Source organism: Xenopus tropicalis, chromosome 8 (assembly GCF_000004195.4).
Source record: "Xenopus tropicalis strain Nigerian chromosome 8, UCB_Xtro_10.0, whole genome shotgun sequence".
In the NCBI taxonomy this organism is placed as follows: domain Eukaryota; kingdom Metazoa; phylum Chordata; class Amphibia; order Anura; family Pipidae; genus Xenopus; species Xenopus tropicalis.
In genome coordinates, this window is record NC_030684.2 from 35,389,783 (window position 1) to 35,533,961 (window position 144,179).

The 144,179-nt window shown below is 38.3% G+C and overlaps 2 protein-coding genes across 5 annotated transcripts; both read left to right on the forward strand.

Moving 5' to 3' along the window:
- Positions 1-19,381: 19,381 nt before the first annotated feature.
- tnc (tenascin C) lies at positions 19,382-79,729 on the forward strand. Of its 4 annotated transcripts, XM_004916711.4 has the most exons (24): positions 19,382-19,613; positions 33,576-34,110; positions 36,137-37,543; positions 38,569-38,832; positions 40,122-40,237; positions 40,723-40,876; positions 43,401-43,664; positions 46,046-46,231; positions 46,875-46,964; positions 47,046-47,306; positions 50,197-50,469; positions 53,690-53,962; positions 55,854-56,126; positions 61,300-61,422; positions 62,793-62,936; positions 65,069-65,188; positions 65,272-65,415; positions 67,809-67,939; positions 69,517-69,649; positions 72,804-72,955; positions 73,615-73,711; positions 74,782-74,943; positions 76,269-76,432; positions 77,912-79,729. In XM_004916711.4, exons 2-24 carry the CDS (start codon positions 33,663-33,665, stop codon positions 78,020-78,022), a joined length of 5,490 nt encoding a protein of 1,829 aa, XP_004916768.1. In that variant the 5' UTR covers positions 19,382-19,613; positions 33,576-33,662; the 3' UTR covers positions 78,023-79,729. The 4 variants fall into 4 exon arrangements, with proteins under 4 accessions (XP_004916768.1, XP_031746531.1, XP_002935248.2 ...); XM_031890671.1 differs by lacking the exon at positions 55,854-56,126; XM_002935202.5 differs by lacking the exon at positions 50,197-50,469.
- A 24,430-nt stretch (positions 79,730-104,159) lies between these two features.
- On the forward strand, positions 104,160-106,119 carry LOC116407063 (cyclin-O protein B-like). The gene has a single exon (XM_031892367.1). The coding sequence runs from the start codon at positions 104,175-104,177 to the stop codon at positions 105,549-105,551; it is 1,377 nt and encodes a 458-aa protein (XP_031748227.1). The 5' UTR covers positions 104,160-104,174; the 3' UTR covers positions 105,552-106,119.
- The last annotated feature ends 38,060 nt before the right edge of the window (positions 106,120-144,179 follow it).

Sequence of the window (144,179 nt, forward strand, 5' to 3'; positions counted from 1 at the left end):
TTGATTGTATGGTTCCTTTATATATTTATACTCAATGAACTTTTTTCTTTTATATTATATAGACTTATGGTCTAATGGATCATATATATATACTGTATATATATATATATATATAAGGAAGAATACTTGTGCCAAAAAATGTTCCACATGAAAATGCAGTGGTTGTGGGACTATTATGCAACTTTACAGAGTTTCTCATAGGTTCTAACAGTTATAAACAAAACGGCAACCACCACATATAATCCAAATATGAATTATAATGACAATGGCCCTATACTTTGTTCTTTTAACTATGCACCCACACCCTTGCTCTTCCTTTTTATAAACCCTAATTTACAACTATTTCTTCCATCTCCTTTGCTTTTTCTCTTATGTTCCCTTCTAAGTCCCTTTACTCACTTAATTTCACTATGCTACCTTCTTTCCTATCCAAAGTTCATCGCTGGGGTGTTATATCCACCATTATTTCTCCAGCTTGTCCTTTTATTATTTTCAGGTTATTATTTGCTTAGACCTATGTAGGTCATTTGTTTTTTGGTTGCCAGTGCCATTCTTTACGTGGGACTCATTTGGGGAGGGGAAATAGAATTACTACTGAATACAGCTTTCTCTAGAACAACATCTCATGGGATGCCATGCTTATCTAAATGTCAGCTCTGAGTACAGTAAAGCAAAATCTGGTAGTATCATTATTTGAATGCCATACAGAATATTTATTTAACATTTGTCCTGACTTGTAATATGCACTTTTAATTTTGAATCTGGCAACCTTATATTTTTTCTAGTAATTAACAATTACAAGCATTCTAATTAAATATTTATTCTCATAAAAGTTCCACAATAAACATTGCTTCTGTAGCTTGTATGAGTGTGTAGTGATACAGTAAAATTCTCCATGTACAGCAGCAACATGCCATAAAATCTATGTATTCCCAATGCTATGGTATTTATCTAAATGGTGCTGGTTCAGTCAATGCTTAATCACAACATGGATAGATGCCCAATCTTGTATTCACATATGTACATTCTCACAGGACTAGGCGCCTTTCCATGCAGGTTTTTACTAGAACCCTAAGGGGTAGGCTAAGCAGATGAGCAATAACTTGGAAATTAGCAGAGAGATTAGAAGTCTGTAAGTCTGCAAATACTGAGTTTCTGAACATAGAAAGTGAACATAATTCTATGCAAGCTTTTTTTTTTCTCTGATGTATGTTTGACTTCCGCACAAAATTCGTCCCCTCCACTTCTACTGAATGATTTTAAAAGCATTTATCTCTGTGATTATGTTACCATTTATATGGACTCCACCAGCTTCATGTAACTCCTATATTTATACACTCTCTGAATTCCCTATTTATATTTTCACCTCTTTTCTCTCCCACCTCTTTAGGGGCACTTTGCTCTGCATTAGGGGCAGATTTGACACATATATTGATGCACATATTTGTAATATTGCTCTTCTGTAACTACAAAAGGGTACTGGCAAAGAGTCTAGTAATGTAGTAATATTGTTTAATAAACAAAAAGATCACAAGGGTGAAATGCCTACTACCTACAGTTCTGTGAACACCAACCTCAGCACATGTTCCATCCTGGCTTCCCTTTGTGTGCATGTAGTGATCTGCACAATAACACCACTGCGGGATTTACCAATTCTGAAACTAATTTGCGGTTAGATCGTTAAATCGTGCTCAAGTTAAGTAGCCTGCTAGTTTATGCTTGCCTGCTATAATGCTGGAATATTTGGAAAAAACTGCATTGTGGGTAAAACATTGCAATTTCAAAATTGTACTAGTTTTGCAAATGGGGTCTGTTGTTTTTAATTTTGTTTCCTATGCATTCATATATAAATTCAATGTAAATAGCAAGACCAATAGTGATAACCTCCTCCATTCCAGTAGGAAATGCAGTCCTGAAATTCATTTAGAATTCATTTACAGTTTTCCATACACTTATAAAGGTACTTTTCATTGTGTGTGTTACATTATTCAATATCCATGTGCATTTTAAAGACAGGCTTTGTAAATAGGATTCAATATTGCCCCTGATTCTGGAGTGCAACAGTATGCATGCTAGATCGACAGTATATATGCTATAACAAAACTAGTAAAATTATATAAAGGATATTGGATCTCTATGCATTGGCATAAATAGGTTTCTCTTGAGGAAAAGAACAGTAAAATAAATACTGCCATCTCTCTGTTAAAAATTAACCAACCGGGGGGGTCTTCAATAAACTCGCATTTTTCTTACAGACCAATTATGAAATGACAAGCATGACAAGCTTGAAATGAATTCCATAAAGTTTAACTTTTGCAACATTCTTTGCAGATCCAGAGTGAGGGAGTATTACCACCCTTAAAGGAGAAGTCAAGACCTTTTAGCATATGTTAAGGCACCATCTACCCCATCCCCAGCCGCTATGTTTAGATATCCCCAAACACTATTCCTAAGACATGCTTTCAATATGTTATTATACCCATATTGGAAGCCAAGTGTTAGTGATGATGAGCTAGCTACCAACCATCAATGTGTCATCAATGATTGATGACACATCAATAAACCATGTGTCATCAATGAAGCTGGCCAGCAGAGGAAAAAGCAACCCAGCATGAGCTTTCAGCATGGAGCAGTGCTCATGTTCACTCCCAAAGAATGTGGGAGAATAAAGTAGGGGGTTGATATCAGATATTGTAATGAATGATTGGATGGAATTGCAATAAAAAAATAAATAGTACAAGAACAGTAACATTCATTTTAGTTGTCTATGAAGATTCTCATTCTCATTCAGAAGCCATTTACGCCAGCCTGGAGAAACCAGCCCTGAACAGAGGAGGGGGCCTGCGACACCGCTTGTCATCAACATACAATGCCGCTTTGACATCCTTACCCCGGCGGTTTCATAACAGTTCACACTTCCAGTCATGTACTTTGAAGGATTAACACCTGCATCAATGTCTGTGACTGTACTGGATGAGTTGGTGAAAAGGTTTCAAGAAAAAACTCAGAAAAGTCCAGTTGTTTTAGACTTAATTCTACTAGATAATGTATGCATTTTACTTGCATATTCATTTTTATAATATATGGTGTATATAGTGGATGACAGCTACACATGGACATAAAACACTGCATTGTTGTGGGTGTTTCAGGTGTTTGCATGTGCAAGAAGTACCTATTGGTGCAACACATAAATGGAACTATGGAAAGACCAACTGCTTGAAGTTGGTGTAAAGTGTAGAACAACCTTGTTTCAAAGTGTGCGGTGCCTTGTGCACTGTTCCGTGAAGCATGTGTAACTGGCATATTCCTACATAGCATAGCTATAGAAGAGTGCAAGTAAGCACAAGTACTTTTTAATTGTCATTTTGATTAGTGCAGTCCTGTGCATGTATTTTCAACTAGCACTGTGCTCTGCGACAGTAAATAATCCATATATTGCCTGTATAAGCTTTGAAAAATACAAAAAAATGCTCAAAATAATGTTTTATGTTTATAGATGGAACGCACTGAAGTTGCAGTCAACATTGACAGCTCTAGCAAATTGAGCATTTTCTTTAATTTCTATTATAACTGACCCCCTACAGGTTTCCCATCAGAGCCAAATGAAGGTATTGCCGAGGGTTAAAAATTACAGCTCTGTTCTGCAGAGTCTTGTACAATTTAGCTAATCATCTGTATTCAAAGCCTGTGCTACTATCCCTGTTTGGGCCTGTGAATAGAAATGTGTGGCGGCGGTGGCTGGCAGACTACCAAGACTTGCGGAGTTCTAGTCATGGTGTATGCAGTAACACAAAAGCCTGTAAAAGTCTTCTCTTTTTAGCTGCCCTACTGCAATGATGGGCAAAATAGAAACCGCTGTCCCACTCAGATGGCACTCCAAGTAATAAACCCTCAGGAGACAAAGTGAATCTTCATATAGCTGTGAACAGGGTGATTCCACATTGATACTGTGCCATAGAAATGGCATCTGGTGAGTGGCAGCTGACAGGCGGCACCTTTGTGTTTTTTTGTTTCAAGGAAACAACATCCTTAGCACCCAATTGATTCTATTCATGTGGAAGTAAGAGACATGTCATCTACATTACACGTTTATCATTGCCTCTGGCAGTTCAGTTAGAACAACTTTTGAGCCTGACAGTCTCTATACACAGAAAAGGTTACTATGAGTTAAACCCTTTGCTTTCATTGAGGGAATTATAGGAAAGTGGCTGGTTCTATTTGAAACAATTCACTGTTTGTTACTATGATGAAATAAACATAGGAAGTAATTGTTTATGAATAATCTTGATATATATTTTGAGTATATATAGAAGGATAAAATATTAACGGAGGCAAATGACAGGAAAAAGTTGTCCAGATATAATGTCAGATACTTGTTTAAATCAAACTGCAGCAGGTATATAACTGCTAACTAGATGTTGCCAATTATTAGATAAGGACAATTATAGGTCCTTTTATTAGCTGTTAACATTTAATCAAGGTGTTTTTCACCAAGTTATCTTGGTGCATTGAGCTGCCACACTGCCCTTGGCCATAATTACATTGCATTTTTGTTTATTTAGATTTAAGGGATCATTTATATCCACAGATCCAGTGTGCAACTTGCGGCTTTTCCTGCAATGAGTTGCACAAAAAAACAGTTTAGTTAAAGATGCTTCAAAATCTGCTCTTCACACATACATATAGTTGTGCTGGGCACTGCTCAGTCCATCCTGCCTTTGGTCCTGAATCAGGCCTTGCTTCTCCTATTGATGGAGAAAAATCCTTGGTACACAGCCACCTTCTAACCTGGCCATAGTGTCAGGGTTCCCTTTGCGCCTGTATCAGCACAGCTCACTTTTGCCTAAAAATAGGGCACAGGCGTCACTTGAACACCATAAATGATGCAAAAAGGATTTCCACGCAATGTGGTCTAATTTGTGATTAAATGCAGTTTTGTTAATTTTGCTGTACTGAACACAATTGCACTTTTACTGCAATGTGAAAAAAACATGGTGATTACACTGAAATTGAGCCCTATTGTTGAGTCTTGCTTTGAGCTCTTACCCCAAACCTCCTGTTAAATACAGAATATTTATTAAGTTTAACCAATCCACAGATTAGGTCATATTGCCATCTCAGGCTATGAATAGTTTCATTTTTTCTTTTTCTTTAAGATCCTGTGGCTATTACATGATCTCATTTCGTCTGAGAAATCCAATTTCCAGTAACCTTTTTTGTTACCAAACTATGATTCTAGTAATTTAGAACCTCTGGTAAGGAAATGGAAAATCTATCTTCATTTTATGACTTCCTATACCCTATTATATCTTGCTGAAGTCTATGACTCAGTCAGTAGCCTATTCTTGGGACAGTTGTAGGTGTTTTATGTAGGAAACAGGGAAATCCAGCATTCCAAAGGGGGATTCCTTATCCATGACCATGACCCCAGCTTAAATCCACTGAGAAATGGATTAGTTAAATATGTTCTCCAACACTATTAATTATAACATAACAACAAATAAAATGTCTTTGAGACAAGAGAGGGAAATGTGCCATTTGGAAAGGACCCAAAGTCTGAGTCCCAAATGAGGAAATGCTGTATGAATATGAGTAACATCTCATTCTGTAAAGTGTGGGATTCCGCTGAGCACGTCTGCTGAAGGAGCTGGAAGCGCTGACTCAGGCCTTAAGAATCCAATAAAATCTCTGCCGAAGGATGAAATAATGCATATGCGTCTGGTAGATCTGTCAGTGTTCTGTTAGCACACCAAATTAGAAGCCTTCCCTACAGTTTAAATATAGATTATGCAGTGCTACGAGATACATGTATATATACATCTGTAATGATGGAAAATGACCAATTTAGATAAACTTTAAATTGGTAGAAAAACTCAGGAGTTGTTTTGGTTAAAATGTGCTCCTGTTTCCTTGGTTACTCTGAAGGAAAGTCAGTGTTCACATCTCCTGTGCCATTGTGTAGCTTTGATGGCTTAGCAATAAAACCCAGCTGCAGAGATTTCTCTTTTTTGGGAGACTGCACTACAAGGGATATTGCAGCTCCCTAGAGACTCAGATCTCAGCAGATGAATGAGGCATTCTTTTTGGAGGTTGAGTTTGAGCCTGTCTTTAATGAAAGGGATGTGAAATATCAAAATAGCCATAATTACAGACATTTTTGTCTGTTTTCTTTACTCCTTAATAGCAAACTGCCCTTCATATTTATATACCAATCCCATTTACCCCTTAACAAACATTACAAAAAACTTTCATTCAAAAAGCTCAGGACCCTTTGTTGCCAGAGGTTTCCTGTTATTGCTTCAGTGATTAGGGAGTTGAAATACTGGAGTCCAAACATATTTCCTGCATTATTATATATGTTCTTATAAACCTGTTGGAGACACTTTTCTAAAAATGACTTGGGTTTCTGAAGTCACTACAACATCATCAATATCATATTGTTTCTTATTATAGCAAGTTATTTGTTTAAGATAGTTGCCCCCAAGTGACAATTAGACATAAGAATGGTGGGGCACGGTAACCTCCTGCCTGGCATTAAACCAGTAACCTGCTGGTTGCTGTGCAGTATCTTTAACGACTACTCTTTTTGAGCAGACAGCTAAGGCCCTGGTTCCCTGCTATGGTGCCCTTGTATATTCATGTAGGTATGGTTAGTTTCAACTGTTGTTAATCTGGTCACAGGTACTCTATGTTAACAATCAACTTGCCTATATAACCCTCTGCTAGGTCTTTCTAGCAAAGTTCCTGGGTGTGCTGCTATTCTGTATATTTGGTTCTGATCCTTGCTGTATCCTGACTTCATGTTAACTCCGCCTGGACTGACCCCTTGCCTGTTTGACTCTTCTGGATCCTGATTCTGTACCACACTACTGTTCTGGTTTTAACCGGGCCTGCCTGACTCTGATAAGCTCCTTTAGCGATCTGGTTTCCTTGCTTACCCAGAACCTTTGCCCTGGCCCTCTCACTTTAAGACCCGAGGAAAGGAGGTCTCCATCCAAGGTGAAAGGTGGCTGTGACTGGGACCTTGGCAATTGTTCTGGGTTTTGGATTACTGATCGTGAGAGAAACATATTATAATCCATGCAGTGTAAAATCATAGTAGAGTGTGATATACAGTAGAGTATTGAACCCCAACCAGTGGCTCCTGAGCAACATGTTGCTCACCAACCCCTTGGATGTCACTCTTAGTGACCCCAAACCAGTTAGTTATTTCTGAATTCCTGACTTGGTGGGAAGTTTTGGTTGAATAAAAACAAGATTTACTACCAAATAAACCCCCTGTAAGCTGATAGTGTGCATAGAGGCTGCCTAATAGCCAATCTTAGCCCTTATTTGGCACCTCCATGAACTTTTATGATGCTTGTGTTGCTCTCCAAGCCTTTTTACATTTGACTGTGGCTCACGAATAAGAAAGGTTGGGGACCCCATCAGTAGAGTGATTACTGCAGGTAAATTGTGATTTGGCTGCAAAGGAGGGTTCTGTTGCACACTACTATAGAGTATTTTCCACAACTGCAAGAAATAAGATAAAACATTCCACCATATAATGCATACTTTAAAAAAGTTTAAATGTCCCTTCAACTCTCCCCAATTGCCAACATGTCATTCTGAACTGTTGCAACTGTGCCTTTAGTAGCAATTCTAAAGGATATTGTCTGAAAGTTAATGTTTGAAATTTTTAAACTATGTCATCATGGGTGGTCCCTGTGTACTTCAAACACTGTCCTTGTAACCTCCAGTCGTGCTATTGTTTTTTCACATGTTATATTGCTTCTACCAACAAATAATTAACTTTCTCTTGTACCCAGAGCCTTAATGTTGTCTCTAACTATTACGTCATGGTGCTAAACAGAGTGCTTTCTAAATATATTCTCTGTATTCCCTGACTGCACAGACAGGAACGCTAATGATATCTGAACTTTCACCTGACGTCTGGAACAGTCTTTTCCTGTGGTCATGTTAAAATTACTCACCATTCTGAACACTGAGAAACAGATAATTCCACAGAATATAAAATTACTGTATATTTGAATATAGTTTAAGACAGCTTTGTTTTTAGCTAAAAAGTACCAGACAAAACTTACTTGATTGCTTTTAGAAACCAAATTGATGTGTGTAGGATAATTTCAGACATCTTTGCCATTCTAGACTTACAATGGCAGAATAGATTTAAGGTCAAACTTAATTTTTCTGCTCTTCCTAATGACATTTCTCAATATTAAAAAGCCAAACTAACTAACATATGTGTTTACCTCCTTTTTTCTGTCCCTCACTGACCTTCTGTGTGCTGAGGTATTATACAGGTATATGATCTATTATCCAGAAGGCTTGAGACCTGGGTTTTATACCTAAAGTGTGCTAAAAATAATGTAAACACTAAATAAACTCAACAGATTTGTTTTCCACCAATATGGATTTGTGTAGTTTATGTAGGATCACATACAAGGTACTCTTTTATTATTCCAGAAAAAAAGGGAAATCATTTTTAAAAATTAGAATTACAGTATTTTTCACCGTATAAAACGCACTTTTTCTTCCCCAAAACTGGGGGGGGGGGGGGGGAAGTTGGTGCGTCTTATACGGCGAAGTGTCTTCCTCTCTGTGCCGCATCCTCGCTTTTATAAGGTTGCGCCCGTGTGTACTGACGTCACACGCACAGGGCGCAACCTTATAAAAGCACAGAAGCAGCTGGGAGCCGCGGCACAGAGAGGAAGACATCACGGGAGCCGGAGGGCGCTGGGGGTAGGTTAGGGGGGAAATGGAAGGTGCTTGGGGGCCCTGGGGGAAGCTGAAGAATGCTGGGGGTGCCGTGGGGGAGCTGGAGGATGCTTGGAGACTCTGGGGGACGCTGAAGGATACTTGGGGGGGCCCTGGGGGAAGCTGAAGGATACTTGGGGGGGGCCTGGGGGAAGCTGAAGGATACTTGGGGGGGCCCTGGGGGAAGCTGAAGGATACTTGGGGGGGCCTGGGGGAAGCTGAAGGATACTTGGGGGGGGGCTGGGGGAAGCTGAAGTATACTTGGGGGGGCCCTGGGGGAAGCTGAAGGATACTTGGGGGGGCCTGGGGGAAGCTGAAGGATACTTGGGGGGGGCTGGGGGAAGCTGAAGGATACTTGGGGGGGGCTGGGGGAAGCTGAAGGATACTTGGGGGGGCCTGGGGAAAGCTGAAGTATACTTGGGGGGGGGCCTGGGGGAAGTTGAAGGATACTTGGGGGGGGCCTGGGGGAAGCTGAAGGATACTTGGGGGGGCCCTGGGGGAAGCTGAAGGATGCTTGGGGGGGGCCCTGGGGGAAGCCTCATTATGTGCGAGCCCAGAGACAATTAACTTTATACAGTTGATATAAAATATTTTACTACAGTATTTGGTTCAGAATCTTTTTTTTCTAGATTTTCCTCCTTTAAAATTGGGTGCGTCTTATATTCCGGAGCGTCTTATAGGACGAAAAATACGGTACTTGTCAGTAAGAGATGGCCTTCCTGTAATTTGGAGCTTTCTCGATGATGTGTTTCGAGACAGGGGATCCCATACCTGTACAATGTGTCAGTTGATCAGAATGTGTTTAACTGCTTCATGTGGCTGAACACCATTCTGTTCTAAGGAATAATAGTGGTCAGTGCTGCTCAGAATATTACTGAGTAGTTCAGATTTAACAACTTATTTTAAAAATGCATTTTTTAATAAGTCCCCCCCATGTGATATGACTCAGGCTTTGGATGGGTGACCAATATCAGATGTGATAAATCTGTCAGTGTCTTCAAAAGTCTTCCTATTGTCAGAAAACTGTTCTAGGAATTTTTTTGAATTCCCCATTTTGATTTTTAATAAATCAGCTTCTAGATCTATATGCTCATACAGTATGTCCAGGTCTCTAATTGATTATTTTCCATGGTGTAGTGAATATCTCATTAAACCCTTTCCAATCCAAAGGTTACTAGGTATATAAAGAATTCTGAGTTTATGTAGAATGAAAATATTGAGAGACTCTTATGCAATGTGCGGATCCAAAGATATTTTTTATAAAACTAGAGGCAGTCTACTTTTTGAAAGAGGAAATATGATCAATCATCATTAAACATAAGTCATTGATCTGATGGCACACTTTGGCACAATGTAGCGCTAAGGAATGTTCGTTTCCATCTGGTATGAGTGTGGGATGTTCATACCCATCTGTTATGTATTGAACAATTGTGAATTAAGTGTTTCTGTCTCTCCCCAGTGAGCACAGGGAAGAGACGTTTGAGAAGTGTCCACTGTCCAGAAATAATAAATTAATAAACTTAACTTTAATAATTAAAGTGGGCAAATTCCATAGCATGACAACTATTGGCTCCCCTCAACTTGCAGTACTCAAGACAACAAGCCCATTCCTGTAAATGTACCTATAAATAAAACTGTTTATTAATGGAGAGATGCCATGTTATCAGATGTTTGCCATTTTGTGAACTTACCAGTCCAGGTAAATTTTATTTTTATTCACCAATTTAGAATTCTCTAATTACATAGTGGAAGTTCAACTCAAGTTCACTAGAAGGTATTATAATAGACACTGTTTACACTCTACTTTTGACCAACTGCTCACTACCATTTTATTATCTGTTTTATACTCACGTTCAATTTGTCTCTAGAGCCACCACGTCCCTGAAATACATTTTTCCATTAGGCTCTTTTCAAGGGATTGCTAAAAATGTATCAGATAATGTTTCATTACTATTCTGTGAACTCTTCCTTAAATGACAAATGTCATCACCATCAAATGCACAGTAAACCAAACCACATCAAATTTACTTTAACCATAAATGAGGCAGTCTTTAGAACATTAAAATTCATGGAAATGTTTGCCAGTTCAAAAAGTCAAAAGTAAGCAGAAAATGTGAGACAATTTTTTAGATCCACTCCTAGGCTAAATTTACATTAGCTTTTTTTCTACAAATTATTTAATGTATTAAGAATTAACTACAAAATAATATTTAATTCATCTTAAATGTACATTTCTTTAAAGTCAATGCCTTGTCGAATTTAAACACAGAAGGAAATTGTAGGGGCAGATTTAACAATTCCTGTTTTCTTATTGGGACAGTTCATTTGAGCATACAATAGATTTCATGCTATTTCCATTGGAGATGATGTGGGTAGGTGTTAGAACTCAGCACTGCTGCTCTAACACTCCACTAAAGGTATGTTTGACTGTTTAAAGCAGTTGAACATATCTGGACCATTCATAGAAAGAAATCGCCAGCGTCGGTCTAACCCACGCTGTAGTGTTGACCAGCTGCTTGAAACACTCTTGTGCCAGCGCTTGGTCTAACCCACATTCTGGAGTTGACCAGCTGCTATAAACGATAAAAAGCCATTATTTATACACAAAGAGAAAGAAAGATTGCCAGCGCTTAGTTTGCCTTTAAAAATAATTTTTACAAAAAATGAGGTGTTAGTACCACACTTTGGCCAAAATATGTAAGCTCACGTGCCACGTCAAGGCCCCTCATTGTACGTGAGTCCTACACTGTCTAATGACTTTGAGTCTGTGATGCAATTAAAATAAAGTCCCCTTTGTTGATAAATGTGTTGATTTGGTAAATGAGTTGGTTAAAACTGTTTCCTGCCATAAAAATTTTTCTGACAGTCGGGAAAGTGTTAATAAAAAGGGTAAATAACAAAATAACAAACTACTGGGGATACCTCTGCATTCCCTAGTTTCATATTTCATAAATTTGCCACTAAACTGATGTACATGCTATTTAATGATTCTCAGATAGACAAATTGAATTTTTACTAATTTATTTAATTTATAATTTACAAATTGTACTTTATTGCTCTAAATTGTAACTATTAACAAGGAGATACTTTGTATCCTACAGTATGTGACATCTGTTTATAAAGGATCCGCAAATTACGCAGTGCTTTAAATAAATACAGTGGCGTAACTCGCGTAGAAATTTTTTATGGGCCGCCCGGCGCAGGTCATGTGTGATATCTGAAAAATCATAGGTCACCATTGTTCTTTCTTGGGGCATGGGAAATTCCAAGTCATCCGCGACTTCCCTTTTGCAGCCACCTATATAAAGGAAATAGGCCGGGCCCCCCGCAGCGTCTGCTTCCTCTATAGTTACATCACTGGATTAACATTACAACAAACTGGGATTTGCAATAAATTAACAAAGGGTAAATAATAAAACAGTAGGATTAAAGCATGCTCTCTACTCCAGTTTATATAGTGCTGTGCAATACTGTATGTTGGTGATTAATCATTACAAAAACAAGCAAAGATGCTAAAATATATTTATATCATATGCATTCCTTCCTTCTGTTGAAATTACTTCACACAATATTAAATACCTTAAGTTCCTCTGTATAATTAAAAGCAGATTTACATCTCTGTATATTCACAAACAGATTATTCACATTTAATGTTTATATGTAAATCAGCTTTGCAAAGTTAAAGGGATTGTGTCATGATTTTTATGGTGTACTTTCTATTTCTAAATTACACTGTTTACATAGCAAATATTTCACTCTTCCACTTTTTTATTCTTGAACCAACAAATGTATTTTTTTATTGAGCGTTCAGAAGGAGGCAGCGCTGCACATTACTGAAATTAACTCTTAGTACAGGTAGATCTATTATCAAGAATGCTTGGGACGTGGTACTTTTCATATAAGGGTTTTTCCATTATTTGGACAACCATTAAATCTACTATAAAACATTAAAACATAAAGTATAGCTAATAGAATTGTTTTGCAACCAATATGGATTTCTGCAACTTAGTAACAAAAAAGTACTCTGTACCCTGTATTACTTAAGAAGGACTAAGGAAATGATTTATAAATATTGAATAGTTTGCTTACAATGGATCCACTGGGAGATGGCCTTCATGTAGTGCAAAGATACTGTACTACGTTGACAGTTTCAGCTCAGACAGTTTCTGAATCACCGATGGGTTGGGCAGGTTGCACTTGATGAATGTCCACTTGATGAACTTAAGTATTTTTTTTTTTCAGCCTCACTTACTAAGTAACCATGTTAAATAAGAAGCTCAAATTGTTTTTCCTGCTTGTCAAGTACATATTTTGGTTTGTGAAATATTTCAGAATATGATGTGTTTATGTGAACAGTAAGCTTTCTGAACATATCTGATCTACTTCAGCATCATTGTCCCTTTCACAAAATGTATTCTCCTACTGTACAAAATACACAAAATACATGTGTAAATGTTAGATACCTTGTCATGTTCATTTGGGTCTTTGGTTTACTAAAATAATAACTGTCCTTCCTTTACAAGCCCTTTTACCCTACTGGCATGGGTTTAAACACTGCCAGGTTAATTCAGTCTCTTGCTTTCATTGCCCAGTCACAGATATCTTGATGATTTAACTGCAATTCCTTGAAAAAAATGTGAAACAATTCAGTCTATAGGTTCAATACCCTTCTTGCTTTTCAATCAGCCATCCAGAGATGCTGACAGTTCTGTTTAGAGATAGTATTTTACAGAGCCGACTAGTCATAAAGAACATTCCTGGGTTTCCTGAAGGCATGTGGCTTTCAACGGAAACCAGAGGCGGTCTATCCACTTTATAATGACCATGTTGTGCACAGGGATTTTTGGAAAGGGAATATTATGTTTATAACAGGTGGGAATTGATAGCATGTTTCAGAAAAATAAATGTACAGTGCTTCAAGTCAATGTTCAGTCATTAATAATATTTGCAGTTTTAAGTTAAAAAAAGATCATTGCAAAGCAGCATTACTTATGTTATTTATGAGGGCCGAAACTTTCGCCTACAAAAGTTTACAAATAAACTATCTGTCTTTGATCTCCTATTAGCATAGCCAGTATAGTATTGGATATACTGAAAGACAGGCCAAAGCTGGCCTATATACAGGGTGGGGTTTTAATGTGTATACAGTATATTATGTAATGTTATAATGGAATTTATATCTTTTATGCACATTTCTCAAAACAATTTGAGACAGATTAAACAACATGAGAAAAAAAGTATGTCTTTGTTAATGAAAACTCTGTGTTAATGAAGTCTGTGGGGAAATACAAATATGAATTAGAAAACAAAGAAATTTGGTTGTTACATGGTGGTAAGCAAGTGCGGTGCTATATGGGGGCACACTGTAATATTAATAATAATAATCGTCCAAATAGATCATCTCAATCTATACTTATCATTTGGGGGGTTGTATATACAGAGTGCACATACATTGATTGAGGTTTAAATTGTGTGTAGTGTATGTGTAGCCACCACACATGTTTTGAATGAATAACCATGAATTAACTTCACAAACTGTTAAACAAAGTATGACCATCTACATGTGTAACTGTCCATGCTTGAACTGGGCTACTCTTCCAGTGATTTAGTAAATGTATGGCCATCTTCTGGGGAGGTGTCTTTCGTTTTCATGATACAACAACCCCAGGTTCTCAGCAAGCTTGTCTACTGCCACCTTTGACCTTTATGCTACAAGCAGCCATAAAGTACCCTTAGAATTTTCAGCATTTCTAGAAGCTCTGGGAATGGTGAAAAAAAATATAGCTATGATGAGAAGGAAAAGGTAGTCAGAATGTCAGGTTCAGCTAAAGGACAATTGGAGGGTTACAAAGTCAAGGGAGAAATTAGAGCCTAGTCAGGACTCTGGTTGAAACTTACAACTAACAAATTCAAGTAAAATCAAGATACAGGCAAATGTTCAACTAGAGATTGAGAGGCACCCATATCTGTCAAACAACCCTATGTCATGAGGGAGAAAATTATCCACTCCAGGCCCTTTTGAGACCTTATTTTATGTTACCATTTAGTGTGAAGAAGAATTCAGGCCTAAAAAAACAGGACTGAATCATTATCTCTCTCATGACAGGAAGTGAACCACTACTTCCTGACAAGGTTAATAAAAGTTGAAGTTATAATACCAGCTATAACTGAGGCAAGTACTGTTAGGAACTATAAGACAAAAAAGAGCATAAATTATGATTCCAAAATTTGTTAAAGGCTGACAAAGATGCTGGATACTGCAACTTTATTCCACCCTTACAATTGGGGCCAGTAACTGCATACCTATTCACTCAGATCCTGGCAAGATGGAGTTGAATCTACCTTTACCAATTAAAACATTTGAAAGGAAAAAAAGATGATCTAAGTAATCACATACAATTAACATGAAAGTTACATGACGCAAGTGCAATTTATCAGATCTGATTGCTTAAGCATGCTGCCAGGATTTTAAAGGTAAATATCTGTGGAAGGCATGAAACCAGCAAATTGATGCCAACTGCCTTGTGTGATTGGGTGTTCCTTTTGGAAGGCAGTTTCAACAGATCTCCTTGGAATAACATTAAATGGCAATTAGAAAATGCACTCAGGCCTCCCATGTCTGCATTTTGAAGATTATTGTACTGTTCATTTATGTATTGGGCAGCTTGGAAAAGGTATGGACCACCCCTTATTCCTACTTTTCCAGTTTATTTATTATATGGTTGCAAAATGATTGTAAAATAACAGCAGATAAGTAAGAATTATACAACTATTTTCCCTTGCTTAACATATCGGTGACAGATTACATGTAGCTTTGGATTTTCCCATGAGCATAAGTAAAAGAATTCATACAAACCATGACAGGCCTGATATTGGTAAGAGGTCCATTCATGGGGTCCAAACTATAGCCTCTCATTCTCTGTTCTCTATCAGCCTGGAAAATCCCAACAGTATTGTGCTGTGCTTTGGTCCTTTAGCAAAAGGTTTGCAGGTGATCTGATCATTAGCCCCGGGGCTAAATAACTGTGATAACCCAATTTGTGCCACCACCGGGGTTACCAAAACATCAAAGATCCATGAATTTGATGACATCAACATATGAGTGGATCTTGCCATGCATGGGCAGCTTTATTGAAGAAGGTTGGACTGTGATCATTGTCTGGAATCTATAGCCCTGTAATTCTGATATATATATATATCCGTGAAGTGTCTAGATTGATGAGAAATAATTTCAACAACTTTTTTGGTCAGAGTGGTTTTACAAGAAACAGATATTGGCAAAAAATGTAAAGGCTTATTTTGAAGAAGAAATTGGAAAGGATAATGGTGGCAGTGCAATATGTAAAATGCTTACTGTATAAATTAAGCTATATTGATCTTGCAAATTTTACAATAATCACTGGGTCACTATCTATATAACTGGACAATGACACTAAATTGTACAACAATAAAAAAAAATAAAAAATGTTGGAATCCAACTTGCAGATTGTATTTAATGTGGATGGAAGCAAGTTTATTCAGTAACTGCTTGCGTTTGGCATTTTTATGTATGCATACAATGGAAAGGGAAAAGAATCATTACTCTGACATACCTGGAAGTGAGGCAACAAGCTACAATGTTATGTGGTGATTGATCAAGATATAGAGGCAGTGAAAGTGTTATACTTAAAGGTTTGTTGACTAAACAAGTTGTGCAAGGGGGGTTTAGTTCTGCTTTACCTCTTGAAACTTTAAAGGGTTTTGTTGACCTTTAAATTAACTTTTGGTAAAATATAGATAGTGGTATTCTGAGACGATTTGCAATTGGTCTTTATTTTTTATTATTTGCCATTTTTGAAATATTAAGCTTTTTGTTCAGTAGCTCTCCAGTTTAGAATTTCAGCAGCTATATGGTTGCTATGGTCCAAGTTAACCTATCAACAAGGTAATGGTTTGAAAGAGAGACAGAAATATGAATAGGGGAGGCCTAAGTAATTAAAAGTAACAATAACAATAACATTGTAGCCTCACAGAGCAATAATGTTTTGGCTGTTGGAAAGAGTCAGAAGGCGAATAATTCAAAAACTAAGACCAATTGAAAAATTGCTAAGGATAGGTCATTTAATAGGCTAAGGATAGGCAAACCACCCCTTTAAGAATATGAGAATGCCACTAATTTCCCAAGTCCATACTAATAATGATCCCTGAAGCAGATAAACCTACAAAGTCAACTCTTTAATATAAGAGATGCAGAATATGTTCACATCCGATGTCTTTCAAAATAAATAAATAAAGAAGCCATTAAAAACAAGATATGCCTACATTATGCATTTTTCATTAGCATTCTCTTTCTACTGAGAACTCTGCTAATTGCACCTGAGACCGGTTCCTAATTTAGACAATAGACAAATCTTACTATTGAGGTGTAACATACTAGGAACATGAGTGGAATCAATACAAAGCCATTATCTTATGTCACCCAAGGTATGCAATGGAACACCATAGTGTTCAGGTTTGTGCATCCATCTTTTTTCAGGAGACGTTGCAAATGTAATGGGAGCTTAATAAGTTGTATAATGAACAGAAATGTAATTCTAAGCAACTTTCCAATGTACATTAATAAAAATATTATTTTTTTTCAAAATAAATGGTAAATGTAATTTCAACTGTATACAGCTTGTTGTTTTCCATTACCTGGTTCTCACTCTTTACAAACAATGTTGTGGAAGCCAGTTCAAATCTCGCCCCCATATGTAGCAAAAGGCACAAAATTTGCCCAGATGCAGTATCCCTCAGAACCAATAGGAGACTTATTTTTAAAATTCTACATTCTGATTAATTGCCATAGGCAATTAACCTGAAGTTTGTTATTCAGCTTGCTTCTGCCTCATTGTTTCATTGTCAGAACCATCAGACAATATAAAAATCCAGACAGATACTCCCTTCAGTATCAATGAATTTTACAAATAAAACACACAGAATATGTTTAATTACTGTAATTTATATCAAAAAGTCACTAAACTTCTTTCATTATGCCAAAAACAGTTTTAGGAGGTCATCCACTAACCTGAGGCTGTACTCTTAACATTGTATAGTGTTTAATTGCCTTTTACGGCAAAATCTATGTTGTCAGTAGATTGTTAGCTCTTAGGAATAGGAGCCCTTGTCCAGCTGCATTTCATATTTGTATAGGGCAGTGATCCCCAACCAGTGGCTTGGGTGCAACATGTTGCTCACCTCCCCCTTTGGTGTTTCTCCCAGTGGCCACAAAGTAGGTGCCCATTTTTACATTTCTGACTTGGAGGCAAGTTTTGGAAGCCCAGAGACACGGTTTTACTCTAGACAGAGCCTCCTGCAGGCCAGCAGTCCACATGGGGCTACCAAATAGCCAATTACTATTCTTATTTGGCATCCTCAAAGAACACTTTTTATGTGTGTGTTGCTACCCAACACTTTTTACATCTGAGTGTGGCTCACAAGTAAAAAAGGTTGGGGATCTCTGGTAAAGGGGTTCCAGTATTCTGTTCTCCCCTTTGTAAACTATATGAATTATCCATCAATATGTATGTATGTAAGTATAACTTTATTTATAAAGCGCCACAAGGGTACGCAGCATTGTACAATCTTACAATATACAAAATTACATACAGGGAGGACAAGTGTTATAATAAATACAATAAATAAGTGTAAATACACAGGGAGTAAGTGCCATGTGGTATGAGACACAGTAGGAAGGAGATCCCTGCCCCGTAGAGCTTACAATCTGTTTGCATACAAGTGGTTGGGTAACATACAGGCACAAATAGGAAGGTAAGAGTGCACTAGGTATGGGCATTTGCCCTTAAGCGCAGGACTAGGCACAATAATGTTTAGTGCTCCAGAAGGTACAGCCTGAGTTTTATTTTAAAGAGAGTGGGTGAGTTTTCCCTACGGAGGGATTCAGGGATAGAGTTCCAGAGGTAAGGAGCAGCAACATAGAAAGGTTTAAGACGAGAGAGCGCAGTGGGTGTGTGTTAATTACAGACCAAAACTGTGGTATTGGCAGAATATCATCAGTACTGTAAGAAAGAGATTACTATATTAAACTAGCATACCAGACTCCTTTTACCTGGCTGCTTTTGAACATCATACATAATACCAGCAAATGTTTTTTTCCCCTTCTAATTATCCATGGCCTTGCACCCTGTCACTTATTATTCAATTCAGTGTTTGTGACTATATCAGGATCCCTTTGGACCCACTGGTCCGCCTTGCAAGGTGTATGTGTGTGTGACAGGGCTGGCACCATGGATTCCCGCGCTTTTGTCTTTACCTGCGTGACGCTGTGTCAAGGTCGCCTAATACTTTGGGGGGGGGATTGTTGTTCTAATAAAGAGTCAAAGTGTCTACAACGAAGCAGACGTGTGTAAACTTAAAAAAATGCGAAACAACAGACTCCTTTTGTCATTTACCTGACAACAATATTCTGTTCTACTGGGTCGCCGTGTCTTTTAGAGCCCGGCAATGAAAGCTGCCTTTGCGTGCTCTAGCCTTACATGGTAAATACCTTTGTGCTTGTCTGTCCCACTGTGAATGTGAGGCAGCTCCGAGCAGAAGCTGTGCCTTTAATAAGCAGTGGGACAGGCTGCCTGGAGGCATTGCATTACACAGGAGTGAGCGGCGCACCGGGGCTGCAGCGCTACTATATAAGCCCTGTGTGTGAGGGGTGTGAGCACTCTGTCTCCCCGGCAGCGCACTGAGCAGCAGCAGCAGCGGGCACCTTACTCACACATGTAAGTCCCAAAGTTGCTCCCAGCCCTACAGTAAAGCCATTGGCTTCCTTTCCTTCTCATGGATGCTGTTTCCATTTGGATGTAAAACTGCACCCAGTGTTCAAGGTAAGCACTATTTAGGTTTCTCATTTCAATACATAATATAATGAAATCCTATCCAGACCCCTCCAAACAGCCTTTGCAAACAGGCAGCACAAGTTTTTTTTTTGTATTCCATTTTTTTTATTACAAATAAACACAAAGTTGCTTGCCAGTGCAGAATGATGCTTTTCAGTTTACACTGGTTGATATGTGAACATAGTGATGCTTATCTGCAGATAGTTGTTAGCAAAGGAGTCCTTTCTTGATATACAGGTATGGGACCTCTTATCCGGATACCCATTATCCAGAAAGCTCAGAATTACCGAAAGCCCGTCTCCCATAAACTCCATTTTAATCAAGTAATTCAGAATTAAAACTGATTTCCTTTTTTTCTGTAGTAATAAAACATTATCTTGTAATTGATCTCAACTAAGATATAAATATTCCTTATTGGAGGCAAAACAATCCTATTGGGTTTAATTAGTGGTTTATTGATTTTTTAGTAGACTTAAGGTATGGAGATCCAAATTACAGACCCCTTATCCGGGAATACACTTGGTCCTGAGCATTCTGGATAATGGGTCCTATACCTGTGCCTGTTCTGCATAAAGATCAGCTGCCTGAATATTTTCTTTTTTCACCAAAGACTGATGCATGATCTTAATTGTATCCAAGATGCCCTTCTGTGTTATTGTTTCCATAGATTAAACATGCTGTGGTACCCTGAAGAGTGCGGTGCTGCCCCATCCTTAAATCCTCATTGAACATTCTAAGCTGAAACATGTTGCTTTCTAGTTCTTTGTCCTTAGAACACGTTTTAGAAATATGATCAGTTCACTGCACCGAGGAAGCACCATCAGGCTGAACTTGGGCACAAGGCAAGGGATCAGTGTAGCTTATTCCTGGGCAGTATTGAACAGAATGGACTAGGTCAATTTATATGTTTTTGTTTCAGATGAACTTGCAGCAGGAAATTGCTCTATTAATCGACATGCCGTTTATGGTGCAAAGCTTCACACTTTTGTGCTTTTGAGGTTTAAGATTTGCTGCGGGGCTTAGGACAGGATCCAGACGTTCTAGGTTACATACTGTGTTACATTCCATGACTAGCTACTGTACTTTAACCCTCTCAGTGTCTTTTCTTAAAGGGCTAGTTCCATCAAAAATTATGTTTTGCAGATATGAACATTTTCTCTGTGAAAGTTTCAATAGACTGTTTGAACTTGAAATTTAAGCTGCATTTGGAAGGCTATGGGAAAATAGTTTTAACTTAATCGAACCTGAAATAACTGTGGGGCTATGTAAAGCAAGAATGGAAGAAAGTGATAAAGTGCATTTTTGCTGACCCAAGTGAGAATAAAATACATGCACCATTTGCTTATCTTCCATTCTTTCAGGGCATGCAGGGTTTTAGCTGGGCACTCTGCTTAACTAAGGGGAGCCAAGTGCATAGTTGTGTTTGAATTCATTCATAGAGCATTGTATGTATTTTATATGTGTCCTTGGTTGTTGACAGTAAGGCAAAAGATTTTTGGGGTTCAGGTTGCCATTTCAAACATGATCCATGCACCCCTTGGTATCCACTGGCTACCCAGGATACTTCCCTCCCACTTTTCACTGCTCTTGTCCACTGTTGGCAGCTCAGACCACTGCATTGAGGGCATGGTGGGGTTAGAACTATCCTCCTACTTTAATTAAAATGTTATGGGTCCTTTGGGGGACTCTTGACCCCAAAGTGATGCCTGCCCATACTGTTATCCCATTATTTGGGCGTGGTTTAGTGCTTCTGACCCTTTAAGTGAAAGCTGTAAGGAAAGCTATAAGTGATGTACAGGTTTATTATATATGGTAGATCTTGTTGAATAAATATCAAAAGCCTATGTCAAATGCTTACTAAGCACATTTAGAGCGGTTTTGCACAAAAGTGTTTGGAAAATCTTAAAGAGGATGTTGCAGCATCTTGACTTCTGAGCTGAGGAATAGCAAATGCCATTTCACAATACTCTGGGTACTGTCACAGCAACTAAATCCCTTCAGGGTGTAAAGTTATGGATATATCACAAAGGGTAATCAAGGGTGGCCTAGTTTATTGTAATCTTATTCACTAGTAGATTAATATCAGTTAAAACTGGCACTTGCATACCCTTATTTGCCATTTCCACTGTCTCTGTGTCAGTTTTAAGGAAGTTCCTTAGAAAATTAGAATCGTCACATTTGCTGATAATAAGCTAAGATGTCATTTTGATGAATGCAGTATAGTGCATTACTGAATGTTTTAAAAAGGTTTGTGATCTCAATTAATTTACTCCCATGGGTTTTGTTAACATGAGTAAGGTGTGCAGTGTTATTAAAAGGAAATGTTGCTACAATAAAATATGTTTTAGTGTTTGAACCTGTGAATATACACCCATCATTCTTGGAACCTCTTGGAGCTACCAGTTTACCCAAGATAATCTCACTCATTTCGTACTTGGCCCTCAAAATGTGTTTGTAATTATGACGATCACCCAGTGTTTCTATAACAGCAATCAGGGTAGTTTACCTTGGGTTGGACGATGCAAAACAATATCTAACTTGTTCTGGTTAAAGATGTCCAAATGCATTTTTCATAGCACCCCTGTACTTTCTTAAATACTGTGTTTTTGTGTGGGTGAATCATGCAGAGCCACGCCCATTTTGTTCTATACTTTAGGGGTGAGATGCTTTTCTAATAGGTCCTGGGACATCCTTCAAAGTAAACCCAATTATCTTGTGCAGAAGCTGTGACCCCATTTAACAAGCAATCATGATTGTTGGTGTTGTAGGATCATTTGACCATGTGCCTTATCCCAGAAACTGCATTTGTCCCCAGGCAAAACACGTACATAGAGTAGGTACTGTCCCAGGTCCTACCTGCTTGTATCACTGTTCAGCCTATGAAAGCGGTAAGGGTACCCAAGACTAAATCCCCTGATCAGCATGTTGCCTATATAACTATAACCATAAGGCTCTTTAATCAACAAGCAGATTCTCCACACATTCCCTGTGTGATTACAAGCCTGCTGGGGATGATGTGACTGTGTTAAAATTGAATATATGGGTTGTTTCCTTTTCATTTTGAGTTTCTTACTTGGTCTATGACCATCTTCTTTGCAAAGAGAAAACACGAGCCCCCAAAAATATTTCACATATAATATAATTCTGATATATAGTAGAGTGCATCTGTTGATGGTATTGCTTGTTAAAATTTAATAAATGGGTTATTTCCTTTTACTTTTGATTATAGCTTGTTCTGTCAAAAATTAACAATGGTAAACTCACGTATGCACTCTGTATCATACATCACAGCGATCACATAAATTGTGTTCAGTCTTTTATTAATTCTAGAACTGAATACAAATTTTCTTTTCCTCAAGGCAGGGAAAGTAACTGGAATGGTAGCTTTGTTTAAACAGCTGAGGCTCCTTCCTTTTTAAGAACATCCATAGTATGTGGAGCATATGATACATTTAGCAGTAGCTGTGTGGGATTTTTCTTTCTTTTTATAGGGACTTCTGTTGGTTTGGTTTGACTGAATAGTTTTTGACAGTTGGGACAAATAGGTCAGCTTACCAGCTTTATATCTGGCAAGTACTGTTCCATCTTATCTACAGAGTGACCTAAATATGAAAGGGTGTCTTAATCCCCAGAAACAGATAGGAACTAGTCACAATATTAGAAAAAATGTGTCCATTTACCAACATATAAAATGGGGTTTGGAAGAAAGCAAAAAGGTGCATTTCTTGCACCACAGATGTTAAGGTGGGAAAGCCCATAAAAGGCATATTACTGTGTTGGTGCCCAGGTAATTGAGTGAAAATAGCCAGTAAAAGTAATAATGCCTGTTTTATTCTACTAACTCATCTTAACATATCACTCACTGCAATTTGTAACCAAAATCTACATTCAGTTAAATCTGTCCTGGATTACAGAATGTGCAAGTTCCATTTTGCCTATTCATAACGAGTTCATAAATAAATCTTCACAATACAAATGTGTAGTTACACAGACTGTAATGGTGAGGAATACATTAGATAAGTTCAGATTTGGAGGCCCGTTTATCAGCATTCTGACTTTAGTGGTTTAAAGACGAAGGAAAGGTAAAGTCACTGGGGGGTGCCAAAAGTAGGCACTTGGGGGAGTGATTGTAATTGCTTACCTTATACCCTGGTGCTCCTGTTAGGAGAAAACTGCAGCAGCCCAGGGCAGCTGCGAGCAAGCAATCCTCTTCTGTCTGTCTTCCAAGTCCCGGGACCGGCAAATGGGCAGTAGGGTGAAAATGCTGACTTTCTTAAAGTTAAAGTTCCGCTTTTCACTCTACTGCACGTGCACAAGCAACACATGTGTCATTAGTATAATCCATGATCTTTAGCACTAAAGCCACAATTCATGAAAATAAACAAAAAAAAATATGAACATTATTAAATGAGCCCCTAAGTGCTGTATATGCCAGCAGAGAAGCAGGATATCCACCATTGCTTGAATGAATCCAAACAGGTTGAATTTGCTTATGCAAAGACATATTGGAATGCATGAAACAAGAGGGAGTAATTACGCAAACCACTTCCAGGTTAGTGGATAAGGGATGTTGATACACTTCCAGGTTAAGCGACATCATCCTTAAAGGGGTTGTTCACCATGTCCAAATCTTATTAAAACACCAACAATTTTTTTTTTTTAAAAAAAGTTAAAAGGCCACTGTAAAGTATAGGGCACTGTACAGGTATAAAAAGCTACTTGTTATACCTGTTAAATCAGTCTTTATTCTATCTCTGAAGGGATAAGAGTGGCCTATTTTGAACCTGACACACTGAGAACTTCCTATATGCGTACATCTTCACGTCCAGGCTTTGCCCTTACTTTTTTCCTATTGGACCAAGTCTTTGGTTGCTTGTGCACTCTAACCAGTTGCATAAATTGAAAGGTCATTAGTTAATTTCTCCCTTGCAATAGCATATGTATACAGACTCAGCATATCTCAAATCAAACATACTGCTATATCAGAAAACAGATAAACCTCCTAAAAAATATCATAGCCGATATGACACCAAATCCGTCATCAGGTCCAGATTTGTGGCGAGGCCGGCAGAAATTTAGTGGAATCATGCCACCCAGCTGCACTTGAATTTTGCCTGCATACGGAGCAATGGGTTCCGGACACGCAGATACTTTACTGTCTGTCGCGGTGGCTGGGCGGCAAAAGGGAGTGGCCTTGGGGCACCCTATTCAGAAATCCGGCCCTGTCAATCATACAGGTCGGTAGAGGGCAAAACCATCATCTCAGCCAGAAAAATGCACTCTTGAGTGTTTTCTGTACAGGGCAGTTTCAGCCTGTATCTGCCAAGGAAATCGTTTATGTACCATGTTATGGTTTTATATGATTTGCAACTGCAAATACATTTTGGATCTGCATTTTAGTTGCTGGGATTAGTGTTGCCCAGAACCAGGTGGCATTTTCATTTGCTGGAAATAAGCAGACTAGCAATAAAAAAATCATATTTCAGAACCCTACAAAGCAGACAAAGTGAAAAGTTGCCTAGAATTAGTCCATCATCTCACACTGTATGATTGTCAACTAAATATTACTGCTGATTCTGCAAGGGTACAGAGTGATGACAAAAGATCCTGGTTTGGATGAAGAGTGAAATTGTTGGGCCCGGGGGAGTAACTGGGTGGACTGGGGCTATAGTAATAGGGATACCTGATTTTAGAGACAGTGTTATTGGCTGTAAATATTTTTTATCTGCTTCGGCCTACAGCAATTTTTTACCAGCAAGGCCAATGAAATACTGCCTGGGTGGCACCTGTCGTATTATTTAATTGTTTAATAAAATAATCTTTTGGGAATCACCCTTTAGATGTGCATTAACAAAAATATTCTAGTGTTTTTTCATGTCTGTGTTTGACCAGGATTAGGAAAAGTGCTTAATATTGCATTCCTCAGGAGTATCCTTGCTTGAACTCAGCTCAAGTGTCTTATGTATGTCTGGGTTATTTTTAATGCCCCACTTACGCAAAACCAAGAATGTAAGTTTCATCCTCTTATTGAGATTTCATAAATTCATTTTATGTTTGTGTTGTATGTATTTATATAACACCAACCTCCATATGTAAGAAAAGGCACTATATATTAAATATGTTTTAGATACATGAACAGAGAAAAATGAATGGCTCTACACAAGGCCTCCTTCTGAGCCTGAAAGTCACTGTATTCATTGTCAGGTTATATGGTTTTATATGGCCTAAATCTTTAGTCTTAAAATGTGATGTGGGCAAGTGCAATCTGGGGGCAGAACCAGTATTTTTTTGTATGTACAAACATGAAGGCAACTGGGGAAATAGTTGCTAGAATTTAGGTCAGTAGAGGGATGGAAGCTTATAACAAGAGGTATGGCCTTATAACTAGCAGTATATATTCTATATAGACCACCCACCAAGTACTTTATTTAATAATATCATTGGCTTGATATAGTATATTATATAACTAATCATTTTAATTATAATGAAGAAACCCATTTATGTTCATTTCCATTTTTTCTACTGCTTAGAAGAGAATGCCAAGTGTAATTTAGTTGGCAATTCAAATAATAAAAAATGTTGTGGGTGGATTACATCTGTCAAGTATTTTAGTACGCCCAAAATCTGCATACATAATTATTAAGCTACACATGTCATACAAGAGTACAGAAATAGATTTATTTTTGAGGAACATGGTGTAGTTCTACCATCCATAGTAATATAACATTTTCCCTTTCTTTTTCCTTTTCTTGATTTTCTGTTCAGTATCATGAATAAGAATGCCCCGGGCCGAATATAAGTAAAAAAGTAAACATAAATCGTTAAAAAAGGTACTTTCCTACATGGTCTATACTTATGAGAAGGTAAAAGACGCTAGATCATGCATAATAACTTCTTTGTTATTATTAATTTTATATAACCAAAGCCAACATTTCCTGTTGAGCTTTAGCCACCAGAAGGGCTGAATGGAAATTTTTGGGAACAGATCTAAATAAAACAGGTAGCAAAGCCAACCATATCACACAATGATAAACTTTAAAATTCTGTTATTGGTATTATTGCTCTTGTTCTTTAGATTGTGGCAGTGTTGAGGTGGAGGATAGGAAGGGTGGGATGTGGGTGGACAGGGAAAACAGGAAAGTCATGCACACAAAAATGTTACTATATAAGTGATGAGCAGGCATAACAGTGATCATGCTGTACATAGAATCATGAATCTTTAACTTAAATGGGGTAATTTATAAAGACCCTTTATGCCAGTGTATACAAGAAATTTTCAAATCTTCTCCTATAAAAGGTCCAATATCTTGGTCTGCCATCAGGAAGGGGTATGTAGAAGTCTCTCTCTTCCTAGACTCCCCCTTCCAGCCCCTAGCATTTCAGGGTCAGAGGGATTGAGTCATTAGATGTGACTACAAGATATATGTCTGTGGCTGTGCAGTGCTGATCTCAGTCTGATACATTCATTCTATCTGACTAACTCAGACCTCCCAGGTGTCTGCTGTCTACACAAGATCTGTTTATTGGCATCCCCTTCACATTTTAGTGTTGGGATCCTCTGATTTGTAGCTCTGCAACAACAGAAACACAAAATAGGACTACTTAGTCCTATCTGAGGTCTACAGGGACATGGCTGATACCTTGGTCTGTTATGGACACCTATGCTCAGAGAGCTAATATGAGTCTTCTCATCATGTGATCAGGATTCCAAGAAAAACATCCCATTTATTCAAGCTCTCCAATGTATTAATATATCATACACATATTGGAAAGCTATAAAGGCATATGCTTTTGTTAAACAGAGCTTATCATGAGGGATGTGAAGTGGCATCCAATGGGATCAGCAACGTCATTGCAAGTCATTGCTTAGCTGAAACACCCCCTGCTACTCCCACTGGACAAATGGACCTTTTAATGATTGCCACATGTGCCTTTCCCACCACTTAGTTTAATTCCTGACCCAGCTAAAACGTGTATAGTGGAGTACTGTCATATACCCGTCATGAATAAAGCAGCCATATGAAACCCATCACCCAGTGTGTAACGAACAAAGAAACAGGGCCCCTGCAACAGGAGGAAAGCTATTAGTTATTTTTTCACACTCAACCTCCCAATTTCCTTCTAACCTACCCTGTGCCTTGCCCCCACATCAGACACACATTAGCATCTATCAACATTGCAGATATGTATGTGGGCAGTAACCCTTCTCAACCAACCAGTAATTTACGTTTTTTTTATTTTAGCCGATTGCAGCACTAGCCTACACCACCTTCAATCATGACCCCATCGATCCAAGTCTTCTTTTGAAAATGCTGTATTTAGGCTTACCAATTAAAATGTACTGCCTTTTGTGTACATACTCAATATTCATAAATATCACAAATATTCTGATGAAAGGTACGCTGTGAGATTCTTAAATTAGCTCGAAGGTGCAGAGAGCAGCAAGATTAGCACCAAGGGGTGTAGTTATGCTCTAGCACCTGCGTCAGGGGTCTTATTATTAGATATGTTACTTTTTACTCGAAATGCAAGTAAACTTAGATTGCTCCTCTAACCAGTTTTTACATTTTGGAACAAATACTCTGAGGGCGCAACAGTGTGGGAACACTAGGCACGCCGCTCCCATTGTTATTCCCCCTGCTTGCCCCGATTGTCACCACTTGCAGGGGAGATTCCAGATCGAGGACAGGTTGCCATAGGTGCTGTTCTAATCTGACCTTGTACTGTTCTTAATTAAGAAATAAGTTTCCATATAAAGACAGAATAGTGAACAATATAAGTAGTATAAGTGAAGTTTATGACTGTCAGCTGGTTTAACCTGCCTACGCAGGCGAAATGGCTAGATAAAACATTTTTGCCTTGTTTGAACCGGATGCTTTACATCTCATGCACATTGTTGAAATCATTGACTTTTGAATGTATTTATACAACATAGGGACTGCATACTTTTAGACTCACCACCTACTAAAATCTCTTAGGTTAAAATATACAATTCTTTTCTAGGAACTCAGCACAAGGGAATACCCTACTGCACTTTGCAATCTGTATCTGTGTTAAGCATTCTCTAGCGAAAATACTGTGACATAGCGGAATTACAAATGAAGATAAATTACCAAGGTCAACTTTTTTGTAAATGTTGCATAACCAGTGCTGACAGTATATATGAATGCAGAAGACAGATTTGAATACATTTGCCTTAAGTAAAATAACCATTGCTGTACCAAGCAGAGTTCCACTAGAGTCCACCATCTGTATGGAAAAACTGTCAGCAAGTCCTGCAACTATCAACAATTATAAATGAGTTCCAGAAAGCTGGAGGCTTAAAAAAAGGTTCTAGAAGTAACAATTAAATACACCTAGGTTCAATATGAACTCAATAAATAAGTAAAGCTCTTGATTATTGTTTTATTTTATGCCTCTAGGAATTATGCTTAGCAGAGGTGTGCAAGGGCCCCTGTGAATAATCAACAATTTAGTTAACATTTGGGCACTATATAAATAAAGGATAATGACAAAGCAATTGTATCAAATTAATTTGTGTTGAATTCTAAATATAATTAACACAATACAGTGATACCAGCATTAGCAATTATATTTGCATAAAAGATATATATATATATAGTTACATAAATCTGCTGTTAATCAGTATGTGATTTTAGGTTCTCACTACAAACTTCTGGAAGATTGTACTGTATTTGATATAATTTAATGTATTTCATTTGACATACCCTCAACTCCTCTAAGGCTGAGCAGCCACTACTTACTTACAATATACTTTATTTACTAACTCTTAAAGCAAAAGTCCAAAATGAGGGCTAGTAACAATAACAAAATAAAGAGCAAAGTTGTGGAAATCAAAAATATGTGACTACTACCTTACTTGAGGCTACATCTGCATTTTTATATATATTATTGTTTAAAAAGTCCCTTTTCTCCACAGGCCAACCCTAGCATGCAGATTTCCTTAACAACGCTGGGGTTTTCTATGGATCATCTGTATTTCTATGAACCGGTGCTTCCTTCCTGCTTATTCTTTAAACTGTAGCTCCAGGGAATATGGATCCCCTTCCCATAATGGATACTGCTTTTTTGTGGAAAAAAGATTCCCTAGTCACATGAAAGACAAACCTAAAAAGTCTACATTTATCTGACTATATTACATTTGCTATCTAACATTTTTTAAATAATTGATGAAGTGATAATTTGTTATTTCATGAACAGTTATAACAACACAAAGTCACCTGAAAAATTCTCAAATTTGCAACTCATGTGGTTGTTTAGCCACACAACCTTTCAAGGCAGTGTATAGTTTTGTGCAAAGTATCTGGGAAAATAGTTACTGTATATACTCGAGTATAAGCCTAGTTTTTCAGCACCCAAAATGTGCTGAAAAAAGTCACCCTCGGCTTATACTCGAGTCGGGTGCCATGGGTTCCTCTAGACTAGCACCCTCTCTCCTTTGTGTGCAAATTAGGCCACCTGCAACCAGACCCTCCAGTGCCCTGGCCTAGGCTCCCACAAGTAATACTTATTTCCCCTTACATCTCCTCCGGGACTGGGTCTGCTGCCAGTTTGCCAATGTGCAATGAGCGTGGGGTAGTACTCATATTGTTTTTGTTGACCCTCTTCTCCACTTACAGAGCTAGTTTACTGTTTTTCTTTGAAATAAATATTGAAAAACATATACCCCACTGATGTCTCAATTAATGTAATTTTATTGGTATTTATTTTGATTATTAAAACTTAGCAGTAGCTGCTGCATTTCCTACCCTAGACTAGAAGTTTTTCCAGTTTTCTTAGGTAAAATTAGGTACCTCGGCTTATATTCGGATCGGCTTATACTCGAGTATATACAGTACATAGTTAATTTGGGTTAAAAAAGGCAATAGTCCATCAAGTTGAGCCCCTCTAAATGATCCACTGATGCAGTTTATACACACGTACATATGCAGACCAATTGATACACTCACATGTGCTAATAAATGTATATGTATCGGTTTAGTTGCATGTCTCTGCACTCTTTACAGATCATTAATATTCTTCTGAAGGACTCAGACCCAAAACTGCATGGCATACTCAAGGGGAGGCTTACCAGGGAACTCTAAAGAGGCAAAACTATATTTTGATCCCTCAAGTTAATGCCTTTTAGTAGCCACTGAATAACACTGCCAAGTTATCCACAGATATCCCCAAATCCTAAGAAGGTCTTCAAAACACTTAATTTTAATGTATAACTAGCTTTAATGTTACTTCTACTGCAGTATATAACCTTTATCTACATTGTACCTCATTGGCCCTTTACTCCCCAGTTCTCCAGTTTAGTGAAATTTCTCTGCAAAGTGGCAACATCCTGAATGGAACTTATAGTTTTACACAATTCAGTATCATCAGAATATAATTCAGCCTGTTCTCTATCCAAGTAGGAAATGATATTCCTTAGTTTTTTGTGTCAGTCTTTTATAGTGTTTTTTATTGTACATTTACACAAAAATGAATGCATTGTGGTACATTTATTAAGGATGGGCAACTAATTTTTTTCCACACTGAGAGCAGTGTCATTTTTCTGAACCCATTTTATACAAACTTACCTTCTTCGTATTAGTGAATGGCTATAGATAAATGCAAAGCCATAAATGGTCTTTGTAATATATGGTATCAAAACTTCATGTGGCACAAAGAGACTAAAAGCTGCTGCATGCATCTAGATACAAATGTATAAAATTGTTTTATTGGTGTACATTAATATAAAATAAAAGGGCACAAACAAAATATGCCTTGATCTGTGCCTGCTTTATATATCCCTCTAAAAAGTATGATAGAACTGTGATTGATTATGCACATAAAGAATTTGTATGAAGAACACCTGAAATTTTGCAAGGGTTATTTTGCTACTTACAGAATGTGTGACCTTCTCATGTATATTGTTACCTAGATGAGAAGGTTTGATTTCTTACAATGAAGGTTAATGTGCTTTTGGCTAATGTCTAACAAGCCTCATAAACACTGCCATGTAAGTCACCATCACAAAATAATGAGAATCACATATCTGCATTGTAAGCCTATAGTCCAAAATGTAAATAGAGCCTTCAACCCCAAGGAAATAAAATTTCCTTAAGGGTGATGGATTCTGGTCATATGTCCTAACTTTATGTTCCTTGCACAAAAAAATATTGTCACATACTACGTAAGTGCTTTGCTGCTGTGCTTAATTGCCTGCGTGACATTAGACTAAAAGCCTGTGATGAACATGTCCAATAGACTATGCAGTTTTAGCTCAAGAAAACACACTTGTCATGTGTTTGAAGGCATTAATAAAGTTCTAAAAAATGAAAGCTTAAATCCCCCTTTGCCTCAGTTATTAGAGAATTCAGAAGATGCTTACATTATGATCTCATTATAATGGGTTGTTTGTTGAACTTTTCCGGTTAGGTCTTTGTGTCCTGCAGCAAAGTGGCTCTATGCTAAAATGGAAAATAAATACAGATGTGATTTCAATCCTCTATATTTGTTTTGGTTAAACATAAACATGTAATGGCTGTATTCAGAAGCAAGAGATCTTGTGTCAGAAGGACAGACAGAAAATAATACAACTAATGTAAGATTCTTATATTTTTTTCCAAACTATTTTGAAGCACATCTCATACATAAACTGGACAAGTCAACCTAAGATTTTGCTGTTGCTTAAGGTAAACACGAGTTTGCTAGAATAACTTAAACCTGCCCACTTTGTTTAGCTGGTGGTATTGAATTGCCTTCCAGAGAAAATATGCCTGTGTAAATATATCACACATACAGAACATATGGAATGGGCCACAGACAGTATATGGAAACAATTCTTTATTGCATACTGTTAACGTCTATGTTCTTTTGTATGGCTAGGATATTGATTTACTACAAGTCATATATGAAGCATGATATGCACATCTACCAATGCAAGCCACTTTTCCTTTAAGAAGGAGGAGATGACCTTTAAGTTGGGTTTCAGAACTTCGCAACCCTAGGGCAATGGCACATGGGGGGATTTTGAGTGTACTGTCATGCAGGCATTTTGCAGTTTGTTGGGCAGGGGACAAAATACTTAAAATCTCCCCTCCATTCATTCCTAGTGCACATTGATATAGGGCTATTATCACTAGTAAAGTTGGTGTTTTATTGATTAACACTTTCAGGTGATTCCCGGTGTAACTCTAAGTTGTGTATTGTGTTGCATTTAAGACCATGTGTTTAAGGCTTTAGGCAAAAAGTGATGTAAAGAAAACTCTGACTTTACAAACATTTGGTAATTTTATAGTATTATGCTTTAGAAAATGCATTGCTTATCTTCTCAGTAATGACAAAACAACCAGAGACCTATAATATAATTCAAATTATGGCAGCTGTTACCTACTACATGTTTGTTTGTTTATTGGGAGTATGATTGGGGGAGAAACCAATTTTTCTCTATATTTCTTTAACTTAAAGTATGTAAAGTATTATTTGCCATACCTCACAAAAAGCTAACAGTTCTAACAGTACATATTTTCTGAAAGTGTTCTATTGCAAAAGAAGCACTTTAAACTATTAAAACTATGAAACTGAGCACAGACAAAACCTTAGCTAGTAAGAAAAGATAGACCAGGTGCTTGTGTCAGTCTAAAGCTGCAGGTGGTATGCGGGCATAATACTAGGGATCTGTCATCTGGATAGGAATGAAACAACTAGAATATTAACAAGCTTTTCTTTTGATGCAGCCATTGAAAAGAATGCAGCGTCTTTCCCATACAGTCTACAGCTACATAACAGCAACAAATCACGAAATAGCTTTCTTGTACATACATTTTTTTTATAGTGGGTAGGGTAGGTTTAGCAATTAAAGGACCAGTAAGAACATGTTCAGTGCTTAATCTGTTTGCTTTCCGATTAACAAGATGTTGATCTTGTAAATTACCTTTAAGCATCTTTACTTTTTAGAATAAAGAGACAAAGAAGAAAATTACCAAAGTTTAACATTTCAAAGAAACAAAAAGACACAAGAACCTGCCAGAAGTGGACATCAAAATGGGGGTTCCCATACAGGTGTATGCCTGTCTAATTTTTCTCCTAAGTGCGGAGGTAAACTGTGGTCTTGTCAGAAAAATTATTCGTCAGAAAAGGGAAAGTGGTCTAAACATTTCCCTTCCAGAAGATAACCAGCCCGTTGTTTTTAACCACGTGTACAATATTAATGTCCCTATGGGTTCCTTGTGTTCAGTTGACTTGGATCCAACAAGCACAAAAGATAATGAGCTCTCTCCAGAAGTTGGCAAGAACTACCAGGAGCATAATTTAAATGGTGAAAATCAAATAGTTTTTACTCACCGTATCAACATTCCTCGAAGAGCATGTGGCTGTGCATCGGCCCCTGATATCAAGGACCTTCTGACCAGGTTGGAAGAGTTAGAAGGACTGGTATCATCTCTTAGAGAGCAGTGCACTACAGGGGCTGGATGCTGTTCTAGTGCACAAGGTCAGTACAATAACACTTTATTAGTCCATCATTTACTGCATTTACCAATATTTTTAGTGTGTGTGTGTATATATATACATTGCCATGCTAATAATACCATTTAAAGTGAGTCCCAAGGATCTTGGGACTTTTAGCCTCTTTAGTTAACATTCCATTAACATCATATTAATTTCCTTTGCATTGCTTGTGATACAACGCTATTATTAACATTGGAGACAAACATCACCAATGATTTTGCCCATAGCAACCATTCAGCAAATAGATTTCAACAGTCATCAACTAGCTAGAAGACAAAAAAGATCTGATTTGTTGATATGGCCAACAGCATCTGTCATATTTGTTTCCAATGTTGATAAATACTCCCCGTAGACTAATTTGGATGAGTCAGCTTCCTCCCCTAAGCCAAAAACAGTCATGTCAATGGGGCAGCTGACTCATAAAACCACAAAACGTGACACAGTTTGACCACAGTTAGACAGATACCAGTACATCCAATGTACAGATGCAGAACATTTGTTAGAAATGCTATTACAATGTGAGGAATGAATGTTTTTTTTTTTTTACTAAATCTAGTTCCTATAATTATACTTTATGATGACATATGAAAAACTCCTTGAAGAAGTTTTTTGTAACGTCTCTTGTGACAATAAAAGAAACAAAGAGATAAAAAGACTGTATATATGACTGTTAACCTTGATTAAGTGTCATGAAAGCAAAAGATCTGGATTTGGAAATCCCATCCAGTCTGCCACCAGTTTTTGTCCATCCTTATATCATTCTCTATTATAAAGGGTATAGTAAAACAGAAACAGAAATTAAAGATAAAGAGATTTGTGGCACATAAAAAAGGGTTGCATCAAGCAGGCCAGCCTGTAAATTAGGGGGTTATTTATCAATGGTCGAGTTTGATTTTTTCCCTCGATTCAAGTTTTTTTCTTGCTAGTTTCTATAGAAGTCAGTGGGAGTTGTCCTAGGTAAAGTCAAGTCATATGTTCGAGTTTATGAGTTTTATTCTAGATTTATTATCAGAGTAGCAAAGATTATACAATAACTATATTAAAGAATGATCAAAATGTGATACCACATAAATCCCATAGGAATGATTAGAAACTGAGCTCAAATTTTACATTTTGATATATCTACCCCTCAGTCTACTATTTGCATTAGTCTTTCATCTTACTTAATAAACAATTAGTTTTTTTTATTTATCTAATGTGGGTTATTTCAGTGGAGCAGATTTTTAGTTGAGTAAGTGTAAAAGCCCTAAACTAAAATAAGTAATCTTAATTGATAAAAGTACTTTGATTTTTAAAAAGCATTATACTTTCTAAGCTCCGTCAAGGTATGGGATGCATATGCTTTGCCAGGTAGGATTGCTACAAAATGGAGTTGTAGCTTTACCCTTTTTATTTCATTAAGGCATAGCATTTCTGCTAGTGATGCATTCATTAAAACGTAGAAAAAAAAAGTCAAGTAGACAGGACCTCATATCTTACAATACAGATTACCTGATTTACACCAATTTTTTATCCGTACATTGTTTAATCTTTAAAAGTGTTTAACAACTAATATACGTTCATAGTCTAAATTTGCCTACGTGCCTGGACACTGAATGAAACAGTATTTCATTGCATTAACTGCAACCTCAAGTAACATTTAGAGCTTGGGGGATGATCGATGAGTGAATCATTTTAATTAAGCAGTAAATCAACTTAATCGAGAATGTTTAAGCTGAAAGATTAATTTGCAGAATGGTGGACGCTCCCAAAGCATATTACTAGGTTTGGTCACCATCTTTTTCGATGACATATCTGACAATTCTCATTTGCATGGTATGTGTGTGTAAATATTCCAAGTATGCTTGATGCGTTCAGTTAACCAGTTGTTTATAATATCTTATTTGTCCTTTTTTATTCTTCTGGAGTATCACAAAGTGGGTACTTCAAAGGTTGCATCTAAACTAGTCTTTATTTTTAATCTCTAATATGTCAAAATTCAGAATAAAGTCATCCTCCTTCTTTTTCAGGTGTTCTAGAAACCAAACCTTATTGCAATGGACGTGGCAATTACAGTTCTGAAGCAAAAGCGTGTATTTGCGAACCTGGATGGACTGGGCTCAACTGCACAGAAATAATGTGTCCTGGGCAATGCAATAATAGGGGTGTGTGTGTGAACGGTGCATGTGTGTGTAGCCCAGGTTTCTTTGGGGAGGACTGTAGTGAGGTGGCTTGTCCAGATGACTGCAATGACCAGGGTAAATGTGTCAATGGCCGTTGTGTTTGCTTTGAGGGCTATGGAGGAGAAGACTGCAAGGAAGAGGTATGCCCATTACCCTGTGGTGAACATGGCAAATGTGTGAATGGACAATGTGTGTGTGATGAAAATTTTATAGGGGAAGACTGCAGTGAGCCTCGCTGCCCAAATAACTGTAACAATCGTGGACGTTGTGTGGATAATGAGTGTGTCTGTGATGATCCCTACACGGGAGAGGACTGCAGTGAACTTATATGCCCCAACGACTGCTTTGATCGTGGCCGATGTGTGAATGGAGTATGCTATTGTGAAGAGGGGTTTACTGGAGAGGACTGTGGTCAACTTGCTTGCCCCAATAACTGCAACAACCATGGCCGCTGTGTGAATGGATTATGTGTCTGTGAAACTGGCTATACTGGAGATGACTGCAGTGAACTTGCTTGTCCAGACAACTGCAATAACCGCGGGCGCTGTATAAATGGTCAGTGTGTTTGTGATGAAGGTTACACAGGAGAAAACTGTGGAGAACTAAGATGTCCAAATGATTGTAACAACAGAGGGCGTTGTGTTAATGGGCAGTGTGTATGTGATGATGCCTACATAGGATCTGATTGTTCTGATCTTAGATGTCCTAATGATTGTAATAACAGAGGCCGCTGTGTTAATGGACAATGTGTTTGTGATGAAGGATTCATAGGGGATGATTGTGGTGAGCTTAGGTGCCCTGATGACTGTAACGATAGGGGGCGATGTGTTAATGGACAATGTGTGTGTGATGAAGGATATACAGGCTTAGACTGTGGGGAGCTTAGGTGTCCAAATGACTGTAATAACAGGGGACGATGTGAAAATGGACAGTGTGTGTGTGATGAAGAATTTACGGGTGAAGATTGTTCTGAACTGAGATGCCCCAATGACTGTAACAACAGGGGTCGCTGTGTTAATGGACAGTGTGTGTGTGACACTTTATTCATGGGTGATGACTGTGGTGAACTGCGCTGCCCTGATGACTGCAATAACAGAGGACGCTGTATTGATGGGCAATGTGTGTGCGATGAAGGATTTACAGGGGACAACTGTGCTGAACTAACCTGCCTTGATAATTGCCATAACCAAGGCCGTTGCATTGATGGACAGTGTGTCTGTGATGAAGGTTTCACTGGAGACTTCTGCTCAGAAGGTACAGTAATAGACATGAAAATGATGTGTAATACAACAGAAAATACTTTGCTATACATTTACAATTATATATACAAGCATTTTAAGCAGCGAGGAGCGAATTTTCAAAGTCAATGGGAATTTTTTTGCGGCAACTTTTTCTGTGGCAACATTTCCACACAATACATTGAAGTCTTTAAGTTTTTCCCACAAACATTGGGGTCTTTGACCGCTTCGGCGTTGCATTTTGAAAATTGTTATTAGCTCTTGGCAAAATGCATTATTCAGCCGTGAATTCATAACCTGGTAAAAACTGTGCTTATCGCTAATTTTAATTCTTTCTGATTTACAGAAACAATCACACATACAGAGAGAGGAGTAGTCTTCTCTTTATATAATGAAGAGGTCTTAGTGACATTATCCCTTTACCATTGAGCTCCCAATTACTGTCCCTCGTACCATACAGTACCTTACATAAGTCCTATTTGTCATGCTACGAAAAGTTGAATTACAGTTGAATTGCGGATTCTGTATTAATGACAAAAAATTGACAAAAATGTCACTCTCTTGGTGTGACAGATTATGGAACAACATGATTTTCCATATATTTTTAATAGTGGGGTCTAATAAGATATTCGGTGGTGTGTATGACAGCTAGTTCTCCTTTACCTGGCTCCTACTAATCTGAAAAGTAACACTTTGCTATGAAAATATTAATGTTGATTGAATAAATAATGTTAGGGTTCCTTTTCTTAGACATTATAGCAAATGGAAAAAAACATTAGTTACTGCATGATAGCATCTCAATCACTAAAACATAACAGTGTTGTACTAGTTTGACCCATTACCTAACACTGTATTTGCCTTTTTGGAGCCGCTTCTGTGACAAATGAGCAGCTAGGCACTCCAACTTGCCAATCAACAACCAGCAGCAAGAAAGTTTACTAACAGATGGGAACCTTTAAACCTAGACATTAACAAATGTGGATAGAATGAGAGGACCTAAATAAACGCATATGGTGTCTAATTTCTTTATCTCTTCAACAGTTTCTCCACCAAAGGACTTAAAGGTGATTGATGTGACGACAAAAACCATGAATCTTGAATGGCAAAACAAAATGCGAGTCAATGAATATCTTGTTTCATATGTTCCTACCAGCCCTGGAGGGTTGGAGCTTGATTTTAGAGTTCCAGGGGACCAAACAGCTGCCACTATTAGAGAACTTGAACCTGGGGTGGAGTATTTTGTACGTGTATATGCAATCCTCAGAAATCAGAAGAGTATTCCTGTGAGCGCAAGGGTATCGACTCGTAAGTAAAATGTTTATTCCAGTCCTATTTCAGGCCAATTATTTAAAAAAGGTTTCTGTACAACTCCTCAAACGGAGTCCTAAATTATTGTACAGGTAAAGGATTTGGGGTGCTTAGGACCTGGAAGTTTAGAGTAATTTATAGCATCAGTGCTAAAATCTACAGAATATTTCATGTTTGAATTAACATCAATTGCATTGAATATTCACTTTAGGCTGATGCCAGACGTGGCGTAGGGCTGATATTTTCGGCAAGCGGAAAAACGCTTGGCGAAAATATCAGCCCTACTCCATGTCTGGCATCGGCTTAACAGAGGCATTTCCCATTCAAGTCAAAAGGATCTGCAGGATGCAACATTGCGTGCCATTTAGAGATCTGCCTTAAGGCAAACAAAGGAAATAATTGATATTTTACTACCTGATATTTTGCTGTCTGTTGATAAATTTCAAATGCTTTAGAAATAAAGGGATTTAAGTTAACAGACTACTTAAACTTAAAATTTCCATTTTGACAGCAACAATAAAGTTGTCATCACTGTGGCTTTTTCCAGAATTGTTTTGAAGCTTTGTAAATGGGAATTTTTTAACATTGATGGAACATGGTAAGGTGCATTAAAGTAGTAAACCTTACTGCTCCTATGCTTTATGCATTATAACTAAGGAGATAAGTTAACTAATAGCAACACTTAACACTCAACCCTATTGATATGTCATCACAAAGGATTTGTGTTTTCTATGGAGCTGGAATGCTTGGGGCCTGAAGTTAAATAAGGTGTCTGGTGTCTTTTAATGTGGAACAAAGGAAAAAAACCAGTATGATTGTTTTAACACCAACAAAGGTTTTTGCTACAGTGTTTAAGCTCAAGTACAAGATATTATTATTGTATTATTAAATAAGAAGTGTTTGCTTCAGTCAAACTTACCATCCATTTACGACTGCAGTGCAGTGGGCAAAATGGAATCACCGTGCTTTTTCCCCACAATACAATATTTTTAACAAATTGCAAATTGTCTCAAAATATCACTCTCTACATCATACTAAAAGTTAACTTAAAGGTGAAAAACCCCTTTAATGAGGTAACTGAGCGGTCTAGATAACTGGTTCCTAGATAATAGATCTCATACATGCAGTGTAGATTGTTATATCTTGCTGCATTATTCTATTTCCACTCAGTTCATAAAAGTTACTAGTTAAGATAATTGATCAAATAAAATGCAACAAAAGTAAAATTTGTAGCATAACCATAGATATATATTGTACTTTATGTGACATCCTTACTGTTTTGATAGACCTCCCAACTACAGATGACTTAAGGTTTAAATCTGTGAGAGAAACATTTGTTGATGTGGAATGGGATCCACTGGACATTTCTTTTGATACTTGGCAACTCATCTTCAGGAACACAGTAAGTGATATCACATATTGATAAATCTTCCTCTTATTATTAATTCATATTTGTTTTATGTATTTTACTGTATATCAGTATTTTTTTGAGTACTGAAAATGAGCACAGGTATCACAAATATTAACATAAGTGTATATAACTTCCAATGTCATCTGTAACATTCATTTTCTTAGCATTTTCATGCTTTTTTCATGCTATGCCCTGTTACAGTTTAAGCATTAACTCAGGCTTTTCAAAACCATTCAATAACATACAGTAGATATGTACCCATACGGGTAAAAAAAAGTCAGTGTGTTATTCCTTTTATTGTAACATAAAACACCTTGAGCTATACAGAGTATATCAGTTATATAAGTAAAATGATATTTTTAAGGCATCTGTCATTATGTTTATCATTACACTACAACACATACCACTTTAAGCTGAACTTATGTAAAAGCTTTTCAGAAATGATAACTTCTCTATTTATGTGCTTACCGCCCTAGAAAGAGGAGAATGGCGAGATAACCACCAGCTTAGAAAGACCTGTCACATCTTTTGTGCAAACTGGACTTGCACCAGGGGAGACCTATGAAGTGTCTATACAAGTTGTTAAAAACAAAACCCAAGGGCCACCCTTAACTAAAGTGACCACCACAAGTAAGTTCCTTTTTGTTGGCAAAAAAGTTTCCACATTCTGAAATGAAATGTGGAGAATTCCTTCCTTCTTATACGAGGTCCAACATTAAGTTCTTGTGACAAAGACTTCAGTGTTTCAACTACAAACTGAAATGGAAATGAAAACACATGATTGCAAGCTTGAATAAAGAAAGGGGGTGAACTATTTAAAAGCAAGCCAACTACCTCATTTTAAAAAGTAAAAATATCAATCATGACCTCTTTATCCTTGGCTTAAATCACATTCTGTTTCAGCAGACTAAACACTGACATGTATGCTCCCCCATACTTGTACGAGGTTGTGAATAAGAACAAATGCTATAAATCAATGCATGTGGAGGACCCTTAGTGAGAGCGGAGGTGGGAGAGAATCACATAAAAGGGTGCCTGGAAAATACATCATTATATTTAAGACACAGTAACCTGATCTCTTGCCTTTGCAGCACAGAGGATATCTACATGACTGAGGCAATTAATCTTTTGAGGCACTATTAAGTGTTCGTTTACAGTAGTATTTGTATTGGAAAGATTTTGATAGATGGAAGATGGTTATGATAATGTCAGTCGAATGCATATTGTGCAGTTGGTTCTGGCTGTGATTCCATTTAAACACTTTATACATTGCTACAGTTAAATCCTAGTTAGAACTAGTGTGATTTTATCAGATTCAATGCACTTGAAAATGACAACAAAGAAGCATGTCAGAACTACATATGCAGCTCCCTGTGTCTGAATGCAATTAGATATGGTTACATCAGATCAAAGCATTGGCATGTTACTACTAGCAGTGATGAAACTTAGACACTTTTTTGGCCAAAACAAATATTGCAGTATTGAAAAACATTGGTTTTCACACAGAATGCAGAATAATAAAGCTGCCTTGTAGTATAATTTGCAAAACAGATGTTTCACAAGCTGAAATTATTAAAAGTGCTCTTGAAGCGGTTAGGAAGTTCCTTTTAATTTAAGGCCCTAGGTTCGATTCCAACCAGTGCATATCTGCATGTTACTAAGTTCTACCTCTGCTTACATGGGTTTTCTGCATTTTTTTGTTTTGTCCCACACTCCAAAAATATACAGGAAGATTCATTGACTCCTCTTTAAATTGACCAGATAGTTTTGTTTGTGTGGCTCTATGTGTGTCACAGAACCCATAACTTTAAGCTTCACTGGTGCAGGGACTGACTTGAATGATTTATAATTTTAGTAAAGTGTAGCTGAATATGTTTACTCTATATAAATGAAGTATAATAATATAATTTCATGTCTTGCTGATGAGTTCCACCCCTACATTTGCTAGCTTCGAAATACAGACATTTTGATAAATGTTGCTTCTCTGTAAATACTACAGTGGCTAACATTCTGTTTAACATTCCAGCAGTGATTAAAAGCAGTAATGTGTCACCCTAATTGGGAAAAAGTGAAACAAGAAACACAAGGGATTTCATTTGCTGGATCTTTGCCTAGAAACTTGCATGAGCACAAGTCAAAAGCACTGATCAGCTGCAGTAAACGTGCCTCAGTGTCTTTATCGATAACCCAGAAGGCTCACCCCACAAATCATTTGCTATAGCAGACAGCCAATCGCTCCTAAAACTACGAGACCACTCTAGAATCACAGAATTAAGTTTTAAGCTTGCATATAAAGAAATTATTTCTACAGGTTCTATTTTCTACCTTTTAACAATATTTATTCTGTTGTTTTATTTGCTACATATAAGCAATCTTTTGGTCTTGCTTTAAATAAGGGCTCTAAGCCTTCCTGTGAAAAGTGCTGCATTGTCTTTCATCTGATATGTCTGTCTGACATTTAGTAGACAACGCAAGAGACACAACAAAGAAAATATGCCACTTGACTCCTACCTCATTCCAGACACGAAAGTCTACAAGAAAGGAATTCAAGATGTTGATTTAATTTTTGTTAATATGACAAATTTGAAAATACATTTTGGAGCTTACTGTGATTGCATTTCTATGACAGTTATATGTCCCTTCATATAAAAGTAGTTATCAAGCGAAATGCGCTTGATGAAAGCAAATTTAATTCTAAGCAATTTTAAATTATGAATTAAATGCACAATGATTTTAAAATAATTTGCAAGGAATTATGGAGTCTGGCTGGAGGAGAGCTGATTGTTACTATGACTGCCAACATTGTTTCAATGGAACATGAAGTACGAAACAGCAGAAAATGTATATTGGAAAGTTTATCAGAATTAAATTTACTTTTATTATGCAGCATGGAATATTTATTTAACAACTTCATAAACCTTTGTAACAGAACGTAAATACAGAATTGGTTAAACCATGTAAATATTAAACAATAGACCTAGTTCTTACCTTGCTACACCACTTGTTAAGAACTTGGGGTTTGAACTCAACCCACCTATTACATTTGTCAAACTAATTTACTACATAACAGTGTAAGACTGTAGTGAGAGGGAGAACACATTAACCTTATGGGATATAATTCATCAATTTATATTGTTCTTTTTTTGCTTTCCAGGATTGGATGCACCAAGTCAGGTTGAAGTAAATGATGTTACTGATACTTCTGCTTTAATAACCTGGGTTAAGCCCCTGGCAGAAATCGATGGTATTTCGTTGTCTTATGGAACTGAGAATGAGCCAATAACCACTGTGGAACTGACTGAGGATGAAACACAGTATTCAATGAATGGTTTACGACCGGACACAGAATATGAAGTAACACTTATCTCTCGACGCAGAGAAATGACAAGTTCCCCAGCAACCGAGACTTTCACAACAGGTTTGAGGGGAATTACTATTACAGTTTTCTGTCTGTCTACTGTCCATTGACAAAAAACATTAAATAAAATGTTGGAATAGGTGCACCGTACTACTTCAGGGGACGTAGGCCAGTCCTGCCTTTAACACCTGCCATAGGATAGGTAGTAGATACAGGGTCCAATTGCGGCCTGTGGCGTTTGCTTCCCCTAGCTCGCTCGCCTAAATGACTCACAAGTTAAGGGATGAGTGAGGATGGGAGAAGAGTCAGCTACAACTAGGCCTATGGCAGTTCTGTAATAGCAGGAGGCCTGTGCAATGCCCAAAAAATTGGTGCATTGTTCACTGTTTTTTGCACACTGCCCAGGATATCTTAAATGACATAAGGAGTCTTTCCTGCAGGACCATGCATTAAAGCTAATAAAACTATTTAAACACATGACATTGTTTTCTCATCTGCATGGATTTATGCTAGCTTAGTTACAAACTATTTAGTTATGTTATTACAGAAACTATCAGAAATGAAGAATTGTTTATTTAAATAGGACTCCATTGAAAACTGCCATGTTATGGGGCTTTCTAAATAAGGGGCAAATTTATCAAAATGTGAGTTTAGAGCTTAAAACATAAAAACTCACCCATGTTCATTTCACTCTTATGGGATTTTTACAAGTGTAAATATAAATACACTTTTAAAAATTCCATAGGAGTAAATAGAATGTGGTAAGCTCTAAACTCACATTTTGATAAATCTGCCCCCAAGTTGCCCAATGTTTAACATTCAGCATGGTTGTGTGGTTGTGATCTAAGAACTTAAAATGTTCTCTGTAGAGTTTCTCCACCTGTCTCTTCACCCTTTTTATAAACAAAATGGGACTGCAAGGCGGGCGCACATTGTTTTTTGTTTCTTTTTATAAAAGAGTCACACAGATGTTATAGCAGAGCTGGTAGAATATCTTGTATATATAACATGTGAGACATCACAGCTGAAAATTCATAACAATGTTGTTTACAGGAAATTATACCAGTAACAATACAGATTTGTTATACACAATTTCATCTATATATGTACATATGCAAGTGTGTTTAACTTACCAAAACCTACATCATTCCAAGCCTCCATGGAAACCCCATGTTATTGCCATGCAACTGTTGATGATTTTTTAAATGCCAGTAACCTCAGCCATTTATGGGAGTAATGGTTCATCAACAGATGTGGATCTCTTCCCTTAATTGCTCTTCTTATGAAAAGCAAATCATTTTTCTGATTTCAAAAAGATGGCATGGCTTCACTTGCAGAATACTGATTTCTTAATGTACTTCATTTGTTTATGAATGTAGAAAACTGAATCTTAGCTGCCTAAATGACAGCTTTTTCTTACTTGATGTAATATAAGCAGTTTAGCAGAATCTGATCATCAATCAAAAGAGGTCTTGCCTTATGTTTATTCATGTAGACAAACATGATCAACTACCTCTTCTTTTTCTGGAATACAGACAAACCTTTAGTGGTTAGTCCAAAACACAGTTTACATTGCTTCATACCATTTAGTAAAATGTTACAATTAATTAAACATAATAAAACATAGCATAGAAGAAAACAGAGAGAACTATTTAGGGAAGGAAGAATTTATGAGAATTTAAGTGTTTTTGCAGTAAAAAAAAAAAAAGTTAAAAGAAAAGTTAAAGAAATTAACAGGAGGTGTATTTTTAATTTCAAGCTATTAAATGTCACATTTTTGCATAAATGACGAGCAGAATGCAATTTCACTGTGTTCGCATTTTCAAGAAATTAGTTTTCAAGATTCAAGTTTTTTCCTAAATAAGAGCTGAAATGATTTTCATGTTTTTTGGAATTCAAAGGAACCCAATAATTTTAAAAAGTCTGCCTCCCTGTGTGTTAAAATGTCATTAAATTAGGAAGGGGGAAAGAGAACACATAAAACAAGCACATAAAGTACAATTTGTCAATTTTTCCCAAGGTAAATAACTGCATTAAATTAGTATTGCAATAAAATCACAACTTTTGCCCACATCTAGTAAACCAGCCAAATAGATGTATGCTTTGTAACAGCTGATCAGTAAATACTGTTTGTTGATTGGTTGCTTTTGATTACTAAACCAGTAGTAAGTGTCTTCTCTTCTTGCAGTGTATAACTTAAACCTGCATATGCAACACAACTGTGCTATGAGTAGAGCTTTTTGCTTTTTTCTACTGCATACTGTATATGCACCAAAAGTGGTAAACTTGTTGTAAATTGAATGTCTTAGCACTACCAACAGCCTTTTGCTATCTCTGCTCTCTGCTTTCGGAAGCAAGCGGTGTTAATACCTTTTTCATGTTTTTATAGAACATAGACAAATCTAACAAATGACTAAATTTTGGTTCTCCTGTTTTTTAAGACCTGGACACTCCAAAGAACTTGCGACGGGTCTCAAATACGGATTCCAGTATAACTTTAGACTGGAAAAACAGTCAAGCCAATGTTGAATATTACAGAATTAAGTATGCACCACTCTCTGGGGGAGACCATGAGGAAACTATAGTACCCAGAAGCAATGAAGCTACCAGCAAAACAACACTGACAGGTGAGCGTTTCAACATTCCCCAAGCCGTAAGGTGATATCTTAGTTCATTGTTTGTATGACAGGTAGAAGGAAAAACCTTTGTCACTATACCTGCAGTTATGAATTATGACTTGGTTCAGTCGTGTGTTTACTTTTCTGACATTATGAATGGGAATAATCCTTGTGCAGTCTACCCACAATTAAGGGAAATAGTCATTGGGATAAATACTGTATGTACCCACATAATAGCAAATGTTTAACAAGTCTTTTTCACAAACAACTGTTATTCTTTTATAGTTTTCAAGGTATGTTTTTTAAGTGTGTTTCCTCAACCTAACATTTCTTCCTGCTGTAACCACAAGCACATTCTTAATTATAGTGGAAGCAGCCATTTAGAGCAGGTGAAATCTGTCAGCAGCTCACAGCACAAATGTGGTGATTTGCTGATGCAAAATAATAGGTGAGGAATTGACAAATATACTTTGAGAAAAATATAATAAAACCTTTTTTGTGAAATTGATTTATTAAACATCCACAACAATTTAGATGTTGTTTTAAATAAAAGTGACATTTCTTTTTTGTTTTGCTTTGATTTATGTTTTTTAGTGCTGTTCTGAAACTAAGGCATTTAAGAGTATAAAATTCTAATTTGATTTGTTGATAGGGTTGAGACCTGGAACTGAGTATGGAATAGGGTTGACAGCTGTGAAGCAAGACAAAGAAAGTTTGCCAGCTACAATCAATGCTGCAACTGGTAAGCGTAAAAGCAAAGTGCTTGCTGCATTAGTTGTGACACACAAATAATGGATAATAATACAGTATGGATATTTTTTAGACCTTGATGCTCCCAAGGATTTGGAAGTTACTGGGGCCACTGAAACAACCTTAGACCTAAGATGGAAACTACCTGTAGCTAAGTTTGACCACTATCGCCTCACTTATACATCAACTACTGGTGAGAAGGAAGTTCAGGTCCCAGGAAATGCCATCACTCATAAACTCAGTGGGCTTGAACCTGGCAAAGAATACAGTCTATCTCTTGTAGCTGAGAAAGGAAGACACAAGAGCAAGCCTGCCAGCGTGGTTGGTAGAACTGGTAAGTGTAAGATAATATATAATATATAAACTGCTTTTATGCTCCAAATAATGTTTTTAAAAAATGATCTAAAAAACATTTATGTTAGTATCCAGTGTAAATTATTAGCTGTGCCCCCATAAAGTGCAGTCTATTTTAATGGAGCATTTTCTAATTTTTCTGAAATGTTTTCTGCAACTCGTGTAGGAGTGATTTGGGAAGTTAGCTTGCTTCCATATTTTCCCAGTGCACCAGTCTGTGCTTCTTAGTGAGAGAAGAATAAAAGTTTAGATGGCAAAACTGGGTAATTTTTTAATAGCATCCCCTGGAAACTGGGTCCTGGGGTGACATCCTAATGCTTCCTGAAAACGTGTCTGATATGTGTCAGACTTATAAAGACTAGCTTAAAAAATTTGCAAATTTTTCAAAAGACCTCTGTTGGCATATGGACACTTTTATTCATGTGTGATGCACCAGGTTGTCCACCTTTACTACAGAACACTTTTAATAGGAAATATAAAATAATACAGGCATATCGGCATTATCTCCACAGTTGTTGTTGTGCATCTTTGCCAAGGAAACTGTTTCTAATCCATCAATGTACAGTTTAAAAAAGTTATGCATCAGTAGCCATTTACACCTTATAATTGGGTAATAAATGATTTAAGAGGCAAATTATTATTATGGCACTAAAATAAACTTGATTTTTCACATGGAATGTATTTTTCATAAAAAAAAAAATCAGAAGCAAAACAAATGTTGTATTTCCCTAAGGTAATAAGGAAAGTACTGGTTTAGAAATTGCAATATTTTTAAGAGACATTAAACTTTAGTCTAAGCACAAAGCTTTATATTTTCAGCTGAAATCTAGACTTCTGCATGGCCATGTTGCCACTTGCCTTTTACAAGGAATATGCCTATAATCCAAATGGTTTATATATAAATATCGAAGCTATAATGGTTAATTCAATGTATCTCTATTTTTAGCCATGACGATAGATAGATAGATAGATAGATGATAGATAGATAGATAGATAGATGATAGATAGATAGATAGATAGATAGATGATAGATAGATAGATAGATAGATAGATAGATGATAGATAGATAGATAGATAGATAGACTTTTCAGCAACATAGCAGAGCTTCTACCTCTACATGCTCTGGACGGTGACTGTGTAATTACTCTTTTTAAAATTTTAAACATTATAGGAGCTAATACAAGGACAACCCAGGTTATCAACAATGTGTTTTCTTTATTTGGTTGCTGCTGCTACAACAAAACACTGTAAGAGGTTTCTTATATTCCTTATGGTGGAATCAATGCCCTGGGATACAATACGTCAAGAACTTATAATGACTGAGGTCTTCACAAACCTTCTAGCTATTATTCTATTTGCCCGGTCAGTACCCTAAGCAGTTTCACAAAGGGAAATTTTGCTATGTACAACACTGTACTCTGATCAAGTCACACTCCCTCAAATTATGTCATAAACATCACCCAATGGAGAAACGATCTAATTTTGAGCAATGCTCCTATTTATGCAATGGACCTCTAGTCAACACAGATGGGCTGAAGGAAATGTACTGTTTTAGGAATCATTCCAATGGCCTTCTTTATTGCTATATACACATCATATGATTTAGACATTAATGTGTTGCTCTTTTAAACAGACCTGGTCCTATGGACGTGAGTGGGTCTAAAGTGGAAAATGTCATTAAAATGTAAAGTCGGCCTAGGCAAGTTTAGGACTGAAATAGGTCTTTGTATTACTGAACAAGTCCTTAAATTTTGAAGCCATGGGTTTCCCAGCTGAACTGTTTTATTACAATGCCTGCATTCATAATCCCAGGCAATGTGTTCATAAAAGTGTAGCTTTATTTATTACTAAGTTAATGTAATTCTTCCTCAAGTCAAGCAATAGGACAGAGGATAAGGAATTTAAAGTCAGTCATGAATCATTTTCTTATTACATTGCTACTCTGCATGTGCAACTCTTTCCATAAATCAATCTCAATGTGCAGTCCACTACTGTTACTTTTATTGTCTCCTTTCATTCAAAATCTTGTAATATATTCCTCATTTGTATATAATGCTCATTTGTACAGAATTACTTTATATGACACTGTTCTATGTTCACCAAATAAAGTCCCAGTGATACCAATATATATATATATATATATATATATATACTGGAACAATGACAGCATTCCTAGGATTTAAAGAATTGTGAGCAAAATGTAAATGCAAAAATAGAAAGGTTTATTACAGTAATAAACCTTTCTATTTTTGCATTTATATTTTGTTCACAATTCTTTAAATCCTAGGAGTGCTGTCCTTGTTCCAATGCATTTTTTGGTATTAGCACCCAGGTTTGTTGCTGCAAATGTTATTCACCCTATGGACTATTTTATACATATATATACCTTTTACCATGACAAAACATGAACAAACTGGAATTGAACTGCGACCACTACATGCGAAATTACAAAGGCATAAAAGCAAGTGAAAAACCTTAATGTGTGTATATTTAGTAAAAAGAAGAACAATTTTAAAACTGCACCATAAGGGAAAAATAATAACAAGTGTAATGTATGCCTGGTTCTAGTAATCCATCCCATCTAATGAATTGGCACCAGTATTGGCAAACATCTTATAGGTTGCTATGGGTTATGTAGCCTGGAAAAAACTGGAAGCCTGTTTGGTGCAAAAATACGAGAAATAAAGAGTATAAAGATACATAGATATAAAGAGTATAAAGATACAATACAGAACATAGTTTCTTCCCTGTTTATTCTTAGTGAAGCGAAGGAATGAAGTTAACAGGTGTACAAATATCTTATTCATTTTTTGCGAATCTGTCCATTGTTATAAATGCAACTACTAATGTAAGTATATTCTCATATTCAGAAGAGCCACGTGAACTGGGGAGTTTATTGGTGTCCCAAATAAGCTGGGACTCTTTCAAGCTCACATGGATAGCCCCAGATGGCAACTATGAGAAATTTGTTATCCAGGTTGAGGACTCTGAACACAGAGAAGAACCTAAGAACATAATAATACCTGGAGAACTGCGATATTTAGAAGTGCCAGGACTTAAGCCAGAAACTAAATATCAGATCACACTACATGGCGTAATTCAGGGATCTAACACTAAACCTCTCTTTGGTGAAGCAATTACAGGTATCTTTTTCATTGCAGTTGCTATGCTCTTGTCTGATCTGGCTCCAGGCAATGCTTTATATTCAGTACATGATCCACCCAACGAATGCTTGACTTTTTATCTTTTAGGTTCTCCATTATCTTTTGATCAGGATTCTTTTTGCAGCTCCTTATTTGGATTTTGATTACACCGAAATGCTTTCTCTGGATTCTCTTTTCTGTACCTGATAGAATAGCAGCTCTTAAAGGGGTTGTTTCCTTTCCTACCTACTACCCATAAAATTATATGTTCCCCTAAACCTGCTAACCTATGTCTCACGCAGATTAAGTCTCTTTTAGTAGAATGCGCCGTTTAAAAATGACCACAATACCTGCAGTCCTCTGACAGGCATCAGAGAATGTTTTTAAGGAGGTGGATCTTTTACCTTTTATGCAGTGCAGAGCGTCCTAATATCAGAAACTGTGATTTTTGTCCCTTACTTTGCTCCCCTCTCCCTCCCCCAGCATTTGTATGAGATCATAAGAAAGCTGCTCACCGAGACAGACATGCTCTTCCCTTCCTTACTGCCTCCCTTACTCACTCACAGCAGTGTCCCCAATTGTAGCAAAGCTTTTAAGAGCCTGTTACCTTTGATTATATAACCAACCAAGAGCATGCAAAATAGGAAATAACATGTGGACATGCAAAGTAGTTCCGAAGCTCTTTCTGCCAGTACGCAGAGTAAGCATTACACAGAGTTTCAACACACTCATACCTCTGGTAATTTTCTCAAAAACAATTGAAATTTTTAAAGACAGACATTACAAATTTACCTAACTGCAATTATTTGTAGGTGAACAACCCCTTTATTTGAGACAGTTCCATTCTTAAGCCATTTTCCAAAGGACCCTATACATAGTAGGTATTCTTAGTTTTGCTTAAATACAGGCTACAAAAAAACCCCAAAAACCTGTAAAATCTATAAAATGGGAGTTAAAGATGTCATTATAGTCATGTCACATGGCCCATTAAAAAAAGTTGGGTATTGTAAGGAATACTGAATCCCTGGTTTTAAAATATAAGGGAACTGGACTTCATATCAGAATTCCAAGATCTTTGTATGATTATACAAAAGCTGTCTAATAATGTCCTCTTATCTTAATGGTTTATTTCATCTAGATAGCTCATGATACAAGGCCTTTTATGTATTACATGAAAACTATTCTACCTATAATATAATAAAGGTCAACTAACAACTAATACATAAATTAAAATGCTTAAAGGTAAAACAATAATTTCAGTGAAATTATAATGAATAACGTCATTATTAATATATAATTAAGATAATATATACTATATCTTATAATAATATAATTATTTTGTCATGATATATTACATATATATATACTAATTACAGTGAAATTAGTATTACAGTGAATTATTCCAATTGTACCTCCAAGACTAGGCCATCCAGTGAGCATCAGCACTCACTGAATTTACTTAAATAATCAATGAAAACACTTTATTTAAGGTGAGGACTCTGAAGTTTTGGTCCCACATTGGGACCTTTGTTAGGATTAAAAAGCAAAATGCAACTTCTCTTTGCTTTCCTTACCTTAAGTTTTTTATTTGTTTATTTAAGTAAATCCTGTAAAAATTATTTCCTTTTTCTCTGTAATAATAAAACAGTACCTTGTACTTGATCCCAACTAAGATATAATTACCCCTTATTGGGGGCAGAACAGCCCTATTGGGTTTATTTAATGGTTAAATGATTCCCTTTTCTCTGTAATAATAAAACAGTACCTGTACTTGATCCCAACTAAGATATAATTACCCCTTATTGGGGGCAGAACAGCCCTACTGGGTTTATTTAATGGTTAAATGATTCCCTTTTCTCTGTAATAATAAAACAGTACCTTGTACTTGATCCCAACTAAGATATAATTACCCCTTATTGGGGGCAGAACAGCCCTATTGGGTTTATTTAATGGTTAAATGATTCCCTTTTCTCTGTAATAATAAAACAGTACCTGTACTTGATCCCAACTAAGATATAATTACCCCTTATTGGGGGCAGAACAGCCCTATTAGGTTTATTTAATGGTTAAATGATTCCCTTTTCTCTGTAATAATAAAACAGTATCTGTACTTCATCCCAACTAAGATATAATTACCCCTTATTGGGGGGCAGAACAGCCCTATTGGGTTTATTTAATGGTTAAATGATTCCCTTTTCTCTGTAATAATAAAACAGTACCTTGTACTTGATCCCAACTAAGATATAATTAATCCTTATCAGATGCAAAACAATCCTGTTGGGTTTAAATGATGTTTAAATTATTTTTTAGTTGAGGATATATATGAGCCATATATTTGAATGTTATAGGTTTCATACTGTACATAGTTGAAGTGAAGTGTGCCACTTAAGAATGCACTTGGGTACAAATGTCCTTTGCTGCCCTTCCTTTCTATGCAGCGCTGACATGTGACCATAGTTGACTGTATACGTGGCATCCACATTTTACTTGTAAGATTCAGTTAGCAGTAAAGCCTGTGGTCTTAAATATAATATAGTGTAAGATCTGCTGCTTTGCACTGTTTCCAAGATTTAGTTCAGGATTCATTTGAATCACCATCTGAAGATTTTACATTTTGGCTGCCAAAGTTCATATTTTGAAACTGAAAAAATAAATACCTTAAATGCCATGTGACTATTGGTAGCTTTTAATATAACACTTGCATATTGCTAGTCCTTTAAGAAAGGGTAAATTAACTACTAGTACTCACTTTAAACCAATATAAGCTTAATTCCCATTAAAGAGCTGCATTTAACATGAAAGATATACCATCACAAAAATACTGCTTTAGAATGCCAACAATGCAAGACCACCCACTGCACCTCTATGAACAGGAACCCTGGAAAATGGCTTTCCCTTTTCTTTTCTTTACTACATGAATATTTAGATCTAACCTTCTTTTTCCATCTGTCAGTGTCTGTCAAAAACTTTGCCTCCACAGTTTCATTCTGCATGGCAGCACTCAAGCATGTCAAATGTTGCCATTCTATCCTGGCATCTGAGGACAAGGCAACTTTATATACCAAATTCAATTCTAAAATTGCTTTCCTTGCAGCTCTCAATTTACCTTAGGGCTCAAGAAGCTTGTTTTATTTTCCTTTCAGCTTATGGATGTGGCAGTTTATTTCGATATGGGCGGCTGTGTTTTTATATTAATTGTATTAATGTTTCTTTTGGTCAGAAAACATTCCAGAAGTTGGTGATTTAGCTGTCTCTGATGTCACTACAAACAGCTTTGATCTGTCATGGAAAGCAACCTCGGATTCATTTGAAGAATTTGTTATTGAAGTGATTGATACCAACAGGTTATTTGAACCAATAACACTGAATGTCTCAGGCAACCTCAGAACATCATCTGTCTCTGGACTGTTACCAAAGACAGATTACAGCATCAGCCTCTTTGGCATTGTCCATGGTCTGCGCACACAGGCCATAAGTACTTCTGCTACCACAGGTATTGGATCAACCAGCCTTGTTTAACTAAACAGATCTTTTTCCACATTTCTAAATGCAGTCAAGATCTTGGTCTCCGTAGCAATATCTTGGTGAAAACGACCTCATCTTAAAAATGATCAATTGCTCTTTTTCCCATGTCACTCTATCTTTATCTATGTTGTGTGTATTTTAGTATGTGTATGCCCTTGGATGTTGTTAGCATATGTCTTTATTTTCAGTCAGTATGTGCTTCAGTTTCATGACTCTGGAAAAGTCACTTTCTTCATTTCTGTCACTGCCTTACCTCTGTATTTATCTATGTTGTTCCAGTCCTTTTATTTTGCTTTTATGATTCCTCGCCATTTCCATATGTATATGTTTTTTATAAGCTCAGTGAGTTTCTGTATGTGTTTATGAGACATCAGTGTATAAGGCCATTTGTTTCTTTAGATACTCATAAACGTCACATATACAGCAGTAGTTAACAAGCTTTTGCTCTCCAAAAAATATTATAAAAATGAAAAATAAGATTAAAAGATCAATTCATATTAAGATCAAACTTAGTTCCTCCTGAGTTCAGCACTGTAGCAACTATGCAGGTATCTCTTGTGATACCAAAAGCAAAAAATGTTTCCTACTTCAGCTATGCCTTTGTAAATCCATTTTTAGCTGTTTCCTACTCATCATGCCCCATGTCCTAACCATTAAGAGGTTAAGGACATTACAAGATGATTATGCAGTTGGTAAAGGTCTTTTAAAAATAGCAGTCTTTTAAGAATAATATACAATTTGTTAGAGCTGAACTGTTGCAAAATGTAAAATTGAGAACTACAAATTGTTCTTCTGTATGATACAACCCTTTTCCTTCCAAAACCTCTACTTACTTCTTACTTACTTTTTTGCAGTAGCTCGCTCTATCTGTACAATAAAGGGGTAGCAAAGAAAAATTATAGTAAATCCTTTTGGGGTACTTACCTCTGTTAATTGAATGGGATTTGATAAAAAGCTTGAGTAGAAACACATATAGAAAAGTTGAAAAAAGGAAGCACACGTGTTTCACTGTAAATGATTAAACTCTAATTTCCCCGTTTTCTAATTTTTGCTGTTTTTGTGACTTTTGGGCACATGAATCAATGGGTGAAAATACAGTAGGTTTTCTACATAACCATTAATAAATGTAATCCGAAAAAGAAATAACCATAACACAACTACCTGTAATGAACACCTTTCCATCTCACTGTAGTAGACTCTACTTAAACTCTTATCTATCAACAAAAACTTTTACTGTCTCTAGATGGAGAGATAGTAAAAGCAAAACCATTTCCTGTAGTGTTTTATTACCTTGAACTTAGCCCTACTTTGTGAAAAGCAAGCAGGTCACTGTTATTGTATATTTGCCCAATGGATGATTTTTTTTTTTAATTTTGCCATCATTCTGTTTGCTTTTTCCCTACTTACTGGGAGTGGCCTATGTACCTGGCAGCATTCACCAATAAGGAAGGAATATGATAATTCTTAGTCTCTTAGTTACAATGTTTTAGGAGCAAGGGCATTATTCAGCTGAGAATGCAAACCTCTTCCTACTTTAACTATCAAGGTTTCTACCATCTGTCTACTTGTATGAGTGATTTAACATATATCTCTTTAACATGTCACTTGCACTTCTTGGTTCCACTTTTTCTGTCTATCACTTATAAATGTCATGTTTTGTGGATTTTCTTTTCAGGTAATGCTAATCAATTTATTTTGTTTAAGTCATTTGCACTTTAGGTTCCCCCCCAAAAAATAAGGAAATGCTCCCATTGCATTGTGAATTTGGATTTTATTTCACTTTGGACTTTTTTTTCCTTAGGATGGAAAGCACATGTATTAATTTAACAATTTTTTTCCTTTCATGATATTCTTTTCAGAGCCAGAGCCTGAGGTTGGCAATCTTCTAGTTTCCAAAATAACTTCAGACAGTTTCCACCTATCATGGAACGCTGATGAGAGTGGTTTTGACAATTTTATACTTAAAATAAGGGATGCCAAACAGCAGTTTGAGCCTATAACTCTAACTGTCCCTGGCAGTGAACGTTCTTCATTGGTAACAGGATTGAGAGATGGTACAGAGTATGACATTGAACTGGTCGGCGTTGCCAGTGGTCAACGCTCTCCTCCCATAAAAGGAATGGCAACTACAGGTATTTTATTGAATGAAATCTGTAGGGATCCCAATAAATGAGTCGTACAGTACGTCAGGTTACATGCTTATTATTTATTTGGTAATTTTCACAGGAAAATAAATCATCAGTAGTCGATTTATTTATTAGCAATTCATTGTTCAGTTTCCTTGATATGAAATATATTGAATATTTTTACTTGAAAAATCCCTTGACATAACATATTATCAAATCTGCAAATATTTGTTTATCCTAATCAGAAAAAAACTCTCTAATTCACAAACTCAAAAATTGACAAATAAGCGCAGTAATCTGTCCTGTTTTTGTATCGTGCAACTTTTTTTGTGGCCATTGGAGTCTGAGAGCAAAACAATTCGCTCATCACAATTCATAGTTACCTTGCATGTAATAACCGGGGCACAGATACCAAAGTTGGGGAGTTTTTTTTTTCACTGTACAGTAGATTCTATGTGGTGCTGTAATCACTCCTCGAGTACCTTAAATTTTTTTTCTCATATATATCATATATTATTCAAACGCTGCCCGAAACAATATACATATATAGAATAGAGTAAACTTAACATTTTATATATGATTCAAAGCATTGTTTTTTCATATACCTGTCCATGATCCTATTTTGTGCTTTAATTTATATAAAGTGATTTATTTATAGTATGAAGTGGTTTACCTGGGAATATAAATTAATATGGAACAGATTACAGAAACTAATATTACATGTACAGAATGCTGTATATTACTGTATATTACCATATGTAATAAAAGGAACAAAGGTTGCCCTGGTGCAGTAACCAATAGCAGCCAATAAGATGATTGCCTTTTAATAGGTGATTAGTAAATTCTTTCTGATGATTGGATGCTATAAAAAATTAGCCCAGGAGCATGTGCATTCATCACACAAACATATAGACCAGGTTTTGTAATGTGTATTTCTTTATCAGCTAAAGGGAAATACATTAAGCTTATTCCTGCCTCATGAGCAATGAGAGATTCTCTCTTGGGTCATGTAGTCATATATGCATGTCTCTCAATCGCGTGTCTGCTCTACACATGCCTTTGCAAATATTTTCCCTTCAGTGGTGTCTTTTACATATACAAATATAAATGTTACAAGCATCTCTTTCCAGTAGAGTAGTAGCTCCCAAACTGTGAAGCTGCCCACCCACCCCTGTTCAGGGGCCCAAAGCATTGGGAGGCTCAGCTAAATGGCCAGTTAGTGATAATGCCAGTTTTCTCCTAGACATTCTTGGAGAGGATCAATAAATGAGATTTGGGATTTAACACATATTTGCTATTTTGAATATTTTTAAAAATGGTGTTGAATGGTTACTAAAGCAATTTGTTCATGTATTCACAACCTTGTTATGAGATTAAATGGGCACAGACAAAATGTTGGACATCAAAGGTGAACCATATTATTCAAAAACCTTTGCAGTATTGTAACTATAGTATCAGTGGGTCAGGGTCAAAATCTTTTGAACCCTGGTCCTTTGCCAATCAAAACCAGAGAGAAAGAGTTAGAATGAGAGACTGAATTAACCCCATACACCCCATATACACAATATCCCTCAATCCCTGAATGGAACATCGCACATTGGCCTTTTTTCTGCATTTTCCTTAAACCTTTATTGGGAAAGAAGGTCCTTAACGTGCTAGGGACCCGGGGCAGTCAGAATCCCTGAACCAGCTGAAATAATTGGTATCCTCCATCTCTTTCTTATATGCAGCTAGTATTCTAGCTGTAGTGTTATAGTTATGGGATTTGCATGATTGTTTATTAACTTATTTGGTTGAATAAGAGGGTTTGATGGTTTAAATTGAGTTATATTTAAATACTAATTGTGGTCAGGAAACCACACTATACAGATATACAATATACTGATGCCATGTTGGGGTTATGGCAAAACTGCACTCTCCATTTGATTCTATCAGGACTTACTTTCAGCTGTAGCACAGAACACCAGACAATATGAATTATCTGACTAAAGCGGTCACAGACTAATCTTTCCATGACATTTCATGAAATGATATTAGGCAGAGATGGAATACTGGGAATGTCATTTAAGATGATGAACGTGTGCTACGCGCATTTTTATGAGCATATGTTTACATGAACGGTAAAGCAGGGCCAAGGAATATTCAACAAAGAGGATCTACAGATGTCGTCTTTGCTTTGATATTCTTGCTATAAATGGCAAAAGTGTCTTAGATGAAACTTAAGGTAAATTCACTTAATTATACTAGGATAAACACGATCATGAGAGCGCTCTGGAACAAAGACGTAAATTAAGAATGACATCAGCTAGAGGCGATTCCAAAAGACAAAAATAAAAGTGCGATCATGGAATAAACATTGTGCTGAAGTGAAAGAAAGATATGTGAAAAAAATAAGAAACTTTGCAGTTGGAGATACAATGAGGGGACGTGCTACCGTATACCATTAGGTCATTCATGACCCAGGCCTCCTCATAGCTATCAACATAGTAGCTCCTTTGTTCCGGACCTAAGAAGATTTAAGGGCTTGTCAAAGTCAGCAACCAGAGACAGCAGCAGTCATCTAAAAAAAGGAATCTGAAGATAATTGAAAATGTGCTTAGCCCATAAATTCTGAACCAAATTAGAAGTGCAGACAGTTTAGGAATGCCAAGAGGAATTCCGGCTAGCTACTAACTACTACTCTGGGGACAGGGGCCTCTAGCCAACATCCCCACTAATGCTTTCGATTAAAAAGTTGAAAATATGTCCATGATTGTTAAAGCATTATGTAGGGAAGAGTGTGTTCTGCCATAATAACTGGTATAACTGTATATATCAGCCTACCCACAAAAATGTACAATGTTTAAATCCCCTTTTCTCAAACTGTACATGTTTCATACATAAATTATGTGTTTTTATATAATTAATACAAATATATCTTTATCAGTAGGGCTTGCCATACTGCCATATCTATTTTATACTCATAGGAATAGCTGTGCAATAGTCTTCATATGCAGAAAAAAAAGTCTTAGATTTGGTGAAATGCAAGGCATACATTGGTGATCAAATTGTAGCAGAAGCATATATGCAAAACTATTATGTGAAATGCTTCAAACCTTAGATTTTCCAGATAAGGGATCATTCCATAAAAAGGAGTGCTTAAGGCAAATGCAAATAAAAAGCAATAGGGTTGTTTTGCCAACAGCATGGATTTATACTAGCTGAGCTAGCAGAATATATACCCAATCCATAACAGATTAAGAATTTGTTGTATAATTAGAATTCTGTGGGAAATGGCATTCGAGTATGTTGTAGCTTTCTAACGAGGTATAAAAATATCTAACATACACAGTATAGCTTTCTTACTAAATAATTAGCACAGTTTATTCATGATTTTAGCCACAATGCAACGTACCTATCCAGAATCCTAATGTAAATTTTGGAACAGATATAGAAGGCTCTAAGATTTTGGCATCTATTATCTGTAAGTTTAGGGATCTAAGCTCTCTAGACAGAGGTCTTTGTGTTATTGAGAGCTTTATGCATAATAAAGAAAAAGGTACTGTAAACATTTAGGTGTTTTTGCATTCTTCTCTTCTACGGTACTGCAATTTTTTTCCTATTCTACATGTGCATAAGTCACATGGGAGACCAAAGATAGTACATTTATGCCAAAAGCAGTAGTTACTTTATTGATTTTGTGTGTCGGAGTTCTATTATTGATGCTGTGCCAATCTATAGTTGTATCTTTTATATCCTTCGAGATACAAATTTGTATCTGATCTTAATTGCTCTTGGAACTCATTTCTTCTTTACCTTAAGGCATGATAATGTTAATCACTATGGGCAGCCTCAAAGTATAGTAGAGAAACACTGACTTACTATCAGCCTCCTGTTGTTCCCTAGTTGACCCAATTTTCCTTACTTTTCTTCCCCAGAATGCAAAACTTTTGATGGTACAGCCACCTGAACACGCATGACTAACTTGCTTATATGTGCTAGAAGTCTTATTAGCTGCCTATTTTCCTTTTTGACTTAGCTATACAGTTTAAAAATCCCACATTTAAAATAAGAAGTGTCAAGCCAAGGAAGGCAGGCCCTAGGAATGACATATCAAACAGTACATCTTTCAGATGTCACTAAAAATGACTTTTAAGTTCATTGTCATGGTGCCATTGCCCTAAGTTATACGTGTCACAGATGTTGATGAGAATCAGACCACCAAAAGATTGATTTTTAGAGACAGTTCCAAAGCAGCAACATTCCCAAGAGTTAGCAACAAGTTCTTGTGGTTATGCCACTTTTGCATTTTTTAGTAGCTTCCAACCACCAGAAGAGTAGCCAGCATACCCTCCCACCATAGAGCACTAAAGAAAGTAGAAAATTAACTTTATGGAGCCCTTTTTTTGTTTTGCCAATAAATAACCCAATATTTCTGCTAAACTTGTCAACTGTTGAGCATTAACAATTTACACATCCCTCGCCTCACTGGAGATAGTTTGAAGTTGTTTGAAGCCTTGGATGAATTTGTGTCTCCTTTTGCGCAACATTTTTTTTTTTCATATTGTATGCTCCTGGCATTCACATGAAGGATTTGGATCGTACAAATCCCTTTATTTTCCTGCTGGCTTCTTCTTTCCGACCAGTTTTACCCCTTACTCTTATGCAACACTGGCAACCTTCCACAAACCCTTTTAAAATGGCTTGTTTGGGTTTGTTCACCATTGTTAATGGATTTCACTTGTGTGACCTTTTCTATTTTCCAGAAAAAAATCATCTGTGTATTGTGTTTTTCTGTTTTTACAAAAGATTAATCAAAAACAAAAATATCTATCAAATGTCTGAAAACAACAAAGAACAATCTCTGGGCTGAAAATCTTGCAATGATTTTCTCTTGATTTTATTGCATACCATTCCCAGAAATATCCCAGTTATAATTTTTAATTAACTTCCAAATATTGTGAACTGAGAAATCAAATAATCATGTAGGAAAATATATCACTTGTGGTGGGGGCTGATTTTTTATGACCAAATATGTAAATGCCCACAAATTTAAATGGTTAAGTATGTGTTCGAACTTTATTAAAATGCCAGGATTTTAAATGCTTTATAGAACCAAATGTGTGCTGCAACAGCAGGTTTAGAAAAGGGAAGAAAATACACATTTTCTAAATATCTAATCACTTATTTTCCTTTCTAGCTCTAGGCTCTCCTAAAGGACTTTCATTCTCTGATATAACTGAAAACAGTGCTAAAGTTACCTGGGTAGCACCAAGGATCAGGGTGGAAAAATTCCTGATCACATATATTCCTGTGTCTGGAGGTAAGGATCTGCCTTACTAAAAAATGAATTCTCAGTACATTGTTATTGTGCTAAATGTACAGGGATATGTTTTATAGAAATATAACCAAGTAAAAGAAACCAGCTGTTACCATTTAGTCAAATTTGCCCCCAGTGTTTCATTACCACAATCATTAACAGTAATGCCACATGTGCTGTGTCTCCACTGCTGTAGCAACCTAGTAATTATTAGCCGCTAGTTAGTAGCTATTTGTAAAAATGACTTTAAAAAGTCAGGGTGAGCCACATATGTTACAATTTAATAAAATCAGACCCAACATTTAAATATCCAGAAATACAGAAAATAAACTTTAGTTGGCCACTTTAGTTGTACCATCCTGGAAATGCAAAAATCCACAACTTTCCTAGCGAACAGAATGTCTCCAGGTCAAGGGCTTACATTGCACAACAATGTTTATATGTGTGGTCATGGGGATTTTGTGAGTTCCAGTTTGCTAAGGGGGAATCCTTTCCATCTGATTTTAGATTTTTATTTGTTTTATAATAGAATTTCCCATTCTTACACTGATTGAAAGTGTCCTAAACTTTAACATTTATTTTGTATATTGTATACTGGCCTAGACTAAAACACCTTGCAAATCTTCAAAGTTTCTCTCTATTTAGTATGGGGTATTGCAAACTATCCTCTACACCACCATATAGCACTGTTTAGCAAGATACTCCTTGGAGTTGGAGTTTTTGCCAGTAGACCATAGGCTCAAATCTTAAAGGAACAAGGATAAATAGCACAAGATTAAATAGCAGGTAACAGATAAGCTCTGTAGAATATAATGGGTTTATTTCTTACACAGGAACCTAAACCCATTGTATTCTACGGAGATTATTTGCAGTCTAATATGTAAACTGTGCTTTTTCTCCTTTTGTAGACTGACTGGCTGCCCCCATGGCCACACAGCAGCTTATTTATTTATCCAATCTATAATAGTGTTTCTAAAGCAAACACACCAGCTTTATCAGCGTGTGGCAAAAGTACATTATATTTTGATTACTTTAAAACACTTTCAGTTTGTGGTGTTACTGTTTCTTTAAACATAACATACACACTGGTTTGCAGTATCTGTACCCCACCTAGTCTGTATTTACATCTGGCAAAGTACAAAGTAAAAATAATAATTATCGGGATAAAGTGGTTAATGTGCCTTTCATGAAGTACTTAACATATAGCCTTAAGTTATCAAAGTTGAAAGGTCTCTTTTTTTTCCTTTTTTTTTCTTCTGTATAACTAGTCTCAGTTTTGTGTTATGATATTTTTTTCTAAATACAATCAAAGAGGTGTTTATGAAGAAGCAAATTATAGCACATTAACAGAAACCAAACCTATTTTTTTTCAGGTTCTCCTAACACTGTGGAAGTAGATGGGTCTAAAACTCAGTCAACTTTGGTAAATCTCCATCCAGGTGTAGAATATATTGTGTCTATTGTATCTGTGCAAGGAAGCGAAGAAAGTGAGCCAGCTTCTGGGACTTTCACCACAGGTACTGTTTGTGGCTGTACTAAATTTACAAGGATATATTAGAAAGTGTTTATACACATAAAATATATCTATGTGCATGTGTTTATCTTATCAGTTGAAGAAAAAGAAGTCAAAAACCTCTCTTAAAGCAAAACTAGACTACTCGAAAAGTGAAGGTGGGGTAACTAGTGCAAGTCATCTCTAAATAGTTATAAAATTGACCCAATCAATTGATTTTTATGGAAGATTTTCCTTTCTGAATATAGATATTGGTCAGTATTCAGGAAAGCTTTATTCTAATTTCACTATTATATGAAAAGCTTACACTCCTCAGTCATAACATAAATGACACAAAAAAATAAATAAAGCATAACCAGAACCGCAAAAATACAAAAGATAAAAAAAAGATTACATACAATGATGAATGACACAATATTGTGCCAACAGCCCCACATACATGCATGTGAATTTATTTAAGGCTGAAGACTAATCATTAGCTCTATCTAATGTCCACCGAGGACTAAGTACTCAGTTAAAAGTAGTTTTGGATTCCGTTGACAGGAATAAGTACCTTCTGGTAGTATTGACAGGAATAAGAGCCTTCTGGAAAGTATGACTCACATTGCAAGGGTCTGATATACATGACAAATTTTACATCCCTGTAGCAATGGTCAGGTCTAGACTGGGATTCAAAATAGGCCTTGGCATTTAAAATCCCTCTGGCATTTGCCAGAATCCACAGATTGCTGTCCACGTCTGGCAATGGTGACGATGTTTAGACCATTATCTCAGTTTTCATCATTTTCTGAGAGAGACCCCCTGTTTATGGTCCAGCATATTTAGGAACTCCCTTAACTCATGAAAAATTGAATATTTGGAATATTATTGCAAAAGTCAATCTGCTTTAGTCCCTAACTTTCCAGGACAGTAAGACAGACAATAAGACTTTGCCCACTTCAAATAGAAAAACTAAAAGCACTATGTATCATATTCTTTACCATAGCTTTCCACACTAATTGGCTTTCAGGCTGATCCCACATTCACTGCATTGGGCTCAACTAGGGAACCTGGCACTGTAGTGTGGGAAAATATGATCAAGGCTCTGTAACAGTGTTTTGATCACTTCTCTTGAAAGCAGAGATCCAAACCCCATAGATCATGCCCACAACACTTCCCATTCATGTCAACATTAAATAATCAACAGCAGGTATTGAGTGTCTTAACAGAGCAGCAAGCAACATAATCCAGTGACCTAAGAGTCAGCAGGACCCATGAACCAGTGTAACATAGTAAGCAAGGTTGAAAAAAGTTCAGCCTTTGCTGATCGATACAAAGTGGGCATTATCGTTCAGTTCATTTTTCTTTAAGCTCTTCTTTTGTGATTCTCTTTTCTATTCTATTTATTAAAATGTGTTCCTTTATTTCTAGCATATTGCATATAATTAAATGACCATTGCACAACATGGAGTATTACTGTAATTATGAAATTGCAAAATAACCATTTAGAAAAATTCTAAAAAACATTTTTAAACTATTTCAATCAATTAAATCGCAACATTCATATTTTGATGTTGCCCAACATGCCAGATGCTTTTGTTCTCAGTCCAAGCCCCTGCAGCAGTGTTCCCACCCTGTTGTTATGGAGCGTTCTGGCACAGGCCCAAATTCTCACTGTCATATAAACTCTTCTCATGTCGCTAAAGCAAATAACTGACTCATTTAAAAAAAAACCTGCATGCAAACTATATGTCTGGGAGGCTATTAGCTACTGAAACTCCACCCTTACATAACTACGCACTTTAAACACTTAATGTTACTTAATCCGTACATGAAACATCGCTGCAAGTCAGTTCAGGAACTCATTATCTGATTTGGTGTGTAATATAACATTTATTGTTTCCATTTGTGTTGTTGTGACATCTTTTAAGTCTACAAAAGGCATTACAGATTAAGGAGTGGAAAAAAACACCAAAGTGCCATTACATCTATTTTTAAGCTTGCAACCATTCTATTATTTCTCAAGATTAGTAAAAGCACATTTCTGATTGGTTGCTGCACTTTTTGTAAAAAACACCCACTATTGGCTATTTCTTAAAAGCTTGCAGTATTTATTCATTATTTCAACATATACATGTCTAATTATTATTCATTTAGCTCTGGACAGTCCATCCGGTCTTAAGGTTGTAAACATTACAGAGTCAGATGCACTGGCCCTCTGGCAACCATCTTTGGCATCTGTGGACAATTATGTCTTCTCCTACTCTGCAAAGAATGGTGAGCAGACCCTTTTACTATTATGCTTTCTACTTATTTAATTGGCTCTCTGGAAATAATAACACAACGCTTTTTTTTTGTAGCACCTGCAGTAACACATTCCATCTCAGGCAATACTGTAGAGAATGATTTGATTGGTCTGCATCCCTCTACCGAATATACTGTTAAAGTCTATGCTGTCAGAGGCCAACATCGGAGTGCTGAAATCTCTACAAAATTCACCACAGGTATGCCACGGATACCAATAGAAACCTTGACCAAATGCATTGACCAACAAGTCAAATTCAAACTTAAGGTGGCCATACATTGTAAGATCCGCTCATTTGGTGAAGTCACCAAGCGAGCAGAGCTTCTCCTGATATGCCCATCTATGGGTGGGTGATATCAGGCTAATTCAATCATTTTAGACCGAGCCGATGCAGTCCCCGATCAGACAGAAAAATCAAACCTGCCCGATCAAGATCTGCCCAATTTCAGGCCTGTCGTGGGTGCCAAGTCATGAGCAGATAAGCTGCCAAATTGGTGTAAAGGGTCGATATTGGCAGCTGAAATCGTCCTGTGTATGCCCACCTTTAGAGCTGGGACTGTAGTTACAAAATAAAAATAACCAATGCATAAATAATAAACAATAAAAAATATATATTATCTTTGATCCTGTTAATTATAAGACCATTTTTAATTGAAAAGCATGGTCATAGAAACCATTCAGCATTTGCTAAACCTCTTGAGAGCAAACTGGCATTTACTTCAGAGGGAGCACTGACGGATGCAAAGAATATGGAGTTAAAACAGGTGTCATGAACAAAGCTTATACTGGAAGGCAGCTTAACAAGTTAATCATCATGACAGCTGGAAATGTACAAACCAGCAATTGTTTTTATTGCACCAAAAATATAAGCTTGTGCGAACATTTAATTATTAACGTCTGCCTTGGAATAAAAAATGTGAAGCAAAAAAAAAAAATTATTGAAAGGAAAATATTTCTTCTAAATTATATGATGCCAAGAGATTCTGAAGTCTCTCAGGAAGAACATTCTAAAAGCTTATTTTCCTTTCCTATGGAGCAGCTCGTTTCAACTGTTACATTGTGGGCTTCTGTTTGGCATTTAAAAATTTAAAGTGAAGCTATTCATTTCTCCAGCACTGGCAGCCCAGTCCCTGAGGGCTGGCACCATCGAATTATGGCAGCACATTTACTAACGTAGCTGCTAAATTGCACCATTGCAAGTTTCCATAGCAACCAGTTTAGATAATTGCTTTCTAACGTGTAGAAGATTGATCAAAACTAATTGCTAATTGCTTGCTACTGGCAATTGTACTGGTGCCTACTCTAAGAAATCAGCCCTGTGAAATAAAGCACATTTACTACCCGTGGAGCAGTGCGAAAAAATATGGCACATTGAACTCTGCTCCATAGTCCTGCAGTAAGCGCCAAAAGTAAAGGTCCTTGCTCTCGAATTTGGAAAGCAAAGACCTGTGTTTTTCTATTACAGCAGTACATTTCTTCAGCAATGCTATATTCATATAGGGCAGTTTGGGCATGTAGACATACCCCTGCCTCTAGCTTTTCAACTAATATGGTTTAACTAATTTAGGTGTGCAAGTTAGAGAGTGTTGGAATACCTCCTGCCCTATGGCAGAAGTGGAATTGGAATTATGTTCTGGCCTTACTGTATTCACACTTATACACGCTTAATGATTATGTGTCTAAATTACTATTTTACCATGTTATCTAAAGAGATTTGAATAGATATTTGTATGTATGTATGTATAACTTTATAAAGCACCACAAGGGTATGCAGCGCTGTACAATCTTACAAAATACAAAATTACACACAGGGAGGACAAGTGATATAATAAATAAATACAATAAATATGTATATATAAGTGCCATGTGGGATGAGACACAGTAGGAAGGAGGTCCCTGCCCCGTAGAGCTTACAATCTGGTTGCAGGTTGTGTCACACTAGGTATTCTGACCACTTCTGCCTTAAGAAAAATAGCAGCAGTCAAAATAAACCTTCCCTCATCCTGTCACCTTTTCCCATAATAATCTATGAGAAATGTGTAAGTAGACAATAGACTCTGTGCAAGTAGACATGGGAATTATTTCTTAACATGACAATGAAAATGTACTTTTACATTAGATGTATTTCCATATTCTACCATGTACAAATATAGTTAATTAAGTCGAGTTGTAAAGAAGTACCAAAATTGTGATCCCATCACTGGTTATTATCTTGTTATTCTGTTTACATGTAAATTTACACTGTTGTTTAATACTTAACAATAATCAAGATTTGCATAGACTTGGTTTATCTGCAATTTATTTAGTAAAATTTTTGAAAGATAAAGTCTGGAAAACATATGTAACAGCATTTTTTTTCCTGTTTAAAAATCAATAAAAAAATATTTACATAGATGTATCTCCATATTCTTGACATATTAACAATATTTAATGGAATCCTGAAACCCTTCTTTTTTTAATTATCCTTAAGGTTTCCTAAAATTACTGTTTGCACACACAAACTTTTCCGTAGCACAAATGTTTTGCCTTTATACTGCTTCCTATAGATTGCTGTCTGTAATGTCCATTTAACTTTTCTCTCTGTGCATGCAGCCCTTGATGGTCCAAGAGATTTGAGTGCAAGTGAGATCCAGTCAGAATCAGCATTGCTCACCTGGAAACCTCCAAGGTCAACAATTACCGGATATGTGCTAATCTACGAGTCTGTGGATGGAACCGTCAAGGTAAAGATGAAGTTTCAAAAAGTCTATGAGTTGAAACCCTTCTTGAAAGTCCAACCTTTTGTCAGCGCCCTCTAGCTCATAACACAGTTACAGATATAGGAGAATATTGTTTTCTCAGTTATTGCCATAATTCCAAGAATAAAACAAATATGTTTTAATCTAAATATAACCTTAATTGACCTTAAAGCTGTGATTTACAATGTATCTAGGACAGCATGGGTGTTTTCCCTTAATCTCATCCTAAATGGCTTCCAGACAGGAAGGGGGGGATGGGGATTAATAAAAGATTGGCCATGGGCTGTGTCCCGCTCCAGCTGTGCCCCTGCCCGTCCCAGCTCTGCCCCTGCCCGTCCAAGCTTTGCCCCATTTCCAGTGTGCTGGGAACTATGGGCTAGATGTGACCACCTTTCTTGCCACAAAGTCACTACTACTTAAGGCTCCCCAGTTTTACCAGCCCCAGGGTTTGGGAAGCACTGCTTTATTAGTATCTATTTATGTCATACTATATAATATTAATCCTGTTTTTCACCAATAATATTTACTTTTGCACTAAAGCATCAATAACTCAATGAAAATAGATGAATTCCAACACAGTTTAATTTTTTTTTTCTGCACAACCATGGTCATAATCAGAACACCAAGGTTAACTTAACCTACACCTTTGCTTGAAAAATGTAAATGGGGTTGCAGGACATTTTAATTAGAAAATAATTGTGTTAGTTTTATGAGTCATGTTTCAGGAAATGTGTCACTGCCTGTATGTGGCACACTCAAATCTTGAACTTACATCATTTAAAATTGACCAGCAACTGTACTTACAATTAATTTAAAAATAATTAGGACTGAGTCACATTTTTTTCCTCCTATTTTTGACTGCACAAACATTCACATTAAGTGATTTTATCACTTCTGTAGAACCATGAAATAATTTTTAGCCACATTATCCTCGTTAAAGATATCAAAGCATTCCAGATAAGCTCAGAGCAAGTATCCTTGTAAAATATATTGCATCATATATATCTACTCTATACAAGGGGTTTGAGCGGTCCTTAGAGAGAAGCAGTGGTGGTTTTCACACCCTAAAACAACCAAAGTAGTTCAAACCGCACAGACATCCTTTTACGTATGGAATAGATGCTGCCATTAAAGCTCACGGTCTGCAAATAATAAACAGTGCCATATGGTAAACACATGTTAAAAAACATTTGTTAATGGAGGGAAATAAAGCATTGTCGTTCTAAAGACTGAATCAGTGCATTAAAAACATGGAATTCTTGAATGAGAAGCAACATTGCAAGTTCTTAGTTCACTTATATTGTGAAGTGCCCACACAACTTTACACCAGTTCACACAACAAATTGTGAAACATACACATTTTTTCTAAATGCACACATTTCTGTAGTTGCATAAACCCAACATTTTGTGTGTAATATTTGCAGGCAAAAGATCATTTGCATATAAGAAATTGTTCTAATTATATTCTTCTTTCAAATGAGTTCTTCAAGTTAGATCCCATTTGGGTTTGAGATATTTTGTGAAGAAAACAAACAACAGATTATGTTTTCCTATATTTGCAGGAAGTTGTTGTGGGTCCAGATACCACTTCTTACAGACTACTCGATCTAAGCCCATCTGCTCAATATATTGCAAGGGTTCAAGCGATAAATGGTGACAGAAGAAGCAAGGAGATCCAAACCATTTTTATAACAAGTAAGATAACAGAGCTCAGAATTGATGTTTCAGTATATAATCAGAAAATCAAAATGCAATCATTCAATTTTACACACTACCACACAGCAGGTTTACAAATGATTTCATGTTGTATAAAAGTTTTAAATTAATTATAGTGACTGGCACATTGTTACCCTCATTTAGTCCACATACATTTATTGGCTTATTGGCTATGCATTGAAGCAGTATTTTGTTGACTGCTTATAATTGGTACTTGTGTTACTTTTAGCCCTGTTGTGTCTCTGCCTACATTAATTCTACCATGTCACTTCAGTGGCTGGTTTCATTGTCTAAACCACATGTCAAACACAAGGCCTGTGGGCCGAATACTGCCCTCATGTGACCCCTGGTGACTGTGCCTGACCGTGCAGCACCAATTGCCTGACTGCATTGTGACTGTGCCTGGCCGCGCAGTACAGGTATGGGACCTGTTATCCAGAATTTTCTGGACCTGGGGTTTTCCGGATAAGGGATCTTTCTGTAATTTGAATCTCCATAACTTAAGTCTACTAAAAACCATTTAAATATTGAATAAACCCAATAGGATTGTTTTGCCTCCAATAAGGATTAATTTTATACCTTAGTTTGAATCAAGTACAAGATAGTGTTTTATTGTTACAGAGAAAAAGGAAATCATTTTTAAAACTTGGAATTATTTGCTTATAATGGAATCTATGGGAGATGGCCTTTCTGTAATTCATAACTTTCTGGATAACGGGTTTCCGGATAAGGGGTCCCATACCTGTATCTTAATAAAAAATTTGGCTTATGTTTTAGATTTCAACCCCCTTATGTGATTGAGTTTGACACCCCTGGTCTAAACAGTTAAAAAAACAGAGAAGAAAAAGAAACATATTATTATTATTAACATTTATTTATAAAGTGCCAACATATTCCGCAGCGCTGTACAATAAGTGGGTTTCATGCAATCAATAAGCGATACAAGAGGTGAAGAGAGCCCTACCCAAAAGAGCTTACAAGAAACATATAGAAATCCATTTTGTTTTTTTATTTTAACAATTTTCTGGAAATTGTTTAGTCTAGCAAACTAGGTACCCATACATTGTTATCCTACTGTGTTTTACAATTTATCTGCCTTTGTGGTAACTTGTCCCTCTTGTTTAAATGACGTCAGGTTTTTTATACTCCCGTTTTAAGCCCATACCCCAAAAATGACAGCTAAGTTATAGTATACTATGGTTAATCCACAACATCTGTTCCCAGTCTTTGGTTGTAACATTTTCTGCTCAGAAAACAATTTGGGTTAAATAACAATTATGCTGTAGGGGGTAGCGCAGACATACAAACTAAAATTTATAGATAAAGAAGTCAACTGTGGATTGTTAAAAGACAGACTCACAACAGGAGACCAACAATTACTAAACAGGTGTTATACATTTTAACAGCAAATATTGCTGTGTACAATTAAAGAATTTCCAAATTAAAGAATGAAGAGCTTCAGCATAATGAGTTTTTTTCCCTTTTTCTTAATTAATAAGAAAAATCCCCATCACTTATTCCTTCAGCTTTAGTTTCCATTGAAACTGACTTTTCTTTACAAGACTAATGGGAATCCTTTCCGCCAGACTCTTAAGGGGAAAAATGTAAAGGGAAAATGTATGTTTCGGATTTCCAGTGTCTGAAAAGTATCCATCACTTGTGACTTGTCCCCAGTGTAGGTGTTTTAGTCATATTAGTTTTGTAACTCGTAAAGCCCTTTATATGTACTTGGCATAACAAATAAAGTCATTCAATGCAATCATGGACTTTGTGACCTGTGTGTGACCCAAGTATTCCAGTTTCCTCAGTTGCGATGAATGGAAAGTCATTCATATTTGAAATAAAACATATGCTTGGAATAGTTTATTCGGGGAAACGCAAGGCACAAGTAGCCAAAGTACAAACTGCTGGAAGTTAAACTACAAAGAGCTGAGAAGGGAAAAGATCATTTAGTTTGGGCCACTTGCTTTTGCACTGCAATCTGTTGGAAAGGACAGGGCATTTATTCCTGTTGCCCCAGACAAATGTCTTGGTTTATCCCCAAAAAAGGTACAATTTTACTGAGCTATTTATTTTATTATAAAAATAAGGACATTATTGCAGATGCAGGGGGATCATTGATAAAGGTGCAGTATAGCTAAAAATGGTTATTTCACTCACAACAGATCGTGCCATGAGTCTTTTACAACAATATCTCGAGTTAAGAGACACATTTATCATGACCCATCTGGTCATCTGTCTAATTAATAGTTTTAGTTCCCCCAAGCTAGAAATTAGCATCATGTTATAAAAACAGAAATGACTGAATATGTCAAGACTTGATTGGCTTAACATATATTTTGATGACAGGAGCATTCTGGCTAGAAGGCAGCCATCAAAGATTTCTAAATAGATTTTATGTGGTCTGAATGAATCAACGTGGATATGATCTGTAATAACACTTCTGTTTACAACACTATTATTCCAATATCTATAATAGTATAATAGTATATCTATAAAATTACCTATACCTTCTTTCTATTGTTGCTGCTGTCCCAGAGCAATCGATAGGAAGGCCTTTATTATACAAAAGGTTTATATTACTATAAATTGCTTTCCCAATTGCTTTGAGCAATCTAGAAAGTGGTACTTTAGGTGCCATGCAGGGTTTGACTTTATTGTTATCCAGTTGATCGTACCACAGAACTAGCAGCCAGATATTGTCTAATGTAGTCATGCACACAGATTACCAATGAGCAAAAATCAATTTGCTTGGGCTGATCAGTTCAAAAAAACAGATCAGAAAGTTAAGAAGCTGAAGCCCCTATTCGTTATGTACTTGCTGGTGCCCCATTCACCTGCAGGATCCTCAGTATCTGAAATGTATAGTCTTGAAAGACCAAGTGAGATCTGATAGTATCAAAGAAGGTTCTCCCAAACTGCCTGTGCAGTGTCATACATGCCCAGATGGTCAGGCAGGAAGATCAGATAAAAATCAGATAAAATCAGATTTAACATAGGATTATACTGCCCCTCAATATTATACTGCATTTTATTCTTGATAATTGAAATGGGTTCATATTTTGCTTTGATATAATTTTCTTTTGGGTTGAATTGCTCTCATAGACAATTCTTTTATACTTTCTTTGTACAGTTGGGCTACTTTATCCATATCCAAAGGACTGTTCCCAGGCTTTGCTGAATGGAGAAGCAGACTCTGGTTTATACACAATTTATGTAAATGGTGACCAGTCTCAGCCCATGGAGGTATACTGCGACATGAGTGTTGATGGAGGAGGATGGATTGTAAGTATTTAGTCGACTGTTCATTTCTTTTAAGTTTTGTACTGGAATGTACATAGATTACCATGCAGGGAATTCAAACTTATCCCTAAATTAGGGATCGGAATGTACAATGAGTCAAATTATTAAAGCCTGTAAGGGCCAATATAACTGTAGATTCCATGGGTTTATCTAAGACCCCTAACACTGGGTTCTACTGAATTAACTAAATAGATTTGAACCCTGCCATTCAGTCATGAGGTGTCATTGACACCTCAGACACTAGTGAAACAGCACAAAGGGCGCAAAAACCCTCAGTTCTCATTTGAAAAAGCACTTGTGTCAGGGCAGTGTAGCACAGATGTAATGGGTGCAGGGTTCAGTGTAGTCTTTACATTACCTCACTCTGCAGGGCTCTGTTCAGACTGTACCCACTGGAGCACCCTAACTATCATAACTGAAAGATGCTCAATTTGGGGGGAAGGAAGGGAAGACACCTACTTGCCCCCCCCCCCCCCCCCAGCCCTCATGAATACATCTCTGCCAAATGTAGGCAGCGCTATTTTCTTTGGGGGCACATAAGTCTCTGAGCTGCATTTTGGATATATATTATTGCTATTCCTATTGCATTTAGGATATTGTTTGAACTTTGGGGTTTTATATATGTAATGATTTCTTCTTAGGTATTTTTACGGCGTACAGATGGGTCAGAAGAATTTTACAGAAACTGGAAGACATACAGTGCAGGATTTGGAAATATTAACAATGAATTTTTCATGGGTAAGAAAGAATAGTTAGAGAAAGCATAACTTTATTGGCACATACAAACTTTACTGCAGTTTACATACAGTGATACCAGAATTTGTGAGGTTAGCTAATGTAATGTTGGTTCCAAAGTTTGCTTCAGCTTTACTAGCTGTGGTTAAGGTGATGAAGGTTAAGAGAATTTTTTCAACAGATGACCTGCTGAATGGTTAGAACTGATTGGAGGATAATAGGAGGTTTGACCTAACAACTTTACAGCCTTATGTTTCTTACTTCTTAAACGGCACCAATCACCCAGAAATTGCTTCATCCATCAGAGGTGCGGGCTAATAGAGCCTGCACTCCAGCTGGGGGAAACAATATTCTTTTTTAAATAAAACAGCCCCTTACAGTGCTAGACTGCCTGCACTGAGAGGGAGCTCCTGGGCAGGCAGCCATGTCGTGGCACTAATAATATATGTTGTGTGCATTAAATATTTTAGACTGATGGAATAGCCATGTGGCCTGACATCACTAGGATCACTGCCAGCACCAAGGAGTTGATTTATCATTGCTTGATATTTTTTACTAAGCAGTAATCATGATTACTGCTAGTAAAAAAAATGAGGATTTTACATTAAACTATTTGTTTTCTACTCTGGAACTCACTATTTTAGCAGCTTAGAAATGCTTTTAACTTGGGCATTTGTTTTCCAAGCTGACAGCATAAGAAATCCTCAAGGGAGAACTGGGAAATAACTGCTACAGTAACCTAATCAGATGCTGATTGTTAATGGTACAATCAGCAGCATTCAAATCCAATATGAAAACCAATTGTCAGAATCCTTAAGCCTCACTTGTAGTCTTGTAGCTGGTATTTAAGATTCAGAGTGCTGTTAGAGCTCAGCACTGCCTCTGAGCTCTAACGCCATATATGTATATGAGAAGGAAAATATGTCAATTTGTCAGAACACTGAAAAGTGTTAATAAATGGTTTTTTAAAAGACGAATTTCACTGTACTAGATTAACAATAATGTAAAAGTTGTATAGTATTAATAAGAATACTTAACTAATAATTTATTTTTGTATTTTTAATTTTAATCAGGTCTGGAAAACCTGCATAAACTGACCTCCCTGGGTCAGTATGAGCTACGAGTAGACCTTCGTGATAATGATGAAACTGCATATGCAGTCTATGATAAGTTTAGCGTTGGAGATGCAAAGAGTCGCTTCCGGCTCAAGGTTGAAGGTTACAGTGGTACAGCAGGTGAGAAATTACTTTGTTGCCTAATAGTATGTTGGCGGTTGTTTCATAGATAATAGGTTTGTGTAGTTACTGATGTTACTGAGACAAAAAAGTCAAGCTTATAAAACAGGTGTAAGATTATTAAAATAAGGAGGGTTCCACAGTAAAGTGTGGCAAGGAGATCACCGAACAATGAATGTAGTTAAAGTTATTTTATATTGATTGGAAAAATATTTACATAAACATAAACGAGAAATGAAATAACAAAAAACAATATTTTACACAATAAACCTACAATATGCACACAAATTCATATAAAACAGATATACTAAATATACACTATAAGGACAAACTCCAACATAAATAGACACACTAAAATAAAACACAATAGCCCAACCACCTAAATATTACCCCACGCCACATCATATAAACACCCAGGATCACTCAGCCTAAATATACCTTTCCTTAGGTTCTGTTACTTGTCTAGTCTGTGATTTCATTGGGTTCCCTCTGATCAGGTAAAGTGGTCAGTCATCTTTTAGGCCCTGCGTGTCCACTTTGCCCTGCTGTAGTCACACAGGATAGATGGAATTCTAAACGTTTATAAGTCTCTTCTGATAGGAAGACTAAGGGCAGTGGCACACTCCCCAACATGCCATTTCACCGCCCATCATGCCTCCTAAGAAAACTTTGGGCGAATTTGGAAAACCGAAGCAACACTTGTGCCATCCCACCAGCGATTTACATTCTTGCTGGTGGGATGGAATGTCGGGAAGATTAGTCACCCACAATAGCGAAGATTTATTGCGGGCGACTAATCTCCCTGTGTACCTCTGCCCTTAGAAGATTGTTTCCTGTCTTATTATTAATGAAAAAAGTCATATAGAGGCAGATTTATGATTGCTTCAGCCTTTTGGAAAGGAACTCACTTGGTATTTCAGGGAATAAAACATTGTTAGTTGAAGTAATTTTTCCCAAACTCACTAGGGGTTTCCATTATGATTGCTGAAACCGAAATGCTCAAGCAATCATAATTCTGCCCTGTAGTGTCAATACAAATTTGACAGTAACCTTACATAGGCTTCATAAATGATGTTACTGAAACACATACAAATATTAAATATAGGCAAATATGTGATGTTTCTTTAAGGATCTTGTATCGTCTGTATGAATACATTTTGAGATACAGTACATGTTTTTCTTTGTTTATGTATGTATATCGTTATTTATAAAGCGCTACTTATGTATGCAGCACTGTACAGCACTGTGTCCAAGTATCATTATATTAAATGCTTATTCTTATAGGCTCTGTATTTATTAGCCATTCTGGGTTTTTCTTTTAACAGGAGATTCCATGACTTACCACAATGGGAGATCATTTTCCACATTTGACAAGGACAATGATTCAGCTATTACAAACTGCGCTTTGTCATACAAAGGGGCTTTCTGGTACAAGAACTGTCACAGAGTAAACCTTATGGGTAGATACGGTGACACAAACCACAGTCAGGTGAGAGTTTTATTGGATTTCTTTTTAAATATACACATTTATGCTATTTAACCCCAATTATACACATTTATTTTATGTAATCCAACCAGTGATGGACCCATTTAATGAATCCTTACGGGATGATTACTAATTACTTATAGCAAATCAGTGCTTCTTGGTGCTTGGCTAATCCAGTCCAGTTTCTTCCTGTTCAAAAAGCATATTATGATACATCTCCACGCCCAGCAATATATCTTGGCAAGGGCAATTTGTACTTTTCCAAAATTAATTTTAATTCATATTCATTTTTAACTTGCTCGAGCTAAGTCACATTAAGAAAACTTACAAAACAAAAATATTGGTAAATTCATTTTTTAAATATTAAATATTTAAATTACACCTCCCTTTGGGTTTTTAAAAAGTTGCCAGGTTTTAGTTGCCAATTTTTTTTTACACACTTACAATACAACACATCATTATGTAGAAGTGATGTGCATGCCAGCTTTGCCTACTTGTAATCTTGTATTCCAAACGCAAAGCTAAAATCATTGTCAATACAACTTTTTAAATGGTTTGAAACAACAAAGTTATGAAACCTCCCTTGGAAGTCATCTTTACCAGAAACATTGTCTATACTGTGAATTATTAACAGCCCCAACTCATATTACTATTTGTAAGAGTTCTGTGGATTCAATCGAGAATGTTAGCTAATATTCAGGTTACAATCCATAAATCCTTCCCTGTTAAGAACTTAATGGAACAAACTAGACCTGACAGAGCTAACTCCACAGAAAATTTGCCTTGTTATACCAAAAAGAATTTTACTGGATACAATTACAAATCAAATGTATCCACAATTGAACATTGATTTGTATATGTTTTGTGCCCTCACAGAAGCCAGCAGAATGCATAATAATAATGTCCCTTGCGCATTAATGTTTATTTTTAGCAGTTTCAATCCAAGTCAAGGAGATGCAGTTAAATCACTTGATTTTAAATCCTATATAGTAATTTTCTATGGCTATAATACATATATATTAGATGGAATCTGTAATGGCAGATTCTGTTAATGCTTATAAGAGGGGCCTGGATGAGTTTTTGAACAGAATCAGAATATCCAAGGCTATTGTGATACTAATATCTACAGTTAGTATTGATGTTGGTTTATATAGTTTATGAATGTGAGTGTATAGATTGGTAACTATAGGTTTGTGTGTGCTGGGTTTACTTGGAAGGGTTGAACTTGATGGATTCTGGTCTTTTTTCAACCTTATGTAACTATGGAATGTGGGATGTGTGTTTAGACCTTCTCTAGCTTTAGAACACAACCTTCTACTGAATATTTTACCTTACATTTCTAACTATCTGGACCCAGTTTAAATTTAAAACATTGTGACCTGACTGCGGGTTGGGGAAAAGTGTAGCCCTTATTTTTAAAAAGCAACTGAAATAATTTTTTTAAAGCTGAATTTGTAATCCCATGCATTGCAATCTTTTCAGGGTGTCAACTGGTTCCACTGGAAGGGACATGAATACTCAATTCAGTTTGCAGAAATGAAGATAAGACCAGTAAGCTTCAGAAATCTTGAAGGAAGGCGGAAGAGAGCATAAGGACTAGCCTATAGCAGTTATGAGAAGTGGAAGAAGAGGTGGAAGGACTGACTGTAGTATCCTTTGCTACAGCCTGCCCACCTACCCCAACTTCACAACTCAACCACAAAAAAAAGAAGTGTCTTATGGAAATACCACAGTGTCTTAAGTATTTCATTGCTTGATGAACCTGCAGGATTACAGTTCAGCAGGCTTGTCCAGTTGCATTTCTACCAATCAGCTTTCATTGTCTGTGGCCCAAACAACACCAAAGACTTTCTTAGGCAGCTATGTATGCCTACTGCATCCTCTGCTTGCAAGGCAGGCAAGAAAATGGGAAAGAAAAAAAGGGAACAAAAAAAGTAAAAAAAAAAAAGAAATAAAACACACAAACCGAGAGAGTAGAGAAGTAGTTTTAGATACAGTACCATCATATTTTTGAGAAAGGTATTGTTTGTGGCTAAAGTGAAGTTTGTTTTTATTGTTTGGATAGGGAGGCAACAAAATAAATGATACTTTAAGCTATAGAATGATAATAAAGCTACAGAAGAAAATAAAAAGATTGGGGGGGGATCAAAATTACTTGTAATGTAGACAAAAAACTGTAATAAAATCAACCCCATTAGAAATAGTATTGTCCTTGATGCTGGAAAGGTTTTACACCATACAGAAAAAAACTCTTGGAATCACGTCAACCATTCCTTACTCCTTATCAAAACCAGACTCTGTGTTTGGTTAATATTCTAATCTATTATCTCTATTTATGCAGTTACAATAATATATAACATAGAAGCCCATAATATAAACAGCAAACACAAAAATATGGCTTTGTATGAGGGTTTCCTCATACCTGTGTTTTTTGCCTTTACTCATCCAATCGTGTTATGTGACACCTTTTCCTATGAACATATGGACTGACATGGAATAAATGATTTCAGAAGGTGATCCATTGCTTTGGCAAAACACACCAAAAGCTGTTACATTTTGGTTGGGAGATGGATCCAAGACCTTTTAAAGTTTTAAAAACTCAGGGATGACGTCTCTGTTAGTATTCTCGCCTAGGCTGTTATGGAACCAATTCTGTATGAGATAGGTGTCACAAGGTACCATGTTATCTGCAGGGTTCCATTAAGCAGCAATCGGAATGGTTCAATCTGCACAAAAATCTCAACAGGAAACACAGGTGGGTTTTTTGAAGCCTATTTCCAAATCACTAAGCTTTTATTGGATGTCAAGTGAACATAGTTTGTGTGTGTACTCCTGTGGTGGCTTTTGATATTCCCATTACAATGAAAAATTTGTTCAAACAATAAAGGGATTTTGGTATCGCAGAGTAAAATTAAATTCCGCAGCAGGATTGCGTTTTTTTTTTTTTTTTCATTATATTTTAAATAATTTTATTAAAAAAATTAAAATGGTGAAAAAGGGAAAATATTGTATTGATGTAGATATCGGCACAGCAGAAACTCATAAAGGGGTCCCTTTTTATTTCACTACATGTATTAGGAAGAGTCTGGGAAGTTTCTAAAAACCTTTTTTCATTGGCTGCGGTGGCTGCAAAACCCTTCTGCAACTTGCAGACACCCTTGAAAAGGAAAAGGTTAAAGGTAAATGTAATTATTTTTAGGAATTTTGAAAAAATGGCAAGTTCTCCCTGTTGCATTTCTTATGTACCATACTCTTTAATCAATGACAATGAAATAAAAGTTGTTTGTTGTATAAAACGCATTTTGGTTGTTCCTTTCTTTAGTGGATGATCACCAGAAAACATGGGTTCATTGCAAGGAATTATAGTTCAGTACAAGACATTAGGGTGCAGCCACTTACCCTAGCACAGTGTGAAAGCTTTGAGCACAATCACCATCTTTTGTTTTCTGCATCACTGGGGACACTAATGCGCGATTCTCCTGACGTTCTATCGAGACCTACTACTGATTTGGTGACAGGGTCGGGCTGGGGGGTGCAGGGCCCTGCAGAGGTGCTCCCACTGGCCGCATCTTCCGCAGAGCCTCCCTAATACCCAACTGGGCCTCCCTAACCCCCAGCCGCAGGGTCCTCCACATCGCATCAGGGGAGGAATGGTCAGCCGGAGGAGCGCCAGCAAGGGTCGGGTCAGGGCCTCCAGGGCCCACCGGGTTTTTTCCCGGTGTCCCACCGGCCCAGTCTGACCCTGTTTGGTGAAATTACCGTAACTGCATGTGCATTTAGTTGCAAGTCGGACACAATTGTGTTGAAGTCAGCCTGATATCATTTTCTGTTTTTGGAATGCAAGTGTGCACCCCATTATTTTAGCATAAGTGTGCTGCGCCTATTGTCTAGTTATGAGTGAATCTGTCCCTTTCGCTTTGCCAAAAAACCTGCAAAACTGCTGAAAAGTTTGCAAAACGCATTGAAGTCAATAGGCAACAAACTCTGCGCACAACAAATTTTCCTTGAGCAACATTTTTTACACGCAATTTTTTTTTTTTCTACTCAATTGGAGTTTTTTCTGACTGCATTAAAATCAATGGATATTTTTTTGTATCAGTGACATTTTGCCAACTTTTATGTTGCAGTGAAATTTGTTGCAGAAAATTTTTGCCTCAGTTTCATTAAAACATTTGCCTATGGCGAAAAGCAGAATGGTACTGCGAATCCATGTCTGGCAAAAAAAGTCAAGTCCAGCAAGGATAAGGGTTAATTCCTGCTGTCCTTTGCACCAATCAATTTCTGTGAGAGGTTTTTTATAGAGCGGGACTGAAGTTACTACCTGAACAGACAGATTTTCTCGCTGTTAAGCTGGCCATACACGTGGCGATCTGATGATGTTTTGTGCGACCATCGGTCGCACGAAACATCGTCAGATCCGCCACACACCGTCAGGGCTGAAACAGCAGATAAGGAGGTAGAAACAATAGGATTTCTACCTCCTTCTGCCGATTCAGCCCTGACGGCAGATTTTGGCCTTCTATGGCGCCCGATCAAAATTTTCTAACCTGGCCGATCGGCGAGTCGTCCGATATCAGCAGCTTCCTGCGATATCGGTCGACTCGCCGACATGCCATACACGCACCGAATATCGGACGAAACGAGGTTTCGTACGATAGTATCGGTGCGTGTATGGCCAGCTTTAGTAAGGGCTACACGGGAGATTTTCATCAGATTTAGTGGGCCAGATTTTATCAGATCTTGTCATACAACAGCTAAAGCTGTAGGGCCTGTCTTCTGTTCCTCTTTTGGATAAATCCTTTATCATCATTTATCGTTACATCTTGTAGCAAAAACTAAAACTAAAATCACATCAGACCCTTTCTGTCTCAGCAAATGGTGTTCTTTTGATATACAGATCTAACAACTTGCTTGACCCCAAATAAAATATGGATTCCACTGGGATAAAACATGCAATAACTAATGTAACCCTGCCGATTACCACAGTTGCACAAGTATTGCAGCTTTTACTAGAACAATATCCACAGAATCCAGTTGCAGTGTGTCCCACTGATATTCTCAAATTGCCTCTCCCTGATACATTTTGGGGTGATGATAAACTGCTTGGTGGTCAATTTATGTCAGTTATTGCATTTAAAACCAAGCTCCTTTTCTAATGATTCTTTGAAAGTGGGATTTACTCAATCAATCAATTTGTTACTGAAGCTGAAGATTTGGCACGAGCCTCCCCTTTTATAGAAAAGCAGACTTTTATGGGTTCATGGCTACAATGTCAGCCACTGCTGAAACCATTTTGCTGAATTTGTTTCAGGGTTCCCGCTCTGTAGCAGAATGTACTGCAGAATTTAAGTGACTATCTGATTTAGATGAACTTGCAAGGATTAACAGGCCCAGAATCCTTAGATAATGCATTAAGGTTGACGTTTGACTTCTAGAATGGAGGCAAATCTGGGGAAAGGTCTTGTCTCCAGGGGCCTTAGAATCAGTGTCGGACAAGCCCACCAGGATACCTGAAAACTCCCAGGAGGCCCAGGTGCCAGTGGGTCCTCTTGCTTCTAACTATTTGGCCAATTGCATGATCAGTGTAGAGAATGATAATCTGAGACATGTGCAATTAGTCTACATTTTTTAGTACTGTTAGTATTTTGTTTTTTAGTTTGTTTTTGTTCAGCAGCTCTCCAGATGGGTTTTCAACAACTATCAGGTTGCTAGGGTCCAAATTACCCTAGCAACCAGGTAGTGGTTTGAATGAGAGACTGCAATATGAATAGAAGAGGGCCTAAATAGAATTATAAGTACTAAAAAGTGACAATAACAATAAAATTGTAGCCCACAGAGCAATAGTATTTTGGCTGCTGGGCCCCCATTTTTAAGCTGGAGTGTTAAGAGGAAAGCAAATAATTCAAAAGCTATAACATAAAAAAAATGAAAACCAAATGAAAAGTTGCTAAAAAGTGATTACTCTATAACATACTAAATGGTAACTTAGAGATAGACTACCCCTTTAAAGGCAAATCCTCTGGTGCTTTATCTTAGTTATTAGATTCCCCTGTGTGATCTGGCCTGGAAGACTGCTTAGCTCATACACACCCTGTGTACTGCAGTTCCCAGCATGCTCAGTTACTCAACATTTATAATGCTGAGCTTTCCACCTCCTGCACTGGCTCTCTAACTTGCAGCTTTACACAGAGCTCTTCTCTCTGCACAAACAATTTTACTCAGTAGCTTCAGTTTTTAGTACAAATATGAGGACAAAACTGTACTCATTAGCAAGGATTAAGTGGCATTTTGAAGCAAGTACAGGTATGGGATCCCTTATCCGGAAACCCATTATCCAGAAAGTTCCGAATTACAGAAAGGCCGTCTCCCATAGACTCCATTATAAGCAAATCATTCTAATTTTTAAAACTGATTTCCTTTCTCTGTAATAATAAAACAGTACCTTGTACTTGATCCCAACTAAGATATAATTAATCCTTATTGGGGGCAGAACAGCCCTATTGGGTTTATTTAATGGTTAAATGATTCCCTTTTCTCTGTTATAATAAAACAGTACCTGTACTTGATCCCAACTAAGATATAATTACCCCTTATTGGGGGCAGAACAGCCCTATTGGGTTTATTTAATGGTTAAATGATTCCCTTTTCTCTGTAATAATAAAACAGTACCTGTACTTGATCCCAACTAAGATATAATTACCCCTTATTGGGGGCAGAACAGCCCTATTGGGTTTATTTAATGGTTAAATGATTCCCTTTTCTCTGTAATAATAAAACAGTACCTTGTACTTGATCCCAACTAAGATATAATTACCCCTTATTGGGGGCAGAACAGCCCTATTGGGTTTATTTCATGGTTAAATGATTCCCTTTTCTCTGTAATAATAAAACAGTACCTGTACTTGATCCCAACTAAGATATAATTAATCCTTATTGGAGGCTAAACAAGCCTATTGGGTTTATTCAATATATAGCAGACATAAGTTATGGAGATCCAAATTAAGGAAATATCCCTTATCCGGAATACCCCGGGTCCCAAGCATTCTGGATAACAGGTCCCATAAGCCCTATTATGACTTTCACACTTTGCATCCTTATTTCAGTTTTAGCTGGGCCTCTTTTTTCTTAGATTCAGTTTCATCTTTTATGGTACCAACCATATGAATCTACAAAGAATTCTCAAAATGCGGGTGCAGTGCAACTTTTACGCTATGCAACTTTTTTTGATATGCACAGCTTTTTTGCCGCACAGGCGCCCTTTTTTGATGCAACTGCACCTATTTTGATGCAAGCACAAATTTTCACAGCAAAATTTCAAAGTTTCGCTAAACAATTTGCCAATGGTGAAATGTGGAAATTCTGCCTGCCGAAAAAATACGCTCATCGCTACAAACAAGGTGTTGAGCTGTATTAAAAGGGGCATACAGGAGATTTGCAGGAGGAGGGGGTTGTTCTTCCACTTTACAGAGTGTTGGTAAGGCCCCATCGGGAATATGCCGAGCAGTTTTGGTCTCCAGTGCTCAAAGTGGATATTATTGAGTTAGAGAAGGTCCAGAGAAGGAGAACTACATCAGGTGCGAAACACCCCAATAGTTCTTTTTACACTGCTGCAGGGCGCACTGTTTTATCTTCACAGTGTCCGTAGAGTGCACAATCAGGGGGAAGGTGGTTGAGTGGTTACACATGAGATTTGTCTGCTTCCATTCTGTGTTGCAGCTGTGGGGCAGAGGGTGGGATAAAAGTGCCACATAAATTTGTTAAGTTATTATTGTTTTTTTCCATGTATACAACTGCTCAGCAGTGGACTGGGCCGGAGGAACACCAGGAGAAAACCCGGTGGGCCCCAGGCCTTATGGACTTTGCCATTCCAGACCCACTGTTTACACTGCTGGGAGATACAGCTATGGCATGGAGAGAAATTACAGTTTGGGAAGGGGAGTTGCACAGCAGTGCATAGGGCAGTGGGACTGGAGATTTGCAACAATGTAGGGGCCATCGAGGTGGCAGCCCCGGTGGGCCTGGCACACCCCAGTCCGACACTGCAACTACTAATACAGAATTAGCTATGTGGCAATGCTGCATTCTGCAAGAGTTCTGTAATTTACCTGGTAATTAAAAAGTCTATTAGCGTTGCTGTACAGCACAGAAATACCCCTATCCAGATAATATGCAGCAGTTCTCCTGGGTAATTACATGATATTGGTACCTCAAGAGACAAGCTCTTTATTAACACGGCAGAAGGGTAAGGATGAATCTTCCCTTCAATGTTTGTATAGAAATGGGTAATTAGGGCTTTCTTTTTCATTATACTTCATTACGATATTAACATTCCATGTTTCAGGTTTAAAGCAATAGAAAACAATTAGGTGAAACAGTACTCTATTGCTATTTAAAGGGCTAATAGAGTTGGGGGAAACAATAATTAAATAATAAAAATACCCATGCCAACTCTAGGCTACCCGCACCAGGAGGGGGCTTCAGGTGTGGGCAGCTTGCTTATTATGGGCATGTCTGTGACGTAGGAGAGAGTGTCATATCCACATAATGAGCGAGAAGGGAGATTAGCCCATTATGCACACGCAGGAGCTCTATTTTTATTTGTAACCTATGGAAGGATTGTGCCGCCCCCAGCCCAGCATGACTGAAACAACTACAGAACCCTGCCTATACACATGCCACTATGCAGTCAGTAAAGAATTACTAACAACCAATGAATGATTTAAATTCAGCTATTTATCCACAGCTGCTTATAACCATATAAAATGTCTAACAGACCCATCATGCTCATCCTAACATCTTCCCTTACAATCTACAACTCCCTTATTACGTCATGTTCATACTGGCTGCTCTACTGATACTGTAGCCCTAGGCCCAGACTGGCAATCTGTGAATTCCGGCTAATGCCCGATTGGCTGCTGTAAGATACCATAGACAGTCAGTATTTTATTGGGCCTATGTGGGGCTGTTTCGGCCTCAATGTACATGAATGCCTAATTTTTGAATTTCAGTACAGGCCTGAGGGTTAATGCTTGCACAGAAGGCTACCCAGAGCTAGAAGCCCCTGGAGTGAATATGGAAGTATTTGTACGCACATAACAGCATCAGGTAGAGAGGACAGTGCTTCTATGAGAAACCTATTCTTTTCTCTTAAGTAAAAGTGCATCATTTATGTTCCTATTACATATTCCTAAAACATACTAAATATTCATGTTGCAGAACTCAAGCAAAGACATAACTCCCTACAAGTATAACCCTACTGGTGGCCCGTCATGGCATCTGGAAAGAGACATTAGGCCATGTACCTTAGTTAAACAGGATTAAAACAAATGTTTGTTCTACATTTCCATGTGTTCTGGAACCTTTGGAACTTCTTTCTAGCATTATTGACTGCTAAAGCCTATCTGCCTATAACTGATTGAAACTATGGCTCATTTTACGTATTTGTCGTGCTGCTTAGCACAACCCGTTTTCTTAGCAAAGTGTCTTTGTAAAGGAATGTTTGGTGCATATCAAAATATATAGCATAACTACTTATACATATTGGGGGGACACAGCTAATTGCAAAACAGGGTGTATTTGTTTTTTTCAGGCAACAAGCAACTGTGCATAGAGTATAGCTACATTTTAGTTTGCATTTAAGGGCAAGGCCAGAACGAGGCAGGCAATATATGGCTTGGGCACAGTCATAGGTGGGGCGCAATTTGAGGGGTAGCAATTGGGGATCAGAAGGGGAGAGCAAGCAGCGTTGGAAGCAAGCTACGTGGGGTGGGGTTTGCAGTTGATGTGCAGGCCAACCCATGGGGGCACTGAGAGCAGTTGGGCAGGATACCGGGCCAATTAGTATTACCTTGGGCGCAGATACTCATTGGCCCAGCTCTGTTTAAGGGTACAATATGGGATTAAAGAAATGGAAAGCTAAACATTTAAACAATAAAATGAAATGAATGAGGATATGTTATAATTTATATAACCCAGATGAATTTATCAGAAGTAGGCAGCAAGTTTTTATACATAGTGCTGATCTGTCAAGCTCGTTTGTTTAAAAAGCTGGTGTCCCCAGCTTCAGAAAGTGCCAGTACCAGCTGGTTTTATGGACGGCTGTGGTGAAGTTATGTGGCAAATCAGATTAAAAAGCTTTATTTGCTATTAGTACAGCTCAGTGGCAAATCTTTGGAGGGGCCTGGTGCGCAGTGATCCATAACCTGCTCCCCACCCTCCGGCAGCTGGGGTACCTTGGGCCCAATGGAGAACGTGATCCCAAGGGCCCTTGCTGCATCCCCATGTGCCAATGCCATCTTCCCGCCACACACACTGGGCCCAATTTAGCTCATCATCTGTGTGTGCCAATATACACATATCCATGAATACTTGATCAAATGTACATATTTATTATTATTGGCATATCATTTTTAATGTAATATGGACTAATGGTGGTTTTGGGTGCTTTTAATACCCTAAACATACAACACCCAAAACACCTAAAATTGCCCTGTCTCCTGGGCTGCTACAAAATGTTATGGACAAGCCCAGAATCCCTCATGCCATTGCCCTTAGACAATGATTTCTGCATTTCTTTAAAGATATATTGCATAGGGGTGCTATAAGGGTTATAGGAAAAAGGATATAGGATGTGATGTGGGATAAGGGATATATTATTATGATATGTTATGTAATTTACTGTAATAAGTGTGAATGGAAGTAAATGTGTGTATGCAAGTAGGGATCCCCCCTGCACCAATTTAGAAGGTGAACATAGTTCACCTTCTGATTGGCTGGAAGTTGAATTAAGATCAGTAATAAAATGTAGAATAATCTATATGAGGCGTCTGTATCTTGTGCCTCTTTAACCCAGTAGGAGGGAGTAATAATGCAGCAGATTTAGCTGCAGCTGTAGGCCCCTTTTTCAAAAGATAAAAATTAGCCCATCAGAGCTATGAGTGTGATTGGTGTAGAGTTTAGGGATGCTCAGGGTTTAGGATCAAGGAATAAAAAGAGACTAGGCAGAGATGTATGTCCCCAAATGCTGCCTAGCCACCACCCCCTCCTTCCCCTCCCCGCCATCAATCATATATTAGCAGGATAAATAGGCCCATCATAACCCTCATGTCCCATAGCCAGGCCTTTTAGATAATAAAAGGCTATGGTGTTAATAGTCAGCGCACTGTTGATCCAGGGACTTGTCTGATTGCTGTTTTGGAGTCAGGAAGGAATTTTTTCCCAGTCTGAAGCAAATTGGCTACCGATGGGGTTTTTTGCCTTCCTCTGGATCATCTAGAGATGCTAGGTAAACTAAACCTGCACATGCTCACCCTCTATTACTATATAACAGTGTCCGAAATCCAATCATAGGGCCCAAGCCAGGAATCTCATCCTAACTCCTTACTGGATAGGGAACTACGGGGACAGTGGAATCCCAGTCCCAGCTACACTGACCATGGGATTTGCCACAGAAAAATTAGATATTGAGTGAATCAGTGAGAGGATGTGGATGCAAAGAGTGTGTGTATTATTGTAGATATCCCAATGGGGAACTTTTGTTCCTTACACCTCCCAGTCTGAACTGAGGAGGAAAGGTCCCATGACGGCTTATATCAGCCGCTGCCTGGCCAGATAGGGAACTATTGCAGCAAGTGTATATAGGGTGAGCCATTTGCTGCAATAGGTGTGTGTGAATGGACAGTAACACGGTTGAAGCCTTGACGTGGCGTTACTGCTCACATGTATACCATGTGCCAATTCAACCAACTGGGAGAGGGTAATTATAGTAGTACAGTAGTTGGAAGAGAAAATATCACAACGAGAGAAATAATTCCCAAACTTTATTTTACATTATAGAAGTATAAAAACCCAGATTTATTTGCTTAAACACTGGATCTATTAACTAAAGAGGCCAGAGTGTTAAAGGAACAATTCAGTGTAAAAATAAGTGTAATAATGATCCACAATTAAGGGGTAGTTCACCTTTAAAGCAGTATGATGTAGACTGTAATATTCTGAGAAAATTTGCAATTGGTCTTCATTTTGTGATTATTCAACTGTTTAGCAACTCTTCAGTTTAGTATTTGAGTAGCTATCTGATTGCTAGAGTCTTATTTACCCTAACAACCAAGCAGTGGTTCTGCGAAACTCGGATATGAGTAGGAGAGGCCTGAATAGACAGATAAGTAATACAAATCAACTATGACAATATTGTTGCCACCCAGAGCAATATTTTTTGTCTGCAGGAGCTAGCGAGCCCTTCTTAAAATCTGAAAAGAGGCAGAAGAGTAGGACAAATCATTCTAAAACTATAAGAAATATGAAGACCAATTGCAAAGCTGCCCTGGAATTACCCCTGCATTCAGGGTGGCAGTAATTCCAGGGTTCCTAGTGTCAATATGATTATTTAGCAAAGCAGGCTGGATAAGCCTTCTATAAATGTGTGTGTTATCTTTTCTTGGAATGCTGTGCCTTGTATGCCATTGTATTTTAATTATGATTAAACTATATTAAAGAGCAAGATGTTTTTGTTGGGTTCTTAGATGAATAGATTAGAAGCAGTTTGGCTTATTGACCAGCAGTGACAGCTCATGACTAATGTGACAGCAGAATAGAAATATAACTCTGCTGTTGGATTTTCCAACCTTTCCCTGATACTACTCACTGGCTGAAAGCTCTCTTTTCCTATGGCTGCAACAAAACAATTGGCATTTAAAGGAGAAGAAAGATTAATGCACTAAGATTTGCTGTTTTTTTACTATATAATCAGCTTGGGGGCTATAAAAAAAATTGATTGTTGTTTTCTATTTTCATTTTTATTTTCTTCTGCTTTTCTCATTATGTTTTCTCCATCTCCATCTCATGGCCTACTTATAACTATAAAGCACAGAACTAGGTACAAATATTGCTGCAAAACTCTGCCTAATTTACAAAGTACAAGTAAAGGACCCATTATCCAGAATGCTCGGGACCAAGGGTATTCCAGATAAGGGGTCTTTCAGCAATTTGGATCTCCATACCTTAAGGGGCACATTTACTAACCCACGAACGGGCCGAATGCGTCCGATTGCGTTTTTTTCGTAATGATCGGTATTTTGCGATTTTTTCGTATTTTTTTTGCGTTTTTTCCGGCGTCTTTACGATTTTTGCGCAAAAATGCGAGTTTTTCGTAGCCATTACGAAAGTTGCGCAAAGTCGCGATTTTTCCGTAGCGTTAAAACTTGCGCGCAAAGTCGCGCCTTTTAAGTTTTAACGCTACGAAAAAGGCGCGACTTTGCGCAACTTTCGTAATGGCTACGAAAAACTCACGTTTTTTTGCAAAAAACGTAAAGACGCTGAAACACTCGCAAAAAATACGAAAAAGTCGCAAAATGTTCGTTTCCAATCGGAATTTTTCCAATTCGGATTCGAAATCGTGTCTTAGTAAATCAGCCCCTAAGTCTACTAAAAAAACAATAAAATGTGAATTAAACCCAATAGGATTGTTTTGCATCCAATAAGGATTATTTATATCTTAGTTGGGATCAATTGCAAGGAACTATTTTATTTCTACAGAGAAAAATGAAATCAGTGTTAAAATTCTGAATTATTTCATTAAAATGGAGTCTATGGGAGATGGGCTTTCCGTAATTCGGAGCTTTCTGGATAATGGGTTTCTGGATAAGTGATCCTATACTTGTACTTCTGATTGTCTATCGTTAAGCTGTACAATAAGTCGCTTCCGTCTGCAGACGGCCCACAAAACACTTTACACTAGGAAGCATTATCCTTTATTTCTGGGGTAATTGCAGGGTTTTCTTTATGTAATGAGCCAATAGGAATTGGCTCTGTTTGCCCTGCCCCTAAAAATCATATACATATAGAGAACAGTGGAATATCCCTTTGACAAGCTCTTGTTTTACTTTTTGATAAATATGTCCCAATGTGGTTTTTAACAGCCTTCACTATTGGATTAATTTTCCAACCAGCTGTTCTAACTCTATAGCAAAGGCATATGCAAGCAAAACTGCACACATTTCCTTGCAATTCAGGAAGGTACTAACACCTATACATGCAACTTGCTGCTAGCACCAAGGCGCTGGTTTGGCCTGCTGTGATGAATTAATCATTGAGTATCTAAGTATAGGGCACAAAGATGAAAGGCAGCCCAGGAATTAACACCTGTTATGCCTGCACACACAACTGACTTGAACTAGTGGTTGCACACACTATTTACACTGGGGTTCTGGAAAAAAAGCACAGCATTGTGGGTAAGAAAAATGGAACTGTGTGCATATCTGTGCCTAACACTTTGTACTTGTGATAGTAAATGAACCCTATTTTGTGTTACTAATGTAAGAAACACCTTAAGGGCAAACTCACTGGGGCCGATTCATTAAAACACGAGTTCGGATCCCAAATGGGAAAAATTCTGATTGGATACGATCATTTCTGAAGATCGCAAATATCATGAAAATGCTTATGAAAAATCATATTAGTCACAATAATATCGTATTGGCGATCCGAAAGTCACAACCTTTCCGAATTTTTGCGCACAAACAACAATGTCGTGCAAGCATAAGAAAAAGTCATGTGGACGTACGAAAACGTCACGCAAGCGCGAGTAAATCGGCGAAAATACGCTCCGAGCGTTCGTGTCTTAATAAATTTCCCCCACCGAGTCAGTAAAGAGTCTGTGCCAGTGTGTGCACATGATTTCCTCTTTGAAAAAATGTATGTGTTTTTTAACATATAACCAAGAGCAAAGGTATTAGGCCTCATTAATTATTCTCTTTTTTTGCACTTTCCACCTTGCCCCTATGATATTTCCATTTTGCTCCTGGAAATGTTTTTTTGCCAGAAGCTTAAACATTCCAGGCTTACAGATTATGCACAGAACATTTATTTATACCGAACAAAATATAAGCAATATAATATTAAGAAAGTTGTGTTGGAGATTTATCCCAGGATGCCTGGTAAAGAGAGGCTACCAATAAACCTTGCAATATAGCTGGTAGCAAACCAATAGGACTGCTCCCTTAAACAATCCTGTTGAGCTTACATGCATGAATTTCTTTCTACGCAAATTCTGAGTATGAACTGGAAACCTGGCATTAGGAGCAGGTAGTGGGGGGACATAAGTGTCCCTTCCCACCCAAACTTGCATGGCATTCAGACGTGTAAATTAGGGAGTCGTGGTGAATGCAGGCTGTAATGAGCCCCTATACTTACCATCTGCCCTATGACAGGCAGTAAGAACAGAACTGGCCTGCGCCCATCAATGCTGATTTTATCCGTTGCAAGGTGCAGAATGTGCAACCAGAGCCTGGGCAGAAGTGCTCTCTGTATGAACACTAAGGGGTGCACTCTTGTACTTCTGAACTGTACTTCAAGAGTTAACCTAATGGTTAGATGATTGACCTTTTATTATTATTATTATTATTATTATTATTAACATTTATTTATAAAGCGCCAACATATCCCGCAGCGCTGTACAATAAGTGGGTTTCATACATTGGACATACAGAGTAACATATAAAGCAATCAGTAACCGATACAAGAGGTGAAGAGAGCCCTGCCCAAAAGAGCTTTGATAGCAAAGACCCATCCAGTGTGCCTAGGATGCCTGTATAAATTCTGTGCTTTCAGTTCCATGAAAAACACTACAGTATATAAGTAATTCTCTTTTCCTTGCATTTTGTTAAAAATTAAACTATTTCAGTGACAAGCTAAAAGCAAACATGTGTGGTCATTGCAGTGAATAGATTAATAAAACTGAATAGAAATATATATACGCTAGGGACTGAGAATATTATTTCAGTCAAAAAATATATATATATATATATATATATATAAGTTCCCGATAAACAGCACTCACGATATAATGAAATCTCAGGACTTATAACAAAATTGTAGTTTATTAAGTGTAGAAACAGAGAACTAGTTCTCTGTTTCTACACTTAATAAACTACAATTTTGTTATAAGTCCTGAGCGATGCGATTCATATTTTTGTTTACTATATATATATATATATATATATTTCTATATCTTGTAAGCATGTCATTAACCAAACCCTATGGGCTGACAAGTGCTTTGGAAATCACAAGTGGAAGTTTGCCATAGTGAGTGCAGTGCAGTGCTGATGGGTTGGAAAGTTTCATGCTGGGCGCTGGCCAGAGTGCTGAACCTATATATGTACCTAGTCAGCTGGTACTGCTGGGCCTGCCATGGGCAACATCTCCCAGCATGCATAGCAACCCCTATCCGGCCTCTGCTTTATGCTTGGGTGTGTCTCCCACTTCCTGCCCATTCACGCCATACTAGGTAAGAGAGCGGCTAGGAAGGTTTGTTTTTTTTATTTAGAGGAAGCAGACCCTGCAGTTTGTGGTCCCCTGGACCCCCTGAAACTTTGAGATCTGGTTATTAGTTGGGGGGTTGAGCTGTACAATACGTTGCAGTTCTTAATATGTTTTTCTTAGTGTGAATGTTACAACGCATTTATAATGAGCAGCGTTTAAATACTAAGTTACATACCTCTCTAAATTATTATATAAGGAGTTAATCAGCTGGTGATATATTAGGAGCCCATAATTCATTTTTTAGGGGGTCTTTATTTTAAGTGTGTGTGTGGTGTTGAGCAGCTTTATAAACTGACTAACAGACAAATAAGGAAGGCCAAAGAGCAAGTACTGAAATAAAACTACAATTGTATTATAATTCAAAATGCAGTAATAATGTATAATTTTTCAGCATATAATAAAACCGTTCACTCAGAAAGAATCTGCACTTTGGTTGTCAGGACCAGGAACCGTGGCAATTATTTAGCAGGTTAAAGAGACAGAATAGAAGAGCAAGTGATTCGAACTGTGCAACAAAATCAAGAAAGGAAGAGTAAATTGGCTTTGCAATGATATTAATGTCTTAAATGTATTAAAATATTAATGTCTGCATTGTACTCAAATGTAAAATAATGGTTCCCTTTAATATTATTATTAATATTATTATTAGGCATGCATTTACCCACAGTCTGAGAATTCCCCACATCTGGTGGTAGCCTTAGGCACTTCCCTTTCCTACCTACTGTACGGACCTCTACTGTAAGTATAGTTGTGAGTATAAGCTATGTACAGAAGGCACCAAAGCACATTTGTGAAACTTATCCTAATCAAAGAATTAAGTAATAAAGTTTCCATAGCAGAGAAGGGGCAAACGTATACTAAATGCCCTAAGGTTTATAAATGCACATATAGGTAGAAATCTAGCTAAAATGGCGTCATTATTAGATATTAGGTGCAAAGTTTGCTACAATTCTATGATTAGCAATTTCTGCAGCATTTATTGTATTGCTGTTCCAAAGCAACTACTTGTCTCCATCAGTTTGGGGAGTCAGGGAGAGAATAATCTCACAGCTTCATAAGGGCTGTTATATGTTTTTACAAAATACTTTTTGTATTGCAAGAAAGGATTTTAGAACTTGCATTTATCACACAAAGGAACATTAAATAAGATAAACTGGGAAAATAGTTCTTTCAAGCAGAGTACAACAGCAAAGCATTCATCTTTTTAAAAAAGATATCAGATAATGGCACTTGTAGGTATATAGCAAACAGATACCAAAACAATAAGGGAGAATAAGAAGCTGTCAGGAGAGAAGTACAGGTATGGGACCTGTTATCCAGAATGCTGGGGACCTGGGGTTTTCCGGATAAGAGGTCTTTACGTAATTCGGATCTCCTACCTTAAGTCTACTGAAAAAATTATTTAAACAGTAATTAAACCAAATAGGATTGTTTTGCCTCAAATGAGGATTAATTATATCTTAGTTGGGATCAAGTACAAGGTACTGTTTTATTATTACAGAGAAAAGGGAATCATTTAACCATTAAATAAACCCAATAGGGCTGTTCTGCCCCCAATAAGGGGTAATTATATCTTAGTTGGGATCAAGTACAGGTACTGTTTTATTATTACAGAGAAAAGGGAATCATTTAACCATTAAATAAACCCAATAGGGCTGTTCTGCCCCCAATAAGGGGTAATTATATCTTAGTTGGGATCAAGTACAAGGTACTGTTTTATTATTACAGAGAAAAAGGAAATCATTTTTAAAAATGTGAATTTTTTGATTAAAATGGAGTCTATGGGAGTTGGCCTTGCCGTATTTTGGAACTTTCTGGATAAGGGGTCTGATACCTGTACAGAACAATTTCCCTGCTTATTGCAAACACCATTGCACAAGGAAGAGCTTCCCACAAAACAATGATTTCTATAAAGATCAGTTTCAAACTCAAGCCCGTTTGGCTGCACTACAATGGGTGCAGATGTTGCATGTATTGGCCCCATTCATTCTGGGTATTTCCATTCAAACGTGCTGATGAACATGGTAGTAATTCCAGAGTCCCCAGAGGAGTTGCTATCAATAGGTGCAAAAGACTTGGGCTGAAAGAATCACATGCAAATGGCGTTTTAATGCCACACGCTGGATGTGCCCCAATCCCCACTCAGCCAATGTTGCTGCAACTTGCATCCAGTTTGTAAACACCTGCATTTGGATTTGTTTTTAATCATCAAATGCTGAAATCAGGGTTGGACTGGGCTGCCGGGACACCGGGAAAAAACCCGGTGGGCCCCGGCGGGCCAGACCTGATGCCTGTTGCCATTCCCCCCGCCGCGGTATCCTCCCCTGATGTGTTTCACCTATGCAAGCTCAGGGGAGAACGTCGGGAGGGGGCCCCTGTGGGGGGTTAGGGGGTGCGGCAGATGTTTCACAGATCCAATAGCTATCTGGCTTCTGCTACATTGTAACTACCACGGGCAGACAGACAATGCTCTCAATAGCAGTTATACTTACAAATTTTTCAAGCCAATGGCAATTTTTAATTTATGTACTTTGAAAAAGTCACTTAGAATTACAATTTTTTTCATTAGATCAACTTTTAATTTTGGATTTACTTGCCCTTTAATATAAGTGAATTGACTTTGGAAAGAAATGACATTATACATTCTATTTATACTATTTCTAATACACATTATTTCAAATATTACACCTTATTGTTATATCCAGCGTGTTGACAACTTATTGCTGCTCATTGGTAGATACCAAGGCCTACAGAAAGAATTAATAACTTATTTATATTGGATATAATTTCAGGGTGGCAACATGACCAATTCAGGAGCCAAAGAAAAATGTATTAAACCTTGTAAAGGGAGGTTACGCCACTGGCATTTTAAGAGGCCATATCCCATAGACTCCATTTTAAGAAAGTAATTCTAATTTTTAAAAAATAAATAACAAAATAGTACCTTGTACTTGATCCCAACTAAGATATAATTAATCGTTATTGGAGGCAAAACCATCCTTTTAGGTTTAATTAATGTTTCAATGACTTTTTTGGAGATCCAAAATACAGAAAGATCGCTTATCTGGAAAACCCCAGGTCCCGAGCATTCTGGATAACAGGTCCCATAGCTGTACATCAATGGATTTTATCCACAGCCAATATAGAATAAATCAAGAAAGTATAATTATGGGATTTTAAACCTTGGCTAGCTTATAAACCACTTTGGGGCACTTTACCCAGTCCAGTTCAGGAGGAGGAGAAAATATATAGCAAAGTATAAAATTCAGTTGAAGCTGATACCTAAAATTACTGTTTTGTTTCATTTATTGTAGGTGTTTGGAGGGGGAACTAGATTTTTTAATGCCGTTTTAAAATAGTTTGCGTGTCAGAGCAAGGGGCAAATTTTTGCGTGCAATAATATTTCCTGTGTGCGTCACAATTTGTTGTGTATGCTGGTGTCATAACGGGTGTTTGAGGATAATTTGAACTAATTTCCAAATGTTAACCCTTGAATCGAAAGCTAAAAATATTATAAACATTTATTAATAGCTTAGAGTGCCATTTGCCTATGATGCTTCCATCTACTAGTATTCCCACTATAATGCACACTTTTCTTTTCATCTTTCCGTGTGCTTGTTTTCGGCATACGGCATATCTGGGTATGTATGAAGTGGCCAAGGCACCACAAGCTTCATTTTTGCCTTAGGTCCTAAATTTTGTTGAGACAGCTCTATTTGTCTGTGTACATAGCTGAGGGAGGGGTGGATGGTAAAAGCTGTGTGTGTAGGGGGATAGCAGGTATGCTTTATGTATGGTAGGCCCCTTTGGTGCTGTTCTCTGGTTGTCCACAGATTCCCCCAGTCTGACACTGAATAGGTGTAAAGTAAAACATCAACAGTTTATTTAATTGACTGTTTTTTTTATCAGCTGACATCTTGCCACCCTGGTATCACCCAGATACTAAGTAGTGAAATATCCCTTTGCAAAGTTGCAAAAAAATATAGTCTTCAGTGTTTAGTTTCCAGTTTCTAGGAGCTCCCTAAAGCCTTTCTGCGGCAAATAGTGAAAATCTGCCAATGGCGAAACAAGGAAATTTGCCACAAATCCATACCTAACAAAACATTTCACTCATCACTAATCCTGAATGATTTGCCTTCTTCTTCTGACTCTTTGCAGCTTTCAAATGGGGGTCACTGACCCAGCAGCCAAAAACTATTGTTTTATTGTTATTGTTACTTTTTATTACTTTTCTTTCTGTTTAGATCCTCTCCTATAAATATATCAGTCTCTCATTTAAACTAGTGCCTGGTCGCTATGGTAATTTGGACCCTAGCAACCAGATAACTGAAATTCCAAACTAAAGAGCTGCTGAACAAAAAGAAATCATTACAATGCCCCAAATAAAAAAAATGAAGACCAATTGTAAAATTGACTCAGAATATTTCTCTCTACATCATATTAAACGTTAACTCAAGTGAACAACCCTTTAATAGGAGATATGGATAGTATATTCTATAGAAATTACTAGGAAAATAAATGAATTTTAAACTCAACCAGCAGTATCTTTATTTACTGTTAATATGCTTATATAATGTGATTCAGTTTTTGCAAGTATATCAATATATTTTTCATTTACTATTTTTGCCCTATTAATTGCTGCTTTAACATCTGTTTGATAAAATGCACCATTCTTAACACTGATCTTTTTATTCCTGTACTTAGCAGTCTGAAGCTGATCTAGAGCAGGACAACAGAAGCTGACAATGAACAGCCTTGCTTTATTACTATTAGGGCAGAGGGCTACTGAGCATCTTCTTGTGTGTGGTTGTCCTGGGTTTCATTACATGTATCTTTTAGTGATTCATATTGAGTTTCTCTCCTCACTATGTAGTGCTGTGGTATGGGGTGTAGGGTACTAGGTGTGCATCATCTATATAATGAATAAAATACCCCCTAATTTAAAATATAAGGTTATCAAAAGTCACTAAGGAGTTCAATGACCATATTATTATAAACAAGTTTTAGTGAGTCATGTGACAAGAATGACTTCACCAAGTACTGAATGAGTATACCAGAATGTAAAGAATGAATAAAATATATGGTTTTAAGCTGGTGTCTATATTTCACACAATCGTTTCTTGCTTATAACTATTGTTCAAGCCAAAGTGCAGATGTGCATTAGCTTTTGTGAAGGATAAATCCAGCATAAATTTTGCTTTGAATGTTCTTTGAAATTATTTGTAAAAACAAAAAAAAAAGACTTTTAAGGAAAGAAAAAGGAAAAAAATGTTTTCAAAACAAAATTTGAACCGTGGTTTGGCAGGCGGTCACATTTCCTGCCAATTAACATTTAGTATCTTAATCTTGAGAGACGATCTGAGGAAATAACAGGTTTAAGGTCATACTTGAATTACTTGGGTATAATAGTTGTACATTTTTTATGACAGCAGAGTCTGCCTTTGCAACCTTTTAGCATTTCAGTCTGTCACTGCCAAATGCAAGGGTGCCCCCAGGGAAGATAACAATGCAATGCTCAGTTTGTTCATTTGGTGTCACACAGAGTATATACTCAGTGCCACATATATGCAACAGAGAATTCACAGAGTAGAACATACAGGAACTGTGATAAACACTAGGTTAAATGATTTCGCTGTGTTAGTTCGAGTGAAACAGTCAGACAAGCTCAATAACTTCTTACATTTATTATAAGGCTAATGTCAGACGAGATGTAATTGCAGACAGGGCCGGAACTAGGGGTAGGCAGAAGAGGCAGCTTCCTAGGGCGCAACGATTGGGGGGCGCCAGGCAGGAGCCTCTCCTGCCCACCCCTAGTGCTACTTTGTCATTTCCTCCGCCGCTTGTCATTAGCAGCGGAGGCAATGACCGATGTAATTGCACCGCCCATTGGGCCATTGGGGGGGGCGGGGAGGTGGGCGGAGTTGGCCGACCGGGTTGCCTAGGGCGCCCGGTCAGCTTGGCCCGCCCCTGATTGCAGATATTTTTGGCAAGCAGGAAAACGCTTGCCGAAAATACGCCCCGCTACTGTAAAAATCGCCTACCTTGTGCCTGCACCTGAATGAATGAAATACGCTTGGGTGCAGACGAATGTAGACGAAATCTGCATAAAAATGGGAGAGAATGCAAAGTCTCACATTTTTATGCATATATTGGCTACATGTGCCTGCACCCGAGCATATTCCATTAATTCAGGTGCAGGCACAAGTAGGAGGTGTAGGGCGGTATTTTTGGCAAGCCTCATCTGACATTAGCTAACACGGCAGGTAAGACCAGCCTGCTCCATATTTGCTCTCAGATTAGACAGGAAGTGGAAAACAGGAACAGGATAACGAATCATAACACAAATGGCAAGCACTGCCCCCCTTAGAGGAAGGTTCGTGACTGGGGAGGGGGGCCCCTGAGAGAGGTAGAGGGTTCGCACTGCTGTTCTCTCTCTGCAGTGGGGCCAAGTGTTCCCTAAAGATGTTATAGTGGGGGATAGCAGAGCTGTCAACCTGACAGTCCTGCTATTCGGAGGGAATGAGGCGCTCTACCAACATTTTTCGGTGAACTTTGGAAGTGACGTCACGTGTGTCACATACACTTCCGGAGGTGATGTCAAATGCAAGCGCAAAATCACAGCTGAAGCTGAAAAATTCTACATGTGCAACTAAATCAAATGAAGTCACCGAATGCTTACTACACATGTGCGCCCGAATTTCAACGGAGGAATTTGTGAAACTTCTGAGAAATCACGAGAATGCTGCTTGGGGCCGGGAGAATGGGGGAGAGCCACCAAACTCGGGTAACTGCCAAAGAAATAAGGGGGGGGGGGGGAGTTGACAGCTCAGGAACAGGTTTACTTGAATTTACATGACTGTTCTTACCTTCTGATGAAAAGCCTGAGGTTTTTTTCAGCAAATGTTGAACTTGGTGGAGTTTTTCAATTTCAAAATGTAAAAATGGGATGGATAGTCATCTGCAGAACGATCATAACTGTGGAGTAACCCAGAGTACACTAAAGGCTAGTACAGATTTGTGGGGAAATTTGAGTTTTGCTGGTGGTGCAAATTTTAGTAGGCCCAGATTTGTGGGCAGACCAAAAAGGCCCGTGTCTAGGGGGGCAAAGATCTGGGGGCGGCATGCCCCCGCTGGCTGCATCTGCACTGGGAACTGGATTGGAGATTTCTTACAGCTGCTTAAATCTCCTGCCTGTTAAGTCCTCAGAGAAGCTGATCGGTGCAGTAACGGCTTTGGGGAGGTACACACGAGTGGAGGCGTATTAAAGCACCGGCTTTTATACGGCCCTGAATTTTGGTAAATCTGGGCTAGTATTTTATCAGAGAGGCAGTACCGCGGTTAATACAGTACCGAGGTTAATACAGTATGTTGCTAAAGGGTATGGAAAGTCTCAGTTATGAAGAAAGACTGGGCGAGTGTGGGTTGTTTACACTGAAGTAAAAGCACTTAAGGGGGGATGTGATAACTACAGTATGTAGAAATATATAAGGGGACCATATACAGTAATTCTCTCTCTAATGCTTTCTTTACCAGTAGGTATTTCTAGCAGACACAAGGATATCCATTCAGATTTAAAGAAAGTAGGTTTTATCTTAATATTTGGAAAGGGTTTTTATAGTGAGAGCTGTGCAGTTGCTGTGGTAGCTGTGGGATTCTCTTCCAATTTGGATGGCTTTTTAAGAAAATACAGGGTTATGGGAGATAGCTCTTGTTAAGGATTGGTCCGATTGCCATCTTGGAGCCAGGAAGGAATTTTTCCTCCTCTGAGGCAAATTAGGGGTAGGATAGGGGACTGGTATATCCTCCAGCCCACCCGCCTTTAATACAGCACTGACAAACACAGCCAGCATGGTCTTCATTTGGGATGTGTACTGCACTTACTTCTTCATCAGATTGGGTCAAGAGAAGGCCATTTTTTTGTTTTAAAAACATGGCAGGAGCAGCCCTGGATGCGTAGATCATTGCTCTCAATTCTGGAGCACAAAGACCCAGGAGTATGGCTTACCACAGGTCAGCAAGCACAGAATGCCAAAAATGGCAGTTTGCACCTGTCTCTGCATTTGTAGTGCAAAACCTGTTATCCAGCAGGGGCTATAATACAGTAAAATATAAATCTTTAAAGCTGTGTGTGGTTTAATGCCCCAGTATGTATTTGTTATCATCCCTTTAGTTTTACATGTCTCTTAGGATATTGTTAAGATTTTATGATGATTATTATTGTTTTTATTGCATTTGACAACTTCATAAAAGAAATAACCCCAGACAGAGACATCTATTTACTCTTTAGTCTTTAAATGTGCACAGGATGTTTTAATGCAGTATTACCAGATGGTGGCAGTGTAAAACTACTGTGTCACAATCTACGGATACTCGTATTCTTAAATGCATTACAGTATTTTTTCATTCTTTGTTTCATACTACAGTTATGTGAACTGAGGGAAGGCCATATCCCATAGACTCCATTATAAGCAAATAATTCAAATTTGTAAAAATTATTTCCTTTTTCTCTGTAATTATAAAAAAGTACCTTGTACTTTATCCCAACTAAGATATAATTAATCCTTATTGGGGGCAAAACAATCCTATTGGGTTTATTCAATATTTAAATGATTTTTAGCAGACTTAAGTTATGGAGATCAAAATTACGGAAAGATCCCTTATCCGGAAAAACCCAGGTCCCAAGCATTCTGGACAACAGGTCCCATACCTGTATATCTGTATATCAAATAGCACCTTGAATGTATGCAAGGACAAAAAGGAAAAAACTATTTTTTCAGAATCACGTTAGTGCATTACACATTGTTTTGAGCACAAAAAAATCAAGATTTTCTGAGGATAGTGTTTCTTTATAGCAAATATCGGCACAGAAAATGGAGGCACCTGTACGCACATTGAAAAGTACCATTACAACGTATTATTCTGGCTCAGGAGGCTTTTCCCAGTAAGGCAGGTACAACAATTAAAAAAAAAATCAAGTTCCATATGATGCATGATACCCAGAAATGCTACTATGCCTCACACCATACAAACCTGCCATAGCATCAAACGAGAACCCGCTTATATTTATTGAGTGGCCCATTTATATCTGTGGGTCTAGAAATAGATAGATAGATAGAGATATATATTACATAAATTAAATTGCCTTCCTAAAGTGCCAGTCAGGTATAATCAGGTAGGGTCAGTGATCGGGTCCAGGCTGGCAGGGCCCACTGGGTTTTGTCCCCTGTGCCCGCTGGCCCAGTCTGACCCTGTCTACCAGTGCACCAGTGCCAATCACTTGGGCAGTGAGTGAGTAAAATCCAGTCCACAATGAGATATTTTGATTCTGATGACTGATACTAATGCCCTGGTCAAGAGACACTTATTCCCAAAAAAGCTACCGTGCAGTGAAGTGTCAGACTTTGAAAGATGCAAAATTGCACAAAATACCGGCACAACAGGATTTGTTTTAGCGGGATAAACCCTGCTGATTTTAATAGTAGCAAACCATGTAACGTTTCGGGGGCACGCCCCTTCGTCAGACATCATCAGACATCATGATGTCTGACGAAGGGGCGTGCCCCCGAAACGTTACATGGTTTGCTACTATTAAAATCAGCAGGGTTTATCCCGCTAAAACAAATCCTGTTGTGCCGGTATTTTGTGCAATTTTGGATCGTGGTGGAGAGTACCGACGTCTCTAAAAGTTCTGTGCACCAGGTGGAACAGAGTGGAAAGGCCAGGGTGTGCTGGTGAGTGTGGATTGGCAGACTTTGAAAGATGGCCAGAGGTGAATAATTAGGACCACCATATGGGGTTTACCTTAACGTAGTATGGTGGCTTGTCAATGTTATAATTATAATTTTGTAACTAAAAACCCCTGCTTTTGTTAATACATCCACTTACATCGATACTAAATTACTAGGGGTCCAGGGAATGTGCATTGATAAATCCCCTCTTCATTTGTATGGGTCTCTTAAGGTGGCCATACCCCTTGAGGATTCATCCGATTGATTGGCCCTTGAACCAAATGATTGAATCACATTGCCTATGATAGAAATAGATCCAATTGATTGGATCTATCATTGGATAGAGGCCTTCGGGACGAGGGTTTTTAAACCTGCCCAATCACCATCTGGCTAATTTTCGGCCAAATTTTAGTCAGATAGACCTGTCAGGGGGCCCCATAACAGACTGTTAAATTGCCGACTCGGACTGTCAGCAGCTTTTATCGGCCAGTGTACGGCCACCTTTAGACAGCCCCAATAAATGTATTGTTTATTAGAATCCATTTGGTTTTCATATATGGAACAGGCTGCGTGAGCTCAATGATATGTAACAGATTATTACTGGTATCTCTGTATCACACTGCACAGTCAGGGATTTTTTTTACGTTAAAAAAACAGAAATTTGGCTTTTTGGGGGTTTTTTTTTTTGTTCTTACTTTGTCACACAACAGAAGCAGTATTGGGCACAATCTCTATATTAGAATACTGGGTGTCACTATATTACAGTGCAATTCACACTCCTGTAACTCACAACATTCCAAAATAAAAAAAAAAATTTGAGTCCCAAATCTGCCTCTGCCGCACCCCTTCATGCCCAATCCACACAAACCCTGCCCACTTATTGGGTAAGGCCCAACCCTCCTGGTAACCAACAATGTGGATTATCTTGGCCTTATGTGGAGAGATGCGGGCTCTGTATATCATCACATACAAGTGCACTCCTAAGGGCCTATTTATTATGCTGCGGTAAACAAAATTCACCAGAAAAATGGATTAAAAAGTAAAATAAATGGTGAATTTATAAAGGTGTGCTTGATTTTCCCAACACCATTTTGACACCGTTATTTCCAGCAGATGTCACTAAGAAAAATGTGTAAAAAGTGGTAAAGGGGGTCCTGCACAAAAGAGCTTGTATTGTAAAATCCGCATAATGGGATTTCGCTATATAATATTATATTCCCTACATAAAATCATAGTGGGGTACCCCTGTATATTAGCATATTGGGGTGACTCTGTATAACAGCACATTGGCACTCTGTATCAGAAGCAATATCGGCATAGTTTTGACAGAAACATTTTCAAAGATTTGGTGAGAAAGAAATACGGGATAAATATGGGATAGTTAGCTACACAGAGAGCATATATACCCTGACATATATCTGCTATCAGTTTATGGGAAACTATTTGTAAATTTAAAATCTATATATGGATCATTATTGCATTAGATAAGCTTCAGTATCAGATTTTCTGAAAGCTACAGAGCTTTATTCACTGAAGTAGAAGGCAAGACACTAGAAATAAAGGAGAAGGTAACTGACAAAGCAACCCAAGGATTTGTACTTCAGCTCCAGCCAATCAGGGAAGAGCAGAGGTGACTTGTGGATAACAGATCCTTGGTCCCAACAGTCTTTTGTGACAGTTGGTGAGAGAGGAGCTAAATAATGGAGACTCTGAGCGTTAGAAAGCGAAAAAGAAGAAGAGAAGAAGAAGAAGAGCAAGAAGAGGAGATCATTTCCCCTGGGTGCAGCCCTGAATTCAAAAGGGCCAAGCCCCAGGGTGATCTGCGTGGGACCAGCACCCCTACAGCTGAGGAACCGGTGCCAGAGGGGGAGCCATGGAACACCCTGACCAACCTGGCTGATGCCCTGCAGACCTTCAGGGAGTATGGAGAGGAGTGTTACCTCTATAAAAAAGGCCTGGAGGGAGATTATCAGATGGAAAATTTCCTAGAAAATCAAAAGGAAATAAATGCTGCATCCTGGAACCACATCACCACCCTAATGATTAATGTGCACAGGTACCTGAGATTGGACTTTCAGACCCTGTGCCTGGGTATCAACTTCCTGGAGCGGTATGTGTCCTGCACTCCTACTGACCCCGACACCCTAACAAGAGTGGGAGCCACTTGCCTCTACATGGCTTACAAAGTGGCTGAATTAAGGTACCCCCTCCCCCCCAAGCTCTTCCTACCTCTGTTTGACTACAGAATGACACCAGCTGAAATGCGTCACCTGGAGAGAACCATCCTAAGGAAGTTGCTGTTTCGCCTGGGGGTACCAACCATCGATTTCTTTTTGGAGCACTTCTCCCTGTTGAGACTGACCAACCAGGAGGAGTGTTCCCCTGCCCAGCTCACAAGAGCAGCCAAAAGCCTAACAGCTGCCCGAGGCATCGCAGCACTGTGCCTGAACCAACATCAAGACTTTTACATGCACCAACCATCTCTCATGGCACTGTGCTGCCTCAACGTGGCAGATAAAATCTTATGTTATAACAACCCTGTCAAAGTGGCCCCCACTGACTACCCAGAACACCAAATTGAGGAGTGCATGGAAAAGATCTGCCATCTAGTCTCTATAGGCCACTACTTTTTACATCCGCTGCTGCCAGGAGTTTATCCAGCAATCTTTCCAGCTTTTAATCCTCCCACCACAAGGCCTGCAGCAACACCTACCAACCAACATCTACCTGAAGGCAGAGAGAGAACACCAGAGGTGGCATCAACATCCAGGGACACAGCAGGTTCCCAGCACTTAGAGATGGCAGAAAGATCCAGCCATTCTCAGGACATGGAAGGGGCCGGTTATGTGCTACACAACACATACTGGCCCACTGATCCATACAGGCAAGTATACATGCACCCCTACATGCCAGCACCTCCATACTGGCACCCATACATGCCAACACCTCCATACTGGCACCCATACATGCCAACACTTCCATACTGGCACCCATACATGCCAACACCTCCATACTGGCACCCATACATGCATACCCTGCCATACATTCACCCATACGGATACATATTTCCTTACTGATAGACACACGCACACACTGAGGCCTACATGTCCATACTGCTTAACATTTAATACAAGTGACAGTATTGGGGATCACTATTTCTGGACCATGGGGGGGGGGGGGGTGTGACATTGCCAGGGCACCCAGTACCATCATCAAGCAGATCTGTCACTTTCCATCCACTCTTAATTACCTTTGAACACATTTCCCTACAGACAAACAGAGGCAAACATGTATTTATCCATTACTGTACATTTATGAACTCTTTTAAAGCTCCATAAGGCGCATTGATCCTGGGAATAATTCCGATTGCCATTTAGGAGTCAGGAAGGAATTTTTGCCTCTAGTGAAGCAGATTGGCCCAAGCTTCTCTCTAGGTTTTTTGCCTTCCTTGGGATCAAACAGCCCTATGTGGTGGGGTTACCAGACCCTCTGGTGATGGGAGGACACATATAGAAGGTGCATTTATATTGCAGCGTGCAGCTCTTTCTATATGTGCCCTCTGATTTCCAGTGATCTGATAACCCTACAGTAAGCATCACATTTCATAAATGATATTTTTAATAAAGCTGTGATCTTCACATATTTATCATAAAGTTGTTGTCTGCGTCATTATTTATGGGTTCTGAGCACTACAGGATAAAGTTAGATTTAATATACTGAAACACACAGGGAGAAGGAGTATGAGACTGGATAAAATGAGGAATGAAGAAATAATAAAATACATAATGATCATAATATCACAGTCTGTGTATTTTTAAAGCTATATTCCCTGTATGCATAGTTTTAGGCCAATGTGTGTGTATAAAAGCTAAAAGTATCAGTGAGGGGTTACCATGCAGCCGTTTCTTTCTGTATGCAGGACAGTACCCAGAATGCATGAAACCCAATGCAGAGGCTTCCATAGGTGCCAATGCCATGATGGTTTCCCAATCTGACAGTTTCCGGAACTTGTAGGCCACCTGCAGAAGGGAACTCAGCAGTAAAGGACATCCACTAGCACAAGGAAAGCCTGCTTTACTGGGCAGTGCCTACATGTTGGGAACCCCTCGCCCCCAGGGAAATAAATCCCTACATTTTTCATGGGCTGGTGCTCCTCTTCTGAGAAAAAAGCCCAAGCTCTGCATTTACTTGCCTTCTATTTGTCCACACAGGGGCTTGGGCATATGTGCCTGCGCACTTTCGGGGTTTATGTATGTGTACTATTGATATAGCACCACTGAAGCAGCGCAGTACAGCAGAACAACAAATTGACAAACAGGGATCATTACTTTAATAAATAGAAAGCACAGTTACTGTAGATTATCCTCACAGGTATGGGATCACTGATCCGAAAACCCATTATCCAGAAAGCTCCGAATTACGGAAAGGCCATCTCCTATAGACTCCATTATAAGCAAATAATTGTAATTCTTAAAAATTATTTCCTTTTTCTCTGTAATAATAAAACAGTACCTTCTACTTGATGAGAGCTAAGATATAATTAGTCCTAATTGGAGGCAAATAGACTTAAGGTATAGAACTCCAAGTTATGGAAAGATCCCTTATCTGGAAAACCCCAGGCCCCAAGCATTCTGGATAACAGGTCCCAAACCTGTATATTATTTAAAATATAATTTTCTTTCATTTGAATTTAATAATTGCAGGGAAAAGAATGAAATATATTATCAATGTATTTTATTTCCAATATCTCATACATTTGTTTAATATCTGTGGAGTATTACAGAATTTTTTGTTGGAAATGGTTAATAAAAACAGTGGTTAATATTTATAAAAAAAGAGCTATTCTGCTTTCCCATGTGTATGTTGATAAGTTAAGTTGATATGTTAACATTCTGTTTTTATCTGGGAAGGACTTTTATATTCAGCTCAGTGCTGTCTGTAGAGGGTGCAGGACTGTGAGATTGTCTGTGGGAGTAGAAATCCTAAGTGAGAACAACTGAATGTTCAAAATACATAAACAATTAAAATGTAAAATTGTAATGTGCAGAAAAAAATATCATACCATCAAATATTGGTGAGCAGGTGTGAAATCTGGTGCTCTGCACCGACAATACCCCGACATGTATAGACAGACAAAATGGCTCATTGGTGACTTTTTCAGAATGCAATTTCAGAAACAAACTGCACAATGCAGTGTTTTTTTCCCTGTTATTTCAATTTAATGGACTAGGTCACTTAGGGATTTGCTGTTACAGTGATAGAGTGTGATGCTTTTGCCACAAGTACAGGTATGGGATCTCTTATCCGGAAACCCGTTATCCAGAAAGTTCTGAATTACGGAAAGGTAATCTCCAATAAACTCCATTATAACCAAATAATTCACACTTTTTTCTCTGTTAATAAAACAGTACCTTTTACTTGATCCCAACTAAGATATAATTAATCCTTATTGGAGGCAAAACACTTCTATTGGGTTTATTCAATATTTAAATGATTTTTAGCAGACTTAAGGTATGGAGAGCCAAATTACGGAAAGATCCCTTATCTGGAAAAACCCAGGTCCCAAGCATTCTGCATAACAGATCCCATACTTGTATAAGCCTACTAACTAGATGAGGAAATCCTGGAATTACCAACGCCAAGGTAGATGCATTTGCGTGTAAGTCAGCAGAAGGGGAGGGCAGGACACAGTGACACAGTGGCACAACTATATAAGTGCTAGAAGAGGGCTTGGGTACAAGTATTTTCAATCAATTGCGCCAATAAGCACAATTAGGGATGAGCGAAAATTTTCTCCAGGTGAAAAAATGCCCATAGACTCCAATGGCTGTAAAAATTGTTGTGAAAAAAAAAAGCCACAGAAAAGCTACGGAAAAAGTCAATGCATTTTGAAAATTTTTGCTGTTTCACAAATTTAGCAAAACATAACTGGGCAGATTTACTTGTCACTAAGGACCACATTAGCATCCATTTCAGCATAACCTACACGTATAAGATGACATAAATTTATTGATTTACTGTGGCTAGACTTTAACCGAAATGCCATGTCCTGTGCTTACATACGGCCCAGTATACTGCCTGGTTATCCTACGTGGTTATACTGCCTGCTTATCCTACGTGGTTATACTGCCTGGTTATATGGCCTGGTTATCCTGCCTGGCTATACTGCATGGTTATACTGCCTGGTTATATGGCCTGGTTATCCTATGAACATATCATTTTCTTTGGGACTGATTCAAATAAACAAGTACAGTGAGCAAAGTGCAATTTCTAGCACATTATCCATGTTTTGTCCCTCAATTCACCATTTTTTTTAAGAATTCCGGCACCACTGCAGACACAAACTTGTGATTCTATTAATGAAGTTGCACTGCGCCTACCATAACTACATCCAGTTTGCTGAAATGGCTGAACTGCTCACACACTTAGACCGTAAGCTCTACGGGGCAGGGACCTCCTTCCTACTGTGTCTTATACCACATGGCACTTATTCCCTATGTATTTATACATATTTATTGTATTTATTACAATAGGGCTCTATAAATAAAGTTACACATACATACATACATGCACACTTTGTCTCAAATCAGACACAATTGCACTAAATAAGTCTTTCTGGTGTCATTTCCCCTGTTTGCTGGCATCATTTTCTGTGTTAGGGAATTGACACAGCGCAGGAAGGGAACCCTGGAGCTGCTGTCTGGCCAGGAAGTGGCAGTAGCTCCAGGATTTCCCTGCATCAATAGGTGCAGCAGAAGGTAGGAAGGGCTGAGAGGAAACATGCGGAAGTACGTATTTTGATGCAGGTACATTTAATGAAAGTGGTGTTACATGCAATTCACTGGGGGGGGGGGGAAGCAAAAGTTGCCCACTGTGCTTGTGGACATAAATCCTAAACCTCTTATTTTATTATCACATAGCCTACTGTGCCATTAAACCTACAAAACCCATACGATGTCCCCAAAATACATGATTATATAAGCCACACATGGTCCTCAAAAATACTTGTTACCATGCTTTGGGCTAAGTGAATTCAGTTTATTTGTATTTTGTGAAAACTCAAAGTCCTTACATAAATAGAGGGTGACAGAAAAAAGAACTACAAATAGATGTGGTGCAGCTAATGGAAAGGCAAAGTCAAGGAAAAATATTTGATAACAAGGCAAAGAAAGTTGAATGTATGAGCAAAAAATACAATGGCATGTCCATTCTAACAATCCACTTGTTATTATTAGGGATTCCTATGGCCCAAAACAATCCCAGTTCTGACGATTCTCACAGGGTAACTGATCTATGTTTCTTTTGCATCCTCTGTATCAAGGTGCATTAGAGCAATAACAGATCAACCAATCACATTTTTGCTCTCAAGCTAATCACTGATTTCTTTTGATTACTGCCCAGATTTAGTACGACACAAAGCTCAAGTGATTAGTTTGGAAAGTAGACTAATTGTAGTATGCACAGTATGTAGATGCACATAATGACTGTGTGTGAGTGTAACTGCAGGTACAGTCAAGGAAGCAGAACTGACAAATCAGACTGGATGTAAAGGGTAAGGGGAGACTATAGTGTGATTCAGTGTATAACTCCCCATCAGACCTCTTCTTACCTTTATTCTATGACCTTATTGCATGAACCAAAGCCTTCAATGACCTTCTGTCTGCGAAATTTAAAGAACAATTCAGCATACTAATACTCTTTTACCTCTCTGCTGCTTTTGACACAGTGGATTATCTGCTCCTCTGTGACATTCTTCTCCCTTTTGGCATACAGATCTGCTATAACAGCTCCTTCTCTTTCTTGAATAAAACCTTCTCACCACTTGAACTCCTGTTGGAGTCCCTTGAGGCTTTGTTCTTGGACCACTACTCTTTTCATTATACACTGCATGTGTATGTCAACTTATCTGCCCCTTTGGCTTTCAGCACCATACAGGGTCTGAACTTGGGGTAGGCAGAAGAGGCACATGCCTATGGCACAATGATTGGGAGGTTCTAGGCATGCACCTCTTTTGTTGCCTAGCCCTACTCCAGGCCCTTGTCCCCCACTGGCCACACTTCTTTTACCTACCACCCTGGTAGTCTGTGTGCATGTGTGCACGCACATTCATTTGTGCCACTCAAAGGGGTTGAGGGCAATGTGGCTAGCAGGGTTGCCTAGGGTGCCCAGTCAGCTTGGCCAGCAACTGGTGACATATTTATGCTGATGATACTCAAATCTGTCTTGTCTTGATCTTTGCTTCTCTGTCAACTGCCTTTCTGCTACAGTATATCATCTTGGATGTCCTCTTTGTAGAAAGCAGAACTCATTGTATTCCCACAAACACATGCCCTACCCCAATATTGTCAGTTACTGTAAACAACACTACTCATTCTAGTATGGAGGTATGCTATCCTGGAATTTTAATGGATTCCATACTCTTCTTTATTCCTTACATCCATTCCCTTGCAAAATCGTGCCAACTACATAATAAAAATATTGCAAGAATGCGCCCTTTTCTCAGTCAGGAAACAAGCAACACAAATACTTATCCACTCATTAATCATTTTCTACCAATACATTCTTGCATTAAATTTAAACTCCTTACCCTCACCCACTTATACTGCTAATGGGACTGCACTAGGCAAAACCATAATGAGAAGGACCTGGGGATAAACCTATAGAGAATAAACTTGGCTGTAGCAAGCAATTGGAGGATATGATAACTACCGGTATGTATATAAATATATAAGGGGACCATATAAAAATCTCTGTAATGCTTTATTTACCAGTAGCTCCTTCCAGCAGACACAGGGCCTACATTTCAAATAGAAGAAAGAAGGTTCTATTTTGATATTTACAGCTGTGAAGTTGTGGAATTCCCTTCCTGAACCAGTCGTGCTCGCTGATACATTAGATAGCTTTAAGAAGGGGTTGGATGGTTTTTTAGCAAGTGAGGGAATACAGGGTTATGGGAGATAGCTCTCAGTACAAGTGAGGGAATACAGGGGTATGGGAGATAGCTCTCAGTACAAGTGAGGGAATACAGGGGTATGGGAGATAGCTCTCAGTACAAGTGAGGGAATACAGGGGTATGGGAGATAGCTCTCAGTACAAGTGAGGGAATACAGGGGTATGGGAGATAGCTCTCAGTACAAGTGAGGGAATACAGGGGTAGGGGAGATAGCTCTCAGTACAAGTGAGGGAATACAGGGGTATGGGAGATAGCTCTCAGTACAAGTGAGGGAATACAGGGGTATGGGAGATAGCTCTCAGTACAAGTGAGGGAATACAGGGGTATGGGAGATAGCTCTCAGTACAAGTGAGGGAATACAGGGTTATGGGAGATAGCTCTCAGTACAAGTGAGGGAATACAGGGGTATGGGAGATAGCTCTCAGTACAAGTGAGGGAATACAGGGGTAGGGGAGATAGCTCTCAGTACAAGTGAGGGAATACAGGGGTAGGGGGGATAGCTCTCAGTACAAGTGAGGGAATACAGGGGTATGGGAGATAGCTCTCAGTACAAGTGAGGGAATACAGGGGTAGGGGGGATAGCTCTCAGTACAAGTGAGGGAATACAGGGGTATGGGAGATAGCTCTCAGTACAAGTGAGGGAATACAGGGGTATGGGAGATAGCTCTCAGTACAAGTGAGGGAATACAGGGGTATGGGAGATAGCTCTCAGTACAAGTGAGGGAATACAGGGGTATGGGAGATAGCTCTCAGTACAAGTGAGGGAATACAGGGGTAGGGGAGATAGCTCTCAGTACAAGTGAGGGAATACAGGGGTATGGGAGATAGCTCTCAGTACAAGTGAGGGAATACAGGGGTATGGGAGATAGCTCTCAGTACAAGTGAGGGAATACAGGGGTATGGGAGATAGCTCTCAGTACAAGTGAGGGAATACAGGGGTAGGGGAGATAGCTCTCAGTACAAGTGAGGGAATACAGGGGTATGGGAGATAGCTCTCAGTACAAGTGAGGGAATACAGGGGTATGGGAGATAGCTCTCAGTACAAGTGAGGGAATACAGGGGTATGGGAGATAGCTCTCAGTACAAGTGAGGGAATACAGGGTTATGGGAGATAGCTCTCAGTACAAGTGAGGGAATACAGGGGTATGGGAGATAGCTCTCAGTACAAGTGAGGGAATACAGGGGTAGGGGAGATAGCTCTCAGTACAAGTGAGGGAATACAGGGGTAGGGGGGATAGCTCTCAGTACAAGTGAGGGAATACAGGGGTATGGGAGATAGCTCTCAGTACAAGTGAGGGAATACAGGGGTAGGGGGGATAGCTCTCAGTACAAGTGAGGGAATACAGGGGTATGGGAGATAGCTCTCAGTACAAGTGAGGGAATACAGGGGTATGGGAGATAGCTCTCAGTACAAGTGAGGGAATACAGGGGTATGGGAGATAGCTCTCAGTACAAGTGAGGGAATACAGGGGTATGGGAGATAGCTCTCAGTACAAGTGAGGGAATACAGGGGTAGGGGAGATAGCTCTCAGTACAAGTGAGGGAATACAGGGGTATGGGAGATAGCTCTCAGTACAAGTGAGGGAATACAGGGGTATGGGAGATAGCTCTCAGTACAAGTGAGGGAATACAGGGGTATGGGAGATAGCTCTCAGTACAAGTGAGGGAATACAGGGTTATGGGAGATAGCTCTCAGTACAAGTGAGGGAATACAGGGGTATGGGAGATAGCTCTCAGTACAAGTGAGGGAATACAGGGGTAGGGGAGATAGCTCTCAGTACAAGTGAGGGAATACAGGGGTAGGGGGGATAGCTCTCAGTACAAGTGAGGGAATACAGGGGTATGGGAGATAGCTCTCAGTACAAGTGAGGGAATACAGGGGTATGGGAGATAGCTCTCAGTACAAGTGAGGGAATACAGGGGTAGGGGGGATAGCTCTCAGTACAAGTGAGGGAATACAGGGGTAGGGGAGATAGCTCTCAGTACAAGTGAGGGAATACAGGGGTAGGGGAGATAGCTCTCAGTACAAGTGAGGGAATACAGGGGTATGGGAGATAGCTCTCAGTACAAGTGAGGGAATACAGGGGTAGGGGAGATAGCTCTCAGTACAAGTGAGGGAATACAGGGGTAGGGGGGATAGCTCTCAGTACAAGTGAGGGAATACAGGGGTATGGGAGATAGCTCTCAGTACAAGTGAGGGAATACAGGGTTATGGGAGATAGCTCTCAGTACAAGTGAGGGAATACAGGGGTAGGGGAGATAGCTCTCAGTACAAGTGAGGGAATACAGGGTTATGGGAGATAGCTCTCAGTACAAGTGAGGGAATACAGGGGTAGGGGAGATAGCTCTCAGTACAAGTGAGGGAATACAGGGGTATGGGAGATAGCTCTCAGTACAAGTGAGGGAATACAGGGGTAGGGGAGATAGCTCTCAGTACAAGTGAGGGAATACAGGGGTATGGGAGATAGCTCTCAGTACAAGTGAGGGAATACAGGGGTAGGGGGGATAGCTCTCAGTACAAGTGAGGGAATACAGGGTTATGGGAGATGGCTCTTAGTACAAGTTGATCAAGGGATTGGTCAGATTGCCATCTTGGAGTCAGGAAGGAATTTTTTTAGAGAGGCTTCAGAAGAGTTTTTGCCTTCCTCAATTCTGGAGCACAAAGACCCAGGCGTATGGCTTACCACAGGTCAGGAAGCACAGTATGCCAAACATGGCAGTTTGCACCTGCTTCTGCACTCCACACAGGTTGTAAATGACCCCTAGTGCATTCCTCGTACAAAACCTGTAATCCAGCAGGGGCTGTGTAAATCTGGGAAGCTGTGTGTGATTTAATGCCCCTATATGTATTTGTTATCATCCCTTTAGTTTTCCATGTCTCTTGGGCCCTTGTTCAGATTTTATGATTATTATTGTTTTTATTGTATTTGACTTCATAAAATAAATAACCCCAGACAGAGACTTCTATTTACACTTAAGTCTTTAAATGTGCACAGGATGTAATAATGCAGCATTACCAGATGGTGGCAGTGTAAAACCACTGTGTCACAATCTATGGAAACTCATATTCTTAAACGCATTACAGCATTTTTTCATTCTTTGTAAAACAGTTCCTTGTACTTGTTGGGAGCTAAAATATAATTAGTCCTTATTTGGAGGCAAATAGTTTTCCCTCATTGAAGATCTCCAGGCACTGTCCGTGTGAGCCAAGATTGATAATAAAATGTTTTGCAAGAAGGGGGATTTATTACAATACATTAGTGACGCTCAGAGTCTCCTGACCTGTTTGCCTGCAGCGTTTTGCCTTAATATGGTCAAGGAATAGGTCATTAAGGCTCACAACTAAGGGCAAACCTGCACCAGCATAATAACCCATGAAAAATAATCAATGTCCTAATCACTGATTTCTGTGCTGAGGTGCAAATGTGGCCACTGTTGGAAAATCAGCCCATGTTAGCCTTATAATCCACTATACAACCATTTTATAATCAGCCAAACTGTAACCTATAATCTGTAACTACTGTATGTAACTATGGGGCTGATTCACAAAAAGTCATTATCACTTAACGCATAGTTTTATGCATTAAAAAATCTTTAATTAAGTAATGATCCATCAAGGTCATTTCGCATGCGTTACTTGTCATATTGCGTGAGTAAAAGTCTCAATTATGGCAAAGCGTTATGTCCATCGCATTGCGACAATTATATAATAGAAATAATACTAACGCATAATTCACAGACTTTTTTTTAAGCGTTAAAAGCAGGAAATATGGCGATGGATTCGCAGCGAATTTGAGCATTTCGCCATTGGCAAGTTGTTTCATGAAACTCCCGTGAAAATACGCTGCACGTAAAAAAAAATGTTGTCACGCGTCAAATTGGGCGAGGTTGTGTCATAATTGGGAGCGGTTGCATAAAAATGGGCGCGACCGCAGTCGTGGCAAAAAGGCACAGGATGACAGACAAAAAGACGCGGGCGACAAAAAAGACACGGGCGACAATAAAATCACACAACAAATTTTCTTGCAGTTTTGCGAATTTTATGGCGAAGCAAAACGGGACAGATTCGCTCATCACTAGTTTTCAAGGAAAGATCAACTCTAGAGGGATTATTAGAGTAGGAAATAGTGAGGCGCTATAGGTTAAATAGAGCAGCAATCTATGGCCTGTATGAGGTACTGGAGCCTTATCTGCAGCCACTAACACGCAGAAGCCATGCTGTTCCTGGCATTGTCAAACTTCTGTGCTCCCTTCATTTTTTCGGAAAAGGAAGTTTTCAGAAAGTTGGAGGGATCTATGGGGGAGTGTCACAGCCCACATTTTCATGTTTCCTTGGGCAGGTCCTGGATGCAATCCGTTCAGTGTATGGGAATTAAATAAAGTTTCCCATCAATAGAAATGACTGGAACACTGTAAAATAGTGAGTGGCATCCCAAATGTGTTAGGTGCCATAGATTGCACCCATGTGGCATTTAATCCCCCACTAGACAAAGAGCATATTTTCTGGAATCGCAAAAATTACCATGAGCATTGTTAGATCTTGCCCTGCCCTCACCCAACTAAACCCCCCATACCTCCTTTACTTACCATCCCCAATAAACACAGACACCAGTTTTTGGGATGAAAATGACCGCAGAACATTTATTAATAACAACTGAAGTTTTCATTTCAAACATATCATAAAGAACAAATATCATATAATAAACATTTCATAAACACAGTCTATCGTAACACAAATGTTTGTATAACAAACAACCAACTTTTAAAGAACCATACAACTTAAACAACCCAATAACTGCGCAGCGCAACTGGCGCCGCCAGCTGCCATTCTAGCCTGGAACCACCTACCCAACCTGATCCACTTCCTTACCCCTGAGGTTCCGGGCGTGCCAGCCCCAATTAACTGTTAAACTCCCTTCCAAACCTAACCATTATTTTCCCAGATTCAACCACCCCGCCAACAACACTTCAGTGCCAACACCTCTGTAGGGAGGGAGGGCGTTTTACTGTGCTGCCTAAAATGGATTGAGAAGCAGGAACAACCTCTCACTAGTTATAACCCTACTGACACTACTCCCTGCAGCTTCAAATCCACCTATCTCCACTAACTGGGAGTGGCTACGTCAACGCTACGGCTCTGTCATGCCCCTGCTTCCCTACACTTTGCTACAGGTCATCAGGCTACTTTCTCTGAAAGTCGTGTGTGACAGTAAGATGAATATCATGAGTATTGTGTCAGGATTTCCAGGCTCCTCACATGATTCTTACATCTTGAAGCATTCCGGATTATTTGCTGATTTCTAAATCACGCATAAACATATTGCATGCGTTAAAATATCGCTTAAAATATAGCACTGCATGAAAAATAACGACAATACAATTGTTTCTTAACTTGGCTCACACGGACAGTGCCTGGAGATCTTCAATGAGGGAAAACTATTTGCCTCCAAATAAGGACTAATTATAACACTCGTTTTTTCGACCTGTTGTGAATCAGCCCCAATGTCTTTATTAATGAAAAAGGAAAGGTAGAGTCACTGGGGGGGGGTGAAAAATTTTACCCTAGGTCATAGCTTGGTCTTCAAAAAAGATGCACTCAGCCAGGGTACATGAATGTGCCTTTTTGGAAGCTGTTGCTGTGATATTTTTATGTATAAAATGTTTTTCATAGACTTCAGTGAACTGCCATCTAGTGGGCAAATTGTTTTGAAAATAGTGCCTTCTTGGCTATATTATTTAGTTATTTACCAGGGCTAAACGGTGATCCAACTGAGCTTAAAGCATTATGGTGGCCATACACGGGCCGATTCTAGCTGCCAATATCGGTCCCTTAGACCGATTTGGCAGCTTATCAGCCCAAATAGGGGCAGCAACGACGGGTCTGCTCGACCGACATCTGGCCTGAAGGGCAGCTTAAAAAATTTAGTCGGATCGGGGAAATTCGCCCGATATTGCCCACCCGTAGGTGGGGATATCGGTAGAAGATGTGCTCGCTTGGCGGCCTCGCCAAGCAAGCGGATCTTGATGTGTATGGCCACCTTTAGCCTAACGGTTCATCATGTCTATTACACTAATAATCCACAAGAGCTCCCCATCTTGGATTTTGTTAGGTGTGTAACATCCACTCTCAAGTTCGGTGGGCCATTGCATATCATCCAGCAGAGAATGAGGTTGGCCTGTCATAGAAGCTGATGCTACAGGGCTGAGCATTACATTTTGATGCTGATTGAGCTGGTTTTGGATCTGTCATGTAAACAGAATCTGAATGAACTACCAGCCTGGTACTGTAACATTTATATTCTATATATATATACAGTATATATATTGTAAATCTGTTCCTAAATTTAGGTACTTTAGGAAGCACAGATATTTTAGCAGCATTTATACCCTTCTTCTTTAATAAGCTTTGCAATGAAAGGATACAAAGTTATAAAATAAAAGTGGCCCAATACAAAACCCTTGCTGGATCCCACCGCTCTGTTACATTTAAAAAAAAAATAGCTTCTAGTTAATCTTAAGAGAGATGTGATAAATCTGTCATTGTGTTGTACTATTCGTATTTTCCTTTGCAGAAGAAAACACGGTGGTCTATGGCATCTTACATGGAGAAAGGCTATAAAATGAAAAAGAAAATTTGGCACAAACATAAATACCTAATTCTGTGTGCATTTTCACTTGCACACGCGTTTGTCAAAGTCAGCCAGATCAAACTTCCCCTTATGAGTCATATTGTACTTAGGTGGTACCTCTGTCTGCATCCACATTCACCTACATATAATGACTTGTACAGGATAACTGCAAACCAATGTGAGGGGAATGCCCTAGGTATATATGATGCACAGTAAGGGGATTTTGCACAAATAAAAAGCAGGTCAAAGGATAAGATGGGACATCCCAACAATGAACAATATTTGGCCTTTTTCTAATTGCTTCTAACTTATAAATGCCATCTGTGTTTGTAAACAGCGAATGAGTATATAACCGTGCTGCTGGGTGCAAAGCAGCCATGCACTAAACACCTTTCTTAGCACAGTCAGTACAGGGCTTTCCTGCATCTGTTAGCCCCTGGCACTTTGTACCCTGAACCTTTTAATCTAATGGGCATTTCAGAGGATTCCAGGAGCTGCCCACCACCCTTAGAGAAAGTTCTTGTGTTGTTTTATATATATATTTACTTATATCATAAATATATTTATGATATTTATGCTTTATATGTTACTCTGTATGTCCAATGTATGTAACCCACTTATTGTACAGCGCTGCGGAATATGTTGGCGCTTTATAAATAAATGTTAATGTAATGTAATGTAATATTTAACATATATTACTTTGACACTCGCAAGTCAAATAATCTTGCACATTTTTTATGTATTAAACTAATGATATTTAAGATTATATTGCCTGGCCATTCTGGGCAATGTCCATCCATAATGTACAATTATCTTTTATGATATGGCTAGACAACCTTTTGAAGTAAGTGCACCAAACTGATTATTCAGAATGAACAACCAGATCAATCGATTCCCCTTGTGGTGTGATTATAACTTTAAGCTAAAAGGGCAAACTGAGCTGCTTTCCTGCATCTCCTGCTGAGTGATTCAGCCTGTGTAGGATATTAGGGGTTTTGGGTCAACGGTGCAAGAAAAGAGAATAAAAAACTCGGCATGTGGAATATGAAGGAGACAAGAGAGGAGCATCCAATACATTACAATTTACAAAATTTAATCCATCCTATTTTTACATACTGTATGTTACAAAGTTACACAGTAGTTAAGGTTAAAAAAAGACTCATTAAGATAAGCCCTGTCTTCTATTAATAGTGATAGTATGAGCTATAAAACTAAAATGTGGTAATTAGAAGATTTGTTCACTGACACTATCTGATATTATACCATAAAAGTCATGGTTATTTCTTGTGCTTGCAAATAGGCTCTTTGTGGACTGCTCATAATTCTAGACCTGCTTGCAAAAAGAGGCATATTTTCCAGTTCTCATGACTCTTTTGGAACAAAAGATATCAAGAACTAGAAAGGGAAGTTTTAAGCAAACTTCACGTTGGTTTGAAAAATGTGAAGTCACTGAATGAAATCTGATCTGTTGTTGGCTCTGACCGCTTTTTCTAACCTTGGACCACAGTTATGTAGTAAAAACCACTGTGCAAAGTCTGGGGACCTTGGTGTCTGAATGGCAGCAATTTAAATTTCCCCACTGAAAGTTAATTATTGGTGGTTGGTGGATCTCCCCACTTTTTCTAACCTGGAACTGCAGTTACCCAGTTACTATTTTTGCAACGTTTGGGGACCCTAGAATTAATAGTTAAAGAACAGAAGCAGTTTCAATTTAAACCAATAAAAGTCAATAGGTGAATTAATTGGTTGGTGGGTGTGCCTGCTTTTTCCAACCTTGAGTCAAAGTCACCCAGTGACAAACAGTGGGCACCCTGGCATAAATAGTGTGAGAATTACAGCATTTTAATTTAAAACAATAAAATTCAATGGATGAAATCTGATTGGATGTTGGTGGCTTCACCCACTTTTTCAAACCTAAAACTGCAGTCTCCTAGTGACCAGCTGTGAAGAGTTTGGGGACCCTGGGGTTAATACTGTGAGAATGGCAGCAGGTTGAATTTCCCGATTGAAAATCAATAGGTAAAATCTGATTGGCTGTTGGTGGCTCTGCAAAGTTTGGGGAGTGTATCTTCAAAGCTGTAAGAGTGGCAGCAGTTTGAAAATCTTCCCTGTCAAAGTCAATGGGAAAATTGGGTGTTCATAGCGGGGGGGAGGATCGCTAAGAAAAGCACAAGCAACCTGCTCCGCTATAGGGCAGAGAAGTGTGGAGAATTTGGGTGTTGTACCCCTAAAACTGTAGGAGGAGTAGCTTTTAGAAAATCGGGGGGCTAAGAAGAAGAAGAATCGGAAGAATAAGCTGAAGTCGAAGAACAATATGTTGGATTTTTCAAACCAACATAATTATTAACTTACATAGTTACATAGTTAAATTTGATTGAAAAAAGACCAAAGTCCATCAAGTTCTTACTAAGCTATCTATACACTTATATATATAAACTATATATACCAATATCTATATTTACTGTAGATATTAGTATCACAATAGCCTTGGATACAATACTTGTTCATGAACTCATCCAGGCCCCTCTTATAGGCATTGAATCTGCCATTACCACATCACTAGGAAGGGCATTCCCCAAACTCACTGCCCTCACCGTTAAAAACCCCCTACGCTGCTTCAAATGGAAGCTCCGTTCCTCTAATCTAAAGGGGGGGCCTCTGGTGCGTTGAATGTTTTTAAGGGAAAAAACATCCCCCATCTGCCTATAATCCCCTCTAATGTACTTGTACAGAGTAATCATGTCCCCTTGCATGTTTTCATCCATTGAGTCAATGCCCTTTTTTATACAAGACAGCACTTTATTTGCTTTAGTAGCCACAGAATGACAGTGTTATCTACATTAACCCCCAGATCCTTCTCATTTAAAGATCCCCCCAACACACTACCATTTATTGTATAACTTGCATTTATATCATTTCTACCAAAAAATAAATTTGTGCTCATTTTCCAGTTTGCTGCCTAGTTTTCAAATCACTCTGCAAAGTGGCAGCATCCTGTACTTATTTTTATAGTTTTGCACACGTTAGTATTATCAGCAAAAACAGAGACAGTACTTTTAATGCCCAAATTAAAAAGCAAAGGCCCAAGGACTGACCTCTGTGGTACATCACTAACAACACTGGCCCAATTAGAAAATGTTCCATTTATTGCAACTTTGTATAATTTATCCTTCAGCCAGTTCTTTGTCCATGTACAAATATATTTCAGGACAATATTCCTTAATTTTTGTTACTAGAATTGGGTCTACAAAAAAGGGAAGCCTACATTGGCTGGTTCCTCAGTTGTGTAGACAGATGAAAAATAACAGTTTAGAAATTCTGTTTTTTCCCTGCTCATATCTATCAACTGACCCCCTGTGATAATAAAGGTCCCACCCCTTCTTTCTTCTTCTTTTTGTACTATTTACATATTTAAAAAATAGTCTGGGATTCATTTTGCTCCTTGCTGCAAATCCCCCTTTCCATTTCTATGTTAGCTTGTCTGATCACATATTTTCATGTTTTATTTGCTTTCTTATATCTGAGCTGTATCCAGCTGTCCCAGCTAACTTGACTGCTATTATGGCACGTTTATTGTTACCCACCTCAACATCAACACAATTACCAAACCATAAATGTTTTGCTTTGCAGTGTCTTTCCTTGCTATAACCTGAATATACTGACGTATATTTATCAATTAACACTTTGATGACATTCCATGTTCCTTCTGTGTTTAACCCTAAAAACCCTATAAAAAGCCTTTCCCAGTTAATATATTGCATAGATGCCTTTATACTGCCAAAGTCTGCACATCTAAAATTCATTGTTTTAGTTACTCCTTAATTGAAGTCCCCCATAATAACAACATGACTAAGTTGTGAAGCCTCTTCCATTTATAACAATAGCTGAGCTTCTTTCTCCTCACTTATATGGGTGGTTTATAGCAAACATCAATGATAATTTTCTTTGTAACCTTTAGCCCTGCTGAAATCTCTACTCAAAGGGATTTCACACCCTCCCTGGTGCTATTCCTGGCAATTTCTATAACTGCCTTAATGCAAATTTACAAGCAACCATTGCAAAAGAGATGTATTCTATAAGTGGCCTACAGTGGCCAACCGTTTACGATACTGATACTGGTCAGCCCACCGCCCAAACAAATACATTCTGTATGACTGGTGATAAGCTGCATGAAATTGTTATAAGTAGCATAAAATGATATATGGAAAATGCAAATTATAAAATCTTGTCAATTCCATCTGGAGCACATTCATAGGTCAACCTTCACGAGGCAGATGCTTTTTGCTGTCACGTATACATAGCTTGTAACCACATTTATATCATCAGACTGCATTCATGCAAATTTTGACATTTGTTAGAAATTTTTTGCATTTTCTGTAAGTGCAAGAGGCAAAGTCTCATTTCTAGAGATAAATCTTGTGACAGCTGAAAGACAAAAAGACCACCGATATGGGAATGACACCCTCACGCATATAAACCACAACAAAGCGTTCGCTCTTTATAGTTTTAATCATTTCTCAGTCCAGGTCGGATGTGGGAATAGTTCATTGTATATACCCCAAATGCAGTCAGTGTAAAAATGAGACAGCAAAACAAACCATGTGACACCTCATGTGACACCAGTTGTTAGTGCTACAGTAATTGGTTGGCCAGTTATTATGAAATCATTGCCCAAGTGGGGCTAAAATGTTACTCAGTGGCTTAAATTTTATAACTAAGGGGCCTGTCACCCAAACATGAATAGCTATATAATATAAGTAATTTTAAAGTGAATCCAAATTCCTTTTTGTGTGTTAATAAACACATCCATACCCATTATAAAGGCATTTAAATTGTTAGCTGTCAATCATATTTTGCTATGCTTTAGGCATGCCTTAGGCGTAAAGGTGGGGCAGACAAATACTCTTAACCCTTTAAGTGCCAGCCGAATTCGTCATTTCGGTTCCCCCCAGTGCCAGACGTTTTTTAAGCATTTTGTACTCATTCACTTTAACAATGTTTTTTGGTAGAAAAACCTCCATGAAACTAGGGAAATTATATATCGTTTTTTTCGTCACTAATTGGGCTTCGACATACATACCAAATTTTATAACTTTTCTGGAGATATGATGTGTATTTTGGGTGAAATATGTAAAAAAAAAATAAAATTATGAAAAATTTCTGTATATTTTGAGTTTTTTTTCCATAGAAAAGTTAATTTTACACACTTTTTTTTGTTGTTTGTAAAAGCCCTGATACTCCCAAGTCCAACGATACCAAATATGTGGTGGTACCCCACAGTTCCTGTCCAGAAGTAACCCCCAAACTAAAGCAATACTTTGTACAATATCACACCAGAACAAAGCAGAAAAGCGCTTGTAACAGTTAATGCAGCATAACTTATATGTAAATCTAAAATATCCCCTCATGTTTGGTATCTTTAGAAACTACAGACCTTCAGGTTTCTAGGTGCAATGTAGTTTTCACTCAAAAGCCAAATACCTTTTGTCAGTGCATTGTGAAATTTGGAACTTTTTATGACATTTTTTTTTTTTTCTAAAACGTAAACTTGGACGCATGATCAAATGTGGATTTGACAAAAAAAAATCTCATAAAAATTTTCTAACAAAGGCATATTTGAAAGACAAACTTCTCCTGAATAAAATGATGCCCCATATGTATGGGTGCACATAAAGACATGGGCACCAAACACTCCAAAGCAGGGGCAATGCACAAGGGCAATTACAGCTAAAAATGTGGGGGCTGCGCTCTATATGCACTTCCTGCAGTTTTTCAGTGTTAACCCCCCTACCTGTGAAATAACCCCCACAAACTATATATTTCTGAAAAGTGCACACCTTCAGCTATTCAGAGACACCACTCTTCTCTTTCTACATGGAAAATTGTGGCCGCAGTCCCTTGCAGAAGTCAGCGCTTTGGTCAGAAATCAAGGAAAAACCAGATAAAAAACCTAGATTTCTCCCCAAAATCTCCATGGCAACTACCAAAAACTTACTAAACATCAATCTGCAAGTTCCCCTGAATAAAACGATACCCCATATGTATGGGTGCACATAAAGACGTGGCCACCAAATGCCCCAAAACAGGGGCAATGCATAAGGGCAATTTCAGTTGAAATTTTGGGGGCTGCGCTCTATGTGCACTACCTGCAGTTTTTCAGTGTTAACCCCCCCTAATTGTGAAATAACCCTCACAAACTATATATTTCTGAAAAGTGCACACCTTCAGCTATTCAGAGACGCCACTCTCCTCTTTCTACATGGAAAATTGTGGCCGTAGTTCCTTGCAGAAGTCAGCGCTTTGGTCAGAAATCAAGGAAAAAACAGATACAAACCTAGATTTCTCCCCAAAATCTCTATGGCAACTACCAAAAACTTACTAAACATCAATCTGCAAGTTCCCCTGAATAAAACGATACCCCATATGTATGGGTGCACATAAAGACGTGGCCACCAAATGCCCCAAAACAGAGGCAATGCAAAAGGGCAATTTCAGTAGAAATTTTGGGGGCTGCGCTCTATGTGCACTACCTGCAGTTTTTCAGTGTTAACCCCCCCTAATTGTGAAATAACCCTCACAAACTATATATTTCTGAAAAGTGCACACCTTCAGCTATTCAGAGACACCACTCTTCTCTTTCTACATGGAAAATTGTGGCCGCAGTCCCTTGCAGAAGTCAGCGCTTTGGTCAGAAATCAAGGAAAAACCAGATAAAAAACCTAGATTTCTCCCCAAAATCTCCATGGCAACTACCAAAAACTTACTAAACATCAATCTGCAAGTTCCCCTGAATAAAACGATACCCCATATGTATGGGTGCACATAAAGACGTGGCCACCAAATGCCCCAAAACAGGGGCAATGCATAAGGGCAATTTCAGTTGAAATTTTGGGGGCTGCGCTCTATGTGCACTACCTGCAGTTTTTCAGTGTTAACCCCCCCTAATTGTGAAATAACCCTCACAAACTATATATTTCTGAAAAGTGCACACCTTCAGCTATTCAGAGACGCCACTCTCCTCTTTCTACATGGAAAATTGTGGCCGTAGTTCCTTGCAGAAGTCAGCGCTTTGGTCAGAAATCAAGGAAAAAACAGATACAAACCTAGATTTCTCCCCAAAATCTCTATGGCAACTACCAAAAACTTACTAAACATCAATCTGCAAGTTCCCCTGAATAAAACGATACCCCATATGTATGGGTGCACATAAAGACGTGGCCACCAAATGCCCCAAAACAGAGGCAATGCAAAAGGGCAATTTCAGTAGAAATTTTGGGGGCTGCGCTCTATGTGCACTACCTGCAGTTTTTCAGTGTTAATCCCCCCTAATTGTGAAATAACCCTCACAAACTATATATTTCTGAAAAGTGCACACCTTCAGCTATTCAGAGACACCACTCTCCTCTTTCTACATGGAAAATTGTGGCCGTAGTTCCTTGCAGAAGTCAGCGCTTTGGTCAGAAATCAAGGAAAAAACAGATACAAACCTAGATTTCTCCCCAAAATCTCCATGGCAACTACCAAAAACTTACTAAACATCAATCTGCAAGTTCCCCTGAATAAAACGATACCCCCTATGTATGGGTGCACATAAAGACGTGGCCACCAAATGCCCCAAAACAGGGGCAATGCAAAAGGGCAATTTCAGTTGAAATTTTGGGGGCTGCGCTCTATGTGCACTTCCTGCAGTTTTTCAGTGTTAACCCCCCATACCTGTAAAAAAAACCCCACAAACTATATATTTCTGAAAAGTGCACACCATTAGCTATTCAGAGACGCCACTCTCCTCTTTCTACATGGAAAATTGCGGCCGCAGTCCCTTGCAGAAGTCAGCGCTTTGGTCAGAAATCAAGGAAAAAACAGATACAAACCTAGATTTCTCCCCAAAATCTCTATGGCAACTACCAAAAACTTACTAAACATCAATCTGCAAGTTCCCCTGAATAAAACGATACCCCCTATGTATGGGTGCACATAAAGACGTGGCCACCAAATGCCCCAAAACAGGGGCAATGCAAAAGGGCAATTTCAGTTGAAATTTTGGGGGCTGCGCTCTATGTGCACTTCCTGCAGTTTTTCAGTGTTAACCCCCCATACCTGTAAAAAAACCCCCACAAACTATATATTTCTGAAAAGTGCACACCATTAGCTATTCAGAGACGCCACTCTCCTCTTTCTACATGGAAAATTGCGGCCGCAGTCCCTTGCAGAAGTCAGCGCTTTGGTCAGAAATCAAGGAAAAAACAGATACAAACCTAGATTTCTCCCCAAAATCTCTATGGCAACTACCAAAAACTTACTAAATATCAATTTGCAAGTTCCCCTGAATAAAACGATACCCCATATGTATGGGTGCACATAAAGACGTGGCCACCAAATGCCCCAAAACAGGGGCAATGCAAAAGGGCAATTTCACTGAGCTCTATGTGCACTTCCTGCAGTTTTTCAGTGTTAACCCCCCATACCTGTAAAATAACCCCCACAAACTATATATTTCTGAAAAGTGCACACCATCAGCTATTCAGAGACGCCACTCTCCTCTTTCTACATGGAAAATTGCGGCCGCAGTCCCTTGCAGAAGTCGGTGCTTTGGTCAGAAATCAAGGAAAAAACAGATACAAACCTAGATTTCTCCCCAAAATCTCTATAGCAACTACCAAAAACTTACTAAACATCAATCTGCAAGTTCCCCTGAATAAAACGATACCCCATATGTATGGGTGCACATAAAGACGTGGCCACCAAATGCCCCAAAACAGGGGCAATGCATAATAATGGGGCTGCAATTTATGTGCACATCTCAAAGTTTTTCAGACAAAATTGCCCCTTAACTGTAAAAAAACCCATATAAACTATACATTGATTAAAAATAGACAACTTCAGCTATTTAGAGACACCATTCTTGGTCTGAAAAAAAATATAAAGTTAGATTTCTCCCCAAAATCTCAACGGCAACTATCAAAAAACTTGCTCAGTATCAATTAGCAAGTTACCCTGAATAAAATTACACCCCATATGTCTGGTTGCACATAAGTACATGGCCGCCAAACCTGAAAATGCACTCTATGCACCCCTTGCAGTTTTTTACTTTACCCCCCCCCCCCAAATAAACCCCTAAATTGTACTTTACTCACCTATTTCTGTTTTGTGGAGCATCTTTGATTTGAGTTCCATCTTTCCTGTGGTGTTATGATACCAGTTTTTTGCTTCTTCCTACACTACTTTAGAAATGACAAAATCTGCACCACATTTAGAAGGATATTTGCCAAAAAATCCATAGTAATTTGGCCCATAAATGATGCAAATGTCCTTAGAAGTTGCACTAAAGGTTAGGAATTTAGGTGCCAACAATAAAGCTTGGGGCATTAGCATCAGAGATAAAATTATGTGCACCATTACGTGCCGTGCAGCAGTCACCAGTGGCACACCAGTATTACGCAAAGTTTTTATATTTAGAGAGCCACTGCAACTTGTGTAACCTAACCAGAACATACAGTAGATATTCAATTTGTACTACAAGCACAAAAAACCATAATGTATCTGTCATCCTGTGCTCAAGAACCTTTGCAAAAAACTCAAGGCCTACACTTACAGTAGTTAAATGCTGCCCAGAAATGCAAAGTAATATACAAAACTATGCACAGATAACTGCGCTGACAGGCAAGCTTTTGAGGTGCCAGTAAAAGGACTTGTGGCATCAGCTTTAGAGATAAAAACATCTCATTGATTCATCACACACCACAAGTTTTATCATGCGCCCTGTCAGTCACCCAGCACCTCAGTTCGCTATACCAACAGCACAATATAAGTCCTACCCCATAACCAAAGAAACACTGCAACTAGCCTGAATAACCATAGCTCAAACACAAAAATCTGAATGCCCAAGAACAAGTCTAAACAACCACAAGCTACAAGCACACTTTGTTTTTCTGACAACCTGTGCAAAAAACAAAATCACACACCATAAATCCCTACTTTACTAAAAAAAAAACAACACTTTTGCCAATATGACACACCTTACCAAACTTTTCATCACATATATCTATAACCTAGTTATAAGTAAAGTACGGACCTGCCAGAATAGATAAACTCAATAAATAAAAAACAGCGTCACTTTGCCAGCACAGCTAAGTTTGGAGTCCTGAAACCTTGTGCATAAAAACCTAGAACATGCCAAGTTCACTATTCTGATATGCTAAATCCTTATTCCACCAACAAACCCAGAGAACCATAACCTACCTATAAAAACACAAAATTCAAGTCCTCTCATAGTGTACCACAGTATGGTACACTTCAAAACATGGGTGGAAACACAAAGCAGGCTTGCTAGGACACTTGGGACAATAATACCGGACATCTCGCCTAACACCCTTGGAACGGCAAACCTTACATTTTCTCTGGGCATATGTTTTTTTAGGTGTTGGTGGAATTTGTGCTATAAAATGCTTACCCACCATTCGGGCAACATTGTCATTACCTGGCATGTCAGGAACCTCCTCTACATCACCAAACAACAAGGAAGGGAGCAACTGCAGCAAATAATTGTAATAAGACAATCTGGGGCCTGGTACTGCCGCCTTGTAAACGACATAAGAATTATAAAGGGCCATTTGGATCATATAAATTGCTGCTTTTTTGTACCAGGCCCTGGTTTTTCGGGTGGCATTATAATAATGTTGTATTTGGTCGGATTTATCAACACCACCCATATGCTTACTATATTCTTTACTACACAGTGGCTTTGTTTTTGAGGGCCTACCGCCACTTCTGTGTTGGACAATCATGGTCTCATCGTGGATAGTAGTAAGCATAAAAACAACTTTGGTGTCTGAATATTTTATGGCCAAGAGCTCATTGCTTCTTAGAGCATGTACTTCTCCACGCTTCAGTTTCTTATCCAGCAATTCCCTGGGCAGTCCTTTGCGGTTACGGTTGACTGTGCCGCAGGCTGGGGTGTCCAAAGAATTTAGGGCTCTAAATAAAGGGATGCTTGTGTAAAAGTTATCCACGTATAAGTGGTAACCTCGGCCCAGCAGTGGAGTTATGAGCTCCCAAACAATTTTACCACTGGTAGTCAAGTCAGTGGGACAACCGGGGGGGTCCAAATTAGTGTCCTTTCCCTCATACAGCATGAAATAACTAGTGTAGCCCGTGCTGCTTTCACAGAGTTTGTAAAATTTCATCCCATAGCGAGAACGCTTACTTGGGATATATTGGCGAAATTTTAGGCGCCCTTTGAAGAGCAAAAGGGACTCATCAACACAGACATTTTGGGAGGGGGTGTAAACCTCTGCGAAGCGCTGAGACAGGCTATCTATAAGGGGCCTCAATTTATAAAGCCTGTCATAACCGGGCTCATTAGGGGCAACAGCCGTTGTGTTGTCGTTAAAGTGAAGAAACCGCAATAAAATTTGATAACGGTTTCTTGGCATAACGGCTGAAAAAAGAGGGATGGAAAGGACTGTATTGGTATCCCAGTAGGAAGCTAAAGAATTACGTTCTACGAGTCCCATTGCCAATGTAAGAGCCAGGAATCTTTTTATTTCGTTTATATTTGTGGGATACCATGCCTGGGCTCTTGAAAAACCCGGTAAAGGGTTGCTGGCAAGATACTGCTCAGCATACAAATTTGTGTAACGGACCATGTCCTGTAGGATGGCCTCTGTAATATAGAGATTAAAAAAATCTATAATTTCAAAATTAGTGGTGTCCACACTGAGGCCAGGGACTGCAGTGAAAGGGGGAATTTCAGGGACATAATTACAGGGAGGCCCCCACGCAGGCTCTCCAACTGCTGCATCAGTGCTACCCTCACCCTCTTCTACTTCCATGGGTACATCTTGGGCACTACCACCAGCCTCTGCCTCTTCAGCAGTAAGCGTGCCACCACTACTAACCTCTGCGCTAACCGTGTCACTATCGTCTATCTCTGATTCCTCAGTAGAGTGGTCAGATGGAACATACTCAGACCCAGAATCGCTAAATTCTTCTGAGCTGGAGTCCATGCAATACCTAGCAGCTTCCTCGGTGCTGTAAAACCGTTTGGCCATTGTGCCAGAAATATACCGACAACTGCAAATCTAGCAATCAGCAGGCAAAGTGAAAACAAGCAAGCAAAAAAAAAAAAAAAAAAAAAAAAAAGCAGCAAGCAAGACAGCACTTGTAATAGGAGAAGCTAGAAAAAAAAAACCTCACTGTAACCTTTTGATAAACTCAAGCCAGCAAGGGATGACCAGGAGTTAACCTTTGGCAATAGAAACTACTAGAACAATCTGAACTTAGCACCTCTGGATCTTTCTAGAACAACTGAAACCAAATGGAATAAAACCACTAAAAGCAATCAAAGAACAATAATTACAATGAAATCGGTGGTCAGAGCCCTGGATCCACCAATGTCACTGCAAAAGCAACCTTTTAGGGGCACTAAATACACAATAAAGAACAATGCAAAGATAAAACACCATAAAATCAGTAAATTCAAATAAAACCACCCAAACCTACAAAAGAACAATAATTGCAATGAAATCAGTGGTCAGAGCCCTGGATCCACCAATGTCACTGCAAAAGCAACCTTTTAGGGGCACTAAATACACAATAAAGAACAATGCAAAGATAAAACACCATAAAATCAGTAAATTCAAATAAAACCACCCAAACCAACAAAAGAACAATAATTGCAATGAAATCGGTGGTCAGAGCCCTGGATCCACCAATGTCACTGCAAAAGCAACCTTTTAGGGGCACTAAATACACAATAAAGAACAATGCAAAGATAAAACACCATAAAATCAGTAAATTCAAATAAAACCACCCAAACCTACAAAAGAACAATAATTGCAATGAAATCGGTGGTCAGAGCCCTGGATCCACCAACGTCACTGCAAAAGCAACCTTTTAGGGGCACTAAATACACAATAAAGAACAATGCAAAGATAAAACACCATAAAATCAGTAAATTCAAATAAAACCACTCAAACCAACAGAAGAACAATAATTGCAATGAAATCAGTGGCCAGAGCCCTGGATCCACCAACGTCACTGCAAAAGCAACCTTTTAGGGGCACTAAATACACAATAAAGAACAATGCAAAGATAAAACACCATAAAATCAGTAAATTCAAATAAAACCACTCAAACCAACAGAAGAACAATTATTGCAATGAAATCAGTGGCCAGAGCCCTGGATCCACCAACGTCACTGCAAATTCAGCACCCAATAGCAATAAAAAAGTTACAGTGCAATAGAATAATTCAAAAACAGAAATCAATTATGAAAATGCCAAAAAAACACTAAAATGCAACCAAATAAATCAGATAATTATAGAGCAAGATCAGAAATAAAGTTTTAGTAAAAAAAAAGACTGCCAAAGAAAGCAAAGAAAGAAAGAAAAGAAAAGAAAGAAAGATTTTTTTTTTTTTTTTTTTTTTTTTTTTCTAAGTGTAAGTGTGTGTGTAAGTGTCTGTGTGTGCTTGGGAAAGTTGTAAATAAGTGTGTATGTGTGTAAAAGTGTAATAATGACAAAGATAGAAGAAGAAATGGAAAAAAAAAAAAAAAAAAATTTTTAGACAGTTGAGATAGAAATAAGCAAAATAAACAGTGGTTAGAGAGTTGTAGTTCAGCTCACACAATGCAGGCAGGCAATCAGGGCGACCAATCCAGCAGGAAGGCAGCAGGAAGGCAGCAGGGGGGCTCCAGCAGTCACATGTGCTCAGCAGGAGTGAAGAGGCGACGCGGGGGCGGCGACATTTAAAGGGACAGCAGTGGACACGTCATCAATGCGTGTCCACTGCTGTCATTGGCTGAGGGACCGGATCGGTGCGGCTCGGGGACCGGATCCGTGAGTATGTCTTCATTCGCTCGTTGCCTAGGGGGTTGTGCAGGCTTTACAAGCGCTGCGCTGCTTTAAAAGCGAGCGCAGCGCTTGTAAAGCCGACAGTGCCATTGGACGTAGATTCTACGTCCCATGGCACTTTGGTCCCTTGGTACCTGGGACGTAGAATCTACGTCCCTTGGCACTTAAAGGGTTAATCACTTTCTATTCAGCACTCAGTTTCCCCCTCCCTCCTCACCATCTAATTGTATAGGCAGTACATGGGCACATCTGGCACATACACAAGATTTTGGGGTTGTACAAAGCTTGCCTTAATAATGTCCACAAAATGGCACCTGCCTACCTGCTGTGATTGTTAATCCCAAGACTTAAGGAAACAAGATTGATATTATTTATATAGTGCAAGTAAAGTTTATTTTGCTTGACAAACACAATACAAAAAAAAATCTTTTCTAGGGTGACAGGTCCTCTTTTAAGCCTTTGTAATGTTATAGGAGAACTAATCTATTATTGGATGGAAGAGAATCCGTTCAAGTCGGTCATAGGTTAGCTAGAGAAAATGCCTGTGGAGGCGCATTGATTACACAGGGCTCCCTGAGTTATCATTCAAAAAGTGTTTCTGCAGAAACAGAGAATTGTTCAGTGACAAATGGACATTTTGCTTAAATGGCTCTCTTCACCTCTTGTATCGGTTATTGGTTGCTTTATATGTTACTCTGTATGTTCAATGTATGAAACTCACTTATTGTACAGCGCTGTGGAATATGTTGGCGCTTTATAAATAAATGTTAATAATAATAATAATAATAGAATAGTTCGAAGAAAATATAAGTCTGAGGTAGCTCCCAGACTTATAGGACTTACCATATGAGAGGATAATAATTTAGAAAATCTAGATCTTTGCCTGGGTTCCGGATAGTTTCTTCCATTTTCAAATCTCTCCACACCTACAGGCACCTTGTACTGTATGTCTGGTTGCTATTCGATATCTTATTGAGTTTCACATTGTCTTTTACATTTTCAATCAACATACATCTCTACACTTGTGGAAAGTGCTTGTGAGGCATGTTAAGATGGTTTTCTGTTTATAATGTTGGGGAATTCTTTGTGGCATGACTGCAACATTGTCATATGGAAAACATAAAGTAATGAGGAAGGGAGTAGTTGCTGCACATAAGGAACACTTCAGCCTACTCCTCTCTAAAAGCAGCCAGTCAGTATTAACCCTTTCACTGCCAGCCGTTTTGGACCAAAGTGGAACTTCTACTGCCAGACAGTTTTTGAACATTTTGCACTGTTTCACTTTAGGGGCTTTTCCTTGGGGGGACTTTTAGTTTACCCAGGAAAACTATATATTGGTTTTTTTTAGGACAACCTAAGCTTTCAAAATATGGTGGAATTTGTGTGTAATTCCAATTCTGTAACAAGATATAGGCTTCTAAATGTCTAAAAAATGAAAAAAAATTATATTTTCCATAATATAAACACATTATGTCTCCTGAACGTGCCAATACCAAATATATATAGTTTTATGGAGATTTCTCACTTTTATAGGTCAAAAACTCCCAGCAGTACACTACCAAATTTCCAAAGCACTGCTCCAGAAAGCTGCATACTTTAGATTTCAAGGTCACAAATTCCACTAACATAAGGTTTATCCCAGAAAATTATACATTTTTAGAAAGAACAGATTCTGTGGAATCCAGAATAGATAGAACTGTCTGTCTGCTCCAAACTATCAAGTCGCAATGCTTTCCTAAAGTTATTGGTTTTTATCAAAATTTGTGAAATGTATTAAAAATCGCTTCAAAGCTTCCTGTCTATAATATCTTATCTCCTACAGGTCATAAAGTAACCAAATAAAACACCCTAAAAATGAACGCCAGGGGTCCCCTGAACAGTTTGATGCCCAATATGTATAGGTTTACTTAAGTATGTGGCATGTAGGGGCCCCAATGTGAACATACCCCCATATGATCTATCATTTCTGTCATTCCAGCTTCTGCAAAATCAACACATTTACATCATATTGTGTGGGATAAAGCTACAAAAAAGTATGCTCACCGCAGAAAGCCATATATTTTTGGAAAGTACACATTCCCCCAAATCTAAAATGGGTACCCATGTGTTTCTACTCCAAAGTACCAAGCCGCAAAGCATTTCTAAAGTTAGCAATTTTGATGACAATTCCAAAAATCCCCTCAGAGCTTCCACTTTGCAGCATCTTATCTCCCATATAGCATTAGGTACCAACATAAACACCCTAAATTTGAACACCAGAGGTCCACTGAACAGTATGATGCCCAATATGTATAGGTTTACCTAAGTATGTGGCATGTAGGGGCCCCAATGTGAACATACCCCCATATGATCTATCATTTCAGCTTCTGCAAAATCAACACATTTACATCATTTTGTGTGGGATAACGCTACAAAAAAGTAAGCTTACCCCAGAAATCCATATATTTTTGGAAAGTACACATTCCACCAAATCTAAAATGGGTACCCATGTCTTTCTACTCCAAAGTACCAAGCCACAAAGCATTTCTAAATTTAGCAATTTTGATGACATTTCCAAAAATCCCCTCAAAGCTTCCACTTTGCAGTATTTTATCTCCCACATAGCATTAGGTACCAAGATAAAACACCCTAAATATGAATGCCAGGGGTCCACTGAACAGTTTGATGCCCAATATGTATAGGTTTACCTATGTATGTGGCATGTAGGGGCCCCAATGAGAACATACCCCCATATGATCCGTCATTTCTGTCATTTCAGCTTCTGCAAAATCAACACATTTACATCATTTTATGTGGGATAAAGTTAGTAAAAAGTACACTCACCCCAGAAAATCATATATTTTTGGAAAGTACACATTTCTCGAAATCTAAAATGGGTACCCATGTCTTTCTACTCCAAAGTACCAAGCCGCAAAGGTTTCCTAAGTTTGCTGATTTTTTTCCAAAAATCACCTCAAACCTCCAATATGCATCATCTTATTTTCTATAGGTCATTATGTACCAAGATAAAACACCCAAAATATGAACCCCAGAGGTCTACTGAGCAGTTTGATGCCCACTGTACATAGGTTTATCAAAGCACATGGCACTTAGAGACCCCAAAATATACCTTGTGCACACTAATTTCATGGCTTACCTTTACCTAATTCAAAAACACCTGAAAACCATATATTTTTGGAAAGTACACGTTCAGACAAATCCAACATGGGTAAAGAGTCCTTTCTACACCAAAGTACCAATCTGCAAAGTTTTCCTAAAGTTAGTGGTTTCTATGACATTTCAGAAAATCGCCTAAAAATGTTGCAATTTGCTGCATTTATCTCACACAATTTCTTGCATACAAAGGCAAATCACCCCAAATAGGAATATCAGAGGCCTACTGAACAGTTTGATGCCCTATATGCATAGATTTACCAAACTATGCGGAGTACAGCGGCACCCAAAATAGTCAAAAATAGTGCATATGAATTTTCACATATGACGCTCCGGCTCATGTAGTTTTTGCACCCGGTATATGTATTATGTGCAATAAGACCCCCTAACAGTACAGAGACCCTAGAAAATCATACATTTTCTGAAAGTACACATTCTGACAAAACAAAAATGGGTAAATACATCTTTCTACTGCAAACTACCAAACTACAAAGCTATGCTAAACAGAATGGTTTTTATAATATTTCTGAAAATCGTCACAAAGCTTGCATTTTTCCCCATTATGTACCCCCACAATTTGTAACATATCAACATAAAACACTCTAAATATGAACGCCGGGGGGCTACTGAACAGTTTAATGCCCTATATGCATAGATTTACCAAACTATGCGGAGTACAGCGGCACCCAAATAAAAATAGTGCATATGAATTTTCACATAAGACACTCCGGCTCATGCAATTTTTGCACCCAGTATGTGTATTGTGTGCAAGAAGACCCCCCTAACAGTACAGAGACCCTAGAAAACCATACATTTTCTGAAAGTACACATTCTGGCAAAACAAAAGTAAATACGTCTTTCTACTGCAAACTACCAAACTACAAAGCTATGCTAAACAGAACGGTTTATGTGGCATTTCTGAAAATCGGCACAAAGCTTGCATGTTGCCCCATTATGTACTCCACATTTAGTAACGTACCAACATAAAACACTCTTAAGTATGAACGCCAGGGGTCTACTGAACAGTTTGATGCCCAATATGCATAGATTTACCAAACTATGTGGGGTACACAGGATGCCAAATTGAAATACAGCAGACAAAATATCCATGTGCAAAGACAAGTAATAAAAAATGTGAAATGCAATAAAATTGATAAAAATAAAAAAATCACTAAAATCATTTTTTTTTGCCTAATAATATCTGTGGTCAGAATAACAGTTTGAGTATTTTGGCTAGGGCAAATAAGTTTTACAGACAAAGTCAAGCGAACAACAACTATGCATAACTGAAAATGCAATAAAATGGCTAAAAATGCAATAAAATACCTAAAAATGCACCAAAATCACAGAAAATGTAGTAGAAACACCAAAATAATACACAAAAGGTATTGCGCAGTGCGGTTAGTGAATACGCTATCCGCAATGGCAATAAAACATTTTTTTCAGGCAAGAATAAAAACGATGCGATAAAAAAAAATTACAAAATTACATAAGTGTGTAAGTGTGTGTGTGTGTACGCAAGGCAAAATGTGTTTTATGTGTATGTGTGCAAGCTAGTGTGAGTGCTGTGAAGGTGTGAAACCCCCCAAAAAATGTATGTGTGTGTGTGTAAGTGTAAGTATAAGTGTGTATTAGTGTAATATGTGTGTATATGTATGTGTGTGTATGTGTGTTTGTGTGTGTTTGTGGCACCTACCCCATGTCAAGATGCTGGAGATCGCTGGTGGGAGACATCAGACCGAAGGATTGCAGCAGCTGCGATGAAAAATCCTAAGTGGGCGGCACAGGAAGTGAGGGGAGCAGAGGGGGGAGCGCAGGAAGAAGGAAGAGAGCTGGCATTTCCTATGGGGCCCCTGGACGATCGCGCCCCAGGGGCCACCACTTACCCCCCTCTGCTCGTTCTCTAGGGGGTTCTTTATCCTGCGATCGTTCTCTGCGCTCGGATTAAGCGCCGAGCGCAGAAAACGAGAGCAGGATAAAGAAAATGTTGCTCCTACGTGCGTGGCGCCTAACGCCTTTTTATGCCAGCACGTAGGAGCTACGTGCTTGGCGTTGAAAGGGTTAATGATTATAATCTGATCATGTCAGCATAAGTTTGAGGGTTGCTCCCGAGACAGTGGTTCCTTGCAGGGGTAGTTCAACGTTTACATTTTAGTATGATATAGAAAGTGCTATTCTGAGACATTTTCCAGTTGGTTTTAATTTGTTTTTTTTGTGGTATTATCATTATTTAAGCTTTTTTTTCTGCAGCTCTCTGGAATTTCAACAGTTACATCGTTGTGGTTCTAGGGTTTAATTCACCAATAAGATTTATGCAGTCAAAACGTGCCATGCCTTGTGGTGCCACATTCTATCCATGGAATAAAAGCCATAAAAACTGGTCTAAACTGGCCAAAAGAAATATATTGTGATTGTACATGGTGAAAAATAGGAGAACACATTCTCAGGTCTTAATGTATGCTGTGGTGTAGATAGCTCAATATAAAATCACAGGGAAATTCCAGGGAAATGCAAACTTGTATGTAATGTATGTAATGTATGCAAACTTGTATGTAATGTATGTAATGTATGTATGTAATGTATGTATGTTGTAATATTAAGCAAGTGCTTGTGTATGTCAGCATAATCATAAGTCCTTTTCTATTTAAATCACTGGAACTGTATGCGTTCCCTTTTCAGAGACTCTCTTGCACATAGCTTTGAATTCTTATTGGCAATACATAGATTTTAACTACTGATACATTTACCTTTTATGTTGCACAGTGTTTACATATATTGCATCTGATTTGAAAGTCAGGGTCATTTTGCTTTTGCTTTAAAAAATGCCAGAAAATTAGATTTTTTTTAAAAAAAAATACATTCTTTGTAAAGTTCTTTTAAATGTAATCTTTACTGCTGGTTCTGACTATTGAAACAATGTAGCAGATCTTTTATTAGGTAAACCATTGTTTATATTTACAGGTATGGGACCTCTTATCCAGAATGCTCAGGACCTGGGGTTTTCCGGATAAGGGGTCTTTCCCTAATTCATATCTCCTACCTTAAGTCTACTAAAAAAATTATTTAAACAGTAATTAAACCCAATAGGATTGTTTTGGCTCCAATAAGGGTTAATTATATCTTAGTTGGGATCAAGTACAGGTACTGTTTTATTATTACAGAGAAAAGGGAATCATTTAACCATTAAATAAACCCAATAGGGCTGTTCTGCCCCCAATAAGGGGTAATTATATCTTAGTTGGGATCAAGTACAGGTACTGTTTTATTATTACAGAGAAAAGGGAATCATTTAACCATTAAATAAACCCAATAGGGCTGTTCTGCCCCCAATAAGGGGTAATTATATCTTAGTTGGGATCAAGTACAGGTACTGTTTTATTATTACAGAGAAAAGGGAATCATTTAACCATGAAATAAACCCAATAGGGCTGTTCTGCCCCCAATAAGGGGTAATTATATCTTAGTTGGGATCAAGTACAAGGTACTGTTTTATTATTACAGAGAAAAAGGAAACCATTTTAAAAATGTGAATTATTTGATTACAATGGAGTCTATCGGAGACAGTACTTTCTTTGATTTAGAATTTTCTGGATAATGGGTTTCCGTAAAAGGGGTCTGATACATGTACAAACATTTTAATGGCCTTTTCTTTTGCATAGTGATCAGTTTGCCAGTCAGCTAAGATTGACAGCCTGACTAAATGTAAAGAAAACGGTATGTGTGATTGCTTCTCTGCCTTTTGTCACTGTAAAGCGATACCAGTTAACACACTTATGACACAGTTGTTAGGAAAGGCCAAATAATTACCTTGGAAAATCTGTTTGCTGAACCAGCTTCCTTTGTTTGTAGCTGATCTCTTCCTACGCTGTCAAAGGTATTAGTATGGGTGAGATGGAAACTTTCACTGTGGTGATCTTTGTGTCTTTGCACACTGCATTATTTGGTATTATCAACATTTACACTTCCTGTTTCTTCTGAGAGACTGTAACTGAATAGGTTGCCCAGTCAACAGTGGAAAACCTGCAAGTGTGTCATCAAGCGTTTTTGTAGTTCCAAGAAAAGATGCATTTCATTACATCAAATACATTCTTTCATTATAATTCTCAGGTCTTACTCAGTTTGTGTTCAATTTCTTAAACGTCATACATTGCCTCTGTAGCTGGTTACCATAATAATAATCATATAACTAATTTCCTTTCCATTGTCTATCAAGAACTATTAAAGTAAGGCTTTCTAGACTTTTATCAGGATGTAGAACCCATGCTGACCCTCAATACGTCATACACACTTATCAAGGAAGTTACATGACAGGGGCAGCGTCAATCTTACCAGCCCCTCCCAATAACCCCCAGTTCCTCCGCCCGTTTCTTAAAAATAGCAAAACAAACCACATGTGATATCTTGGGTAAAAAGGCTACAGCTTGTTTATTAAACATGTAAATAATGACCAATATAAACCAACAACAGTTAAGTGTAGGGCAATGTACATTCACATTTATATAATCTTTAACCATTAACTTTTGTAACATCTGATCACACAATTGTACCCAAGCCTATCCTCCCTAGGCACGGCTTTCCTCCATAACTCATACCCGGGCCCCTTCCATCATTTTGGCCCCAGGCCTAACCGTTGTTATACCCTACACTTGATACCACTATTACCGCCCCCCCACCCCCATTGGAGCCCATCCCACTGCGACACTGCTCCAATATTTCCCCCCTACACCGCTACCCCCATTGTTCCATTGTTCTGAGGAGGGTGGTTGGGAGTGAGAGAAAACTCCCTTATACTTCTTTCCCCTTTTAATCTGTCATGTCTATCCCCCACGGCAACCCAGGAACCTACAATACCCATAATCCTTCACAACAACTTCTGGTTTCCTCCTTCCTAGCCCTGTCATGGCCCTGCTGTTCCCAGTTCCTGGCTCACTCTCCACAAGCATTGCAACTTGTAAAACAAATTGGAGGTCAGTTAAGACAAGACGCAGATATATAAACATACTGTAGGTACTAAATAGTACCAGTGCTGTTGACAGTAGCAACCATTTAGTTTTGTTCAATGTACCATATTAGATAATGAAAGCAGATATTTGATTGGTTGCTATGGGTAATCAAACTGATGCACTCTACTTTCGGTCAGTCTACCACGTTAGAAAATGAAAGAAAATAGATTGGTTGCTATGGATAAGTGCACTGATGCATGTGTTAGTATATCAGTGGTCAGGCAATGATATTTAGGGGCACATTCATCAAATCACGAGTTCGAATCCCAAAATGGGTAAAATTTGGTTTGGATACGATCATTTCTGATGATCGCAAATATCACGAAAATGCTTACGAAAAAATCGGAATAGTCCCGATAATATTGTATTGCCGATCCGAAAGTCACAAAATTTTCATATCCGAACGATTGTAAACGGCAGGAAAACCTTTCTGACTTTGATCCTTCTGAGCATGATTTTGGAAGCCTCCCATAGGAATCAATGGCACTCTGCAGCTCCAACTTGGCCCAAGGAAAGTCTCCCATAGGAATCAATGGCACTCTGCAGCTCCAACTTGGCCCAAGGAAAGTCTCCCATAGGGCTCAATGGCACTCTGCAGCTCCAACCCGGCCCAAGGAAAGTCTCCCATAGGACTGAATGGCACCCTGCAGCTCCAACCTGGCCCAAGGAAAGTCTCCCATAGGGCTCAATGGCACTCTGCAGCTCCAACCCGGCCCAAGGAAAGTCTCCCATAGGGCTCAATGGCACTCTGCAGCTCCAACCTGGCCCAAGGAAAGCCTCCCATAGGGCTCAATGGCACTCTGCAGCTCCAACCTGGCCCAAGGAAAGCCTCCCATAGGGCTCAATGGCACTCTGCAGCTCCAACCCGGCCCAAGGAAAGTCTCCCATAGGGCTCAATGGCATTCTGCAGCTCCAACCCGGCCCAAGGAAAGTCTCCCATAGGGCTCAATGGCACTCTGCAGCTCCAACCCGGCCCAAGGAAAGTCTCCCATAGGGCTCAATGGCACTCTGCAGCTCCAACCTGGCCCAAGGAAAGTCACGATAACGAAGCTTGAATGAATCCGAAACTTTCGTACTCGGTGCAACAATATGATTTTGTCGCACAAATTTTGTCACAAAGTACGAAAAAGTCTTGCAAAGGTACGAAATTGTCACAGAAAATGCGCTTAGTAAGAAAAACTCAGATTCGGACAGATCGTGCATGAATAAATGTGCCCCTTAGTGTGGCGTGCATAAGCTGTAAAACCGAATATTGTGAGATTATCCACTTGCATAACCTTTCCTTTCAGCTGGATATTACAACCTTGTATACCCAACAACTGCACACCAGCCTGCTTCACATATACGATGTCATTATCTTTTGCAAATCTTTGGTAGTGACCTAATATCATGCTTACATATCACTGCCCAACTTTGCCACTTTCTGGGAACAGAATCTGTACCATAACAACACATCACTGGCTGTGAATCACAAATGAATGTCATGTTTAGGCTCTACTGCCAGTCTAAATGATCCTCATAGTTCTCTACCGATAAAACAACCCTATTTATATATTTACAGGTTGACTGTAAGAACTCTGAAAGCACTCTGCAAGTGAATAAGTGAATAAGCTTCATGTTTATTATAAGAACTTATATGTTTATATAGGGTTCCATAGTCTGCCTTAGGCCCCCTTCTCCAAAGTGAACAATCCCAGCTTCGTCAGCCTATATTCCTAAATCTAATTTTGTATTCATTTTTTTAAATGAATGGCCATTCTCAGAACATTTTTAATGCAAGATTTAGAAAGCATACAAAAGTATGAAGAAGGGAACTAACTTAAAATGATGTGAGGCAGGGAACATTAACAGCTGGGCAGTTGAATTGTGTGGGAAAACAAGAGACAAGCAAATGTGTTTACAGTTATTTTGTTTGTGTGGTTCATGCCCATGCACTTTATATTATAGATTGTATTCTCCCAAAGGGAAAATTGCTGATGTGTGTAATATAAGGGAAAATAACTGATATCTGATTAAAAACAATCCATAAATGCTTTTATTACTGAGCTGTTTGAATAAGCAAAATAAGTTTTGTATAATACAAGTACGTTTATATTTTTTTGTTTTATATCTATGTCATTGGTTGTTTTAAAGGTCAGTTTCTGACCTTTTGCTACATTTCCCAGTTTACTGTGTGCTGTTTATTCGATTAAACAGAACACATCAATAATGCTACAAATAACAAATAAGTGAATTTAATAGAGCAGGGATAACATTTATAATCTTGCTCTCCATGTTGACATTTTATGCATGCCATTCAGAATTATCTGCCATATATCTATGGGTCACAAATAATCCTCTAGGAAGCGGCCAATGCTGGGGATATTATTATTACTATTATTATTATTATTATTATTATTAACATTATATATAATCCTCCAACATATTGAGCAGTGCTGTACAATAAGTGAGTTTCATACATTGGACATACAGAGTAACATTTAAAGCAACATATAAAGGCCCTGCCCAAAAGAGCTTACACTCTACAAGGAGAAGTGGGAACAGGAAACAGGTAACCTTCCAGCAAGACTGGCTTGTGGGCATAATCTTTGGTTGGTTTTGTTATTCTTGTTTTATTTTGGGCAACTGTAAAAGAAACAGAAAGAATATGGGGGTGGGGGGGAGACTGCAAGCCCTAAGGGTTTAGGGCTGCAAGAGCCCTATTATTATGGAAGAGCATATTAGTGCTTATGTATGGATCACTTGCTGTAACATAACTAGTCATACATACATTAACATAACTAGTCATCCTGGCCCGTACATTGAAACCCGAAAGGCTTATTGCATAGTATACAGATCTTTTGAGCTCTTCTAAAAAAACTTTCTTAAGACAGCTAGTTATCCTGGTCTTTAATTGTGGAAACAATATCCCATGCCAGCTAAGTGTCTAATTAATACAACTGTGTGTCATAATAATTCTACTAGATTCTAGTAGAAGTTTTGTATAATATGTTTATATATTTTTTTTTTCATATCTATGTTTGGTTGTTTTAAATGTCAGTTTCTGACCTTTTGCTACATTTCCCAGTCTACTGTCTGGTGTTTATTCAATTAAACAGAACAGAATGCAACAATAATGCTACAAATAACAAATAATTGTATTTAATAGAGCACAGATAACAGTTATAATTTCGCTCTACATGTTGACATTTTATCCATGCCCTTTGTAAGGAGAACTATCTTGCATATATCTATGGGTCACAAATAATCCTCTAGGAAGTAGCCAATGCTGGGGAAATTATTATTAACATTTCTTTACAAAGCGCCAACATATTCTGCAGCACTGTACAATAAGTGAGTTTCATACATTGGACATACGGAGTAACATATAAAGCAAGATGAATAGGGCCCTGCCCAAAAGAGCTTACAATCTACAATTAGAAAGGGTTGAGACACAAGAATACCCAAGAGTAGATGTGGGAACAGAAAACAGGTTAACTTCCAGCCAGACTGGCTTGTGGACATAATCTTTGGTTGTTTTTATTAGTCTTGTTTGTTTTATTTTGGGCAACTATAAAAGAAACAGAATATGGGAGTGGGGCTGCAAACCCTTAGGGTTTCAAGAGCATGCCAAATATTAGTGCTTATGTATGGATCACTTGCAGTAACATAATTAGTCATCCCTGGGCCCGAGTGCAGGGCATGCAGCTGGCCCCCCACATCCACTCTGGACAAGTTTTTTGTGCTGAATTCACACCACACCCTGCGGGCCCCAAGGGGCAGGGGTACCCTCCACACCCCCATCACTAATTGCTTGTGCACAAATGAAATTACTGTGCTGTGCACCTGGAAGCGAATAAAGAAATCTGGTACAAAATGCATAGCACAGCATTGGGGGTCCCAGGCCAGCCCTGCCATATGGTAGGTGGTATGGGCAGGGCCCCGTTGCAGCGAATGTCATCTGCCACACTGAGTTCTTCATTGTATTGATGAGGACTCTTGCCCAAACGTTTCTTGTCCTTTGGTAAATAGATATAATTTGATGGTAAGGACTACCCACATCATGGCAATCTAAAATTAGAGAAATGGTACACATGGCAATCCCAGGCTATTTATAGGCTTGGCGGGTCACTCA

Coding starts and splice junctions, on each gene's coding strand:
- tnc (XM_004916711.4), top strand. CDS start 33,663: ATGGGGGTTCCCATACAGGTGTATGCCTGTCTAATTTTTCTCCTAAGT. Junction 46,232..46,874: donor CAGCAAAACAACACTGACAG/GTGAGCGTTTCA, acceptor ATTTGTTGATAG/GGTTGAGACCTGGAACTGAG. Junction 47,307..50,196: donor CAGCGTGGTTGGTAGAACTG/GTAAGTGTAAGA, acceptor TCTCATATTCAG/AAGAGCCACGTGAACTGGGG.
- LOC116407063 (XM_031892367.1), top strand. CDS start 104,175: ATGGAGACTCTGAGCGTTAGAAAGCGAAAAAGAAGAAGAGAAGAAGAA.